This window comes from Sus scrofa, chromosome 1 (genome assembly GCF_054392235.1).
Source record: "Sus scrofa isolate SSC_HxYL_T2T_F1_AM1 chromosome 1, Sscrofa_HxYL_maternal_Yorkshire_Landrace_v2.0, whole genome shotgun sequence".
In the NCBI taxonomy this organism is placed as follows: domain Eukaryota; kingdom Metazoa; phylum Chordata; class Mammalia; order Artiodactyla; family Suidae; genus Sus; species Sus scrofa.
In genome coordinates, this window is record NC_139383.1 from 243,777,945 (window position 1) to 243,922,123 (window position 144,179).

Genomic DNA, 144,179 nt, shown 5'->3' on the forward strand with positions numbered 1-144,179 from the left:
ACTGCACATTAACAGTCTGAAAACAAGGGACAGCACAGGAAAACTATTCAAAGGTAAAGATTTTAAAATCTTTTTAGCTTGAAAACCCCTAGAGCAAGTATAATGAACCAGACACACACTTCAACACTGGACATGTTAATCACATATTCAAATTATATCTTAAAGTCATTGGAAATAGTTGGTGTTTATGACCCTAACACCTAAAACTGATCTGTGATGTGTAAAACTTCAGAGGTATTTATATCCACTTTCAGAATCTGAACAGGAAAACCAAGTTTTTTGCTTTGTTAACAAAGAGTGAAGTAAATGGAAAAGGATACAAAAGACAAACCACTGAGGGAATGTATTAACAAAACAAATCAAACTAAATTCTGGTGCCCTGATGGCTATGATTGCACATACTCCATGGAAATAGCCCAGCTTAAATATTGGCCCAGGAGGAAGGGTGCTACCAGGGCCATCACAATGTAATCCTTTTAAATCTTCCTTTCAAGGTTGGCTCCACTCAACACTTAGTATAGGAAATCTTCCCATCAGGCAGAACCACAGGCTGCCCAATGATTGACTAAGAAATTCACACACTATTGAATAAATGATACACATGAATTAGCATCATTTCCCTTCCTATCCCTGACTACAGGAAAAAATCATACACTCTGTGTCAATGGTATGTCCTTTTTCACACCTTTCTAAATGATAAACTATGTTTTTCTTTTCATTGTTTTTTATCATATGTGGCAGGCATGATGGGAAATGGCTACCAATGGTTCTGTTATTGATTTCTATCTTCATTTCACTGTGGATAAAAAAGATACTTTGTATGATTTCAATTTCTTTAAAATATTTTATTTCTTGTATTGTGACCTAACAGGTAGTCTATTCTGGAGAATGGTCCATGTACGTTTGAGGAAAATGTGTATTTTGCTGTTGTTGAATGGATTGGTCTATGTATGTCTGTCAGGTTTAGTTTGTTAATTATGTTACTCAGTCCCCCATATCTGTACTGATTTTCTGATTGGATGTTTTAAACCATTATTCAAAGCAATATATTGATCTCTAATTCTTATTTTAGAACTATCTGTTTCTTCCTTCAGTTGTGTCAATGTTTGCTTCATATGTTTTGGGGTTGCTTGGTACATATATGTTTATAGTTGTTATATCATTTTGGTAGATTGAACGTGATATCAATATATAGTTCTCTCTTTTGCCTCTTAGTAAAGTTTTTTTGTTTTTTTGTTTTTTTGTTTGTTTTTGTATTAATGTAGTCACCCCAGATCTTATTTTGGTTACTATTTGGATGGGCTATTTTATTCCATGCTTTAACTTTCAAATGACTTGTGTCTTTTGATTTCAAGTGAGTTTTTTAATAGAGAGCATATAATTAAATTATTTTTAAAAACTCTATGAAGGTTTACCTTTTAATTGGAGAGCGTAATCTGCTAACTTTTTGAAAAATTACTGATGAGGAAGAACTTAATACTGTCAGTTTACTGTTTGTCTTATACATTCTTTTCCCTTCATTTACTCCATTATTGCCTTCTTCTGTGCTTAGTTGATTTTTTATTATAGTGAACTCTTTTGAAGTTCCTTTTTATTTCCTTTTTTTAAAAAAATCTATTGATATTTTCTTTGTACTTATCAAGATGACATTTACTATTCTAAAGTTAACACAATATAATTTGAATTGAAACCAACTTAACTTCAATAGCATACAAAAACTCTCTTCATATACAGTTCCACTCCTCCTCTTTTAATTAGTATTAATTTTTTTTTTTGGGGGGGGGAGACTGGAGTTCCTGGGACATGGATAAGGGATAAGGGATAAGGTCCAAGCCACATTTTCAGCCTAATGCTGCCGCTGTGACAGCTCTGGACCCTTAACCTACTGTGCTGGCCCAGGGAGTGAATCTGCATCTCAGCACTCCAGAGATACTGCTGAATCCCATTGTGCCATAGTGGGAACTCCCCTCATCTTTACATTATTGTTGTCACAGATTGTATCTTTATACATTGCGTGCCCAATGACATTGATTTATAATTATCATATGCAGTTGTCTTTAAATTATGTAAGAAATAGGAGGTGAAGTTACAAACCAATAACACAATACTGGATATAATATTTGCCTATGTAATATATCCAGACTATAATACAAAAAGATATACGCATCTGTATGTTCATGGCAGCACTATTTACAATAGCCAAATTTGCAAACAACCTAAATGTCCATTGATGGATGAATTAAGAAGATGTGATACATATACACAATGGAATATTACTCAGCCATAAAAAAAGAACAACATATTGCCATTTGCAGCAACTTAGATACAACTAGAGAATATCCTAACTGAAGAAAGTCAGAAAAAGAAAGACAAATACAGTATGCTATCACTTATATATGGAATCTAAAATATGGCACAGATGAACCTGTTTAAGAGAAACAGACTACAGATAAAACAGTCAGACTTGTGGTTGCCAAGAGGGAGGGAGTGGCATGGCCTGGAAGTTTGGGATTAATAGATGCAAACAATTACATTTAGAGTGGATAAGCAATGAAGCCCTGCTGTATAGCACAGGGAACTATATCCAATCACTTGTGATAAAACATAATAGAAGATAGGGGAGCTTCCAAATATGTGTGTGTGTATATATATATATATATATATATGAGAAGAAGAATATACATATATATATACATTTTTTTTTTGTCTTTTTAGGGCTGCACCCATGGCATATATGTGTATATGTGTGTGTGTATATACATATATAAAAATAACTGGGTCACTTTGCTCTATAGCAGAAATTGACAGAATATTCTAAATAATCTATAGCAAAAAAATTTGGCATTCCCATCGTGGCACAGTGGTAATGAATCCAACTAGGAACCATGAGGTTACAGGTTTGATCCCTGGCCTCACTCAGTGTGTTAAGGATCCAGCGTTGCCGTGAGCTGTGGTATAGGTTGCAGACACGGCTTGGATCTGGTGTTGCTGTGACTGTGGCATAGGCCAGCAGCTATAGCTCCAATTAGACCCCTAGCCTGGGAACCTCCATATGCCCTGGGTGAGGCCCTAAAAGGACAAAAGACAAAAAAAAAATTGAAAAAAAAATTGCCTGTGTATTTATCTTTACTTGAGGTCTCTATTTCTTCATACAGCTTTGAGTTACTGTCTAGTGTTCTTTCATTTCAACTTGAAGAAGAACCTGATTTCACATTATAATATTTGAATCTCAAATTTTCAAAAAAAAAAAAAAAGATGACAAGTTATACAAAGACATGGGAAAGCATGGTCCATTTAGAAATAAAACTGACAGAAACCATCCATAAAGAAGCCCAGAATTTTCTCCACTTTATATTCTTGCCTTTGTTATAGGTTAATTAACTATAACTGCATGTGTTTATTTCTGGGCCCTCTGTTATGATACATTGTGTCTGTCTTTTTTCCAGTATCAAAATTTTTAATTATTGCAGCTTTGTAGTGTATAGCCTGAGCCAGGAAGTGTGGTTTCTCCATTTCTGTTCCTCTTTCTCAAGACTATTTTGGCTATTTAGGGTCTTTGGTTTTTCCATGCAAACTTTAAAATTATTTGTTCTTGATCTGTAAAAAGTGCCCTTGTTATTTTGCTAAAGAGTTTGTTGAATCTGTAGATTACCTTCAATAGTATGGTCATTTTTATAATATCAGTTCTTCCAATCCATGAACACAGCGATCTTTCTATATGTTTATGTCATCTTCAATTTCTTTCATCAGTGCCTTATTGTTTCCTGAGTACAGATCTTTTACCTCCTTAGGTAGTTTATTCCTTGGTATTTTATTCTTTTTTAAAAATAATTTATTTATTTATTAAAATAATTTATTACAATTGATTTATAATGTCCTGTCAATTTTTGCTGTACAAGAAATTGACCCAGCCATATATATATATATATTCTTTTTCTCATATTATCTTCTATCATGTTTTATAACAAGAGTTTAGATACAGTTACCTGTGCTATAGAGCAGGATCTCATTGCTTATCCACTCTAAATGGAGTAGTTTACATTTACTAACCCCACACTCCCCATCCATCCCTTTCCCTCCTCCTCCCCCTTGGCAATCACAAGTCTGTTCTCTATGTCCATGAGTTCATTTCTTTTCTTTAGATGGGTTCATTTGTGTCATATTTTAGATTCCAGATATAAGTGATGTCATATGATATTTGTCTTTCTCTTTCTGACAATTCATTTAGTATGAGAATCTCTAGTTCCAGCCAGGTTGCTGCAAATGGCATTATTTTGTTCTTTTATATGGCTGAGTAGTATTCCATTGTGTATATGTTTGCAGGGAGTGTTTTTTTATTATATATTCAATTTCATTCTAGCGAACAGTCTGTTCAATTGATCTGTTTCTTCTTGATTCAGTTTTGGTGGGCCGTATGTCTCTAGAAAGTTGTCCATTTCTTTTAGCTTGTTGAATTTGTTGGGATATAATTGTTCATAATATTCTCTTATGGTTTTTGTATTTCTGCAGTATGTTGAGATTACTCCTTTTTAATTTTTTCTATTTATTTGAGTTCTTTCTCGCCTCTTCTTAGTGAGTCTGGCCAGAGGTCTGTCAATTTTGTTTGCCCTTTCAAAAAACCAGTATTGGTTTTATTGATTTTTTTTCTATTGTTTTTTGAATTTCTATTTTGTTGATTCCTCTCTGATCTTTATGATTTCCTTCCCTCTCTTGACTTTAGGTTTTGCTTATTCTTCTTTTTCTAATTCTTTTAGGTGGTAAGTTAAGTTGTTGATTTGAGATTTTTCTTCTTTTTTGAGAAAGGCCTGTATCGCTATGAACCTGCATCTAAGAACTGCTTTTGTGGTATCCCAAGGATGTTAAATCATTGTGTTTTCATTATCATTTGTTTCAAGGTGTTTTTTAATTTCCCTTTTGATTTCCTCACTGACTCATTGGCTTTTTAATAGCATGTTCCATGTAGTCAGTTTTTTTTTTCTCATTTCTTTTCCTGTGGTTGATTTCCAGTTTCATGCCATTGTGGCCAGAGAAGATACTTGAAATAATTTCTGTACTCTTAAATTTGTTGAGGTTAGTTTTGTGCCCCAGTATGTAGTTAGTCCTTGATAATGTTTATTGTGCACTTGAAAAGAATGTGTATTCTGATTTTTTTTGGATATAATATCCTGAAAATGTCAATTAAGTCTAACTTTTCTACTGTGTCATTTAAGATCTCTGTTGCCTTACTGTTTTTCTGTCTAGAGGATCTGTCCATTGATGTGAGTGGGGTGTTAAAGTGTCCTGCTCTTATTGTTTCCCCATAAATTTCTCATTTTGTGTCTGGTAGTGTTTGTTGCATGTATTTGGGTGCTCCTATATTAGGGACATATATATTGACAATTGTAATATCCTCTTCTTGAATGGATCCTTTTATCATTAAATAGTGTTCTTCTTTGTCTTTCTTATAGCCTCATTTTAAAGTCTATTTTGTCTGATATGAATATTGCAACTCCTGCTTTCCTGTGTTTTCCATTTGCATGAAGTACTTTTTCCATCCCCTCACTTTCAACGTATGTGTCTCCTTCGTCCTAAGGCGAGTCTCCTTTTTTTTTTTTTTTTTTTTTTTTGTCTTTTTGCCATTTCTTGGCGCTCCTGCAGCATATGGAGGTTCCCAAGCTAGGGGTCTAATCCGAGCTATAGCCTCTGGCCTACACCAGAGCCAAAGAAACATGGGATCCGAGCCTCTTCTGCAACCTACACCACAGCTCACAGCAATACTGGGTCCTTAACCCACTGAGCAAGGCCAGGGATCAAACCCACAACCTCATGGTTCCTAGTCGGATTTGTTAACCACTGCATCATGACAGGAACTCCAAGGTGAGTCTCTTGTAGACAGTATATTGTACGCTCTTGCTTTTTTATCTAATCTGCCACTCTGTTTTTCTATTGGAGTGTTCAGTCCATTGACATTTAATGTAATTATTGATAAATACGTGTTTATTGCCATTTTTAATCTTGTTTGCCAGTTGATTCTATATTTCTCCTTCGTTTCTTTTTTTGGTTGGATGCTTTCCTTTTATTTTATGCTTGTGTCCTCTCCTTTTTAGTTTTTGTGAATGTATTATTTGGTTTTGACGTGTGGTTGCACTGTTTTTTTAATTATGTTAATGCCTTCCTGTTTCTGCTTGCTTTAGCCTGATAGTTATGTAGGCTCAAACACATTTTATTAAAAGAAAAAAAAAACAGTTTAGATTTTCTTACTGTCCTTCCCCACATTTTATGATTTTGATGTGCTTTTTTTAACATCTTCATGTTTATCCTTTTGCTGTTCATTGTGTTTATTGTCACTTTTACAATAGTTTTTTTTTCTTTTAGATCTGTATACTAGCTTAAGTGATTTCTTTCCAGTTATGATTTCCTCCATCATATTTATTCTTACTTTTTTTTATTTAGAGAAGCCCTTTCAGTATTTCCTTTAAAATGGGTTTAGTATTGCTGTGCTCTTCCACTTTTTGTTTGTTGGAGAAATTATTTCCCCTTCTATTTTAAATGATATTTTTGCTGGGTAGAGTATTCTGGCTGCAAATTTTTCCCTTTTAGGACCTTGGATATATTTTGCCCCTCTCTTCTGGCCTGTAATGTTTCTGTAGAGAAATCAGCTAATAGCCTTATGGGGGTTCCTTTATAATTAACTATTTGTTTTTGTCCTGCTGCCTTTAGAATCCTCTCTTTATCTTTACCTTTTCCATTTTTATTATAATATGTTTTGATGTGAGTCTATTTGGGTTCAACTTGTTTGGGGCTCTCTGTGCTTCCCATGTCTTGATATCTGTTTCCTTTAGTTTTGGAAAGTTTTCAGCCATAATTTCTTCAAATATATTTTCAATCCCCTTTTCTTTTTCATTTCCTTCTGGAGGTGTAGATAGGCCTGCTTTATAATATCCCATAAATCTCATATATATTACTTTTATGTTTTTTCATTTGGTTTTCTGTCTACTGTCCTGACTGGGTGATTTTCATTATTCTCTCTTCCAAGTCAATAATTCTTTCCTCTGCATTATTCATTCCATTCTTTTGTGCCTTTAACTCAGTTTGCATCTCTGTGAATGAATTTTCTAATTTTTCTTGGCTCCACCTTATATTTTCTAGTTCCTTTCTAAACTAATCTGCATTACTATTTATATCTGCCCTTAATTCCTTCATATTCATTCTTAATTCCTTCATATTCATTCTTAATTCCTTCAGTTTTTTCAATGTATCCTTTTTGAACTTGGTGTATGTTAGACTGCAGAGGTCTTTTTCATTGTTTCATTTGCTTCATCAGGGGAATTCTGTTCTTTCAGCTTGGACTGATTCCTGAGAATCTTCTTTTTGTTTATATTTTCTTATTCTATGAGTTTAGCAAAACCAAATACTGTGGTCTTGGAGGGATATTTATATGTAAGAGCACCCCTGGGTATTTTGTGAGGTCTTACTACTATTCATTTTTTGCATGAGGGTTGCTTTTTTGGATGCTTGCTGTCTCTTTCTTCAATGTATGCAGGTTGTTATCTCCTCAGTAGGGTCCTGCATGTGCTTCCAGGGAGATGGAAGCTATGGGCAGGGCTAGTAGCCAGTGCCTGGTTGCTGGGCTCTTGACAGTGGCAAGGAACCACAGGAAGGTGACACAGGTTCCTCCTAGTTTCAGGGTCCTTGGAAGTGGCAATGACCCTCAGGCATGTGTAAGTAGTGACCAGAACATTTGGCAGTGGCAGTGACAGGGTATGTATATTCCCAGGGAAGTGAGAGCAACAACAGGTGGTGTTTGGTTGCAGTGCCCTCCTCTGTGCTGACCTCTGAGGGGACTAGGGCCACAGGTAGTGCCTATTCACGGATCCCTAGTGGTGGCAGGTCACACCCACCTCTGGAGCCTGAAATGACTGCATAGGTGTTCTGCTCCCCAGCCCTTGGCACACTGCCCTCTAGCCCCCTAGGTTCTCTCCACACAACCAACCCTAGTCCTCACCAAAGAACTGACTTCCAGAGCCTTAGTTTTGATATGCGACCCCTTCCAAATATCTCAGGCAGTGGGGTCCCAGGAGGTGGCACTGATGGTCCCTTTGGCTCTCTCTCTGCTTTGCCCTCCTCAATCCAGCTGCTGTACTCTTCTTTGAGGCCCTGAGGTCACTCCATTTCGGCTAATCTTCCCATCAGTTAGGTGCCCTTCCAGGATGCAGTTCTTTCCTCTTTCACAGCTTCCTCTCCAGAATACTAGTCCCATCCTGATTCCTTTTCTACTCTCTCTCTTTTTTTCCTTTTCTTCCACCCGGTTATGTGGAGAGTTTCCTGCCCTCTTTAGAGAATCATGGTCTTCTGCCAGTGCTCAGTAGATGTTTTGTGCAAATCGTTCTACATGTAGATTTTTTTTTAAGTGTTTGTGGGAGAAGGTGTTATCATTTAAATAAGCCAACATATAGATCTAAAAGAGGAAAAAATAACTTACTGTGAAAGTGATGATAAACACAAGGAACGGCAAAGGGACACACATGAAGATGTTAAAAAAAGACTACAAGATCATAGAATGTGGGGAAGGAAAGTAAGAAAATATAGTCATTTTTATTTTTATTTCTTCTTTTTTTTTTTTAGTAATGTCTTTGAGCCTATATGACTATCAGGCTAAAGCAAGCAGAAACAGGAAGGCATTAACATAATTAAAAAAACAGTGCAACCACACGTCAAAACCAAATAATACATTCACAAAAACTAAAAAGGAGAGGACACAAGCATAAAATAAAAGGAAAGCATCCAACCAAAAAAAGAAACGAAGGAGAAATATAGAATCAACTGGCAAACAAGATTAAAAATGGCAATAAACACGTATTTATCAATAATTACATTAAATGTCAATGGACTGAATGCTCCAATAGAAAAACACAGAGTGGCAGATTAGATAAAAAAGCAAGAGCGTACAATATGCTGTTTACAAGAGACTCACCTTAGGACAAAGGAGACACATACGTTGAAAGTGAGGGGATGGAAAAAGTTACTTCTGCAAATGGGAAACACAGGGAAGCAGGAGTTGCAATATTCCTATCAGACAAAACAGACTTTAAAATGAAGGCTAAAAACACAAAAGCAGGCCAAAAAGAGGACCAAGACTTTTGCAAAATATCCTGCCCTTTGTTGTGTAATGCCATAAAAATCAAGTTGCTCATGAAAGGTCTTAATAGCTAACCAAGGATATTCAATAACTGAAGTTCTCTCATGCTTATTTAACCGTATCTTGAGACACTTTTATGCCTCTGAGGGATTTAATTTTAAAAATATATTTATAAATGAGATCCATTAATCTCTAAATATTTAAATCTTCATCTTTACATAGTTTTTTCCTATTTTGGGATCTTCCCAAATTAAAAAAAATATATAGAATAATTAAGGGAGTTCCCATTGTGGTGCAGTGGAAATGAAACTGACTAGCATCTGAGAATGTGGATTCAGTCCTTGGCCTCACTTAGTGGATCAGGGATCCCACATTGGTGTGAGCTGTGGTGTAGGTCTCAGACACGGTTCAGATCTTGCCTTGCTGTGGCTGTGATGTAGCCTGGCAGCCCTAGCTGCACTTTGATCCCTAAGCTGGGAACTTCCATGTGCCACAGGTGCATCCCTAAAAAGAAAAAAAAATTAAAAATTAGATATTATCTTTCTTACTTTTAAGTTTTTTATGGTGAACAACTTTTCTTTTTTCCATAGTGCTGCACATTTTCCACAGGTACAGTTCTTAAGTGAGTTTTGCTTTGGATGGTGGGATATATAAGTTGTAAGTGAATTGTTTGTGTATGTTTAGAATGCTTCAAAATGTTCCAGCTATGGAAATGCATTGAATATTACTTAAATAACTAAAGTAACTTTCTAGGAATTACTCCGTTATGGTTAGGATACTATCTACTCTGGCTTATTTAAAATTTCTGGTTTTAATTTTCTGATGAGGTCCTACGATAGCAATATCTATTCTGTAGCTCATTTTCTTTGAATTACTCACCTTGCAGTTTCTGATCCATACCGGGCATTACAGGTTAGTGACAACCAGGGCATCACAACTCTGGGAAGGACAGTTGTACTTTTCAGAAATGTTAATGTTTTCTCTACCTGAATGTTTTAAACAAATGTCAATCTTCCTCACCACCTCCCTTGGCCCTTTTAATAGACTGAGTAGTTTCTCATGAACTTTGCATAGGATATATGTACCAGCTTCTCAATATTCTTCCATTCTGAATCTAAATCTCTGGCCTTGAGGTAATGTTAGTTTTCTAGCTCCAGCTCCTCTTAGTGTACTATACTGTACTATACTCTACTATATTATAGAACAGAACCCATAGACATCAGTCTTCTTTTTTCCTTCTTAGTTTAATTTCTCTATTACTTTCTGAAACCTCCAGGTGTTCCTTTCTTTTAATTTCAACTATGTGCTTTAACTTTTTCAAAATTCACTCAGAATTTACTGTGTTTCTAGTAGGAGAATTACATTAAATCGATATTACTCTGCTATTCTACTGGCATATTTGAGATCCAAATAATTTGCTACTTGCTGGATTCAATTACCTGTATATTTCAGGCACCTAAATGTTACCATATTCCAAATTTCCCTCTTTATTGTTAATAATTTTCTTGGAATCTGGATGACATTAAATGGATTAAAGTTAATGAGTAGTCCAGGCATGCCTGACAGTTTGTTTGTCAGAGTGGCCAGGGAAAGTTTAAGCAAGGAAGAACACCAAATGAAAAACAGAATCACATTATTATGGCAGAGTTTATTGCCAGGATTCCATGAAGAGCTCTCTACAAAGCTGGGCTATGGTATGACTTTTGCCAGAGTTCTACATGGGGCTGACACCATCTCATGCCAAGCTTTTAATTGTGGGCTAACGTCGTCTCTGGTCTGCTGTGTGAAGTGGAAACTTTAGAGAAATGGCTAATGTGTTCCAGAGTGCATGAAGAGGAAGATTGTGAGCATGATCTTCTAAACTGTGGAGGAACTACCCACTGGTAAAGTGACTTGAACTATGTTATTTAATTTGACTATCAGTTTAATGATTTTCCCCTTAAACGAGATGCTGCTTTGTATGAGTCGAAAAACAAAGCTGGTATAAGGAGTTGGAGACATTGGGAGTTTTATTTCTCACTGATTAGCTCTTCCTCTATGACCTTCTCCTAGACCATGGGGATGATGGGAATTCCTTGGGTTAGGTAATGGCAATCCCATCTTCACTAGAATCTCTGAAGTTAACATTGATTTTCCCCGCTCTTTCTCTCCATCCCGTGCATGCAATCAGATTAGACTTTTACTGACAGAATGTATCTTGAATATGACCATTTCTTTTTACTCCCACTGCTATGGCTATTTTCACTGCCTTAACTAGGGCTTTAAGTTCTCTCTGTAAACATAAAAATATAAATATATAAAAATAAAATATATAAATAAATAAAATGTGATATTCATTCTGATTATTTTGTTTGTTTGTTTTCTTTTTAGGGCCACACCCACAGCATATGGAAGTTGCCAGGCTAGGGGTCGAATTGGAACTACAGTTGCTGGCCTATGCCACAGCCACAGCAGCACAGGATCTGAGCCACGTCTGTGACCTACATACCCTGCAGCTCACGGCAACGCTGGCTCCTTGACCCACTGAGTGAGGCCAGAGATCAAGCCTTCATCCTCATGGATACTAGTTGGGGTCGTTACCACTGAGCCACGATGGGTACTTCCAATTCTGATGATTTTAAAGTCTTTTCTTGATAAAGATACACAAATATCTTATATAAATATTTTTGTATTATCTCTTCTTCTCTTAGAATTTTAGTGATATAATTTTCTCTTTTAAGTTGCCTAGAAATTTTTAGTTGTGTGCTGGATATTTAATTTGGCTTTTAAAATTTTTTCTCAGTGGAAACTTCATTTTGCTTCAAAATATTTCATTCTATGTGGAAGTGGCAATTTTCAAATTACAGTTTTAATAATGCTATCAAATATTATAGGTATCACAAATTATAGAAAAATAACATTAAAAATTAACTAGTGCAAGATATATCTCTACAGAACTTTTCCATCACACTTTTAACTACATATTCTTTAATTGTCTCTTCATATGCCAATTTTTGTATTTTAGAAATAAAATCTAAGAAATAAACTTTGTAGCTTATAGACATGGATTTCTTATAGACCATGGTTGATTAGAATTTGCTTATCGTCTTTCTGGCTCATTTCACTCAGTATGAGATTCTCTAGTTCCATCCATGTTGCTGCAAATGGCATTATGTCATTCTTTTTTATGGCTGAGTAGTATTCCATTGTGTATATATACCACATCTTCCGAATCCAATCATCTGTTGATGGACATTTGGGTTGTTTCCATGTCTTGGCTATTGTGAATAGTGCTGCAATGAACATTTTTTCCTCCACCCTTTGTTCTGTTGCAACATGAGTATCTAGACATAGTTCTCAATGTGTTCAGCAGGATCTCCTTGTAAATCTATTCTAAGTTGTGTCTGATAAGCCCAAGCTCCCGATCCCTCCCACTCCCTCCCCCTCCCATCAGGCAGCCACAAGTCTCTTCTCCAAGTCCATGATTTTCTTTTCTGAGGAGATGTTCATTTGTGCTGGATATTAGATTCCAGTTATAAGTGATATCATATGGTATTTGTCTTGTATACATGTAAGGATAACCTGACCCCCTTGCTGTACAGTGGGAAAATAAAAAAAAAAAAAGAATTTGCTTATCGTTATTAAGAGTTTAGAAATGTTTATTTCAACTTCACAATTTATTATTTATAATGTCATATTAAATTTCATTAATTTGAGAAAAACTTTTCAGATTTCTTCCTCTAAATACTATTACAAATGCATTACTGATTTCACTACTATTATAGGTTTGTGCATCATAGAAATTCTGATAAAATACTCTTTGACACAAATCCATTTTATGCACACATTATAATTGATGGGAGTATATTCTTGACAAAATAAAACTTCTGTTTTGACTAGGCATTGTTGAGAACTGAATCTTTGACTTATATTTTACATGCCCCTATGATTGAAATGATTTTCCACAGAATAACTTCTGGCTTTACACTACGCAATTTTTTTTTTCTTCTTCAAATATACATACTTTCAGAGCTGTGAACTGTAGGACACAACCATGTTGTAAGATGACTTTTGTTCTGTTTCTGTATCTTGTGGTAGTTAAGTCAGTAGAGTAGGTAGTAGGAATATTTATGGAAGTCATTCCTATAATGGGACAGTATATAGTCAATTAGTATCTAAAAATCACATAATATCTTCAATTGAAACTTCTCCTTGGCCAGATTTTTAAAAAGCCTGTGGCCATTCCAATATGACCCAACATAAGGGGAACATGATAGAAAATTGGAAAAGAAAGAGACAGTGGTCTTATCTGATTGAAGGTAAAATATCTCACTTTTGAAAATTTTGAAAAATCATATTATGATTACATGAACTAATTCCTAGGGCTCTTCCTTGAACCCAAAAAAGAAACCCATAGAGTTGTGGGACCATGAAGTTAAGCTTCATCAGCTTCCAAGTAAATATGCCTTCTATATATGGTGGTTGAGAGGTGATAAGAAAGAAAGTTTATAAAAGGAATGATAAACCATTAGAAATAGGCTAAAGGGGTAGTTTATTTTTATTTTTATTTAAACAACTTTTTAAAATTAAAGTAAGGTTGATTTACAGTCTTATGTCAATTTCTGTTGTACATCATAGAGATCCAGTCATACATATACCTATATTCACATTTTTTCCCTCATACTATCTTCCATTATGTTCTGTCCCAAGAGATTGGATATAGTTCCCTGTACTGTAGAGTAGAAACTCATTTCTTATCCATTTTGAAGGTAGTTTTTTTAACAGGAAAATAAAAGGAACTAAATGTAAGGACATAGGTGACATCGAAGAAGAAGGTTATTAAAGGAAGCAAAAAATTGCAAAAAGAAGTCTATTGGGAAGTATATAATTGTGTCAAGCAACACTTTTTTTGTTACTTACTATATGATTGGCCCTATACTAAGGAATTTGAATTTATTCTCTTATTTAACTCATAATATGTATGTGAGCCTGGTGATTATTATGGGAACTATTCTATTGAGGAAATGAAGGCATAGATTGGTTAAATAACTTGCCCAAGGTCACAGAGGCAGTGAGTGTTGGTCATGAACTTGAACCTGGGTCTTGGATTTATTGTCTGTGCATGTAACCACCTCATTAGAGTGGAAACATGAAAAGTTAAAGGCTAGTGAAACTGAAGATATTAATTATATTTTAAAATGACCAAAACATATATGACATTTATTTATTTTACACATTTAATTATTACCATAGTTAGCACACAAAAATCTTCTCCCATCCTATTTTGCTAAATCCAAAATAAGCCTTCTTTTTATCGATAGTATGACTTTATTGTAGCAGTGAGAATTAACAAACATTTATTCATTGATAAATATTAAGGTATTTAATAATATCCAGTTCTGAGGCATGAGAAATATGATGATAAGTTAGTTAATGTTTTCAGAACTCTTTAAATTTCAAAAAAGTCTCTAAGATTTTAGCACTATACACAATATTAGTTAATTATTTGTGGTTTGGGAAGATCAGTTTGAAAATTTCTTATCTTACTGAATTTAAATTCACAACACTAATGTTTTCCACATTGACGCTATGAATGATGACGGAAACTCAGTCATGTATTTCATTTCCTGCTGGAGGGAAAACAAAATTTAAAAAAAATGTTTGGACTGCTAAATTTTAATTTCTTCTAAGGCAAATGTATAGGTAATTTTTATTCTCGTGATAGGATAAAAGTGATGGAAAAGTGCAGGGCTAAGAATTAAGCAGCTATTCTCTTGCTTCCACATCAGACAAATTATTCTTATGTTTCTTGTCAATATTGTTAGCAGAGACTGTTATTTTGTTAATCCTTATGATCCAGTGAGTCTTTTTTTCATGTTTCAGGGCACAGCAGGTGAGAGAGTGGATTTGTTAAGCTGGGTGGGTTTATCCTTCTTTTATGTGTTCATGCAATTTTATGTTCATTTACTTATTGTACACATATGGCAATAGAAGCTGCTAAAGCAATCATTACTATTCTGCAAAACAACAAGGCACAGAAGCAGATGTCTTATTTCCGAGATTCCTCCTGCCCCAGGATTATTATGATTAAAGGTCCTTTCTTCCACCCCCTGGAGAGGACCAGGGGCTGCTTGCTTGAGGTTTTTTAATGACTTGGGGAAAAGCTCAAATATCCTCTCATTATGGTAATCTACCCCAGGGGCAAACCACACATGAATATTATAGATTTATTTCATTTTTCTATCCTTGCAAAGGTATTTGGCTTACTGGAATATAACAAAATATACTGTCAAATTTCAAAACTACATGGATAAAGAAAATCAAAGTGCTCTCATATCATGTGTGTTATAACTGTATTAACTATATTGACTATAGTAACTATATTGCATTAAAAATATGTTGTATAATTATATATTAGAAAGACAAAACACTGCGACTTATTTCGGTGGCAAATAATAATGATGTTGGCGAACCCAAAATTGTACATTGAAGGCAGGTCCTAGGAAAAGAAGATTGAGTTGATATTAGGCAAGAGGGTAGCTTCTGTTTTCAGTCATGTGCTATTTCAAGAATTAAACACCATGAATAACATAGGAAATCAGAGTAATGGTCTAAAGATGGGAAAGCACATTTTGATTAGGAAAGGGAATTTAAGGTTTAAGATTTTTTAATTTTAAAGGAAGGTTGCCTTATTACAAAGAGATAAGAAGTTATCTTTCCTGTTTTCCGTTCTTATTTTGGATAACCATTTTTATTTTGAATGTTTGACATCTAAGCTGAGACTGAAAATGCCGCCTTTGGGCATCACCCTTTTTGAAAGGCTCCCCCCCACCACCCCACAAGGACTGTTTGTCTCTTGGATGCATTGTCGACATTACTCACCAAGGGCCAAGCATTTGTCCTTGCACTAAATGCTGACATCTTCTGATAAGAGGGAAGCTGAAAAGGAGAAGAATTGAAGGTCAGTATGTTTATTTTGCTCTCCATCACATTGATGTACATTTGTGTATTGGTCAACTGGAGTGGAGCTTGAGAGTGGGCCAATGGGGAGGAGTAAATGCTTAGTGATTCTGTCTACCTATGGGCTTATAAAGTTTACAGCTGCATTAGCAGGACAAACATTACCATTAGCATGAAGAGTAGAGCGATTTCAATTGCAAAAGCTTCTAGCTATGCACCTAGGGCAGTACATAAATGATATACATTATTGCAGTCACCCCTTCTCCCTCCTCTGTTCACCCTAATTGGAAATTTCAATCCATTTCAGAGAAGTAACACAACTGTCAATCATTTTCCCTGTAACAAATCTTCTAGGAGGAAGAAAATGGAATACACCTAGCAACAGAGCTCAGGCAATAGCCCATGTGTCTTGGATTTAATATCTGATCACCAGCTGGGTTGAAGCCAAGAGGCAGCTCACAAATTTGCTGCTCATTAGAATCACCTGGGGAACTCTGAGAGCTCCCCTGCCCAGGCTCCTCCCTGGACCTATTAAATCCAAATCTCTGGGGCTGGGACCCAGACACCAGTGTTTTTTTAAAGCTCTTTAGGCAATTCAAATGAGCAGCAGATTTTGAGAACCAGCCCAATATGGGGACAAACTTAGTTCATACAGATAAAGTGGGAGCAATTCATATATTAAAAGACACGTGTGTTTGTGTGTATGTATGTGTGTGTATATATATATATATATGTGTATATATATATATATGTATATATATATATCTTCTGCTTGTGTTTTATATAAGCTTTTTTTTGTTCCTTTTTTAACAGAAAGCTTTATTGTTTCCATTTGTTCCAAGGCTTGGGAGAGGGCCCCAGGGTGGTTAAAAGCTGCCTAGTGGCTGCAGAGAGGGGCTCCTCAAGGGCTTCAGAAGCCTGTAGTTAGGCTTAAGGGTGAACCTTTCTAAGAGATACTCATCTAGCCCAGCCTGGGGACCAGCTCCCTGTAGAGACTAGTCAGGTGCCCATCTTCTTGATGAGTTTCACCTGCTCATCCAGGAAGTGGCTCTCCGGGAAGTCAGAGAGCTGGGAGTCTGCACAGACAGAACCCAGGACAGGCAGATCCAAAAGGGCCTGGTTCATGTTCTGCTCCATGAGAATGGCAACTTCAGCAGTGTCCTGGATTTTACCTTTCTCATCTTGAGATGGCTTCTGCATGTCCTGGAAGAGGGAGTGGCTGCCACACTAGTTTTGCATTTTCAAAAAATGCTGAATGCCCGTGGACCTCTCCTCAGCCGATTTGCGAAAAAATTGACCCACATCCTCCAGAGCCATATCATTGTGGTCAAAATAGAAGCCCAGCGAGGGGTAAGTGTCGAAGGCCTGCATGTTGACCAGGTGTTTGACAATGGCCTCCACCTTGGTGGAATAATTCTGACCAATTTAGGAGCTCATTGTTGATCAGTAATAAGAAGCTAAGCTCAAAAAATGGTGTTGGCTGGGTCTGGAGGCTACATATAGCTGAGTGGTTGATGTGGAAGGTTGCAACTGGAAAAAAGGTTGGAGGGTGGTCAGAGGCTGGAGCAGGGGTGTCTCAGGGTCTGTTCTGTTCAAAGGCTGTTGAAGCAAGATCTGCAGGACCCCTGAGTGCACTGCCTCAAATAAGCTTTGATATAAATAAACAAGAAGTGCAACCAAAGACAAATCTAACCCCCCCATCACCCCCCAAAAAAAGAGTTGGCAATATTAGAATCTAGATCTAGGAAGGGATTCTTCCATTACTTTCTTAACATGCCAAGCCCCTAGAATAGTGGTTCTTAGAGTATGGTCTCTTTGTAACCAAGCAGGACCCTATAGGGCCTTCCCAGGAAAGACCTCTCCCCCATTCTTCTGCTGTAGCTTCTCTGTAAAGTACCCAGGTAACAGTATCCTGCATATTTCCTGGGTTTTTCAGATGGTAAAACCCACCCCCACAAATGAAAGAAATTAACTGCTTGACAATCATGAGCATACAGCCCCCCAGACCTTCTGGTGCCTAATGATTGATAATGTTAACCTCCCTGTTAACTTCACCATCAGCCATTCAGAGAATTGTGCACGAGCTGATGATATGCCCTGGGACTCCTCTCCCTCAACTAGCCTTTAGAAATGCTTTACCTAAAAGCTTAGGGGAGTTGGAGGATTGGGGATCAGGAGCTACCTCTCCCCTTGCATGGCCCTGCTATAAACCTTTCTCTGCTCCAAACTTCGTTTCGGTTTGTTTGGCCTCACTGTGAGCAGGGTGCAGGAGCTTGTATGGGGTAACCAGCTTTATCAGCAGCCCCTGATATTAATGTTTTAGGACCCTGCCCCAGACCTATAGAATCAGCAACTCTGGTGAGGAATCAGGAATCTGTTATAACAGGCCTTCCAGATGATTTTCATTCACCTTAAAGTTTGCAAATACCTGCACTGTAAGAGGGCCAAAGCATAGGTGGAGAGGAGTAAGTGAACTCGCTCCTGGAAAAGATTTGGACAAGTAGAACAGCATCTGCCGTGGCAGCAGTGAAGAATGTCTTTTCTTCACCAGTTGGCAGAGACTAGTACCTGGGAGCAGTGGCAAGATTATTTAGAAAGCTTTACATTTCAACTTAGAGTGACCGTGCCCCTGGGTTTTCCAGGGACTTCCCCTGTGTGAGTGCTTAAAATCTTACCGTGGGAAACTCCTTTGCCCTGGTTTGAAAAGCTTAGAGAATGACCTGATATTTAGGGGAAACATGATCTAGGTTTAGGTCAAGTCACAAGTCCTAATTAAAATTTAGCAATTTGGACAACATCCAGCCTTCTTTACCCATTTTGAGAGAGGTAAGTCTGATTGGGTGAAAGGCTGTGTTATTAAGAGGTCTTTGTAGAAATATCCCCTTCTGTAAATCTGCTGGTTCTCTATTTGGGCTAGACATTGGCATCGTGTGAGGAGCTTTAAGATGACTGATATTTGAACTCAGACTCACAGAATCAGAGATTTTATTTTAGTTTGCATCCTGGGTGTGAAGGTTTTTTAAGAGCTCCTCAGATGATTCTCATACGCAACCAAATTTAGGAACCACTGCTTAAGCTTTTAAATTGCTGCTACTTATTTTCGTCTTCCTATAAGATCTAACTGTAGCTGAGGTTTATGTTTTATATATATATGTGTATATAACATATATATGTATATATACCCACACACACTGTCTTATAAGATTTACTGTCTTAAACAAGATTGAATGTACTGAAAATCCTGCTAGTCCATTTGGTATATAGCTGGATACACAGAATAATTTGGTTAAGACATGTACCAAATTAATTATTGAGACTGGCCTTTTTTAAAACTGACATACACAGTGAATCAGTATGATCTCTTTTAAAGCTGTCATTTTGGGAAGCTGGACCTCTAATCTGCTGCTATTGAGGAATATCTGGACACCTCTTTTTAGGAATTGTTTTAAAAAGTCTTTAGTGATTAAAACCAAAATTGCAACGTTATTCACAGTGGGACCACAAAAACCTCACCAAGTTCCTCCCTTGCACTTTCTACCCTCATCTTTATCCCTTGGCAACATCTAATCTGCTTTCCATCTCCACAGTTTTGTTATTTTAAGAATAGTATGCAAACATAATCATGTATTACTTTAACTTTGGAGACTTTAACATTTTTTACTTAGCATCATTTCCTTTGGAGTTCATTTCAATTTTTGCATTTATTAATTTGTTCTTTTTTTTGCTAAGTAGTATGCTGTCATAAAAAGTTTATCACAATTTGTTTAAACATTCACCCATTGAAAGGCATTTGGGTAGTTGCCAGTTTGGGGCTATTACAAATAAAACTGCTATTAACATTTATGTGTAAGTTTCTGCAGGAGCTTAATTAAGTTTTTCTTTGGGTTAAATGTTCAAGAATTCACTTGCTGGATTGTAGGGTGATTCCACTTTTAGGTTTAAGAAAGACTGTCAAGCTATGTCTTGGAATGGCTAAACCATTTTATATTCCCATCGGTGATATGATCCAGTTTTCCCATATAGTTGCCAATATTTGATGTTGTTACTATATTTTGGTTACTCTCTCATATCTCATTATGGTCTTAATTTGCATTTCTTTAACAGCTAATGGTGAGCAGCTTTTATCATGTGTACATTCTCTTCCATGAAATATCTTTTGCTGTTTTCTGCTTATTTTCTAATTGTATTTTTTAAGTTGAGTTTTGAGAGTTCTTTGTATATTATAGATACAAGTCATTTGTCTCCTGTGGGATTTTCCAATAGGTATTCCCAGTGTGTAATTTGTTTTCACCCACTTAAAAGTGTCTTCTATGATGCATTTTTAACTCATTTTTGATGAGATCCAATTTATCAAATTTTGTTTTTATTGATCATGCTTTTGGTGTCAAGTCTAAGAATGATTCACCTTATTCTAGAAACCAGACATTTTCTATTTTTTTTCCTAAAAATTTTCTGCTTTTGCACTTAAGGTTATAATCCACTTTGAACTATTATGTAAAAGGTTTAGAGGTTTAAGTTAAGGTTCTTTTTTTTTGCCTAGGGATGTCCAATTACTTCAGTGCCTTTTTTTTTTTTTTTTTTTTTTTTAATTCTCTTCTTCTTTGAAAGCTTTTGCACTGCTGTCAAAAATAAGTTAAATGTATTTATGTGGGTTTATTTCTGGGTTCTCTATTCTGTGTTTTATATATGTATATGTGTATATATATATATATATATATATATGTGTGTGTGTGTGTGTATATATATATATATATATATCCTCCATTACTGCAATATCTTGAAATTGGATAGATTATTTCCTCCTGTTTAAATTTTCTTTTACAAAATTGTTTTTGCTATTCTTGAGCCTCTTTTTACCATATAGGTCTTGGAATAAGCTCATTTATAGCCATAAAAACACTGAAGGTATTTTAAGGGTAATTGCGTTTAGCCTATTAATTTGGGGAGAATTGACGTCTTTTTATGTCATCTTTGTATTATCTTCTAATCCGTGAACAAAGTATGTCTGTCCATTTGTTTGGGACTTCTAAAATTTCCTTCATCAGCATTTTGTAATTTTCAGCATTGAGATCCTGTAAATGTCGTATTAAGCCTAGATTTAAGTATTTTTAAAATTTATATCCATTGTAAATGGCACGATATATTTTTATTTAGGCTCTACATGTTATTAATATATAATAACAAAATTGATAAATTGTGTTGATCTTTTACTTAAAACATTTATAAACTAACAGGGGTTATTTCTGTAAGTTTTTTGTGGATTCTTTGGTCTTTTATCCATTTACATTATCATCTCATCTGCAGATACAATTTTATGTTTTCTTTAGTAAATATAGTAGGATATATTCTTATTCAACATTCAGTAGGATATATTCCTTCTTTTTCTTCTTCTTCTTTTTTTTTTTTTGAGGGCCACACCTGCGGCATGTAGGTTCCCAGCCTAGGGGTGGAATTGGAGCTGTAGCTACTGGCCCACGCCACAGCCACAGCAGATCCTAGCTGTGTCCACAACCTATACCACAGCTCGCAGCAATGCCAGATCCTTAACCCACTGAACGAAGCCATGGATGGAACCTGTGTCCTCATGGATACTAGTCATATTTGTTTTCGCTGAGCCATGATGGGAACTCTAGGATATACTCCTTCTTACGCAATGTAATAGGAATAGTCCTTTTGTCTTTTAAAGAAAAAATTATTAAAGTTAACTTTTAAATTTATGTATTTATTTTTGCTTTTTTTTTTTACTAGAACTTCCAGTAATATGTTTAATAAAAGTGGTGAAAGCAGATATCACTTCCTAGTTTCTGATTTTTATAGAGAAAACACTCAATCTTTTGCAATTAAGTATAATGTTGGTATAGGTTGTTTATGGACCATCCTTACGAGTTTCTGTATGTTTCTTTTCCTAGTTTGCTTGGAGGTTTGTTTTTTTTTTCTTCTTTTTTTTTTTTTAAATCATGAATGAGATTGGATTTTTCAAATTTTTTTTTCATTGATGGATATGATCACATGATTTTCCCCTCTTAATCTATTGGCTATGGGGGATTACATTGTTTGATTTTCAAGTATTTCACCAACTTTGCATAACTGGAACAAATCCCACTTGGTCATGGTATATGCTTCTTTTTATGTATTTCTGGATTTAATTTGCTAATATTTGGTGAAGGATTTTTATAGCTAATTTCATAAAAAACATTGGTCTGTAGTTTTCTACTTTCTATACTCTCTCTGTCTGGCTTTGGTGTCAGTGTAGTACTGGCCTTATACAAGTTCATGCAAGAACTTCTAGTTCTTGTACAATCGTGTAAGTTCATTCTTTTACTTCTGGATAAAAGTTTTAACATCTAAGCCTGAATATTTCTTTTGGAAATTTTTAAATGAAAAATTCAGTGTTTATAATTGTTATAGAAAAAGTAAGATTACTTATTTCATCCTGGCTGAGTTTTGCTAGTTTTAGGTTTAGAAGCATTGGTTCATTTCATCTACATTTTTGAATATAGAGTGTAGATTTGTTCATAAATAGATTTCCCTTATTAACCTGCAGGATAGGTCATGATATCCCTGGTTGCATTTATGATATTTGTGATTTGTGCTCTCTTTCTTTTTATCTTTCTAACTCTTGTTAGATCATCATTGTTTAGATTGTTTATTTCAAAGTACCAGTCTTTTGCGTTATTGATTTTTCCCTATTTTTCTGTTTTCAGTTTCATGGATTTGCTTTTCTTTATTATTTCCTTCTTTCTATTTGTTTAATGTTCTTTTCCTCTTCCTGTTTTAGTATTTTAATATAGAAAGTTAGATTGTTACTTTGAAATAGTTTCTTTTTCCCAATTTTGTGCTATAAACTTCCTGTCAGAATTCCTTAGCTTCATTCCACAAATTTTGATCCTTTGATATCTTAATTTTGTTTTATTATATGCGTTTAAAATATTTTCTCTGAACTTCCTTTTTGACTGATGGATTATTTTGGATTATGTTGTTTAGTTTTTATGTGTTTGAAGATTTTTCTGTTGTCTTTCTGTTATTGACTCATAGTATGACTCCATTTTGGCTAGAGAATATATTCTATGCAAATTTAATTCTTTTAAACTTGATAATGTATTTTTATCACCCAATATATGGTCTATCGGTGAATGTTCCATGGACATTTAAATGTGTATTCTGCTCTTACTGAATGTGTTCTTTAAATGTTAGTTATTGGTTGATGCTGTTGTTCATTTCTTCTCTATCCTTTTCTAGTGTTGTTAAGTTCTGCCATATCCTTGCTGATTTTCTCTCTGGTAGTTCTATAAATTTCTGTGTTGAAGTCTCAAATAATAATTGTGGATTTTAAATTTTCTCCTTTTAGCTTTTTCAGGATTTGTCTTACGTATTTTGAAGTTCTGTTATTTGGTGCGTACACATTTAGTATCACTAGATATTCTGAGTGGATTATTCCTGTTATCTTTATATAATGACCCTCTCTGCCCCAGAAATTTACATTGCTCTAAATTCTACTTTACTTGATATTTACATAGCCACTCTTGGTTTTTCTGATTAATGTTCACGTGATATATCTTCTCCATCCTTCTACCTTGAACTACCTATAGCATAATGTTGAAAGTAAGTTTCTTATAGATAGTATATAGTTGGATCATGGTTGCTGTTTTTTTCAGTCTACTCTTCCAATCTCTGTATTTGAATTGGTTATTTACATCATTTAAATTTAATGTAATTATTGCTGTGTTAAAGATTAGATCTGCCACTTTATTTTTTGTTTTCTGTTTTTTACCATTGTTTCTCAATCCTGTTTCTCTTATTTGCCTTCCTGTGGGTTACTTAAACATATTTTAATAATTCCACTTTAATTTAGAAAACTATAGAATATTGATTTTATAGTTTTCTTTATGATTGCTTTTGGTATTACACTATACATATATAATTTATATCATTGTCAACTAGAATCAGTGTTTTATTATTTCATGTGAAGTTTTCAAAAATATATTTCCATTTAGGTCTATTTTCCCCACTCAAAGTATGATTTTATTTAGTATTTCCTTCATATTTATTGAGAACTACATCAGATAGTGTCATAATTTTTGCTTTAACCATTATACAGAATTTATGATACTCATGAGGTGAACGATAGTCTGTTATATTTATCCACATTTTTTCACCATTCAGTTATTCCTCTTTCTGAATTTCCCATTCTTCTGTTACTATTATTTTTAGTGTTGCAGAAGAATAGGTGCTATCTGCACTTACCAGTGCCATTGGGTTTAAGTTTCGTGAAACATCCAGCCTGGATCACTTAATGTACTGATTTGGAGGGTTAGTGTATGTTGGGCTTATTGGCACAGCAGATGCTTGCAGATTAGACTAGTGTTTATGGGTGTGGGACAGAAGAATGGGTTCCCATTTAGGCTACACTGATGCTACAGTAAATCAACTTGCCTTCTACCCCAGGTGTTAGACACTGATTTGCTGCTGTCACTGCTTTGTATTAGGCTTCTTTTGCCCCAAATGTGTGGTGGGACCCCATTAAAGTGGCTACTGCTGTCAATCACGAGGTTAAAATTCATTTTAGAAATACTTAAGTAAAAATATATAGATTTGCTCTTGTAGGAAACCTATATATTTGTTTTTATTGCTTTTATATAAATCACCAGAAATTTAGTGACTCAAAACAACATCAATTTTTTATCTTGCAAGTCTGATGTCCGTCTCAATTGGTTAAAGTAAAGCTGTCTACAGGGCTACATTATTTTCTGGAGGGTCTTAGGGATGAATCTGTTTCTTGGACTGTATCAGCTTCCAGAGGTCACTTTGTGGTCTTTGACTCAGAGTTCCCTCACTCTGCCTTCAAAATCAGCAAAGTTGCATCTCTCTGATCCTGTTTCTACTAGAACATCTGTCTCTTTCTACAGTTGGGAATGGTTTTCTGTTTCTAAGGACTCATGCAATTAGATTTGTTCCATGAGATAATGCAGGATAATTTTTCTATCTCATTGTCTATAACTTTAGTCATATCTACAAAGCCTTTTTTGCCACATAAGGTAACTTATTAATAACTTCTAGGGATTAGGGTGAGGGCGTCTTTAGGAGCCATTATTCTGCCTTTAATAAAATTACTGAACTTTTTTAGGCCTTATTTTCATCAAATGTAAAATAAAAAGAAAGGTAACTAGTTTATATCATGAAAGTGAAACAATATATATGAAAGCAATACAGAAAATAAGATTTATTTTTCTTTATAATTTATGTAATTCTTAGAGTTCATTTACTTGAACAGTTACTTTTTTTAAAAACAGAACTAAGGCATTTCAGGGTTCAGGTGCCATGATATTGTCTGAATCATATGAGTAACAATTAGCTAAGCACAGGTGTAAAACATTTGATTTACTCTCTGGTGATCTTTATCTTCTCACCTCACTAAATCCAGAGCCCATGTCTCCAGCCAGTAGAGTCAGAGCTTGTTTTGCTTTTGGAAGTTTGATTTAACTTCTCACTACGTCTCCATTATGTGTGTAGAATTGGATACATAGGTAGTTCTCAATCTGGTTACCTATTATAATTACCTGGGGAAATTTCAGAAACTACCGATGCCAAATTTCTACCTATCCTAGATGTTTGAGGATGAACCTGGAATGAAAGGCTCTGGTTTATGCTTTTTGGAGCTATATCATCATCTACACTGAGTCAAATTATTTGAGAGATAACCTCTAAAAAAGGAATTTGTCTGTGATGACTAATTCTCTTCCTTTGCCAGAATAGTTGATTTGTCTCTATTTGGAGGAACAAAAGGAAAAAAAATACATAGCAGTTTGGCTTCCTAAATTATGAACTTATGCTGTGGAATTAGTGTTGACTCAAAGCACGCATCTTCAGAAATCCATGCTCTCTTCTACTCCCAGCTTCATGAACTTATATCTGTGGGAAGTTCTTCACCCACCACGTTCTTTTTCTCCTAAACTTAGCAAGTAAAATCTCCCTTTCATGAAAGAGCATTCCATGGGACTCACTGGTAACATAGGTCAGTTCCAGATCTAACATGTTAGCTAAAGCAGATATGAGTGGTGTACTTTTGAAATTCTTCCTAGTGGATTAGAGAGAGAAGACAGAATTTTATCATTTTAGGTGTCATTTGACCAGGCAAATGGGCTCTTTTCACCTGATGCCTACCAGGTGAAAAATTAAGGGTAGAATGTTCTCTCTAGAAGGCATCAAAATAGTTCAAACCGAATTTCTCACAAAAAGATGATAAAACCATGGCTGAGATAGTTCACTTTATATATCAACATGTCTAGGCCGCTATGCCCAGTGATTTGATCAAATATTATTTTGGATATTTCTGTGATGGTGTCTTGGGATGAGATTAACATTTAAATTGGTGAACTTTGAGTAAAGCAGATTACCCTCCATCATATGCAAGGGCCTCATCTAGTAAGTTGAAGCTCTTAATAAAACAAAGACTGACCTTCCTATAGCCAGAAGGAATTTGGCCAGAAAACTGACAGAACTTTAACTGCAACTCTTCCCAGGGTCTTCAGTCTGCCTAACTTGCAGATTTTGAATTTACCAAGCCTTTATAATTGTGTGAACAAATTGTTTTATGTATAAATTATATAGAGAGGGAAAGAGAGAGAGAGAGAGAGCCATATTATGTACACATGCTGTTGGTTCTCTTTCTCTGGAGAACCTTGAGCCATGTAGTAGACCATATAAATAAAAGGATGGAGCTGAGTTCGCCCAGGTAGAAAGTAGTACACTGAGAACTAGAAATTAATGTTTCATGACTCATTCACCTGTGAACAGTGACCCAGAACTGGGGTCAGCAAACTATGGCTCACTGATAAAATCTTGCTTGACTCTAGATTTATGAATAAGGTTTTACTCGAACACAGCCACACCCATTCATTAATGTATTGCATATGGCTATTTCTGTGTGGTGACAGCAGAGTTGAATAGTTGCAACAGAGATGTATGGTCCGCAAAAAACTCAAGATAGCACTGTCTGACCCTTTGCAAAAAAATGGCAGACCCTTGCTATAGTATGCCATCTGACTTCTGAACGCACAGAAGATAATAATTCATGCACTTTGGGTTAAATTATTAATCTCATGCCCTGTTTAGGTCAGAGATCTCCTAAATGCTCACCTTTACAATAGCCAACTTGGGAAGGATTGTCTGAGGATACAGAAATCTTGTCAGGTCTTTCCAATTCACACTACTTCCTGACTAAGGTTCTTGAAACCTGTCCATTCTAACCATCTACCACCCATTCATTACTGGCTCTGGTTTCATATATTTGATAATAAATCTATTTCTTGTTCTTTCCTGGATGACCTGTTCCATGGACTGAGATAATATCTTATTTCTACATAATTTGTTCTTGATCTTTTCTATCTTGGAGCCTTCATCTACATCTAGCCAGTCACACCTTGTCTTCTAATACTGCAAATAACCCCATTTTATTGGGTGAATTTGACCCAGTGCACTGAAATATCCCTTTAGAAGCTGTTTGCGACCTGTCTCTGGGTTTTAGCACAAGGGTATAACTCAGATTAGTGTTCATATTTAAACCAAAGTACTTGGCCAGAAACTTTTTGTTTTACCATTTACTTTATTACACAAGTAACCTCTGTCTTTGCACCTATGCTATACATATTTTTAATTGCCTAAACTATCTGAAAAATTATTTAGAGCCTCCATTTCAGTGGGCATTGGAGATACTGTGTTACGACTATTTTATTATTTTACTTTGAAGTGTGAATTAGCCTTCGAGCTTTGGCCAAAAGTAGACAGAGTAGGGACCAAAAAAATCAAGAGTGGGGGGGAGTTCCCGTCGTGGCGCAGTGGTTAATGAATCTGACTAGGAACCATGAGGTTTCAGGTTCGGTCCCTGTGCTTGCTCAGTGGGTTAAGGATCTGGCGTTGCCATGAGCTGTGGTGTAGGCTGCAGATGCAGATCGGATCCTGTGTTGCTGTGGCTCTGGCGTAGGCCGGTGGCTACAGCTCCGACTAGGACCCTAGCCTGGGAACCTCCATATGCTGCAGAAGCGGCCCAAGAAATAGCAAAAAGACAAAAAAAAAAAAAAAGAGTGGGAAAGACTTCTGATGCAATGAAGACTTAATAAAGATTTGATTTTGAATCAGTAATTTATGCTATTGCAAAACAACTACTTGGTAGAATTCTTTTCTTTGGCAATAATTTTCCTAAGAGCAGAAATTAACAATCAAAATATGTAGTACTCTTCATTTTCTGAAAACAAATCTATGTCTAGATGAGAGAAGAATTCATTGTATAACTAGAGCTCTGGACTTAAAAATCCAAATCCTGTCTTTTCAACCATGCCTACTAAGTTTCTATCTAACTTTTGAACATTGGGTGGTAGCTTCAGCTTTCATCCCCTTATTGAGTATATAGCTTGGCAACTAAGAGAGAGAAATCTAAAATTTGACAGCCTGGGTTCAAATCTTGACTCTAAAATTGATTTGCTGAGTACCCTAAGCAGGTTATCTGTTTTTACCTTGGTTTTCTCACTTATAACATAGAAATAATATTACTTCTTTCAGGGAGCTGCTGCGAGGGTTAAAAAAAAAAATCATACAAAGTAAGAATTTGTCAGTTCTATAACATAATAAATTCTTGGAAAATGTTAGCTATTTCATGGGCCCCTCATTTTATGGGTAATATAGATTAGTTTATATGGGTATAATATTTATATATACATATATTTTGTATCTATATGTGTGTATATGTACTTATATTAAATTGAGCAGTCAACATTTACATTTAAATCTATGCTCTGTGAAATGTAGATCTCCTCTGTACAGACACAGTGCTATGGTTATTTATTGCTACCTAATAAAGAACTTCAAACTTAGTATAAACAAAAATTTTAATATGTGCACAGATATTCAAACAGTGCACAGAGGAGATGGTTTGCCTCTATTCCATGACTGATGTTGGAAGTCTCAGTTCATGATGATTCAAATGGCTGGGGTTGGAGTTGTCTAGATCATTTTAATTCACATGTCTGATACCTGAGAGGGGATGACTTGAAGACTGGGCCCAACTAGGGCTCTTGACTGGAGTGCCTACAGATGCCTACCCACCTGGACTTCTCATAACATGGTAGTTAGGTTTTACGACGGAGTGTCCTGAGAATGAGTGTCCAGGGATCAAGCTGCAAAAGCTGCATGACCTCTCATGTCATAGGCTTAGATATTACATAGCAACACTTTCATCATATTATATTACAATGTTGATCTTTTTCTATAAAGTGTCAGTCAATAGTTTAGGTTTTGCAAGCCATACAATCTCTGTTGCAGCTACTCAGCTCTGCTGCTGTGATGTGAAAACAGCCAAGACAATACGTATACTCGTGAATATGGCTGTGTCCTAATACAGCTTTATTTACAAAAGCAAATAGAGGCCTAGATTTGGTCCACCAGCTATAATTTACTTCTGATCTATTGTTTGAAGCCATGGAAAGCGTGCCCAAATTCAAAGGGAAATGCTCACATCTGGATAGGAAGAGTGGCAGAGAATTTGGGACCCTGTTTTAAAACCATCACATATGGGATATTTATATTAGTATCTGTCTGCATATCTTGTTTCTCACATGTACAATGTATGTAAGTTTTGGGACATCTTACATCTCTGTAATCCTGGGTCAAGTTCAAAGTTGGAATCTGAACTTAATGACCATGATTCCTGAAATAATTAGTAACTATGATTTCCTTCAATTCCTTATCACAATAAATATATCATAAAAGATAGATTTCAAGAAAGTAATTGATTTATGTAATTTGGTACAGGGCAGACTTTTATTAAGTCTCCATTGGCTGAATTATTTCATTTTGGTTAGAAAGTGTAATTTGTGTTTTCTCTCTTTCCTGTAGAGATTTTCAACTTTTCAGATAAGGCATTTCATTCTGTTGAAAGGATGATACAGGTTTTTTAATATATGGAAAAATCAGGGAAGGATGGATTCACTCAGATCACACTAATGCTTACAGGAATAACAGAAATTGGAACACAGGCTTCCAGATTTTCCTGTCCTGTGCTCTTTCTGGTAGCTGCTATTGTCCGCTGGGCTTGGCAATAATCATTTTTGACCTTTACCTCTCTAGGCTATTGTGAAGTAGTTTTGGTCTTTGTTAGCTTTCTTACGAGTTCATACTAAATTGTGTCTATAAAGTAGGCTGAATTTCTCAGGGAAGGATGAACACTGTATTACTGTGTCATTACTTACAAATGTTGTGTTGGTTACCCTTATTTTTCCCCCTTTTGTCCAGCTGTATCCTGAACTTATAAAAATATATTATCCAAAATAAAAGATGTGCATCTGATGGAAAACACTAATTTAAGGGATGAAACTTCCTGATGATTGCTTCAGTCAACCCTTAATACACACTGAGCTTTGTTAGTAAATAGATAACTCTCAGATCTTTCCCTGGGAAGAGATGGCACAATCACCTTTGCGTTGATTTCACATTCTGTTCTTTTAGAGACAGAACAAATTAGAATAATTGGCGGGTACAGGGCAAGCACAAAGAACTTTCTTATATTTTTGTGATGCATGCCTTAATAAGGATTGAAAATGAGACTAAAGGCGCAAATGTGAAACTCAGAAGGCAGTGGGGAGAGAGTATTGTTTCTTTGAAAACGCTCTTTCAGTGTTGGCCCAGAGAAATATGAAGGTGAGGAAAATATTTTTTTTTAATAATGTTTTTTTTTGTGTGTGTGTTAACCATGGGAGTGTGGAATTAGTAAGAATTCAGGAACAATCCTTTTCCACCAAGGACTTGGGAGCAAATGAAACCATAAATACTCCCTGCTCTTGGAAATCCTTTTGGAGTAGTAATCATAGAAGGGTAAAGGCAATGCATCAGGACAGAGGTGTTCAGAGCAAAGGGATGGGAGGAGAACAAAAGGGGAGTAGATATTTTTAGAGCTGTCACTTTGAAATTTACCTGCTTCTGCTTCAGTGCTGCTCTGCCACTGTGTTGGTCCAGTAGAAATCCTCAAAGCAGGAACAGCCATATTTTAAAATAATAGGATTAGAGCAAGTGACTTTAATCAAGGTCTCTTTAGTTCAAGAGCACAGAGGAGAGTGTGACGAAAGAGTGAGGCCACAAGGAATTGTTCACTGGATAAATTTTCCCCAAACCTCACTAAGTGGGAGAAATTGATCACTGGGTTATGTTCTTCGAAGGAAATCAAAATATTGAAAGCAAGTGACAAAGAGTTTGGAGCCTGTTTAGAAAGAACCCTGTATCATTTGGTCACCTGCTGATGATAATAGCATTGGCTGAGACCTGATCATTTACAGTGAAAGCACTTCTCTGTGCAATAAGTTCCAGGAGGGCCAGAACTATGGATGTGGATTGTTTGGATTGTTTTAGCATCTTAGAGCTCAGTACATTATTGGCATGTGTTGTACTTAAAAATGAATATTTGTTGATTGTCCAAATGACTGGATATTTGTGCTTGGTATCCTGTGCCCTACAGTAGATTTTCAGCATCAGATTGTGAAAGTTTTCATGGTGGGGAATGGCATTGTTCCCATCTTATGGATAAAGATGATACATCAGAGGACTTTATATTGACATCCCAAAGGACTTATAGGAATTACTTAGCAAAAAATTATTTTCTGTATAATTTCTAATTTATAACCTGGCCGGAACACTCGTATCTTGGCCAGTCCTGTGGTGGTTTCCACCGATGGCTCCATGATCACCCAGGCATAATCAGAATGGCTTAAGATTTGGGAGTCAAAATATTGCTCAATATTTATTTCTTTGCTATAAAATGGGCTCTTGAAAAAAATAGCTTCAGATGCTGTATGGCTTTTTATGATTTATCATGAAATCTGAGAAATAATAGAGGTTATCGGAAGCCTGCAGTGGTAAAGTTCCCTCTGCTATTGAAGTTATTGTCTTTAAACAAAGATTCTACATCAGTAATGTTATTTATTTATTTATTTTTTCATGATATTCAAGGTAATTTCCTGTTCTCTCTCGGAAAGCAATGGGGTGATTGGTATGAGAGATTGTGTGGCTTCTAAAGGTGAAATGTATTATTTTGTTGTAATTTCCAACTACCTAAGGATGGGAGAGGCTTGGGATCTTACAGTCAGTATATTTATGATGTGTGGCAAGTTATATTGTGGTTTATTTATGAACTTTTACATGTTTATTTTCTATGCAAGTTTGTATGCTGTTTTTGAGTTTTTGTAGATGTGTTGTATAACTTTGGAATAATTAGTGTTACATACTTTGGTATATAGTCAAGTGTCTTAGGATAGAGATAGCTCAACATAGTTCTTGTCACTGTAAAGTACTGTTATATTCAAAGTCTTTGCCTGTGTCCTAACCTATGACATGATATCTGCTGAGGACAAGGAGAAGAATAGTTTAAAAATTGCAGTGTAAAATAGAAGATGGTATGATTTAATGCATTTATTATATAATTATAAAATAACAAATGACTATTTTAGAAAATTTGAAAAATTTCTAGACAAAACAAAGATCGAGAAAATTTGAGGTAAATTTCTGAGTGGTAAAGTCGTCCATGAATGTTAGTGCTTCCACATTTTCCATGACTTTGAAAGGACTTTGCTTCTTAAGAGTCTATCCATGATATTTTATTTAATTATGTTTTCATCATGTGGGCACATACATATGTGGATATGTAAAAATAATACAGACATAGATATTACTAATGTTTCAGATAGCCACATGAAATAAAATGGAAAAAGTCAACAAGCCAAAAGAGCATACTTTATCTTTTTAGATAAAGTAATTAATGGAGAACCTAGTTCAGGAAAAATGCATGAATTTCAAGGTTTCTTGAAGCCAAATATTTCTTTCCACAAAAGGTAAACTGTCCATGGCCATGCTTCCTTATTATCTGACAAGGAAAGTATATTGTATGGTAAAGGATCTTCCCAAAAGAGAGTGCTTCCACACTGTCATAAATGACTTTGGAATTACTGCTGCTGTATTACCATCATCTTAAACCAATATTTTTTTGGGCTTCACCCTTGGCATATGGAAGTTCCTGGGCCAGGGATTGAATCTGGGCTGTAGCTGTGACCTATGCCATAGCTGCAGCAACACCAGATGCATAGCCCACTGTGCCACAGCAGGAACTCCTTAAACCAGTACATTTTGACAGATACTGTACATTAGCTAATTTTTAGAGCTACTAACTTTCAGATGGCCCTGAAATAATAATTGTTTGGCTATTCTTCATGGCAATTAAAATATGGTAATTGCCTAGTGGTATCACTAAAGAGCAGGAAGGTGTGATTCCTTAATGGACTTTAACCCCAAGTCCAGCAAGCAGGCCAAAGATGTCTCTCACATGTGTTCTGTCCTCAGCTCTCTCAAGCAGGTCCCCCCTGGTGCACTGAAGAGCCACGCTGTGGAAACACTACATCTTCAATATCTTACTCCTACTTAGTGAAGCTCTTCACAGTAATTGGATTAATTTTATTGAGTTCTTTTGGACCAAACCTTTTGCCTTTAGAGTTGATCATTGTTTGTGATTGCATGTTTCCTTCAACTGTGTTCTCCCTGGCATTCAGAGAGGAGAGGAGGCGCCCAGGGAAGGGAGGGAGGCCTCCCAAGGGCAGCCTCAACCTCTGCTTTTGTGCATAGGATTATTCTGAGAATAAATTTCTGTTTAAAACTATTTTAAAAAATCACACACACACACACACACAAAAGTGACTGCAGCTGTGATTTGTGGATGGACACATAGCTCTATTGTTTATTGTTTGAATTTCCTCTAAGATTTTAGATCTATACAGCCTATGAGTACAAAGAGAATTTGAAGCCATCTAGTTAAATTCCATTTTATGGATGAATAAACTGAAGTCAAGTGTCTTTTGTAAAAGTGGCAGAGATGGTACTGAAACCTAGCTCTTCTGATTCTTTGAAATTAGTTTTCTCAAAAAATATGTAGTCTGCAGTGAAATGGGTGTTGGAGTTGGGGAAGAGGCCCACAACCAAAGGAGTGAGAAGGGAATATGAGGTCATTTGTGAAGAGCCAGGTTTAAGTTAAGGTGAAAAGTCATGAAGAAATAATCAACTGTTATATTATTAAAAAGCTCATCAAGAGGCATATCCTCTGGTGAATGTGGTTTGTACTGCAGTGTGCTGAAAGTAATGACTTTTCTGTTAGAAATAACCATGAGGTTGGGGAAAACAATCCATTGGGAGTTACAGGATTATTTCAGGGAAAGGATATATTGATTATGATAATCCTTGACTACAGATACCATGAAGATTCCCTTCCAAGCTCTGTTGTAGGAAGTCTGAATTGCATACTAAGCACCAGAACTTATTACTAATTTAGTCATTCAACAAGCATTTATTTGTCACTTTTTCTTGCCAAGCACTGTTCTAGGCACTGAAGATACATCAGAAAAACAAAATGAACAAAACAAAGAGAGATAAATATGCTGTCCTTCATGGAGATTATATTCTATTGATCCTGATAATAGATTGTTGAAAAGGGCCTCCTATTCATTATAACCATGCAAATGCAGCAAGATAATATTTTTTATTTATATATATTTCTCATTCCTACTCACTTTCACAACTACCCTTTCTCTCTTGGGGGAAAAGAAAATTGCAGGGAGAAATGTCAAATCTCAGCTATTCACTTTCAAAATAATTTTTCCAAATTCTGGTGGAGATGGTAGTTTAACTGTTAAGCTTTGTAAACCTCAAAAAGCTAGACTTTTACAAAATGTAGCCAAATTTTATTCCATAAATTATAGCTTTAGAAAGAATATGTGATGATGAAATGATGGAAAAAGCTGGTTTTCCGTCCATAAACTTGTCCTCAGTGTGTTGGGAAAAGAGGCAGAGAGGAAATCAAAGTAATTAAACATGGAGTGAGATTTTTCTGATAGGAAACTCTAGATAATCATGGGGATATCTGAGGGTAGAAAAGACCAGTGTCTCATTTCCAATCTGGTAGCCCGGGAGAAAACTGTATTTGCTTTGAAGTCTTGAGAGGTTTTCATTTTGCTTTGTTTTGTTTTTTGTTCATTTTAAAAATCAACCTTATTAAGGTATCATTTATACACAATAAAATGCATATATTTTTAGTCAATAGTTCATTGAGTTTTAATTAATGTATAGGTTTGGACCACCATAAAGACAGAAAACAATTCTAAAACTCTAGAAAGTATCCTTTTGCAAAAATCTCTCTGTCACCCCAAGGCTATCATTGATCTGTTTTCTATCCGTATAGAGTAATTTTGCCTGTTCTAGAATTTCATATAAGTTGAATAATAAAGTAGGCGCTTTATTTGCTCAGCATGTGTTTTTTGAGGTTCATTCGTGTTGGGATATTTTAAACCAGTACTTTAGCCTGGGTGATTTTGTCTGAAGGCATCTATAGGTACCTCTGAGTTTCTGACATTGCCACTGTCTGTTCTTGGCTCAATATTTTAAACTTTTCTAAGAAGCACAAGATTGAAGTAAGGAAGATATTGTAATTATAATGGAGTTGAAGTGGTTTTAATTATATAATTTTCTCAGCATAAATTGACCTACTTAGAATTATTGTGTTGATAATCCAGAAGGATATTCCTATAAAAACCTTGATAGTATAAAACTTCTAAAGGAAGCTGTCCTAGTACACTTTTAGTTTTCATTTTTTGGGGGAAATATTTCTGGAACATTCAATTGCTCAAAACCTGAAAAAAGCAGTTATTTACCTGAAAGCTAGTTCTGCTAAAGTTGAGTTGTCCAACCTTTACAGATCTTTACATGCTTTGTGATAGAACCCAAAGAGACTTGAAAGATAGTGTGCTCTCACTCTCTCTCTCTTTTTTTCTGCTTTTTATGGTCATACCTGGAACATATGGATGTTGCCAGACTAGGTGTCAAATTGGAGCTGCAGCTGCCAGCCTACACCACAGCTCATAGCAATGCTGGGTCCTTAACCCACTGAGCAAGGCCAGGAATGGAACTCCCATCCTCATGGCTATTAGTCGGGTTAGTTTCTGCTGAGCCACAATGGGAACTCTGAAAGACAGTGCTCTTTTATTGGATAAAAACATATAAATTACTTAAGGTGGACGTGTATATGCAGTAAAGCGAAAAACAAATAATCTTTCTGAGTTTCCCTTGCTGGTTTTCTTCATTTAAATTTCTATAGCACATGGTAATAGTTTAGGGTAAACTCAGGTTTGTTTTTGGGTCCACTCTATATAAATTTTGAAATACTCTATACTCACCTTTTTTCTACCTTCCTTCCTTTCTTCCTTCTTTCCTTTCTAACTTCTGATAATCTACCATACTTAACCTTGCATTTGTTGAGATAGCAGTTAGTGTAGGAAAATTGGATGTATTGCAAAAAAGGTCTGTAAAAATTTTGTTGTTCAGAATGCATGTTGACCAAATTCTGCCTTGGCGTGAGGTCTGAATTTACCTTCAGTAATACCTATTCAGAGTCTGAATAAAGGCTGTAGAAACTGGGCCATAATATCCTGACAGGCATGTAGAATTCATAGCAATTGCCCTCAAAGAGCTTACCTATGGAAGATGCATGTGAATGCATGTAATTATTGCTTTATTGGCAGCTATACCAACATGCACAGTCTATTTTGTTTCATATTATTATCATTGCCTGCTGTTTACCCCTGTATACCTTGCTAATGGTGTGGTTTCTATGGCTTGTTAATTTCATGGCCAAATAATGTTGTAATTTATCGCACACTTTAGTGTGGAAGATGGAGACTCCATAAATTTTTGTGTATTTTTCTTCACTTTGGAATGTATTAAACTGAGATCAGGCGAAGTGATAAATTTATTTCAAATGCACTTGATAGCTAAACATCAATTAGGACTGACGGGCAGTATTTCTTCTTCCAGCCACGGTAACAGTTTTTAAATACTCAACCAGTGAATGTGGAGATACTGAACATGGGATTCAGTCCCCTGGGATTATTTCCTAGAAAAAATGAAGGAAAACTTGAAATGGATATATGTAGCTTATTCAAGTATTGACTGATCAGCTACACCTTGCCTAACTCAATTTGTCAGAATCATTTTGTATTTTATTAACTTTCTTCCTCTTCCTTCCCTGAACTCTCATGAGAATGTACCCTTACTATCGTAAAACTTAGGAAGTCATCTTCCATACCCGTAAATCTAACTATAAAAGCACACTTTACTTATCCAATGTAACTTACTATCTTTTTAGAGTCATTGTGGTTTTAATTCTCTACAAAATTAAAACCAGCAAAGTGCAGCGTTTTCAAGGAGATACCACATTTTAGAGTTTGAGAAAGAAGATTTCAGATTTTAGAGCTTGAGAAAGAAGACTTTAGAATTAAGAACAAATACATCATTTTACAGCTAAAACAACTGAGGCCTCAAGTAGGAAGGTGACCATGCAGTCAGGCAAAAGGGTCGAAGATCAGGTTTCAAGCTGAGAAACAGTCTACTGGGACTCCATCTGAGCAGTTCAAAAACTGAAGCATAGGCCACTAATGTGCTAGGAAGGCTGGCATCTGACCTGAATGTGGGATTTCAGACTGAGAGTGGGCCCAGTGGGGCCTGAGCTTCTGCACTGGGCAGTGAAAGCCACCCACTCTTTGGAAAGTACAACTGACCTCGGGGTTGGGGGAGGGCATGAGCAATGAGTTTCAGTCAGCCTGAGGATGCAGGCCAATCTGACCAACCCTGAATTTAGGTTTACTTCAGATGCATCTTGAGAAGGAACTTGGACAAGGCAGGTCCATTGCAGCCTCTTTCAATCCATGCCTAGTACTTAAACCCTCCAAGGGACTCCGGTAGTTTAATTTTCCTCCATATTTAATTCCATCAATCCTATTAATCATTTATTAAATAACGAGGATCACAAAGTGTGAATATATTAGAGGATGAGGATGGTTGGACTGGAGCAGTCTGGAATAGTGTACCAATAAGAAAGTATCTTGGTAAATAAGAATACGTATTAGAAATGGAGAGAAATTCAGGAGTTCCTGTCATGGCTCAGTGGAAATGAATCTGACTAGCATCCATGAAGACACAGGTTCGATCCCTGGCCTCACTCACTGGGTGAAAGATCCAGTGTTGCTGTGAGCTGTAGTGTAGCTCCAGACATGGCTCAGATTTGGCGTTGCTGTGGTTGTGGCATGGGCCTGTGGCTACGTCTCCAATTTTACCCCTAGCCTGGGAACCTCCAATTTTACCCCTAGCCTGGGAACCTCCATATGCTGTGGTGTGGCCCTAAAAAGACAAAAAACAAAAAAACAAAAAAAACAAAAAACAAAAAACAGAAATGGAGAGAAATTCAGAAGTAAATTAGTGCCTGACACCTCACCTTACTGTCTCCTTGTTTAGATGCTAGTTACTAATTTTATTTTCACAGCAGATCTCCCTGTGATGAATTGTATTTTATCTTCACAATTTTATCTCATGAACATATTATGAAGTTTGTGTGAGAGAAAATAAGTATTAAAATTTGTCTTGGAATCAGTTGTAAATATTTCCTGGAACAGTCAAAGATAGAAGAAAACGGAAGACAGATGGAAACAAGGCAGAAAGACAGCTAACAGGGAGTTCCCACTGTGGCACAGTGAATTAAGAAGCTGACTGCAGTTGTTTGGGGGCACTACAGAGGCATAAATTCAATCCCAGGCAGACATAGTGGGTTAAAGGATCTAGCATTGCTGAGGCTGCAGCATGGGTTGTAGCTGCAGCTCGGATTAAGTCCCTGGCCTGGAAACTGCCATATGCTCCTGGTGTGGACATTAAAAAAAAAGAAAAGAAAAGAAAGACAGCTAATAATGCTGGAGTGTCTCTCTGGGACTTATAGTATCTCATTTTGAAACTAAATATAGAAAGTCTGAACTTGACTGATTGTTTTCGAACACAGTTTATTTTAATTCAGGTTTTTTCCTTTGCTCTCCTGTCAGTTATTACTTCCAGTATTATATCATCTTCAGTTTCAAAGCATGTCTGACTTGTTTCTATTTGCATTATTCATACAAATGTTGATTGAACTGATGACCCCAGAGTTATCAAGAAAGCATTATGTACGCTAATGGATACATTTCTTAATTTTAGAAAAAAGTACTGAGTGAAGGTTAAAATAACCCTTCTTAAATTTGTCATTTTTTATAAAAAATTCTCCTAACATACAGTAACTCAATGCCCAACAGTGTCAGATAAATGAAAAATTCCTATATATTGGTGAATGCAAGCTAGTTTGTATATTTTTCAATAGATGTGACAATTACTGAGGGTAATGGCCCACTTTGCTGGCCATATCATTTCCAAGAAAGCTGTAGTTTCTCTTTTGTTTCAGTTGGTTTACTGGATATCAGAGGTGAATTGATAAAACTTTACTTCCATTTATAAAGGGAAACATATACTTTGTTTTTTGTTAATTAAAGTATTGATTTGATTTTATAATGTGTTTCATATGTATAGCAAAGTGATATGGTTGTGTGTGTGTGTGTATATATATATATATATATATATATATATATGTTTTCATGTTCTTTTCCATTATAGGTTATTCCAAGGTATTGAATATAGTTCCTTTGTGCTATACAGTAGGATTTTGTTGTTTATTTGTTTTATATATAATATACACTTACTTTGAATGCATGATCCAGGCTGGTGAGAATACATGATTACTTTTCACTTCTGTTACAATCTTTTTTAGATACAACCTCAAAGACTTTGATAAGGAGATATTTTAAAATAAGTTTAGCATGTGTGTATTCTAAATCCACCAGTAGTTATTAGAGAGATGGTTTTGCATTAAGTATTTCTCTCTTTTTTTGTTGTTGGCAGAACAAAAAAATTTGCTTTTATTTTCTGATTGATTTGCTGAACGTTTGCGACTATAACAAAAATGTTAAATTTTGTCTCATATCTTAAAACACAATCTGATTTAGCAATGAATATCGTATGATGCATAGGGGCTGTGATATAAATATAGTTTATAACTTCAAAAACATAAAACCTAGAAGGGAATATAGACACATATGTAGCAATTATGGCAACTGTATTTGTTTACTAAGTGAAATATTAGTGAGATGGATCAAGTGTTAGCAAGCCTTGAACAGCCAAATCAGCTTCAAGAATAGATGTGCAGTTTTTTAAAAATATTTTTAACATTTTCAGCTACATGTAGAAAATAACTTAGTATAAAAAAAGGCATGGGTTTTATGTTAGGCAATTTAGCTTTTTGACATTCTGAGCATCCTCATAATGAAATTAAATCCAGAAGGAGGTTTCCCTCCATGATATCTTGAAATGGTTTGTTCATCCACAGTATTTCCAATAATCACAAAGGTGGATACTAAGGGCAGGAAACTTCAACATTATTAAAGTTTCATAAAGAAAAGCTAATTTTAAGAATATAATGTTTCCAAACTGACAAAGGTCTTAAAAATAATTTCAAGAGAAGCATAAATTATTTTCTGCTTGTCAAAGGGTAAAAATATTTAGGTTTTAGAGTGGAGAATGTCTTTAAATATTGTTTTTCTGTACTGTCAATAGATGCTAGCCACATGGAATAATTACATTTAAATGAATTTAAAAATAAAATTAAAAATTCAGTTCCTCAGTTGCATTTTCCATATTTCATGGATTTTATTAACCACATGTGGCTGGTGAATACTGCATTGGGTAGTACAGATATAGATTATTTCATTATCACAGAAAACTTCATCAAGCAGTACTAAAAATATACACAGATATTCCCAGAGAATGCAGCCAGGTCTTAAGAACATAATATAACTTCCCCAAGGTCATAAGCTGTGTTTTTAAAGAAACACAGAATGACACAAAGGAAATAGTAACAGAGGCATTAAAGAAATCCAGTAGTTTCTGGAACAGCCAAAGTAAGGTCTAAAAGTGCATGCTTAGCTGTTAGCAGGGTGGAAGCTCCTGATCATTGGAAAGACCTACCTGCCTGAACGTGAACATATAAAATTTTATGCAATGAATTTAATAGCCCAAACCATTTCAGTGAAAGGCTGCCAGCTCCATATGTTTAGCCACTGCTGTGCTTCCAGATTATTTTTATCACTTTCATATACAGGGCACTACTCTGAAATGTGATGGTTTATCTGACCCCAGAGAAATCAAGAAATCTTGTGGGGGGTTGTGGCTATATTTGAAAAGGTTGATTTTTAAATGCATCATGCAAGCTGGCCCTATTTTAAAAAGAATTCCTGCCATCACACAATCAAAATGTGAACTCTTTTCTCACCTTGCCAAAGTCAGAGATAGTCTCTGCATTTTCATTATTTTGTTGAAATCCAAATATTATTTTTCCTTCCTCTAACTTGTTTTCATCACAGTGTGATCAACTATTGCCAAGGAAAGAAAGGTTAGATTTCTCAATCAAAGTTTGCTAAAGGCCTTCAAAATAATTGAACCCTCGGGAGAAACAATCCTCATGCATTCTTTTTCTGTTGTTTCAATATCTTCATAAAAAGTCATTTCAATATGTTTGGTCCTGTAGCAGAGGTTTTGTAAAGTGCTTATCTTCCTCAGAGGTCCAGAAAGCCTGTGAATCAGTGGATCAAGATGAGTAAGGGGAGAGAGTGAAGGAGGATGAGAAAGATTAAGTGCTGAGATAAGGACCATGTTCTAAAACCTCCTTGGGTGGGGGGTGGGAGTGCACAAATATCCATGACTAATAAAAAAATACTGAACATGAAGGAGATGAACATTGGGAGGTAATATATTCTACTTTCCTTCTAGAAATAAAAATTGCTCTCATTAATTCTCCTCTTCCTTCTGCCTCAGAAAAAGATGAGGACGGTCTGGAGAGCGGATTATTGGCATAAGTGGAAAAGGCAGGTTGAAGAGATGAGCCTGGAGCAGCGACTTAGAAACCAAAAGCAGTAGATGGAAGCAGACTTTTTATTGAACTCCTCAAGCCCGAGTCAAGTTCTGAGAACACCAAGTACAAGTCAAAGGGTGTCCACTTAACCCTCTTTGGTCCACATGGAAGTAGAGGAGGGCTGGGCAGAGAGGGAAAAGGGGCCATTGAAGGTATAGTATTTACCATGGGATTGAACTCCCAAAAGGCAATCCAGCAGCTTCAATCTGCTCAGGAATCCTTCATGTCCTTTGGTTCCCAGTGAGGAGCTCACAGCTCCAGGGTCTCTTCTGCACTTTTGTGAACATCCTGCCTTTCTATTGTGCTGTGGTAACCCAGGCAGGAAACTTAACCTCATTTCCAGGTTCTAAAGAGAAAAATTCTGGCAGTTCCCATCATGGCTCAGCAGTTAAGAAATCCGACTAGGAACCATGAGGTTGCGGGTCTGATCCCTGGCCTTGCTCAGTGGGTTAAGGATCTGGTGCTGTGGTGAGCTGTGGTGTAGGTCGCAGGCACAGCTCGGATCCCGTGTTGCTGTGGCTCTGGTGTAGGTCAGCAGCTATAGCTCCAATTAGATGCCTAGCCTGGGAACCTCCATATGCCATGGGTGCGGCCCTAGAAAAAAACAAACAAACAAACAAACAAAACAAAAAAAAGAGAGAAAAATTCTAAGTACCTAAAAGACTTAGCAACACAGTGGCTTTTGTTTAACATTTGGAGGTGGAGGGCGTATCTTGACTTTAGTCTGCAGCAACACCAAACTGCACTAGTATTTCCCTTTATTTTCTCCCCTTCCCTTCTCTCCAATCTCTATTTCTCCTTCTCTCTCTTCTGGATTACCCACAGGGACTCTTAAATTTGTCATTATGTGGTCCTGTTACCAACATGCTCCTGGGAATTATAAAGATGTTCACCTACATTAAGCACTTCTTATTTTCCCCATCAATGTAAGTTGTCCTTAAGAGGAATTATGGTGCCAGCTTTTAAATATAGTTTGGTTTCTCCATCCTTTTATACTTTGAACACTCTTCCCTGGAGACTGATGTTGATGTTCACCTTGCTCTCAGCTGGTGTCAATTGGAACTTGCTCGTCTGTACTAGCCTCCTGCAATTTTTAGGTCTGCCCTGCCTCCACCAGTAGGTACCATTCAGTAGTTGCCTATTTCCTGGAGATAGATTATTTTCTAGAAGCTTTATCACTTTACTTCTTACATTTATAGATACATAATTTTAATACGCAAATTTCTCTGTGACCACGGTTTTATTTGCAACCCAGGTTTGTTATGGCATATTTTTTTGAATTTTATTACATTTATAATTATACAACGATCATCACAACCCCATTTTATTGCATTTCCATCCCAAATCCCCAGAGCATCCCCCCACCCCCAAGCCATCTCATTTAGAAATTGTAAGTTTTCAGTCTGTGAGTCAGTATCAGTTCTGCAAAGAAGTTCATTGTGTCCTTTTTTTTAGATTCCACATATAAGTGATAGTATATGATGATGGTGTCTCATCATTTGTGCAACTTCACTTAGCATGATAATTTCTAGGTCCATTCATGTTGCTGCAAATGCTGTTATTTCTTTTCTTTTAATGGTGGAGTAATATTCCATTGTGTATATGTACCACATCTTCTTTAGCTACTCCTCTGTCGATAGACATTTAGGTTGTTTCCATGTCTTGGATATTGTATATATTGCTGCAATGAACACTGGAGTACATGTATCTTTTCAAGTCATAGTTTTCTCTAAATAGATGCCCAGGAGTGGGATTGCTGGATCAAATGGTAATTCTATTTTTAGTTTTCTGAGGTATCTCCATACTGCTTTCCACAGTGGTTGCACCAGTTTACATTTCCACCAAAAGTGTGAGAGGGTTCTCTTTTCTCCACACCCTCTCCAGCATTTATTGTTTGTAGACTTTTTGATAATGGCCATTCTGGCCAGTGTAAGGTGGTACCACAAAGTGGTTTTGACTTGCATTTCTCTAAAAATGAATGATGCTGAACATTTTTTTCATGTATTTTTTGGCCCTCTGTATGTCTTCTTTGGAGAAATGTCTATTTAGATCTTCTGCCCAATTTTTTTTTTTTTTTTTTTTTTTTTTGTCGTTTTGCTATTTCCTTGGGCCGCTCCTGCGGCATATGGAGGTTCCCAGGCTAGGGGTCAAATCGAAGCTGTAGCTGCCAGCCTACTCCAGAGCCACAGCAACGCAGGATCCGAGCGGCGTCTGCAACCTACACCACAGCTCACGGCAATGCCGGATAGCTAACTCACTGAGCAAGGACAGGGACCGAACCTGCAACCTCATGGTTCCTAGTCAGATTCGTTAACCACTGCACCACGACGGGAACTCCCCTGCCCACTTTTTGATGGGGTTATTTGTTTTTATTTTGGTGTTGAGTTGAAGAAGGTGTTTATAAATTTTGGAGATTAATTCCTTGTTAGTTGCTTCATTTGCAAATATTTTCTCCCATTCTGTGGGTTGTCTTTTTGCTTTAAGATTTCCTTTGCTGTGCAGAAACTTTTAAGTTTAATTAAGTCCCATTTATTTATTTTTGTTTTTATTGTCATTACTCTAAGAGGCAGATCTGGGAGGATATTGCTGTAGTTTATGTCAGAGGGTGTTTGCCTTTTGTTTTCCTCTAAGTTTTATATTATCCGGTCTTATATCTAGGTATTTAATCCGTTTTGAGTTTATTTTTGTATACAGTGTTAGGAAGTTTCTAACTGCATTTTTTTTTTTTTTACATGTGGCTGTCCAGTTTTCCCAGCACCACTTATTGAAGGGGCTGTTTTTTTCTCCATTGTATATTCTTGCCTCCTTTGTCATAGATTAGTTGACTGTAGGTGCATAGGCTTAATTCTGGACTCTCTATCATGTTCCATTGATCTATATTTCTGTCTTTGTGACAGTACTACATGGTTTTGATGAGTGTGTCTTTGTAGTATAGTCTGAAGTCTGGGAGCCTGATTCCTCCAGGTCCATTTTTCTTTCTCAGGATGTCTTTGGCTATTCTGAGTCTTCTGGGCTTCCAAACAAACTTTAAAATATTTTGCTTGAGTTTTGTGAAAAATTTCCTTGGTAAATTTGATAGGGATTGCATTGAATCTCTAAACTTCCTTGGATAGTATGCTCATTTTGATAATACTGACTCCTGCAATCAAAGAGCATGGTATGTCTTTCCATCTGTTTGTGTCATTTTTTTTTTTTTTTTGTCTTTTTAGGGCTGCCATCACAGCATATGGAGGTTCCTGAGTTTGGGGTTGAATTGGAGCTGTAGCCTCGAGCCTATGCCAGAGCCACAGCAATGCCAGATCCTAGCCACATCTGCAACCTACACCACAGCTCATGACAATGCCAGATCCTTAACCCACTGAGCAAGACCTGGGATCGAACCCGCAACCTCATGGTTCCTAGTTGGATTCATTTCCACTGTGCCACGACGGGAACTCCCATTTTTGTCGTCTTTGATCTCTTTCATCAGCATCTTACAGTTTTCAGAATAGAGGTCTTTTGTCTCTTTAGGTAAGTTTATTCCTAAGTATTTTATTCTTTTTGATGTGATGGTAAATGGGATTCTTTGCCTAATTTCTCTTTCTGGTCTTTCGTTGTTAGTATATAGAAATACAGTCAATTTTTGTGTATTAATATTGTGTCCAGAAACTTTGCCAAGTTCATTGATGAACTCCTATATTTTTCTGGTAGTGTCTTTAGGATTTTCTAGGTATAGTAGCATGTCATCTACAAATAGTGTTAGTTTTACTTCTTCCTTTCCAATTTGGATTCCTTTTATTTCTTTGCCTTCTCTGATTGCCATGGCTAGGACTTCCAAAACTATGTTGAATAGCAGTGGTGAGAGCAGATACCCTTGTCTTCTTCCTGATCTCAGCAGGAATTCTTTCAGCTTTTCACCATTGAGAAGAATGTTAGCTGTGGGTTTGTCATAGATGGCCTTTATTATGTTGAGGTATGTTCCCTCTCTGCCCACTTTCTGAAGGGTTTTTTATCAGAAATGGGTGTTGGATTTTGTCAAAGGCTTTTTCCGTGTCTATTGAAAGGATCATATGGTTTTTATTCTTCAGTTTGTTAATGTGGTGTATCACACTGATTGATTTGTGTAGATTAAAGAATCCTTGCATCCCTGGGATAAATCCCGCTTGATTATGATGAACAATCCTTTTAATGTATTGTTGGATGCGGTTTGCTAGTATTTTGTTGAGAATTGCTGCATCTATGTTCATCAGTGAAATTGGCCTGTAATTTTCTTTTTTCTTTTTGGGGTATCTTTGTCTGGTTTTTGTGTCAGGGTAATGGTGGCCTCATAGAATGAATTTGGGAGTGTTCCTTCCTCTGCAATTTTTTAGAATAGTTCCATAAGGAGAGGGGTTAGCTCTTCTCTAAATGTTTGATAGAATTCTCCTGTGAAACCATCTGGTCCTAGACTTCTGTTTGTTGGAAGTTTTTAAATCACAGTTTCAATTTCAGTACTTGTGATTGGTCCATTCATTTTTTTCTATTTCATCTTGGTTTAGTCTTCAAAGACTGTACTTTTCCAAGGATTTGTCCATTTCTTCTGGGTTGTCCATTTCATTGGCCTATAGTTGCATCTAGTGGTCTCTTCTGATCCTTTGTATTTCTGTGATGTCTATTGTAACTTCTTTTTCATTTCTGGCATATTTGCGTTATTATTCAATTAACAAATTCTGATTGTCATTGTGACTTTATATTCAACCTATATATTGATTAGAGGTATGTTTTTAATATTGAAATATTTGGTGAAATATTGATTATATATTTTAAAATTTCTTTCTTATTCTGAGTCTTGTTTTATATCCAGCATATAGCTAATTTTTATAAATGTGCATTGTGCACCTAAAAATTTATATGTAATGTATGTTTTCCATCCTTGTTGGTACAGTGTTTTATGTAACCTTAGCCCATATTTTTCATGATGGTATTCAGATAATCTATAATTTCCTGACTTGCTGTTCTGTGTTACTGGTAGAAGTAATTTAGATTTTTCTATTTCCACTTAGTTTTTTTGAATTTCCCTTTGTATATTGCATTGAAGTTTAGATTTATAATGTATTCTTTGCAAAGTAACAGTTGGTTTTATTATCCTGTCTTACCTCCAGTGATACTTGTTGCTTTAAAATCTACTTTAACATTAGAAAAACTTCAGTTTATAGTTCATATGACATATTTTTTTTTTTTTTTTTTTTTTTTTTTTTATTTATTTTTTTTTTTAATTTTATTTTCCCACTGTACAGCAAGGGGGTCAGGTTATCCTTACATGTATACATTACAATTACAGTTTTTCCCCCACCATTTCTTCTGTTGCAACATGAGTATCTAGACATAGTTCTCAATGCTATTCAGCGGGATCTCCTTGTAAATCTATTCTAAGTTGTGTCTGATAAGCCCAAGCTCCCGATCCCTCCCACTCCCTCCCCCTCCCATCAGGCAACCACAAGTCTCTTCTCCAAGTCCATGATTGATTTTCTTTTCTGAGGAGATGTTCATTTGTGCTGGATATTAGATTCCAGTTATAAGTGATGTCATATGGTATTTGTCTTTGTCTTTCTGGCTCATTTCACTCAGTATGAGATTCTCTAGTTCCATCCATGTTGCTGCAAATGGCATGATGTCATCCTTTTTTATGGCTGAGTAGTATTCCATCGTGTATATATACCACATCTTCCGAATCCAATCCTCTGTCGATGGACATTTGGATTGTTTCCATGTCCTGGCTATTGTGAATAGTGCTGCAATGAACATGCGGGTGCATGTGTCTCTTTTAAGTAGAGCTTTGTCCGGATAGATGCCCAAGAGTGGGATTGCAGGGTCATATGGAAGTTCTATGTATAGATTTCTAAGGTATCTCCAAACTGTTCTCCATAGTGACTGTACCAGTTTACATTCCCACCAACAGTGCAGGAGGGTTCCCTTTTCTCCACAGCCCCTCCAGCACTTGTTATTTGTGGATTTATTAATGATGGCCATTCTGACTGGTGTGAGGTGGTATCTCATGGTAGTTTTGATTTGCATTTCTCTTATAATCAGCGATGTTGAGCATTTTTTCATGTGTTTGTTGGCCATCTGTATATCTTCCTTGGAGAAATGTCTATTCAGGTCTTTTGCCCATTTTTCCATTGATTGATTGGTTTTTTTGCTGTTGAGTTGTATAAGTTGCTTGTATATTCTAGAGATTAAGCCCTTGTCAGTTGCATCATTTGAAACTATTTTCTCCCATTCTGTAAGTTGTCTTTTTGTTTTCTTTTGGGTTTCCTTTGCTGTGCAAAAGCTTTTCAGTTTGATGAGGTCCCATGGGTTTATTTTTGCTCTAATTTCTATTGCTTTGGGAGACTGACCTGAGAAAATATTCATGATGTTGATGTCAGAGAGTGTTTTGCCTATGTTTTCTTCTAGGAGTTTGATGGTCAATTAATCTTTGACAAGGGAGGCAAGAACATCAAATGGGAAAAGGAAAGTCTATTCAGCAAGTATTGCTGGGAAACCTGGACAGCTGTATGCAAAGCAATGAAACTAGAACACACCCTCACACCATGCACAAAAATAAACTCCAAATGGCTGAAAGACTTAAATATACGACAGGACACCATATGACATATTTTTTATGCCCTTTAATTTTCAGTTTTACTGTTTGCTCATACTGAATCTCATTTCTTATAAATGGCATGCGATTTGTTTGTGGGGTTTTTTTTTTTGTTTGTTTCAATAATCTTTGTTCTTTAATTTGAGTATTTACAGTTAGTGTATCTTCTTATAGACCATTTACTCCTTGTTTCCTTTTTATGTTCCTTTTGCTCTTCCTTCCTCCTTTTGTATTAATCAAATTCCATTTCCACTTATATTTGCTTGTTATTTTTCTATAAGTAGCAAATGCACATGAACCATGACTAATTAGCACTTTCACTGCTTTTCAAGCAATGCTGCTAACTTAAATTTCTTTTACTAATTTTCCTTCCTCCATTTGTTTTAATGCACTTAATTTTTAGTACATTTTAATTTATTATTACTCTTTTTGTAGTTAAATTTTACTTAGATTTATCCATTTCTTCATCCTTTCTGTTGTGCATAATTCCTTTATAAAAGTCTTTATTTTCATGTGTGATAATTTTCCTTCTGCCTGCAGGTCTCCCTTTGTAATTTAATTTACTCAGTTCTGATGAGAATACATTATCTAAATTTTGTTTGTCTGCAAATTTATTTCCTTATTGCATCTTTCCTTCAAAACAACATTTTCTCTACCTCTAGAATTCTAGATGGACACTTATTTTCTTTAGCACTTAAAAATGTTATTCCATTATTTTATAATATCCATTATTTTTGTTGAGAAGTAAACTGCAACCTTTATCTTATTATTGTCCCTTTGAAAGTAATATCTCTCTTTTTCCTCTGGCTACTTTTAAGAATTTCTGTTTTTCTTTGCTATTCATGAATTGTACTATGGTGATCTTAGGCATGATTTGTTTTTGTATTTGTTCTTATTGCTATTTTTAATGCTTACTGAATTTATGGCTTGATATATTCTTTTCAGTTTTGGAGTATTATCAGCTGTTATTTGTAAAATACTGCTTTTTCATCAATCTCTCTCCTTTTTCCCTTGGATTCCAGTTTAAACATATGACTAAATCATTAATTATGCCCAATATGTCTCAAGTACTCTTTTCTCTACTTTTTGTTCTTTTTGTTTTCTATGCTTCAGTTTTAATATTTTTACTGATGTCTCTTCTAGTTCACTAATCTCTCTTTACTTGTGTCCAATCCATTACTGAGTTTTTAATTTTGGTAAGATTTTTAATTCTTTCCGTTCAACATCAATCAGTTTATAGTTTTCTAGTTACATTTTCCACGTACTTTCATTTATTTTCTTCAATTTGATAATATTTACCAAAATATGTTTGAACTTTAATATTGAGATGATCTATGATTATTATTCTGTTTTGTTTTAAATCCTAATTCTCTTTTTTTTTGGGGGGGGGGGTGTTGCCTTGGTGGTTCTTCATTGAATGCCAGACTTGGGATATGATAAGTTGTAGAGAATCTGAATGATATTATAGATGATCTTTGAACAACATGGGTTTGAATTATGCAGATACACTTATAAATGGATTTTTTTTTCAATAAATACTGCAGTACTGCATGATCCATAGTAGCTGAATTCTCATAGGCAGAACCAGAGAGAGGAAGGTTCAACTATAAAGTTATATGTGGATTTTTGACTGCACAGGGAATCAACATTCCTAATCCCTTGTTCAAGAGTCAGCCATGTTTTCTTCAGTAGAGAATTTCATAAAGAGCATAAGGGTATCTCTTCTCAAACATTGGATAAACATCATACTCATTTTCTTTCTTTATAAGATTCAACTTAGATGTTTCATCAATCTTCCTAACACACATTCTCTCTCTCTCTCTCTCACACACACACACATACACACACACACACCCACACACCCACACACCCAGACAGGCAGGCTGAGAATCTCCATATCCTAATTCATATCCTTAGTTTTCCATTGGGCCACTCTTCCTTGGTGGGATTTGAACCCAGGCTTATAATGATAAGCCTGCTAAGTCTTTGTTTTGACTTGACTTAGATTTTATGAGAGTTCTTAGCATCTTGCCTCTTCCCTCTACATGAAAAATGCCTCAAAAGAATTGTTGCTGAATCTAGCTCAATTCTCTGAACTTTTTCTCTCTCTGGGATTTTGGTCCTTAAAATTCTACCTGCCTTTTTATTTCTAAATTCTAAGTCTGGTCTCCTTAGTCCTACAATATTGCTGTAAGATCTACTTGTTTTTCTACCTTTTGGGAGCCACATTTTGCTTCTCAGAATTGTGTTCTTCGTCAGTAGTTTCCAAATGCCTGGACTAGAAAAGCATGTGTAGAATATTATTCTAACTTCACTGAGTTTCTTTCTATATTTTACTTTTCTAGGTCATGGCTACCTTAGTAACTTTCTAATGCCCACAATTAAATGTTACTTATGAATTATATGGCCTTTCTAATGTGTTTATCTAAGGAAAGCTGGTAGAGTTGGAAACTGAAGTCCTTACCCACCATTTAAAACATTCTGTTTTGTCTTGCTATGAATTCTGGGATTTTTTTGTCCCTTTTTCCATCCCTTTTTCCCAATAAAAAGATGCCATTCTCACAGACAGATGATTTTTAGATTAAAAATTATAATTAAGCTAATATGTTACTTTTGAAAAGAATTAGTCTTGCTTTGAAAAAGAACACAGTTCAGTGATTAGAATATGGAAAATTTCTAAAGACCTTTTTCGTAACTAAGAGTAATATCCAACCATCTGTGCCATGATAAACTGATTGGCTGTGGAGGAATGTACTTTTTATAAAATCACCATTATTCAATAACATTGTCAAAAATTGCTCAACTTTCCTGCCACCAAATTCCAAATGTTCACTAGGAACAGAGAGTCATGAGATGGACATGGAGAATAGCTGTCATAGTAACTGTAAATATTGGAAGAACGAAATTGTAAATAAAGGGGGTCTTCTATGAATATTTTTAAAGTATTTGTTCCTAAAGAACTTCTAGAATAAGACTCAAACATTTAGCATAGTAAATGTTTATAAGTAAGAAATTGTGTAAAATTTATCTCGTAATAGTTTCTTTCTATTATGTGCTTCTCAGATTGACACAAAATTATTTTTATCTGGACTTCACAGATCTTCTTATTTTTACTATGGGACCAGTGACCCTACATTTTTGAAACATTTGGCAAAATAATTGAAATTGGAACAATTCCCCAAAACCCAGGACGTATGCCTTACATATCTATAGAAGGCAATATTATATTTCTGTCTAGTTCTGGGGTAAACTTTTTCATACCTGCCAATCTAATTTGACTAATGTATTGTTTCTACAGTGTGTTAGTGGAAATTAAATGGTAAATCCAGTCAAACAGTCATTTCATACATCAAAAAGAAAAATCAGTCAACACAACTGTCTGACTGAAATGAAGAAAACAATTCAAGGCAAACAATTGTCCCAGTAGATTTGTATAAATACAGTAGTGGTGTCATGTACAGAATTAATCTTTCCCAACCCTTAACTGGAGAATACTCTGCCAGCCAATTCAGTCACTCAAATCATACTGAATTTTAATATTCCAGTTTCATTTACTCTCAGTTAATGGTGACTGCCCTTCCTTCTCCTTCATCTGTCAATCAATGGAGAATGTCAGAGCAGGAGAATAGTAATATTGGCATATTGTAATGTACTGCCCTGAATTCTACAGCTTCAAAATTCTTAGACTAACTCAATGATCTTAAAGAGTCTGGTGCAGAAAGAGTATGTGAATTGAATCACAGACCATTGGCAGTCCCTTCCAGCCTTAACATCCCTTATTTCTGGCTCTAATATGACATAAAATACTCAAGAGGAGATTTTTGAGTGGTCAGCGGAAATATGGCTCCAAATCAGGCACATTGAGAAGAAGCATTGTCATCTTTGATCAACTTTGTTGACTTTTTTACTCATATGAGTCTTTTACTCATAAACTGGATTCAGTGTGAATTCTGTTCTGCTAAACATTAGTGAATCTGTTAGCAAAGTGTGCCCAATTCTTGCGAAAAATTTTTTTACACCTTTATTTATTATTATTATTATTTTATTATTTTTATTTTTTTCCATTATATCTGGTTTACAGTGTTCTGTCAATTTGCTACTGTACAGCATGATGATGCAGTTACACATACATGTATACATTCTTTTTTCTCACATTATCATGCTCCATCCAAAGTGACCAGGCATAGTTTCCAGTGCTACACAGCAGGATCTCATCGCCACTCTAACTTTTAAAGCAGGATTGTTTTTCAAATGGTTTAAGGGTTGTTTGAATAGCATAAGGCTTGTTTGTATTTTTGAGTTGCCAATTTTCTAGAACAAATTTGTGTCCTTGGAGTGCTTAACTATAGTATATAGATTGCATATGGAAAACCAATGAAATAGATAGTTTTTCTCTTTTGAAAGAACTCCACTTGTCTATGTAAGTAACAGGACACACTCCTCATGAAATAATGTGACAGAAAGGAAAGGGTTTTCTTTCTTTCTTTCTTTCTTTCTTTCTTTCTTTTTTTCTTTCTTTCTTTCTTTCTTTCTTTCTTTCTTTCTTTCTTTCTTTCTTTCTTTCCTTCTTTCTTTCCTTCTTTCTTTCCTTCCTTCCTTCCTTCCTTCCTTCCTTCCTTCCTTCCTTCCTTCCTTCCTTCCTTCCTTCCTTCCTTTTATCTGCCTTTTAGAACTGTACTCACAGCATATGGAGGTTCCCAGCCTAGGGGTTGTATAAGAGCTGCAGCTGATGGCATACACTGCAGCAGCCACAGCAGTGCAGGATTTGAGCCATGCCTGCAACTTACACCACAGCTCATGGCAACGCCAGATCCTTAACCCACTGAGTGAGGTCAGGGATTGAACCTGCAACCTAGTGGTTCCTAGTTGGATTCATTTCTGCTATGCCACAATGGGAACTCCCCTTAGTTTAAGTTTATGATACCAAAGAGCTTTATAAAGAGGATCTGCGTAAAACAGAAGTAATTCTAGAAAGAATAGAACCAAGTCTTGGCTAATATTATGTATTTTCTGATGGGCTCTTGTTTTTGTGATGGTGGAAAGAGGATACGGCAAAAAAGTAGCAATAATTATACTGACATGTTATATCAAGCTGTTTAGTAGGGTGCAAGGAGACGTGGGATAATAAAAGCACTTGAAAAAGAGAGCCAGCTCTCAATCACCCATCACACTTCACTTAGTTCATGGATTATTCTTGTTCTTTTATGCCTTCTTCTTGCCTTTCGGCCATTTTAGGTTTCTCAGCCTATGTGAAAGAAGGCAAGGTGAAAAAGAGTAGGTTTACTGTCAGATCAGTCTGATTTTCCATTTTGTAGTACCTCTTACAGTATGAGTATAGATAGAGAGCTTAAGAATAATGGAAAAGAAGAGTCTCTTGGATCAGTAATAGGCTCTTGATATTTGGGCAATCCTGTGCATATTTAGGGAGCTAAATAACAATTGAATACTGTAAATAATTAGAAGTGTGTAAACTTATAATTCAGAGATTAATTAAATGCTCATTCAGATATTATACCTGAGCAAAAATAAATTATTTTTTCTCCCAGAGTTGCCATTGTGGCATAATGGGTTAAGAACACTGAATGAGGATGTGGGTTTGATCCCTGGCCTCAATGAGTGGATTAAGGATCTGGCATTGCCACAAGTTGCAGCATAGGTTGCAGATGGGGCTTGGATCCAGCATTGCTGTGGCTATGGCCTAGCCCCAGCTGCAGCTCTCTTAGACTCCTATACCAGGAACTTCCTCATACTGCAGGTGTGGCCTTAAAAAAAAGAAACCCTTCCCCCGCCCCCACGGACATAACATTGATGGACACTGGAGGGGAATCATGTAATCTAGCTATGTACCTATTCATCCACATATAGATACATATTTTAGATTTTGTAGATCTATTAGTCCTGTACCTGTTTTCCCTCAGATCTATTTCTTTTCCTTTTCTTGGTGTACTGACCCCTAGAAGCTACATCTACAAGGGCACACTGTTAACCAGCTCATGGTTAGGTTTAATGAGAATTGCTGGTGTTGAGATTGAGAAGCTGGAGGAAGGGAGAAACCAGAATATTTTTGTTTCCCTCTCTGTTTTGATGGCATCTCTGACAGGAATGTCTTCAACTCTGGGGCTCCAGGTCCTGAAAATCCTGTCAACCAGGTGAACCTGGATGCCGAATGGACTTCTGTGACGTCACCTGCTCCCTTTGGCCCGCCAGCCTGTTGGTGATAATCTCTGGAGTGTCTCATGTCCCTTGTTTGATCTCAAACAAGGCTCTTCCATGACCTGTATAACCAATTCCCTATCCTAAATTCCCTTTATTTTTGCTTGTAAAATGTGTTTGTTTTCCTTGTTAGACTCTGGGATACAGTAGATAGGGCAGTTTTTCTCATGGCTCACTCACTAATCATCAAGTATCAACAAATTCCCAATTGCATTAATATCCTGATTTTAGCAGCTTTTAGCTGCCTTGACTCTCTGTACTGTCTCAGTTATCTTTAGCATATCTCTGAGAAAGCATGATTTGGGAGATCTTGAAAAGGGTCATTTACTCCCTCCACCAGTTTCATAAATTCTCCTCCCATTGTCACACGTAAAATCATTTTAATAATCTCCTAAAATCTGAGAGATGAAGGAGGGGTTGTAACCATAGAACATAGTTTCTAGAATCACATACCTTTAAGACATCAATCACACCTCTCTTTGTTCTATGACAATACAAATGTTTCAAATATTTGGTCTATATGAAAGCTAGTGACAAATATAATTTATAATCAATATCCCTATGAAATATGCTCCTACCACATTCAGTTTTTACTAACAAGCCATTTTTTTTACCATGATACAACAAGTAGAAATCATTACACAATTCTAGGGGTCCAAGTAAGGTAATAGATTTCACGGTTTTTCTTTTCATATAAATAAATTTTATTTTAGACCCAGTTAAAAACTAAGTTTGATAAATGTACAGTAACATCCAATAGTGGGGGAGACCTTCTATTATTTTGTAGGAGAAATTTGAGTCTTCTACCACACCAGAGAAAGAGGAAAGAGACTTAATTCTCTTTGCAGAGGTCATTTCTGCCAATACTCTTTGATCAGACAGAAGTGATCCCCTCAAAGGTGGGAGGGATTCTAAAACGTGCTTTAGAATCCACTCCCCAGGAACACAGTGCACTTAGAAATCCTGCAACACAAGGTACCACACTCAAGTTTAACCACTTTCCTCTTCTTCATCTTCGGTAACCTCACCATAACTTAGGATCCTACCATCTTTATTGCACCTTGATATTCACAGTGTCAAACTACTATTATGCCAGTAAATGTTTTGCAACTGGCTTACTGTAAAAAGAAGGCACAGTTGGGGTTTGCCAATTTCTGTAGTGTGAATGCTCTCACCACAGCCAATTTCAAGTACTAACTTGATGTCATTGATGGCAGAATTGGCAACACATTTTTTTATGTTATTTCCATCATACAAATTCAAGACGGGTAAATAAGCTGAAGAAAGAACATAGATAGTAAAAAATGTGCTAAAATAATTAGGAAGTAGTGAGTTGTGAATATTAACATTGTTTTCAATAAAATTCATTTCAAAGAAAGTTTAATTTAAATTTTAATAGTGGCTGTGTTTAACAACACAACACTTGTGAAAAAAACAAAGTATCTCTTGCAAGAGTTTGAGCCATCTGCAGCACCCTATTGCTTGTCCTCCTCCTCTTAGATTCTCTGAGTGGCCTCAACCTCCGAACACAAAGAGCCACTTAAGGATGGTCATTGCAATGGCCCATGGTCCAGAGATTTCTTCTTGCAAAAAAAAAAAAGCTTGTTTACACTGTCCCTTGTTATATGGAGAACTTAGAACTATAAACGTGGGGTTGACTGTGTCTCTGGAGGAATGGAGCATTGTAGGGAAATTCATTTTTATATGTTTTTATGAGTCTAGAGCAGTAAAACACAAAATGAAAATTAATTTATCAATAGATTGTTTGACTACAATAAATCAGCCCACTGTGAAAAATGCTCCTGCTCCCCCAGGTGTTTCAGGGTAACACAGGGGCTCACTTACAGAGCTACCATTGACATGGCTGCCCTTCTCATGAGACAACAATGTTGGCTCCCACCATCCTCTGATACCATCCAGTTCTGCTACTGTCCAATGCTTTTTCAATTCTATGGAGCTTGAGAATCATCTTGAGAGTTAGTTCTTTATTGTGCTATGTTAAAAATATCCTATTAGTCCTTTTCTCCTATGGAACAAGTGGCTGGGTCAAGTCAGTCTTATAAAACTCTCTAAATAATCCATATCTATTAAGCCACTTCTCTCCAATTATAATAATGTTGTTGCTTGACTTAGTCTACAGGTATGTTATGTCTTTCTTAGCAGCTCCAATTAACACCTTGAAAATCTGCAAAAGCAGATTTACCATCTACCTCGGAATATTCTGTTGCCATATATGCCTACCTGTGTCTTAATACCAATTGTAGAATTGTTTCAGACTTTTTTCCTGATAAATTCTTGTGTTTCTATTAAGAAAAAGATACAGCAAAGTATTTGAAAAGAGCATTCTGCCTCTGATGGTTAATCAGCTTGACTGGGCCATGCAGTGTCCAGATACTTGCTTAAATATTATTTTGAATCTTCCCAAAATTCATATGTTTAAATCCTATCCCCCAGAGTGATAACACTAGGAGTTGGAGCCTTGGGAGATACTTAGGTCATGAGACTGGAACCCTTATGAATGAGATTAGCGTTGTCATAAAAGAGACCCCACAGAGATCCTTGTCCTTTCTGCCATGTGAGGATATAACCGAGAAGTCTGCCACCCACAAGACTCTGCCCCAACCATATTGTCACCCTGATTTCTTTTTTTTCTTTTCTTTTTTTTTTTTTTTGTCTTTTTAGGGCCTCACCTGAGGCATATGGAGATTCCCAGGCTAGGGGTTGAATCAGAGATACAGCTGCTGGCCTACACCACAGCCACAGCAGTGCCATATCCAAGTTGCATCTGCTACCTACATAGCAGCTCGAGGCAATGCTGGTTCCTTAACCCACTAAGTGAGTCCAGGAATCAAACCTTTGTCCTCATGGATACTAGTTGGGCTCATTACTGCTGAGCCACAACAGGAACTCCTTTCACCCTCATCTTTTGATGTATAGCCTCTAGAACTATGAGAAATAAATTTCTGTTGTTTACAAAGCTGCCCAATCTGTGGTATTTTGTTACAGCAGCCCAGATGAACTAAGATACTAAGTATTTCTTTAGGGGTGTTTTTAGATGAGATTAAAGTTTAAATCTGTATACTGAGTAAATCAGATTACCCTTTAAAATACAGTTGGGCCTCATCTAATCAGGTGAAGGCCTAATTAGAAGAGAAAAACTGTTCTTCCCCTGATTCAGAGGGGATTCTGCCACCTGATGGACTTTGAGTTGGGACATTGACTTTTCTTCTGCCTTTGGACTTAAATTAAAACATTTGCTCTTCCTGGGTCTCTAGCCTGTTGGCTTTTGGAATGGAACAACATCATTGACTTTCATGATTCTTAGGACTTGAGTCCTGGGTCTTCAGCTTGGTTACTCATCCTGTAGATACTGGACTTCTCCACTTCTGTAATCAAGCTGATTCATTGTAATTAATGTCTTTATATAGAAATAAATGAATATATACATATCCATATACATCCTATTGACCCTTTGTCTCTGGAGAACTCTAATACACAGCCTGAAATATCATTATTATTACTATTATTATTAATTATTTTGCTTTTTAGGGCTGCACTGTGGCATATGGAAATTCCCAGGCTAGGGGTTGAATCAGAGCTACAACTGCCAGCCTACACCACAGCCACAGTGATGCCAGATCCAAGCCGTGTCTGTGACCTACACCACAGGTCATAGCAACACTGGATCCCAGACCCACTGAGAGAGGCCAGGGATTGAACCTGCTTCCTCATGGATACTTGTCAGATTCGTTTCCACTGTGCCACAACAGAAACTCCTGTGATGTAATTAATTTTGACTCTACTGACCTCGGCGCTCCACTACAGCACATGGTATATATATATTATATATATATAATATATATATTATATATAATATATATGTATGTATTTATGTAACCGTTATTTCTTTATTGAATACTTTTTTGATATAGTAGGAAAGATCATTTCTTTATATTTGCAGCAATACAACTTTTTTCACCATAGTCATGGATCCCAATGATAATTTCAATGGGCTGATTTACTATTGATGAAAATGATGGAGAATATTTTTTAAACCAGATCCTAACTACATAATCATAAACCTTCATACTTAATAGTAGTTTATGTTTGGAAAATTAACTCACTCTAAAGGAGCCTAAATAGTTATGTATACTATGCAAAATAACAGAGATAAAATTTGTTGATATTCCTTCAGTTTTCTTTTGAATTTCTGAAATATTTTGTAAGATTTTGTATATACTTTGAAGTAGGCTTAGCTTTTGCAAATAAGAAATTGCAGTTCTAAAAGTAAGGACACCAAACTAGAAGTCAGGTCTCTTAAAAACTAACCTTGGGCTCTCCCAGTGATTAGCTGTTGGACTAGATTACATCTGAGGATCACATTTTCATTATGTACACAAGTACTGGTGATAATGATCTTTATGCTTTTAGTATTTCATTCATAGGCAACAGTATAAGATAAGGAGAAATTTTCTTGGTTCTCACTCATCTAAATTCAACTTAACTGACTCAGGTTTTTTTTCAGTCAGCTTCCAAGACCACAGAATAACTTCCTCCTCCAACCAATTGTCACTGGGGGAAAAAAAAAATCTGCCATCATTTGTCATAAGTGTAAATAACTTAAAATGGATTCAAAGGTGACTGACTCTCTGGTTTTATATTTGTTTGTTTCGTGTTTTACTAGGAATGATTTGTGTGTGTGTGTGTCTTTTTAGGGCCCAACCCATAGCATATGGAAGTTCCCGAGTTAGGGGTCAAATCAGAACTACAGCCCCTGGCCTACACCACAGTCACAGCAACGCAGGATCTGAGCCGTGTGACCTACATCACAGCTCACAGCAACGCTAGATCCTTAACCCACTGAGCAAGGTCAGTGATTGAACATGTATCCTCATGGATGCTAGTCAGATTCATTTCTGCTAAGCCATGATGGGAACTCCAGGAATGATATTTTTAGCTAAATGATGAAACTCAAAAGTGGAATTTCAGATGACAGAGTATGATCTGGGACATTAGGAGTTTTTTTGGCCATTTAAGAACTTTCAGAATGATTGTCTACTTGGCTCGACTGTAATGTTGAGAGAAATGGTGTACAGTGTTACAGGTCAGGACTGGCCAAGAGGTAGAGGAACTGCTACCAACCATACTTCATTCATTTTTAATCTAGTATTACGTGCTAGGCATTGTGCTGCTTGATAGGTTATTGTGAAGATGGTCCATGAAGCTTACTGTCTCCTTGTACTTACTTGTGACCATGGATTTTACAATTTGTTGAAGGCCTCCAGCCCACAATGCCCTACATTGCGTAACAGTCATCTATTCTTACTTGATAAATAGACTTTGAAATAATGTTTAAAGCTGGATGAAAGACAGGAAAAATTATTCACACCTTACTTGAACCCTGAAATATCTCTTCATTATTATGTGTCCCTCCTGTTTTTTTTGCTTTAAGGAACAAAGGGAAATAAAAAAGAAGTATTATTGAGACATAGAGACAAATGAAAAAATAATATCAATACATTTTGATAATTGATGCCTGAAGTTGTATAAATAGCTATGAGATCAAATATAATTAAAAACAGAATAACAGAAGATGATTAAGTACCAGCTACCAATATATATTTGACCCAAATAGAGTCAAAGGCTGGGCACTGATAATAATATTCAAATTTATAATCAAAAGTAAATACATTGACTAAAGAAAATTCTTGTATAGAACTTCTTTTGCCTCTTAAATTAATTCACCAAACTCCAAATACTGTCCTTTACAACATTGGAAATGAAAGTTTTACTTTTTAATAGGAAATCTGCATCTCACAGTAAAAATAGAACACTTCATTCCTGGCCTATACACATTTTCAGAAGCAGTAGTTTTTGGAGTGCTGAATACTTAGCATAAAGACATTGAGTCTTGAAAATTCATTTCAGGCATGAGAGACCTACATATATATATATATATATATATATATATATGGAGAGAGAGAGAGAGAGAGAGAAACGGGACTGTTAAAATCATATAACCACTTCCTGGGAGCAAAAGGCTACATGATGAAAACGATTCCAAGCTGATACCTTTTGCCTTACATTTTGTGATCCTAAGTCTGCAAGTACAAAAAAAGATTGAAAAATATGGAATAAATACAATTTATGATTATTGATAAAATTACTGATATTGTCATTGATATAATTCAAGGAATAGAGAGAATTTCAGTAGTAAAATAATCAACCAGATTTATCAAATCTTAGAACTTAATTATTAGGATATCCTACATGCAAACATTATTACATTTGTAATTTTTATATTTTCCTGCTTTACTGAGAAGTATGTATGAAATTAGTCTATCATTTGGAAGATATATCCCAGAGAGTTATATGTGTTTGTAGATCAAATGATCTCTGTTTCTATGAATTTTAGTGTGAAATGCTTAACTGATAGAGTCTCAAAAATTAAGTGGTCTGTGCAGACCATCAAGGCCAATGCAGCAGATAGAACTAATGGCTAATGAAGATTCAAACTTTCCTGAGGTTTTCTTATAGTGAGATGGGGCCATGTGGCTACTTCCCCCCAAAATGAACATAAGTGGGAATAATGACTACATCTTCGGGAACAAAGCAGTTAAGAAAAAAATATACATCCCTTCCCTGTGGTCCCTTTTTCCAAATGAAAAAAATAAATGGACAGGATCCGAAAGATGTCAACAAGGACAGAATTCCTTAAAGCCATTAAACTAGGAAACACCAAATGGACGTCACAGGAGTCAGAAATAATATTATGTGAAGCCACTGAACTATGAAGGGTTCGTGGCCATATTGAAATATTACTTAACTTTTCTAATACAGAATTTGACTTTTGCTGATGATAGCACTAACTCAAGATACTTAATGGCCATTGAAGCAGAAATAAATTTGTTGGTGGTCTGTCAGTTTACAGAGTTTGTATTTGTGCTTTACAAAACCCTATGGAATAGTTGAGGGGACAAATCCATAAAAATTATACTGGAGAAACTGAGGCTTAGGAAACTTGCCTTAGGACACCCTGCTAATGAGTATCCCAGTGCAGTGGAGATTTACAACAAAGGCATCTGAATCCAAAGCCTACACTTTTCCAGTGCTCTTCAGCCTGAAAAAGCCTAGAGTTAGTTGCTCCAATGTATCTGGTGGATACACATGCACTTGTAATGTCCAGCTTCATTCTTTCTTTAAAGGTTTTATTGAAATATGTTATATGAATATTAGAGTGCACATATCATAAATGTTTCACTTGAAAGGTGATCACAAATCAAGCACAACTATGTATCCAGCATGCAGATAAATACACAGTATACTCTCGGTTACTAATCCCCCTCAAGGATGACCATTTCCAACCTCTGCCTTTTAATCTATAGACTAGTTTGACTGCATTGCATTTGATGTAAATTTGACAATACAGTGTATTCTTTTGAGGGTGGCTTTTTTGATGCTGAATTTAAGAAATTCATTTACATTGCTGTGTGTATTGGAATATGGTTGTTTTTCATTGCTGTGTGTTATCTTCTTGTTCATATGAATCATAATCTATTAATTCATTCTATTGCTCATTGGGAATTTGGGTAGTTTTCCCTTCGGGTCTATTAGAAATCATCAGAGGCACTTTCAGTATTTTTCCAAAAGAGCACACAAACGACAAAACCAAAGGGCACAGTGTCCCTTCATCTGTATCCCAATTCTTCACATTTTAGTAGACCTATTCCTAAAGGAAAGGAGGCTACCAGAGGGCATTTGGCATCCATCTTATTTCCGATCTTACAGTGTCATTTTAGTATCTTTATTACTTGGATATTCTATATAGGTTTACCTTTTTTAATATGACTTAGAGGAAGCTTAATTTTATTTATTGATTTATTTTGCTTTTTAGGGCTGCAGTTGCAGCCAGCCTACGGAGATGCAGCTGCCAGCCTATGCCACAGCCACAGCAATGCCAGATCTGAGCCATGTCTGCAATCTACGCCATAGCTCATGGCAGTGCTGGATCCTTAACCCACTGAATGAGGCCGGGGATCAAACCGATGTCTTCATGGGTACTAGTTGGGTGCATTACCACTGAGCCACAATGGGAACTCCAAGGAATCCTACTTTTAACCTTGATTTTTTAATGGAAAATATACAAAAATTAATAAACATTTCAAAGATGAAAATAGCAAGTTAGTGTAGACAAAAGAGCATCAGACTTTGAATTCTGGAAAAGTATATTTGAATTTCTTTCTCAGGGACTTTGTTTAAACATCTTCAAGACAACTTTACAGTATGTATGATGAAATTATATTCCTGCTTCAAAAACTTTCTGTTTTGCAAATATTAGGCATATGAAGGGCTTAGTAATCCTGTAAGCACTACCCAAACATTGGTCATTTTTAGGGATAAACTTGCAAAGCAAGTGAATATTAAGGCCAAGTACTCATGATAGCTAAGGCAAATCTGAAGTCAAATCTGTTGAGATTTTCTTCACTGAATTTTCTTTTCTCTATGTTTTTTTTCTAAGTAGACTTTAACTTCTAAGTCTACTTTTATTTACTTAGACAACAAGAGAGTGAAGGAGAAAGAAGGAAGAAGAGAAAGCTATCCAGGAAACATTAAGCTTGAAATTCTTACCAAGAACTAGACAGGCTCCCTGCAGAGTGGGGTGTTACGGTTATTGACATCCATTTCTCCCCTCTTTTGAGACTCATAAACTGGCTAGATGTCCTCCAATTTCCACCCTGGACATTAAATGGCTTGGGTGCATTGTCAGCATGTGATTATACCCTCCCCAAGGAATCTGCAATTTTTCAGCACCCACTTCTAATCTCCCTGCTACAGCAGAAGTGCACTGCAATGAAACACAAATTTATAGGTCAGTGTTGAAAATGGGTTGTCTTTAAGTTTCTTGTTTTTAAATACATTTTGTACAAATTGGTTCAAATGAAAAGTAGGTTGGGATGGGAAAAATGAGAGCTACCACCTTGCATTAATATTCACAATATTGTCTACTTATTTTCAATTTCTAGATTAATGTAGCACTGACTTGGCTCCTGTCTCTGTCAATAAGAAAAAGATAATAAAATGGATAAATGCAAACCAAGGAATTTGCAGGCTGCATGATAAGTGTGATTTTTCAAGTAAGAAAAAATGATGTTCATCTGGGAACAAACTAACTTAAAGATTTTAAAAGCCAGTTTCAGCTCAGCTGCTGGGATTTGTTTGAAATCTACCACTGACTGAGGTGTGAAACTTACATTTGATACAGTAAATCTTGTCGACTGTTATTTTAAAGGACCGAAATGTGCTTTTATAGCAAAATTGTCTCAAATAAAAAATACATTTTTACAATCTCACTCTGTCATAAACTTTCATGTCAGGTTTTGGCACCATAATACAAGCAGAGGATGCATTATACAGAAATATGAAGGAGGCATACATAATAACTTGCTTTATTTTCCATTGTAAGAGAGAGACAGAAAGGGTCCTATACCATTTATGTGATCAAAATACTAAATATTACATAGTTAATCAGAAATGACCAATAATCATATCTTTAATCATAGGACTATTGCTTATTGCTGCAGAATAATTTGATATACTATAATGTTATAAGTTCTGCAAAATGTTATAATTTCTTCCCCTTATCATATTTCCTGAAACAAATATTAAAAACTCTGGGCAAAAATTCTACAAGAGAGGAGTACCTAATTTATACCATTCTCAGACTAACATTTCAAAAATACAGTATTTATTTTTATGTATTTCTTATTTTACAATGGGTCCATGCTGCTAAAAATGGGACTGGTGTGCTTTTAATCTAGGCTGTTATGAAAAACCCAGGGCACCAATTTTTCTATCATATTAAAAATTCTAAGGAGAAACTAGCATCATTAAAATATTGTTTAATTATTTCTTTTATTAAGAAGTTTTAATGTAGTTACAGACTGCTGTTGGATTGTTAATAAATTGTTCTTTCCAACAAGAAATTTGTGATGATAAGGTATGAAATAGAAGCATTCTTATGTGAAGTTGTAAAGTTAGGTAATCTGATATAAGAAAACCAGCAAGAGTTTAGTTAAAAGGCTGGAGAATTCAACTTAATAAAAATATTGAGACATTTATCTGTAAGAACATCAAGAATCTGAAAGCATGATTCCAGAAATTACATTATTTAAGATCAGCCCATATGTCACTAGAGTTCTTAATAAAGTAATGTGGCAACTAGAAATACAAGACCAGAACGACTTCATTGACGTTCAATCTAGTTCAACTTACTGAACTCTTACCTAGAGTAAGGTTCTGTTTCAGAGACTGTGTCTATATATATAAATACAGAACAGTTCCACCTCTGACTAACCTTACATCAAGAACATTCACTGTGGTTGAGGACATACTATATGCCTGTTTCTGTGGTCCATCTTAAACTAGGACAGAGAGTGTGGCTGTCTACACCTTCCAGATAGAGATCAAGACCTCTGTAGGAAAGATCCAAAATGATTTGCAGACATTCTCAATCATTTCCTGATTACTTAATAAGTTCCTCGGAAACTGGCATTGGCTTATATATACCTATTGCTGTAGTTTCTACAAAGTGTGGCCTTTGGACTAGCAGTATTGATTTTGCTGGAGAATAATAGGTGGTAACTCTTCTCGAAATGTTTGGTGGAATTCACCTGTAAAGCCTTATGGTCCTGGACTTTTGTTTGGGTGGGGGGTGTTTAAAGTTACACATGAAATTTCATTACTGGTAATTGGTCATTCATATTTTCTACTTCTTCCTGGTTTAGTCTTAGAATATTATACATTTCTGAGAATTTGTCCATTTCCCTAGGTTGTCCATTTTATTGACATATAGTTGTTCTCAGTAATCTCTATGATCCTTGTATTTCTGTGGTGTCAGTTGTAAATTCTTTTTCATTTCTGATTTTATTGATTTGGGCTCTTATTTTCTTTTTTTTAAATTATTTTTATTTTTGTAGCTGGTTTTCAGTGTTCGTCAATTTTCTACAGTACAGCAGAGACCTGGTTATATATATATATATAACATACACATATATATAACACATATATATATATTTTTTATATACATATATATATATTTTTCTGGGCTCTTTTTTTCTTGATGTGTCTAGCTAAAGTTTTGTCAATTTTGCTAATCTTTTAAAAAAGAGTCCTTAGTTTTATTTAGCTTTTCTATTGATTTTTTTTAGTCTCTTGTTTCATTGCTTTCTGTTCTGATATTTATGATTTCTTTCCTTCTACTAATTTTGGTATTTGTTCTTTTTATAGTTTTGTTATGTGAAAGATTAGGTGGTTTATTTGAGATTTTTCTTGTTTCCTGATGTAAGCTTTATGTCTGTAAACTTTCCTCTTAGAACTGCTTTTTTCTTGTCACATAGATTTTATTTTTTTATTTTATTTTTTCATTTTTTTTATTACTCAAATGAATTTATCACATCTGTAGTTGTATAATGATCATAACAATCTAATTTCACAGGATTTCCATCCCACAGCCCAGGCACATCCCCCCACCCCCCAAACTGTCTCCTCCAGAGACCATAAGTTTTTCAATGTCTGTGAGTCAGCATCTGTTCTGCAAAGAAGTTCCATCTGTCCTTTTTTCAGATTCCACATGTCAGTGAAAGCATTTGATGTTGGTGTCTCATTGTATGGCTGACTTCACTTAGCATGATAGTTTCTAGGTCCATCCATGTTGCTAAAAATACTGGTATTTCGTTCTTTTTAATGGCTGACTAATATTCCATTGTGTATATGTACCACATCTTCCTGATCCACTCCTCTGTCGATGGACATTTAGGTTGTTTCCATGTCTTGGCTATTGTAAATAGTGCTGCAATGAACATTGGAGTACATGTGTCTTTGCGAGTCGTGGTTTTCTCTGGATAGATGCCCAGGAGTGGGATTGCTGGGTCAAATGGTAGTTCTATGTTTAGTTTTCTGAGGAATCTCCATACTGCTTTCCACAGTGGTTGCACCAATTTACAATGCCACAAACAGTGTACTAGGGTTCCTTTTTCTCCACACCCTCTCCAGTGCTTATTGTTTGTAGACTTTTTGATGATGGCCATTCTGGCTGGTGTAAGGTGGTACCTCATTGTGGTTTTGATTTGCATTTCTCTAATAATGAGTGACGCTGAACATCTTTTCATGTGTTTCTCGGCCATCTGTATGTCTTCTTTGGAGAATTGTCTGTTTAGATCTTATTCCCACTTTTGGATGGGGTTGTTTGTTTTTTTGGTGTGGAGCTGCAGAAGGTATTTATAAATTTTGGAGATGAATCCCTTGTCAGTCGATTCACTTGCAAAGATTTTGTCCCATTCTGTGGGTTGTCTTTTTGTGTTGTTTAGTGTTTCCTTTTCTGTGCAGAAACTTTGAAGTTTGACTAGGTCCCATTTGTTTATTTTTCTTTTTATTGTCAATACTCTAATAGGTGGATCTGAGAAGATGCTGTCGTTTATGTCAGAGAGTGTTTGGCCTATGTTTTCCTCTAGGAGTTTGAAAGTGTCTGGTCTTATATTTAGGTCTTTAATCCATTTGGAGTTTATTTTTGTGTATCGTGTTAGGGAGTGTTCTCATTTCATTCTTTTCCATGTGGCTGTCCAGTTTTCCCAGCACCACTTATTGAACAAGCTGTCCTTTCTCCATTGTATATTCTTGCTTCCTTTGTCATAGATTAGTTGGCTGTGAGTGCATGGGTTTAATTCTGGGCTTTCTATCCTGTTCCAGTGATCTATATGTCTGTCTTTGTGCCAGTACCATGCAGTTTTGACGACTGTTGCTTTGTAGTATAGTCTGAAGTCTGGGCGCCTGATGCCTCTAGCTCCATGTTCTTTTTCAGGATGTCTTTGGCTATTCTGGGTCTTTTGTGCTTCCAAACAAACTTTAAAATATTTTGTTTGAGTTCTGTGAAAAATGTCCTTGGTAATTTGATAGGGATTGCATTGAATCTGTAGATTGCCTTAGGTAGTATAGTCATTTTGATAATATTAACTCTTCCAATCCACGAGCATGGTATATCTTTCCATCTATTTGTGTCGTCTTTGATTTCTTTCATCAGTGGCTTGTAGTTTTCAGAGTACAGGTCTTTTGTTTCTTTAGGTAGGTTTATTCCTAGGTATTTTATTCTTTTGGATGTGATAGTAAACGGGATTTCTTCCCAAATTTCCTTTTCTGCTTTTTTATTGTTAGTATATAGAAACACTATTGATTTCTATGTATTGATTTTGTATCCTGCAACTTTGCCAAATTCGTGGATAAGCTCTAACAGTTTTCTGGTAGAGTCTTTAGGATTCTCTAGGTATAGTATCATGTCATCTGCAAATAGCGATAGTTTTACTTCTTTTCTAATTTGGATTCCTTTTATTTCTTTTACTTCTCTGATTGCTGTGGCTAGGACTTCCAGAACTATGTTGAGAGTAGTGGCAAGAGTGGGCAACCTTGTCTTGTTCCTGATCTCAGTGGGAATTCTTTCAGCTTTTCACCATTGAGAATGATGTTCACTGTGGGTTTGTCATATATGGCCTTTATCATGTTGAGGTAGGTTCCCATTATGCCCACTTTCTGAAGGGTTTTTATCAGAAATGGGTGTTAGATTTTGTCAAAGGCTTTTTCTATGTCTATTGAGAGGATCATATGGTTTTTATTCTTCAGTTTGTTAATGTGGTGTATCACACTGATGGATTTGCGGATATTGAAGAACCCTTGCATCCCTGGGATAAATCCCACTTGATCATGATGTACAATCCTTTTAATGTATTGTTGGATGCTGTTTGCTAGTATTTTGTTGAGGATTTTTGCATTGATGTTCATCAGTGATATTGGCCTATAGTTTTCTTTTTTTGTGGAGTCTTTGTCTGGTTTTGGTACCAGGGTGATGGTGGCCTCATAGAATGAGTTTGGGAGTATCCCTTCTTCTGCAATTTTTTGAAATAGTTTCAGAAGGAGAGGTGTTAGCTCTTCTCTAAATGTTTGATAGAATTTTCCTGTGAAGCCAGCTGGTCCTGGACTTTTGTTTCTTGGAAGTTTTTTAATCACAGTTTCAATCAGTTCTTGTGATGGGTCCATTCATCTTTTCTATTTCATCTTGGTTTAGTCTTGGAAGATTTTACCTTTCTAACAATTTGTCCATTTCTTCTAGGTTTTCCATTTTATTGGCATATAGTTGCATATAGTAGTCTCTTATGATCCTTTGTATTTCTGTGATGTCCATTGTTACTTTTCCTTTTTCATTTCTAATTTTATTGATTTGAGTCCTCTCTCTTTTTTGCTTGATAAGTCTGGCTAAGGGTGTATCAATTTTGTTGATCTTTTCAAAGAACCAGCTTTTCGTTTCATTGATCTTTTCTATGGGTTTCTTTGTTTCTATTTCATTGATTGCTGCTCTGATCTTTATGATTTCATTCCTTCTACTGCCTTTAGGTCTTGTCTGTTCTCTCTTGAGCTGCTTTAGATGTAAAGTTAGCTTGTTTATTTGGGCTTTTTCTTGTTTCCTGAGGTGGGCTTGAATTGCTATAAACTTTCCTCTTCGAACAGCTTTTGCTGCATCCCATAGGTTTTGGAGTGTTGTATCTTCATTGTCATTTGCTGCTAGGTATTTTTTAATTTCCTCTTTGATTTCTTCAGTGATCCATTGGTTGTTTAGTAGCATGTTGTTGAGTCTCCATGTGTTTGTGTTTTCTGCAGTTTTTTTCTTGTTGATTTCCAGTCATATAGCATTGTGGTCAGAAAAGATGCTTGATATGATTTCAATTTTCTTAAAGTTACCAGGGTTGGATTTGTAGCCCAGGATATGATTCATCTTAGAGAATGTTCCATGTGCCCTTGAGAAGAATGTGTATTCTGTTGCTTTTGGATGAAATGTCCTATAGATATCTATTACGTCCATCTGGTTTAATGTATCATTCAGGGCCTGTGTTTCCTTATTGATTTTCTGTCTGGACGATCTGTCCATTGCTGTAAGTGGGGTGTTAAAGTCCCCCACTATGATTGTGTTATTGTCAATTTCTCCTTTTAAAGTTGTTAGCAGTTGCCTTATATATTGTGGTGAACCTGTGTTGGGTGCGTAGATATTTAAAGTTGTTATAACATCATCTTGGATTGATCCTTTGATCATTATGTAATGTCCTTCCTTGTCCCTTAAAATATTCTTCATTCTAAAGTCTATTTTGTCTGATATGAGTATTGCTACTCCAGCCTTCTTTTGATCCCCGTTTGCATGAAATATTTTCTTCCATCCTCTCACTTTCAATTTGTATGTGTCTCTAGAAGTGCCTCTTGAAGACAGCATATATATGGGTCTTGTTTTTGTATCCATTCAGCCAGTCTATGTCTTTTGGGTTGGGGCGTTTAGTCCATTTACATTTAAGATAATTATTGATATGTATGTTCTTATTGCCATTTTATTAATTACTTTGGGTTTGTTTTTTTCTGCTCTTTTTTCTTTCCTTCTTATCTTGATCTTTTCCATCTATAGAAGTTCCTTTAGTATTTGTTGTAAGGATGGTTTAGTGTTGCTGAATTCTCTCAGCTTTTGCTTATCTGTGAAGGTTTTGATTTCTCCTTCAAATCTGAACAAGGCCCTTGCTGGGTAGAGTAATCTTGGTTGGAGATTTTTACCTTTCATCACGTTGAGTATATCTTGCCACTCCCTTCTGGCCTGCAGAGTTTCTGTTGAAAAATCTGCCAATAGCCTTATTGGGGTTCCCTTGTATGTTATTTGTTTCTTTTCCCTAGCTGATTTCAAGATTTTCTCTTTGTCTTTAATTTAGGTCAGTTTGATTAGTATATGTCTCGGGGTGTTCCTCCTTGGGTTTATTTTGTATGGTACTCGTTGTGCTCCCTGGATTTGAGTGAGTGATTCCTTCCCCATGTTAGGGAAGTTTTTGGCTATTATCTCTTGGAATATTTTTTATGTCTCCTTTTCTCTCTCTTCTCCTTCTGGCACCCCTATAATACGGATGTTGGTGTGTTTCACGTTGTCCCAGAATTCTCTGAGACTCTCTTCATTTGTTTTCAATCTTTTTTCCCTTTTCTGTTCTGCATCCGTAATTTCCACTAATCTGTCCTCCACCTCGCTTAATCATTCTTCTGCCTCCTGTATTCTGCTGTTAGCTGCTTCTAGTGAATTTTTTATTTCAGTTATTGTATTTTGCATCCCTTCTTGTTTAAGTTTTATATCTTGTATCTCTTTGGTCAGTGTTTCCTGTAAGTTATCCATCTTTGCCTCCAGTTTATTTCCAATGTCTTGCATCATCTTCAGCATCAACAGTCTAAAGTCTTTTTCCTGGAGGCTAAGAATCTCCTCATGGCTTAGCTGTTTTTCTGGGGTTTTTCCTTTCTCCCTCATCTGAGTTATAGTCCTCTGTCTTTTCATTTTTATAGGTTTTTGGTGTGGTGACATTTTTACAGATAATAGAGCTATAGCCTCTTTTACTTCTGATGTCTGCCCCCTGTGGCTGAAGTTGCTATGGGGGCTTGGTGTAGGCTTCCTGATGGGAGGGGCTGATGCCTGCCCCCTGGTAGGAGGAGCCAATTCTAATCCCTCTGGTAGGTGGGGCTTAGTCTCTGCATGGGATTAGAGGCAGCTGTGTGCCTGAGGGGTCTTTAGGTAACCTGTTTACTGAGGGGTAGGGCTGTGATCCCACCTGGGTTTTTGTTTGCCCTGGGACTTCTCAACAGCTGGCTGATGGGTGGGGCCAGATTTTCCCAAAATGGCCACCTCCAGAAAAAGGCACTGCTGCTGAATATTCCCAAGAGCTTTGCTTTCAATGTCCTTCCCTCACAACAGGCCACATTCACCCCTGTTTTCTCAGGATGTCCTCTAAGAACTGCAGTCAAGTTTGACCCAGATTCCCTTGGAGACTTTGCTTTGCCCTGGGACCCATTGCACGTGAAAGTCTGTGTGCGCCCTTTAAGATTGGGGTCTCCATTTCCCCCAGTTCCTTGGAGCTCTTGCACACAAGCCCCACTGGCCTTCAATGCCAGATGCTCCGGGGCTCTTTCTCCCTGTGCCAGATCCCCACACGTGAGAGTTTGATGTGTGGCTCAGAACTCTTACTCCTGTAGGTGAGTCTCTGTGCACAAGTTAGTTTCCAGCCTGTGGAGCCTCCCACCCAGGAGGTATGGGGTTGTTTATATTGTGAAATTGCCTCTCCTACCTCTTGATGTGTCCTCCTCTTTTTCTTCTGGAGTAGGGTATCTTTTTTAAGGTTTCCAGTCCATTTTGGTGAAGTGTGCTCAGTCTTTAGTTGTGAATTTTGTTGTTTTTAGGAGAGAAGTTGAGCTCCAGTCCTTCTATTCCACCATCTTAATCCCGTCTCTTGTCACATAGATTTTAGATTGTTTTGTTTTTGTTTTCCTTTCTCTCCAGGTATTTTTTGTTTCCTTTTTTATTTCTTAAGTGACACATCTGTTGTTTTGTAACATATTGTTTAGCCTCCACGTTTGTTTTATTGCAATTTTGTCCTTATATTTGATTTCTAGTCTCATTGTGATTGGCAAAGATGTTTGATATGATTTCAGTTATCTTAATATTACTGAGATTTTTCTTATGGCCTATCATGTGGTATATCTTGGAGGATGATCCATGTGTACTTGAAAAAAAAAGTGTATTGTGTTGCTTTTGCATGGAATGTTCTTTGTATATCTATTAAGGGCATTGGTCTAATATGTTATTTAAGGCCAGTTTTTCCTGACTGTTTTTCAGTCTGGATAATCTATCCATTGATGTAAATGGGATTTTAAAGTGCTCTACTACTACCGTGTTACCATAAAATTCTCCCTTTATGTTTATTTATATTTGCTTCAGTGGTTCTGTGTTGGGTTCACATATGTTTATAATTAGTAAATTGTCTTCTTGGATGGATTCCTTGATCATTATGTAATGTCCTTCTTTGTCTTTTGCAACAGTCTTTGTTTTAAAGTCTACTTTGTCTGATATAAATATTGCTACCTTAGATTTCTTTTGATTTCTGTTCGAATGGAATAACTTTTGATCCCCCCATTTTTAGTCTCTGTGTGTCATTTGGTCTTAAGTGAATCTTGTGTAGGCAGAATATACATTTGTATCTGTTTGGCCATTCTCTGTCTTTTGGTTGATGTATTAAGTTAATTTACATGTAAAGTAATTATTAATAGGTATATACTTACTGCCATTCTGTTAATCTTTGGGGCAAGTTTGTTTTTGTTTTTTCTTGCTCCATTCTTATTTTGTTCTCTTCCCTTGTGCTTTAATAATTATTTTAGGTATTAGGTTCGGATTCCTTTCTCTCTTTTTTTTGTGTGTCTATTTTAGGTTTTTGATTTGTGGTTACCACAAGGTATATATATATATAGCCATCTATTTATATATATATGTGGTTATTTTAAGTTTCTGATCTCTTTTGTTCAAACACATTTTAACAACCCTGTATTTTCACTCCCCCTTTCCCATGTTTACTGTTTCTGTCATCATATTTTAAATTGATTTGTTTCTGTATCCCTTAACTGTGTATTGTGGATATGGATGATTTTTGCTGCTTTGTCTTGTACCCCTTCCTACTAGTTTTGTACATGATGACTTACTGCCTTTACATTACATTTGCCTTTACCAATGAGATTTTTCCTTTTGTAATTTTCATGTTTCAAGTTGTGGCCTTTTATTTTTTACTTAGAGAAGTACCTTTAACATTTCTTTTTAAATTTTTCTTTCTTTTTTATTAAAGTATAGTTGATTTAAAACATTGTGCCAATTTCTGCCATACAGCAAAGTGACCCAGTTTTATGTACACACACACACACACACACACACACACACACACACTTTCTTTTTCTTATATTATCTTCCATTATGTTCTATCCAAAGAGATTGGATGTAGTTCCCTGTACTAAACCGTAGGATCTCATTGGTTATCCATTCTAAATATAATAGTTTGCATGTACTAACCCCAAATTTCTGGTCTATTCTAATCCCTCCTCCTTCCCCCTGGCAACCTCGTGCCTGTTCTCTATATCCATGAGTCTGTCTCTGCTTTGTAGATAGGTTCATTTGTGCTGTATCTTAGATTCCTCATTTCTTATAAGGCTGGTTTAATGATACTGAACTCTTTTTGCTTTTCTTAAAGTTCTTAAAACTTTTGATGTCTCCATCAAATCTGAAAAGACACTTGTTGGGTAGCATATTCTTGGCTGTAAGTTTTTTTTTAACTTTCATCACTTTAAGTTTACTGTGCTCTCTTCTGGCCTAGCAGAGTTTCTACTAAATAAGCTGATAGCCTTATGGGTGTCCCCTTGTATGTAACTTGTTGCTTTCCCCTTGCTGCTTTTGATATACTCTCCTTAGAAGTTCCCCTTGTGGCTCAGCAGAAACGAATATGACCTGTATCCATGAGGATGCAGTTTCAATCCCTGGCCTTGCTCAATGTTAAGGATCCTGCACTGCTGTGAGCTATGGTGTAGGTCACAGATGCAGCTCAGATCTGGCATTGCTGTGGCTGTAGTGTAGGCCAGTGGCTACAGCCCTAATTCTGCTCCTAGCTTGGGAACCTCCATATGCCATGGGTACGGCCCTAAATATATATATATATATATATATATATATATATATATATATATATATATATATATATCTCCTTATCTTTAATTTTTGTCATGTTAATTACAACATGTCTTGGTGTATCCTTCTTTGGGTTGATTCTGTTTGGAACTCTTTGCTTCCTGGACTTGAGTATCTGTTTCCTTTCCCAGGTTAGGGAAGTTTTCAGCTATTATTACTGTAATATATTCTCTTCCCCTTTCTTTCTCTCTCTCCTTCTGGGATCCCTATAATGCAAATGTTTAATACACTTGATGTTATCATGGAGGTCTCTTAAATTGTCCTCATTTTTTCATTTCAGTTTTTCTTCATATTGTATTCTTCATCTCTGTTTGGTTATTATTTGTATTTTATAACCATTTGTTTAAAACTTCTATTTCCTTGCTCTTTTTGTCCATTCTTCTCCTTAGTTCTTTGATAATTTTTTAATCATTACTTTGAATTCTTTCTTGGGTATATTGCCTATCTCCACTTCACTTAGTTCTTCTGGGGATTTATCTTGTTTTTTGTTTGTTTATTTGTTTGTTTTTTGTTTTCACTTTATTTTGCCTAATTTGCTGTCTTTATTTCTATACTTCTGGTAGGTTGGTCATGTTTCCTGGCCTTTGGAGAAGTGGCCTTTTGTAGGTGTCCTATGCATCCCAGCCACACACTATCCTATGGTTATCAGAAATTTATGCTCTAGGATTGCCCCCTGTGTGGTCTATGTGGGTCCTCCTCTTGTGGTGGGCTGACCACTGTGGGAAATATGGTAGGTATGGCTGTCCCTCAGTCTGGTTGGCTGCCACTCCCTTCCCTATGTGTTGGCTACTTGCTACTGTTTGGCAGGGCTGGGTCACAAGGTGGCTTCCTGTGGAACTCCCTGGGGTTAAGGGGCCCACAACTAGTACTGGCTCACTATTGGGTTGTACTGGATTCTAGGAGATCACAGGGCTGGTTCCCACCCACTAGTGGGTGAAGCCAAGTCCTGGGGCTAGGGCTGACCTACTAGCATGCAAAGCCTGGTCCTAGGGTCTAGACTCTAGGACCCTAAGTTCCCAGAGCTTGTTGCAGAACCCTGGTTGGTTGGGCTAGTTCCTGACAGAGCTGGCAGCAAGGTCACTGATGTTTCACAGTTTGTATTAGCTCACCAGTGAGTAAAGTTGATCCTGAGGCCAGTGGGTTGAGGGCCAAAGGTGTTGTCTCCAAGCTGGTGTTAGCCTGCAGATAGGTGGGCTATGTCTTACCATGGCGGGCTGCAGGACTGCATTCTTCCTAGCTGATTGTCAGCCTCCTGAAGAGGTTGTCCTGAGCCTACAGCAAACTCCCTGGTGGGAGGGGCCAGGACCAGGGGATTCCAGGGCTGGTGCCTGACAACCAGTTGTCAGAACTGGGTCCTGGTGTCTCTGGTTGCAAGGTCCTGGGTGTCCTGGGTCTAGTGCTTTTCACTGGTGTGTGCAACTATGTCCTAAGCCCTCTTTTGGACAGGACCATGTCCACTGGCAGCTGTAGGCTCAGGAATTTTTATAGCAGCCTGTCTTTTTATGGATGGAGCTGTGTCTCTGCCCACTTAGTTCATTGTCAGAGGCATCCTAGTACTGATGACTTCAGGCTGACATGTGGGGTGGGGCTGGGTACTGAGCCTGCTAAACAAGCTGAAGAGTTCCATAAGAGTATTTGTCAGCATCAGTGTCCATACAGTAGAACAAGCCTCCTCAAATGGCTGCTACCTGTGTCTTATGTCCCCAGGGTGAGCTCCAGTTACTTCCTGCCTCTCTGGGAAACTCTCCAAGATTAGCAGGTAGGTTTGACCCAGGCTTCTTTCAAGTTACTACTTCTGCCCTTGGGTCCCAGAGCACATGAGATTTTGTGTGTGCCCTTTAAAAGTTCAGTGTCTATTTCCCAAAGCCCTCTATGTGTCCTGAAAATTAGCCCCACTGGCCTTTAAAACCAAGTGTTCTGATGGCTCTCTTCCCAGTATAGTATCACCAGGCCGGGCAGCCTAATGTGGGACTAAGGCTCCTCATTCCTTGGTGAGAATCTCCAATTGTAATCATTCTATTTGTGAGTCATCCACCTTGGGGTATGGATTTTGACACTACCACAACTCATCCCCTCATACCCATCTCTTCAAGGCTCCTTCTTTATATCTTTAGTCAAAGATCTTTTCTGGTATAATCTGATCTTTTTCATAAATAGCTGTTCTATAAATAGTCGTAATTTTGATGTATTTGTGAGAGGAGATGAGCTCAGTGTCTTCCTGTTCTGCCATCTTTATTTCTTAGGATCTTAAGAATTACTCTAAATCAGAAGTGAAAAATAGTTATTCTGTTTAACTGCTAATAGATTAAGCAACATGTAGATGTTTTTAAATAATTAAGTTAATACTTAATTTTAAAGAGGTGAGGAAAGAAAGAAGTTTACAAAATTTTTTTCATTTTAGAAAAAAAAATAGCTTATATTCCGTGAGTATAATGCTCACATAGATGCAACCCAGAAACACACACTTCAACTCCATATATCAATGTTATGACAGCTATAGCATGCAAGTAAAAGGAAGATCAAGCTAGAAGAAAGGGACAAAGAAGACAGAAGATAGACAAACAAAATGGGAGGAAGAAATGCTTAAGAAAAAAGCAGAAAAAAAAGATAGGAATAAGAGATGGAGATATAAAACAACAGAACAAAACAAGAAACATTGGTTCTGCATTATTAGAGGAATGGATGATTTTTTTTTTTTTTTTGGCCTCACCTCAATTTCAATCTGGTTATGCACTTTAGTTTAAATTGCTATCTCTGCCCTTTGAAAAGTAATTACTGATTACAGTTCTTTAACTGCTCTTTACTAGGAGCATTTCTGAAGCCCTGCTCAGAGTTGAATCACTGTAGCAGCCTGTCAGAAACGGTGGAGTTCTCAGATCTATACTGCCAGGTGTCATGGCAGCTTCACTTTTGAAAACAGGGTTTGCTATAAGGGTTTAACTTTGCAGTAAACAAAGTTATGGCATGTTGGAATCTTCACATTTATTGCTAGGTGGCTCCTTAAATACCAGGTGGAGTCAACACCCTGTGCAACCTTTGTCCTATTAACCTTGAAACCAACACACATAGAAAAATACTACCAGACTCCATCACTTCAGTTCTCAGTTGATGTTTGATAATGTTCTAGGTTTTTGTGAAGATGTGTGCTTATCAGCTTTGAAAATGTTTTTATAGTATGTCTTTGATAATATTTCCCTTTTGTGTTTTCTGTTGGACTTTCTCTCTTTGTGGCCTTTTCTCTCTTTCTTTCTCCCCCAGTGGTGGAACTCCTGAAATAATCTCTTTATTTTTTCATGTATTTTATTCTTTTAGTCTTTTTATTTAATTTTCTAGGATTTTTTTTGGCTTTATATTTCAATCCTTCTATTGAATTTAAAATTTTCCTTATTATGTATCCTTTTGTGGCTCAGTGGAAAAAGAATCTGACTAGGATCTAAGAGGAGAGGAGGCCCAAACAACAACTAGTGTGGACTGGGCAGGGGGTGGAGAACTGTAAAGCCAAGGTTTTCCAAAGGCAATCATGGCTAATTGAAAAAAGGAATTTGGTTTAATCAACTCAAAAATTTGCCGAAGGTCATCTGAAAAATCTGTTGAAGTATTTGCAAAATTTTGTAATGACTCCAAATGAAGCTAAAAAGATGCAGGAGAGAGGCAGTTATTAATATCATGGGCAAAGGGTAAGAAAAAAAATGCAGTTGTGATATATACTACAAAGTCATATTAAGTAATATAGCCCTGATTTCATTAAAAATACTATTAAATTACATTGTATGTAGTATGTGTATGAACTACTGTGTATGTAGTATGTGTGTCTGTCTGTCTACATGCTCTTATGTGTATTTGACTGGGGGCAGGATGAACTTAACTGCTGTGACACAAATAAACTAATAATATCTGAAGTGAGTGATTGAAGAAATAGTAATACAAATCAATTTTTAAAAAATATTGTGATAAACATAAGAAGAAACTGCCAGAAGAATTTAAACATTTCGGGGAGGAAGTCAAATACAGAAAAAGTGAAGGAGACTACTATATATGATTTAAAATCATGTGCATTCATTGCTTTAATATATATATATAATACAAAATAACAGTGATTTTAAAAAATCATAAATGTAAACCTAATAATCCACTAATATCAATAAAGATCATTTGGTGCTATCAATACTACTCATAATTTTAACACAAAATATGCTGCATGTGCTTAAGAAAATGAACCTGAATCATACCTTTATTTCTTATAAGTGGCATTTTTTTAAAAAGGAAGAATTTTGTGTTTTCCTAAGGAACTGGGTAAATAACTTACAGGATTTGAATATATAGCATCTTTCCAGAGGGTTGTGTTTTGTTCAGATTTTGAAGAATTTGCTACAGATATTAGTAGAATTGGTGAATAACCTTAACTGAAGTGATTACAGTTCAAACCTGGTGTATCTTAATTTGTAATATCAAACTACCCCTGGGAGAAACTGTGTGCGGGTGTGTGTATGTGTGTTGTGGAGGAATGAGGAGGGACAGATAGAGTGACAAGAATCATATAACTTCCCTATACCCTAAGGATTACTATTGATGCTTCTGATCCCTTAGGGCTTAAGGATGAATTGTGTTCCACTCCATAGCATTGTTTACTTTGGGGCAGTACGTTATCAGAACAAAGTCTCTCTTTGTGTCATTAAATCAGTCAAGTGGTGCCTGTCTTTTGAGGTTTTACCAAGTTACATTGACAGCATTTCTGCATCACTTCTAGTTTCTTTCTCTTTGTTCTCACTCTATGTGGCACCTGGCTTGCTCAGGTTCCCTCCAGACTATTTCTGCCACATTGCTCAGAGCAGCAGCCACAGGGGTGAGGACCCCCACATCAATACACAAAGAGCCTAATTTAAACTCTCTCTTGATTCAGGGATCCAGCTTTGAACCCATCTCTTAATCATGACACAGACCACTTCATCTGCCTCACAAGATTTCTTCTTAATTCTTCTGTTAAGCATCTTTATTTAGTTATTTTGATTGTTAGCATTCTTGTTTGTTTGATGGTGCTTTAACCTTGCAATTATGATTTTTTTCTTTCAATGCACTGCATGATATGACACTAAGAGAAGGGTTCCTGAGTGTCAAGCACTCTGGGAATATTTGGAGGTCAATGGCTCTCTAAAATACATCACCTGTAACATGGATTTATAAGATAGATGTGCTTTTAAAACAAAATACATTCATAAATGGTCTCTGTAGGGATACCTTATTTTATGCGATGGCAAAGAGAGGACTGTAGTTTTGAAGATGACTGCATAATAGGTATCCAGTTACCTTTGGGGTTGAAGGGAATTGTGGAATCAGTTAAATCTATCATGGCCCTAGCACGGATTAGAAAAAAGAATTTCCATACTCATAGAGAGGTGAAGAGAAAGAAGAGTTTATTTAGATAAGAAATGCTGCTGGTACAGTGGAATGAGTTCCTGATGATCAGAGAGAGCTGACCCCCAGTGGAAGTTGGCTGCTTTTTTTTTTTATAGCCAGAGTGAAAGGGGAATGGTGGTGGGGCCTTACTGGGTATCTGAAACTCTTCTCATTCCTGATAAAAGCCTGCTTGGGTAGGCAGTCTCTTTGTAGAGAGAAAGAGAGCTTGTTGGTGCAGGATACTTTCTTATTGGAAGAGAGCCAGGCCTGCCATGAGCTTCAGCTACAGGTTCTGTATATCAGCTTCAGGTTTTATGTTTGAGCTGATATGCTGTGGTTTGAGTTCCACAAACTCAAACCATGTTTTCTAAGCATTAGTATGCTTAGAAAAATCCTGTATCCATTTTAATCAAAACCACATAACCAACCTTATTTTTATAGAATACCTAGTCACAGGTCCATCTAGTATGTTTGTTTTGCCTGGTAAGAGCCTCCAATCCTTGCTGACTGATTGGGTAGTGATGTTTACCAATATTAAATTTATTTAATCCAGTTCAGTCAATAACTATGTACTACTTACATTCTGCCAAGTACACTACTTGTGATACAATATGACTACAACTCAGATCCTGTCCTTCAGGAATCATAGTCTAGTGGAAATAAATATACGATAAACTAAGCATAAACAATTGCAGCTAATATAGGAAAGAAAATACTACAGCTGTAATTGGGGGAACTTTTTATACCTGGAGTTAATGTTCTTACGAATGTGTATACAAAGGTTTAAAGCTTTTATTTTAAACAAGATGTTTAAACTTTAAACATGATATTTCTACGCATGCATCTCTAGTGATTTTGGATTTTTTAATTCACTGAGTAGTGGAAATTGGAATATTAAGTCATTTGAGTGAATGTATTTTCTGGAGTAAAACTTAATGGGACCATGTGCTAGGTCTCCACTCAGGAGCTTCCTATACCCAAAAAGTACTGAGTTCCAATATCTAACCTGGGATGCTCCCCTGTTCTTCCTGAGTTGCCATTGTCTAGATAAGGAGCATAATTTGATTTTTTTTTTTTTTTTTTGGTCTTTTTACCTTTTCTAGGGCCGCTTCCCAAGGCATATGGAGGTTCCCAGGCTAGGGGTCTAATCAGAGCTGCAGCCACTGGCTGACACCACAGCCACAGCAATGCGGTATCCGAGCCGAGACTGCAACCTACACCACAGCTCACGGCAATGCCAGATCCTTAACCCACTGAGCAGGCCAGGGATCGAACCTGCAACCTCATGGTTTCTAGTTGAATTCGTTAACCACTGCGCCACGACGGGAACTCCCTGATGTTTTTCTTATTGAACATCACCAGTGGTGAGAGTAGCCTAAGATGCAAATTATGTTGGTCCCTGAGTGCCAAAAGGTAAACCTCTGCAAAGCAATTTATTATTTTAATGATTTTTATTGTTTTCCATTGTAGCTGGTTTACAGTGTTCTGTCAATTTTCTACTGTACAGCAAGGTGACCCAGTCATACATACATATATGCATTCTTTTTTCTCACATTATCATGCTTCATCGTAAGTGACTAGATATAGTTTCCAGTGCTATACAGCAGGATCTCATTGCTTATCCATTCCAAAGGCAATAGTTTGAATCTATTAACCCATATTCCCAGTCCATCCCACTCCTACTGCCTCCCCCCTTGGCAACCACAAGTCTATTCTCCAAGTCCATGATTTTATTTTGTGTGTGGAAAGGTTCATTTGTGCCATATATTAGATTCCAGATATGTGGTATCATATGGTATTTGTCTTTCCCTTTCTGACATACTTCACTAGTATGAAAGTCTCTAGTTCCATCCATGTTGCTGCAAATGGCATTATTTTGTTCATTTTTATGAATGAGTAGTATTCCTTTGTATATATATATATATATATATCACATCTTCTTAATCCATTTATATGTTTATGGACATTTGGGTTGTGTTCCTCTCTTGGCTGTTGTGAATAGTGCTGCAGTGTACATGTGGGTGCCTATGTCTTTTTCAAGGAAAGTGTTGTCCAGATATATGCCCAAGAGTGGGATTGTTGGGTCATATGGCAGTTCTATATTTAGTTTTCCAAGGTACTGTTTTCCATAGTGGTTGTACCAATTTACATTCCTACCAATAGTGCCAGAGGGTTCCCTTTTCTCTACACCCCTCCACCATTTGTTATTTGTGGACTCATTAATAATGGACATTCTGACTGGTATGAGTGGTACCTCATAGTAGTTTTGATTTGCATTTCTCTAATACTCAGTGATGTTGAGCATTCTTTCTTGTGCTTGTTGGCCATCTGTATATATCTTCTTTGGAGGAATGTATGTTCAGGTCTTTTGTCCATTTTCCCTTTGGGTTGTTGGCTTTTTTGCTGTTGAGCTGTATAAATTGTTTGTGTATTTTAGACATTAAGCCCTTGTCAGTTGCATCATTTGAAACTATTTTCTCCCATTCTGTAGACTGTCTTTTTTTCTTATGATTTCCTTTGCTGTGCAAAAGCTTGTCAGTTTGATTAAGTCCCACTGGTTTACTTTTGCTTTTATTTCTGATGCTTTGGGAGACTGACCTGAAAAACATTTGTAATGTTGATGTCAGAGAATGTTTTGCTTTCTAGGAGTTCTGGTGTTCTCTTCTAGGTGTTCGATGGTGTCTTGTCTTATGTTTAAGTCTTTAAGCCATTTTGAGTTTATTTGTGGGCATGGTGTGAGGGTGTGTTCCAGTTTCATTGATTTACATGCTGCTGTCCAGTTTTCCCAGCACCACTTCCTGAAAAGACTGTCTTTGTCCCATTTCATATTCTGGCCTCCTCTGTTGAAGATTGATTGACTGTAGGTGTCTGGGTTTATTTCTGGGGTTTTCTGTTCTGTCCCATTGGTCTGTATGTCTGTTTTGGTACCATTACCACACTGCTGTGATTATTGTGGCTTTGTAATATTGCCTGAAGTCTGGGAGAGTTATGCCTCCTGCTTGGTTTTTGTTCCTCAGGATTGCTTTGGCAATTTTGGGTCTTTTGTGGTTCCATATAAATTTTTGGATTATTTGTTTTAGTTCTGTGAAAAATGTCAATGGGTAATTTGATAGGGATTGGATTGAATCTGTAGATTGTTTTGGGTAGTATGGAGATTTTCACAATGTAAATTCTTCCAGTCCAGAAGCATGGACTATCTTTCTATTTCTTTGCATCCTCTTTAATTTCCTTAATTAAAGTTTTATATTTCTCCCCTCCTCCTCTTGCCCTCCCCAACAGTGGCACCTTGGTTGTCCTGTGGGCCCAGACCTCCTCCCATGTTCCCTCTGCCATGGTGTTCCACTCCCCAGCCCATAGCATACCACTCCCCTACCCGTGACACACTGCTTAGTCCCTTAGGCTGTTCCATCACAGTCAGCCCTAGTCCTCTCCCTAGAACTGACCTCTGGAGGCTGAGTCTCAGTTCCAAGCCCCTGCCCAACCGTCTCAGGCTGTGGTGTCTAGGGTGGCGATGCAGATGATCTATGTGGCTCTCACTCTAGTTTTCCCTCCTCAGTCCGTCTACTGTACTTTTCTTGGTGACTTTGAGGTCTCTCTGTCTTGGCTGATCTCCCCGTCAGTTAGGTGGCTTCCCAGGATGTGGGTTCCTTTCCTTCTTCACAGCTCCTTCTCAGGAATGTAGTCCCATCCTGATTCCTTTCCTCTCTCTTTTTCTTTTTTTTATTCTGTTCTACACAGTTAAATCAATAGTTTCTTGCCCTTTTTGGAGGTTTAATTTCTTTTGTCAGTGTTCAGTAGATGTTCTGTGCCAATTGTTTTACATGTAGATGTACTTTTTTTGATGTGTTTGTCAGAGAAAGTGAGCGCAATGTCTTACTCCTCTGCCATCTTGATCCTTCCTCAAAGCCATTTAAATTAATCACTAAGGAAAAATGTTTATAAGTCAATATTGTGAATAAGCAGATTAAATCTGAATCCTGAGCTTTGTCCCATCTGTAAAATTGGGTCTAATAAATGGGATAACACCATGAAATGTAACTTGGTTTGAGAATAATGGTGGATGACATGCTTTGTCTGATCAAGTCAGCAATTCAATATAATCAGAAGGAAGAGTTGTTTTAAAATGTTTCCCTACTTCATTTTGGTGGAATACCCTTGTGCAGAACATATTCAAAGTTAAGAGACTTGTATGTATTTAGCTTAATTAAATATTTAATCAAATCTCATCTACCTATTATTTCCACTCTACAATTTTCCATAACACCCAGAAGAGTTAGCTAATTTTTAACATTTCTGGTGACTTTCTTAAAATTGACTGCTATTATTTTTATGCTTCTATCCATCTTTTTGTTGACACAAAATCTCTCCCTCCTTCATCACCTTCAGCTTCACTGGGAAAATAAAGTGGAATTAGTAATCACTCACAGCATTTATAAGTTCGGCTGACCTGAACGAAAAGCCTAGGACACCTCCAGGTTAAAAAATGAAATTGCTATGCCTTGTTGTGATTTTCACATATTTCCGCTTCACTCCCCGTAACTGCTTCTTACTCTTAATCAGAAGGAAAATGAGAACAGATACATTATGTAAGACAGTGGAATAGAGACCAGGCATCAGGTGTAGGCCATTTAATTAAAAGGTGTAAGATAAATAGACTGTAAACTTCAGCTAGTCTTATATAAAAATAGTCTGCTTAGCAGAATTGAATGATAAACTAAATTAACATGAGAATTTCTGGAAGAGAAAAACAGCTTTGAAATCTTAGCTTTGTTTTCACTTTTATTGTGCTTTTGGTTCAAGATCACAAGCTCACTACAACGTTTTAAAAAGAAAGGAGAAAGAAATGAAAAGAGAGAAGTTATAAAGAAATCAGTCATTTGAGTGTGTGGTTACAGATTGCAATAAAAGAATATTGTTCTGGTTTGCCTGTCTAATATTAAATGGACATCAGCATACTTTTCAGTAGTTTGTCAGAGTGTTTCAGTAGTGATTAGGAAGTAGAATTGTCTGGACTGTGGCTTCAAAATTGCTTTAGCCAGATTTGCAGTAACAAAGAAGCAAATGTTACAGAGAAGAATTTTGTAATGTTTGCTAGGGGGCACTGCAAGGCCATCTTTGCCTTGTTCGTTCCTTTGAGTTGTTAGTGGTTGGTCCATTTTAATTATCTGTGTTTCTGTGAGAGATGAAATATTACATTGTTAATTACTGAGTTTTCATCTCCAGAATGCTTTTTATCTAACTACTTTTGATTCTGCATCTTTCCTATGCCCTTCAAATTCTATGTTTTCTGGTGGAATCTGGGTAAATTGAAAACACTGGATTATACAAGGGCTTGATCTAGGAAATAATTGAATCCAGCCTCCACTATGAAAAGTGAAGTTTGTTTTCCCCTAAAATAGTCAGGCCAGAGCCCATCCTAGAGTTTGATGTTGAGATCAAACTTGGGATTAGTATACTGAGAAGTGTTCCCTTCTGTTTTGAGGTCAGCATGAAAGAGTTCTGAAATAGGTATTCTCCTCCCTATCATCAACAGGGCCTGGTTCACCCATGACCACAATGTGATTAAATAATGAGAATATTAAGAAAAGCACCTGAAGACAGTTCCATCGGTCTTGGTTCAGAGATTTTAATTTTCTGAGCAGATAAAAATAGTCAGACCCAAGGCAGCACGGCTTTTACCTCAGCACCATAATTGAGCCAATGTGGACTTCTTCTGATGCTATTTGTTCACAGTAGAGTTCTCTTAACTAAATTGCATTAGATATTTTCATGTCTCAGGGAATGTCACTCAACAGTTAAATTCTTTAGTCCACATTCTCAGAAACTTAGATCAACTCACTGTAAATGCTCCAACAAGAGACAGGCAGAGAATACTCACAGGGTCAGCAGAAAATGGAGAACTCTTAGCTTCAATATCTGTAGTGATTTCAGACATCTCTAGCCTCAGCTCAAGTATGGGGGGGTCAGTCAGTGATCTACTTGTAGGTCAAAGGAGCTGTCAGTCGATTCTGCAAAGTGAGGGTCAAGGTTTTCAAACCTTTTAACTAAAACTCACTTCATTTCCAAGAAGCCCAGTTCTTAGAGTGGCTGTCCTCTCTTTGATGACCAATAGATACGTCTCCAAAGCATGATGGAGCCTACGATAGCCATCACTTACATCCACATTATTTGGATGGGTAACCATTACCCACCTAATAGCTATTTCTCATTTACTTCCTTACTAACACAGTTCTGATTTTACTGTGCTTGTCAGTTGCCCACCTAGAAAACTTATTTTTTAATCTTCCTTGTAGCTAAAGTTTCCTGTGTGAAACACTTCTTACCAATTAATTTGAAAGAAAGGTTTTGTTGATAATTCCAAGTAATTATTTAAAATAAGGCAGAGTTGGCTGTCTTTTCCCTTAGCCTTTTGTCTTTTCCATTCCCCTTTATTTCCGGAACATAGATTCAACGAAGATACAGCATAAGATCTATCATGTGACTATGAGTTTATAAGCACATGATGGGATGGCTGAACTCAGTAATAGAAATCAGCTTCGCAGTGCTGTCACGGAGCCTCAAGCTGGCACTGGACTACTTAATTAGATATCTAATTAGCTGATAAATAAAACCTCTGCCGTGTATAAACCAGTGAAATTTCACTTTTCCCTTTAATGTAGCTGAATTAAATTCTTATCTGATACATGCACCTTAGCAAAAATATTAGCTTTTGACATAATGAGCAGTAAACTTTAAATGTCTTCAAAGTTTATTTTCTTTTGAAAAATGCACACATTTTATTTTTATAACCTTATAATATATGAAATGTTGTTATAAAATACCATAATTTTTTTCATAATGCATATTTAAAGTAAAATTGCTGATCCAGGCTCTGTTGAGGGTTTTATTCTCTGACTTCTTGTAGCAGGTCCTGACACTGTATATCCAGTCTGGAGAATACAACATTGGAATAAACACCAGGAAATTTGCCAAAATGTATATTCCCCTAAAAATGCAATGAATAGGTTAAGCTTTAGCATTCTTATATCTAAAAGGGGAATAAAATACTAAAAACAACTTGTCATAGGAATAAATAAAATGAAACTAAATTGCCAAGCACTGTGCCTGGAATATAGTAAGTCCTCGATTTTATTTGTCCAAGACATATAATATGCATTGCATATATACATATACACATCATTATATTTTTCATGAAACATTGTAAATATAATTTAGATTATGGAATCTCAACATCATATCCTACATGTGAATATATTATGTGATATACATTTAAATGTTCATTAATGGTCATCCAATAGTATGCTTTGTGCCAGGCACTGTTCTAGATATAAGGGAAAGTAGTGGCGAATAGGAGGATGTCTTGAGAAAGTTACATTATATTATACTACAAAGAATATACCTTTGAATATGCAAAATATTGAGTATTCATTAAAGAATTTGAATTGCAATGTAAATTGACACATAAATGTAGATAAATTGGAAAAGACAACTTTTATACTTCTTTTGCAAAATATCATTTGTCCAAAATTCCAAGAGCTAGCCACATTCTTTACCATATCTGTAACAACACAGATAATGTAGAGATGATAATCTGAATGTTAAGTGGTGTCCAAAGCAATACTCTGGCATGCCTTGGAGACATCACTGAAAGTGAACTACCCTAATCTAAGAGGTGACTTCTGAACATGAAATTATTTACAGTCTAAAAATTTAATATCTAAAGTGCTCATGCCATATAAACAGTATAGCCACAGTTTTCAGCAAATTTCCCAAGTTTTTCTCAAAAATAAAAATAGGATCTTACAAAGAAGAAACATGGAATTAATCATTAATATAGTCATCAAATATTTTCCAGCCTTCTGCCTGCCATGTACATGTAGGGTTGCATTCCCTAGCACTCTAGTATTTGGGTGGAGCCATGTGATTAGTTTTGCCAAATTTGTGGAAATGATGTAGACCCCCTATAGGCTAGGGTATTTAGTAACTGATAGGGGTGAGAAAGTGAAGAGCATTCTTTCCTCTGGCACTATGACATCCAATATTCAAGGTGTTGGCATTCCACCAGCCCAAATCTCTGAGTGACAATGATGAGCAGAGTCCTTCTGTCAACCCTTGAGTAGATGTATAGCATAAGCAAGAAATACATGTAGTCCTAGGCCAAGTGGTTTCAGGAGTCATCACATCTGGCTCATCCTTAAATCTCTCTAGTTCTCAATTTCCATGTCAGATCCTCCTCAACTTATGCTAATCTTGTTTTCAAGATTTATTTTACTTTATTTATTTATTTTTGGCCACACTCAGCATGTGAATGTTCCCGGGCCAAGGTTCGAAACTGTCACCACAGTTTCGTTGTCAGCACAGCAGTGACAATGCCAGATCCTTAACCACTAGACCACCAGGGAACTCATTATTTTCAAGTTACATCTTTTATCTGTCCTCTAATTAGACTGGGCTATTAATATCTTTTGCCTAACTCTCCGCTAATCTCCTAAGTCTCTTCCTATACACCCTGTTACTCTCAAACTATTCTCCATCTAGTAAAGAGAATTATATGTTCTTATGCAATTAATCGGTCTGTCACTCCCACCATAGTTAGTATAAAATCAAAATTCTCATGAAGTTCTAGCAGACCATTAAGCAGACACACCCTGTGAATCTGCCTAATTTTGCTGAAGTCCAGCTACATTATTGATCATTTGGTTCGTTAAAAACACCCATTTTTTTCCCCTACCTCAGAACCATTACTTAAACTCTTCCACCTTCTTGAATTTTTGTTGTGCTATCTTCCCCCAATTAGAAAATAAATCCATAATGTCAGAGACTGTGCCTTTTTTTTTTTTTCAACATTATAACCAAGTACCCACCAGTGCCTGCTACATGGTAGGCATTAATGCATTTCTGTTGAATGAAAGACTGAAGAATAAAATAAAGAAAGAAACCTCATGAATTCTCCTGAACACTTGAAAAGTAACTCTTACACTAATGAGAAAATCTAAAGCAGAAATAGGGCATTTTAAATCAAAGTGCCTCAAACCATGTATAGCTACTAGATGGAGTAGCCCATACCAATTGGACTTTTTTTAAGACCTAGAAGCAATTTACATTCAAGAAACCAAGATGAAGAGCAAAGTCATGTTCAGAGATATTCTTTAAACTCATGAAAGTTAAAATTGTTCATATAAATATGTAATTATCAATCCAGATTCAATATATTATTAACAAACATAGCTTGAAATCCTTAGATAGTAAAGGGATGGTACATTCCATTTGCAGGACATCATAAGTCACCTGCTGCCATAATACAGAGGCTGGCTGTCTTTCAACACTGGAAAAGACATAGCATATAACTGATTTACAAAGAAAGATAATCTAGTAGTTTCTATAATGAAGGAAGTATCATGTTATAACTTTGATCTAGATTTGATATGGTAGATAAGAGAAAAAAAGAAACGAAAGGACCAGTGAGACAAACTATACAGGATTATATAAAAGATGTTACAGGCATTTGAAAATGAATTTACATAGTATCTGATGAGTCACAAAATTTCCGTATGGAAAAAAAAAACATTAATTCTCCTATATCCATTGAAGCTGCTGAAATGGAAATAGACTTCTGATTGAATATCCCTTTCTGATTAAAAGGGAGGTGGTTTAGAGGCCATGAAGTTTAATTAAAAATGACACTAGATTGAAAGTCAAGAGAGCTGGCTCTAATCACAACTCAATCTGAAACTCATGACCTTAAGAAAGGTATTTTCACCAGTTCTTGGTTTACTCAAGAGAAAATGAAGAAAATAATATCTACACTACACATCTGCAATGAAGATTGAATCAGGTAGAACATGTAGAAGTTGATAGCAGAGGATTTAGCTTATAGAAAATATTTCAAAAATATTCCTTTCCTTAGCTTAGGTGGTTTAGTGCTATGCATGTGGGATGCAAAATAATTAATTTTCAAAGGTATTATATGTTGGGCAAGCTAAATTTGAGAGTAAGCTATGACCTCCCAACAGCACTGGATAAAAGGAACAGAGATGGAGGGAGGGTTATAAATGTGGCTATTGAGGAGCAGGGCTAACCAACTGCTACTGCTCCTTATAAAAAGGTCATGATGAATTCAAACTTGATTCAGGCAAATGTTTATATACAGGGGAGTCTCATCAAGTGAATTGGGCAGGGTAACCAGGGGCTCCAAATAATAATCAGGGTCAAAACTATTAGGAGTATGGTTCCAGGTAATCAGTGCGTTTAGCAGAGAAATGAGCCAGTGACTTAAGAAGCTGGTGAAAATACTGAGCAGGTTTGTGAGAGCTGGGCAGAACATCACAAAAGGGGTTCTTTTCCAGAACTCCAGGGGCATGTCAAGCTCAAATTTAGAATGATTGGAGCAAAGTGTTTATATATTTGTAATTTTGATGGATTCTGTCAACTTTACCTCCTTAAGGATTTCATGTATTCACAATTCTATCAGCACTATTTAAAACTGCCTAGATTTACAACTGCTCTAGATTTACAAATCAAAACAATTCATTTTCAAACTATTTGATTTTCCCTGATGTGATAGTGAAAACTCATATGTTTCAGTAGGCTGTTCATCTGCGTAAATGTATAACAGGTTGGATCTTCATTTCTCCTACTTTTAATATGTCATTGGGACATACCTAAAGATTGTTGAGGAATATCAACTTCAGGGTCAGTCTAGGAGAACAATTGGCTAAGAAAGGCAAGTATGGGCTCTGCATCCAAACAAACCTGACTTTAAAACCCATTCACACAGTTACTTAGCTGTGGACTGTTAAAGCTTTATATAGTTTCTCTGAGCTACAGTTTTCTCTTATGTAAATACAATTACGGAGTTACAGGATTTACTGAAAAATCTTATAAAGCACCTGCCATTTAGTATGTATATAAGAATTTTAAAAAGTTAAATTCTTTATAAAGTGTTAAATTGTGATTGAGTAAATGTGTGTGTCTCTGTGTGTGTTTCATGCTAAAATGGTTTTTTACCCCATTTGTATATTCTTTTGGAGTTTAAATATCTCATTTCATTAATACAGAACAGGTTATCTTCTGTAGAGTCTAGGTTAGCAATGTGAAATGTGTTTACTGAAAACATGTCGTTAAGTCAGTAAGTTACATTGCTATGCCAGTAACTTTGGTTTCTTTTAGGGTTTCATAATAGGCCCAATTCTAATTTCTTTCAGAATAACTTTGTCTAAAGCTTTTGGAAATGCCATATGGAAATTGAATTTCTAGTGATGAGTCTTACGTGGTCTCAATCCTTACTTCCCAAACCTACTGTATTGTTTTATTCAAGATCTATGTGAATGAAACATATCTTGTTCCCATTAACTATTATTTCCATTATGTAACACAACTGAAATTTCACTTTTGTTTTCATTTTTTTCCTCTCTTTTAGGAAAATTCCACATTTCCATCTTGTGGGAAATATAGCCTAATCCTTCCAGTCAAGGTAGAAAAAAAATCTGCATCCCAACTTAATCTTATGTCTGGTCTTCTGCAAAATTTCCTTAAGCTTTTTTACTACACTTTTACTTCATAGTAATTACTGAAAATTATAATTCTACATTTATGTGTGTATCTCCTTTTGAAAGGTTGCCTTTGCAAAACTAGAATACGTATCCTATTTAGCTAGAAAATGTTTGCTTTGTTATCCATCATGCACCAATTCTAAAAACTTTGCTTAGCCTGTAGTAGTTATTAAAACATATTTATTGAGTAAATAACTTCACTATCACACTGTCAGATATCTTTAAGCCCCTCTTAGGAATATATTACTTATTGTATTATGCATGATTTAGTTCAAAGTCCTCCTACATATTCCCCATGTTTTTCTTTTTAAAATGCATTTTTCTAAAACCTATTTCTTTTTCTAGTCTGATATGATCCTCTGAATTTAATTTTTCCATATTATATAATTTTTACATTAATTAGAAAGCATTGAGATGAAATATAACTTTTTTTTTTAGTCTCTAAAGCGTGAGAATATAACACTTTTACTCTTCCAGTATCACTATTGGTAAAAATATAAGGCAATGTTTCATAAGTTTCTCTGACTTCCTAGTAAATGCAGTCTTTTTTTCCCCTACTTTCTGACATAAACAAAAAGAATAGAGTATAAAAGTGTATCTTTAAAACCCCATTGTCCAATAGGATATAAAAATCTAGGGGTGAGACAACTAGCACAGGAGATTAAAAGACCAACAGAACATTCTGAATTCAGCAAAGCTAAGTTTATTTGACATACAGCAATAAGGGAAAGTATAATTTTGACAGTCTTAGTAACAACTGAGAAGGGGAAAATTGGGAGGTGGGGAATATTTCTAAGATTTGTAGAATCTGGATGTGTAATTTTAAGGTAGTTATTGCAAGGAGGGGAATTGGTTGGGATTGTGCAGAGTTTATGACAAAACTGTTTTGAATTGGTGTGTACAGAGAAGGGAGGGTCTTGAAGGGAAGGTGTGGTAAGTAAGCTCAGTCTAGAAAAGTAGCTCTTGTTTGTTCCTTGTCTTACCTTCCAGGAGCAAGTATTCCCTAGAGCAAAAGCCTAAGTTTACTTTGCTTCTTCTCAGTATGGTTTAACATAGTCAGAGGGAATAAGCCCAGTCCCAGTACTGTTTAACATAAGAACAGAAAGTTATTTTAGTATCAGATTGCAGCCTTCCTTTGCCTTATCAGTTTTGGGTGAAGAAGAGATTCTTATGACCTGAACATGTGATAAACCCATATATATATATATATATATATATATATATATATATACATTACTCTTGATGGTATGGCTGTGCGGAAAGTTTCTGAAAATCACTTCAATTCTTCTAAGTTTCAGATTTTCTTATATTTTTCTTAAAGATAACTTATTTATTGTTTGATGGAACTGCAGCCATGAAACAACACTTAAAACTCTGGAGGTTACACTTCTGAGCCCTGCAACACAGACCCATTCTAATTTGAATTACTATTACTGGAACTATGGCTCACTTCCAAGCCAACAATAGAGTCCTCAAATTCTTGAGAGGAGGTCAAATTCCACACTCAAATGATCTCCAAAATTGTATGTGGATATTTCTTCTATTTGTCTTATTTTTGGTATCAGAGTAAATTGAAATAATAGAATGAGCTGAGAAATGTTTTCTACTTTTATATTTTTTAGAAGAGTTTGTAAGGAATTGGTTATGTTTTCTTTAACTTACCATAAATTTCTTTGAAATTCAGCCTCACAACAATCTGTACACTATACTTTATTGTTATTTATCAATTCACAAAGCCACGAATTTATCCAAAAAATTTATCCACAAAATTCTCTTTTCTGTAGCTTCATCATGTACTGTAGCTAGTACTTTAGCACTTTCTGGAGCAATTTCATATACAAAATAAATTCCCTCTTCCATTTCCTGAATGTAATGTATAGTTGATTCATTCACACTGAACTCATTAATACTAAACTCATGGTAAACAACATTCATGCCTGAATGAAGCTTATCTAACACACAGAGTTTTTCTGTAGGGCACATCGCAGCTTCTTGTGCTTAAGGAATACTAGGCAGCACTTTAGCACTACACTTGAAGGCCATTTAAAACAGCAAAATCACCAACAAGAAGCACAAAAATGTGAAAAACTTGGCATTAAGTATATGTCAAAAAAAGAGACTCGTTTGCAGCATGAGAGCTGAAACAACAAGGCAGTACAGTGCCTGGTTCGACCTCAGCTGAGAACATGTGTGTTGGGTGACTCAGGTTTTTCATTGCTTTACATGTGTGTATAAATGACTGTGAAAATGCCCTGAGTGTCAATTTGGGGAGTTACAAATGCATTTTAGCAAGTGGTCAAGTTTAAAAATATAGAATCCATGAATAATGAGAATCAACTCTGTTAGCATGTTCAATAATGTTCTACATTTCTCCAAGGCTCTTTTCATTTTTTTCTTCTTATTTTTTGCTGCTCTCAGATTGTATGATCTCTATCAGTCTATCTTGATGTTTACTTATTTGTTCTCCCAACTTCCATCTACTGTTGACCCCCTCAAGCAAATACTTTATTTGGTTATTGGAATTTTGAACTTCAATATTTCCCTTTTTAAATAATTTCTATTTTCAGTGATATTTTCTAAGAGATGAGACATTATCATTGCATCTTCCTCTAGTTCTTTTTTCCCTTTTTATGGCTGTGCCTGTGGCATATGGAAGTTCCTAGGCTGTGGGTCAGATGGGAGCTATAGCTGAAGTCTATGCCTCAGCCATGGCAGCACCAGATCCAAGCCACATCTGCTAGGTTGCAGCTTCTGGCAAGGCTGGGTCCTCAACCCACTGAGTGAGGCCAAGGATTATACCCACATCCTTACAGAGGTAAAGCCATGGCTGGAACTCCCCTTCCTCTAGGTCCTTAATCATGGCTTCCTTTAGTTCTTTGAACATAATAACTACTTTAAAGTTTCTGTACTCTAAATACAACATTTGGACAGTCTTAAATGCAGTTTCTGCTGCCTCTACTTTTAAATCCTGAAAATACACTTTCTTGTTTATTTGCCCATCTCATAATTTGTATTTTTTTGTTCCAAACTGGATATTTTGACAATATATTATAGCACTTATGATACTAATAGCCTATATCCAAGACTGTCATTGTTTGCTGGTCTCCTTGTTAATTTTTTTAATTACTTGCCTCAACTAGTTCTGTGAAAATGGTTTTTCTCAAAATGTGCAACCTCTCATGTTGCTCACCAAAAATACAGTCTTAAACAGGTACACAGTCACCCTGACTCTTACTACCCACTGGGTAAACAATGGTTTTATCTAAGAACTCTTTTGACTGTCTCTTCCCATGAACTTCCTCTTAAGATACTGTTTTGGTCTGCCTGTATTATCAGACAAAAGCAGCTAGCCTATGCTAAATTCTACCTGATTGCTCTTTTGTTTTTGACAACACTTTGGTTAATAGATTACTGTGAATTCTAAAGTGATTATGTTTGAACAGAAACCATATGATCCCTGTTTGTAGGAGTAGTCTTTGAGGCCAGACCTTAAAGCTTCCTCTACCTCCAGGAGGACTTGACTTAGGGGCTTCTTTCCTTGGTTATTTCTACTAATTTTCTAGCTTTTTGGCCTTTTCCCTTACTGCTGTTACAAGGCTATAAGCCCCCTACTAATTTCTCACCACCAGAATCTGCAGTGTTTACTACAGTGCCCTTAGGCTTGAACTTCCCCACATTGTGTTCCATGGAAGATGAGTCCTATTAAGAAGAAGTGTGGAGCTCTTTGTACTTATAGGCTTCTTCTTCCTCCTCCTGGGCAGAACATAGGTGCTGCTGCTTCAGAGTTGAGAGTGAGGACAGCAGCCTCTTTCTCTTACAGTGACACCCATGTTCTGTAAGCAGAGTTCTAGGCAAAGATAGCCTCTGGTCTTCTTGGCCTTCTTTTCCTATCATGAAACCTTAGCTAAACACATGACCTGGGGCAAGGATGATTATGGACCAATATGTTCAGCCTCTCATACCTGAAATAGAATGTTTTTTCTTATGACAAAGGCTGAGTGGAGAAATAGGGCCCCCAACCTCTCTGCCATTTTTGCCTGAAACAAAAGTCCTATACCATGGAGCCAGGGGAGGAAGGGATGAGAAATATGTGGCCTGACTCTCCTGAGGAGATACCATAACCCTAGGCTTGGAGCTGCAGTGAAAGACTATCTCATCTTCTTAACTTCACTCACTTAGAATATAGCTTTGATCACTTTGACCTGGGGGAAAAAAGGGGCAAGTTGTGGTTCAAATGTTATGGACTCTTTCTTCTTATCAAGATTGAATAGATTGCATTGAATAAATTTCTCCATTTTCTCTATGACCTTAGGAAAATGTCCAGAGATTTTAAATTTTTAAAAAATTTTACTAGTTATTTTTTATCAAAAAGAGGATTCAGAGAGTTCTTCACTTCATTACTCTAGAAGTGCTTCTGACTTTGCATTTTCTGTATAATATTTTACTGTTTATAACATTCTTATATTAAAATACTTTTTCTATCTCCAATTACTTTAAAAAAATGTATTATAACACAGCATCCATCATCATTTATAATCTACTGTGATCCCTTCATATTGGGAGACTATCTCTTCCAAGAGTTGCAGTTGGAAATTGAGACATAAGAAACGTTTCTGCTTTCTTATTTCCATCCTCAATTGAGGTTTCAACCACAGTATTGGCAGGCAGTAAATGCGGGCATAGGCAGAGAACAGAGACTCAACCCAGACTCTATTTCTAATCCTATTTTCTAGTCCTCACTAAGCTCACTGCTACAACATAGTAAATGTTTCTATCTTTTGGCTCTGTGGTAGGAAAACAATTCTAAGTCATCAACCTGTATCCTCAATTCTACATTTTTGTTTTATTTTAAAATAAAAGCTATGTTAGGAATTTCTGTTGTGGTGCAGTGGAAATGAATCCGACTAGGATCCATGAGGATGTGGGTTTGATCCCTGGCCTCACTCAGTGGGTCAGGGATCTAGCTGTTGCCATGACCTGTTGCAGGTCGCAGACGTGGCTAGGATCTCACTTTGCTGTGGCTGTGGCATAGGCCAGCAGCGGTAGCTCCTATTTAACTCCTAGCCTGAGAACCTCTATATGCTGTGGGTGTGGCCCTAAAAAGAAGAAGAAAAAACAAAAACCTATGTATTAAATCCATAAGTTCTAGATCTTAAATTTTAATAATTAAATACCACCTTTCTCTCTCAAAAGTCACAAACTGTCAAACTGTTACAAATCATAAGTGTTTTTACTTTCAATAAATTGTCTGTTTCAGTAAGTTTTCAATAGCCTAAACAAAGAATGTAGCTGTTTATTCCTGCCTACCCTTAAGGGCAGGGAAAATGGAAAGCTATCCCTACTGCCCAGCTGTTAGGAGGAGAGAGCTGAACACTAGGAAACTTGGACAAAAAAAAAAAAATGTCAATTAACATTCAAAATCTTATCCTGCTATTACTTTAGAATTGTTCAGCAAATCACATGGTCTTGTTATTTGGAGGAGGGAGACTGTGGGATGGAGAGGCTGGCTGCTAGTACAAGCATAGTTGGTTCCTTTTTTCTTTAAAAACCAAATATTTAGAAGAGAAAGAGAATAAAGAAATGAGCTACTTTAATTTCATATGGTTTCTTTTAAAATAGTAATTTGTAAAACCTGTTTTTCCTTAACTCTTTTCAGAGTTTCCATTGCTGTATGAAAAATCCAAATCTCCCTAAATGTCTCTGACAGGCTGTGTTCATCTTTTTTGCATTCAGAGAACATTGCGGTTTTACCCTATTTGCGTAGACTTGAGTTGAACATTATCTTCTCAGCTTTTTTTTTAATTGTGAGCGCTACTTGATTGCTTAAATGCTACAATTTTTGAGTGTTTGAAAGTCAGCATCACCAGAGCCACAAGGGCAACTTTTCCTTCTAAAAGAAGCTAAGAATTCATTATAAATTATTTTTGTTCATCAGAAAGCAAAAGGCATATATGCTAAAAAAGATAAAGTGAGAAAATTACCAAAATTGTTAATTATTCTTTCTCCAGATCAGAATACCCATCAGCTTGGAGACCAAGAGGAAAGCTTGAGGATCATTAAATCTGGTGTGTAAGATAATATTTTCACTGATTAGTTTCTCCTGAAATGTCTTTTTTTTTTTTTTTTTAAACTTAGCTAGCCCTTTCTGGGGTCAACGAGTTAAGGAAGGGATTTAACAATCTGAGGTTGAGTGGTTGTCTGTCTCTTCCTGACTTCTGAATTTCAAAAACCTGGATCCTTAATGAAATAGGAAGAGTTTGAGGTAAAGAATATATTTTGGAGAATACTGTAGTATGAACAAAACTTTCTTGCTTCTCACTCTAAGAAAAAGGTGAGACAGAGAATAATTCAATGGTAATGGGTCCCATAGAGAGGATCCCGTGCTTCTTCCTGGGCTGGTTACTGAGGATGTGAGGTGGAGGAGCAGAAAACCCCCCAAATAGGTTTTTGCTCCATGCCCAGGTTGATATGCAGAGAGAGCAGATTCCAAGAGTAAAAATGCCTTGTTTTGTCTAGACCTTCTACCTCTCCATTGAATTTCACATGGCCTAATATTATGTTATAGATAGGAGCAACAGAATAAACTCCATTTGCCCAAGAGTACAAATCAAGCATTTGCAGAAAGGAAGAGCACCTCTAGATGTGAATGAACCATGTATATGAAATTCAGTTATATAATCTTGGCAGTCTGTATGGACTAATGACTGAGACCCAAATAGATCTATTGATTATCTGTGTGGGCAAAAACCATGACGGTCCAGATTCCTTCATGTGGCTTTGCTTTATTGTCCAATAAGACTGCTTAATTTGAGCTATCATACTTGCTTTCTACCCGTAAGCAGATGGTATTCCTTTTCTGTCTGTTAGTTTCCTCATACAGTATTTTCTTCTATCTCATTGGCCAAAATAGCTCTGTAGCCAAACCTAACTGAAAAAGAGGTTAGGAAACAATGTTTAGCTGAGTAACAATGTGTTTGGTTGTTTAAAATGAGGGTTCTTATTTAGGGTTTATATTAAAGAGTTCTCTTTTTGTAGGGCTTCCTCCTCCCCAAGACTTTTTCTGGGAACTCTAGTCATCTTCTTCCTGGACTCTCAATTCCATCTTCTCAACTCAAAGAGTATCTGTCCTGGGCTCTACCTGGGTTCTCCTTCCGTGCATTACAACCTAGACTTTTTCCCAGGTCCTAGAACTGGGGCAGTTGTAGGGCTCATCTTATTTTGTTTCTCATCATGAAAGATCATTTTCCTTCCTTACCTGATCAGTGTCTCAAAAACCTTTGTGTCATATTTTTCTTTTCTTTTGTGTGTGTATGTTTCAGGTGAGAAGGGCTAATCAGATCCCTGTTATTCTGTATTGGTTGGGTGTGGAAGTTCCCTATTGTATTCACTTTTCCCCTTACTCATCATTATATTCATATCTCTTGTCTACTTGGTCCTTTGGAAATTATTTAGGTGTTCTTTGTAATTTACCAGAATATAAGTGAAGTTGGCATATGCACATTACTTCCTGCCAGAGATAAAAATGCTTTGAATAGTTCAACCTCTAATTATGCCTCCCTGCCCACAGAATTTGTGCTTGGGGAGAATGAAAATTAATTCAAGAAGAGACTCTGTCTGGAGTGAAAGGGTGTGGACCTGGAAAGCAGTAAGCTACCTCCTAAACACAACTGTATTGTGGAAGTGGCCAAAGACCAGGACATATAATGAGCAGGTTGGAATACTCATTGGATAAGATGCCTGTAGGTGTTAGCCCAATCCAAATTAACAACATTTTTTACATAATGTTTAGCAATTAATGCACTATGATAGAAATGGTACTGAATTTAAGGGATTGGCTGGCAGATAATTTAAGCCTGGTCTTAGCTATGAATGACTTCCTTTTCTGGTGTAAAATAATTTCGAGGTAGGTATCTCCCATCTCTAAACTTTCCTTTTGTAGTATATGGGATCTTTACATACTACTTGATCTTCACATACTAAATTTCTATTTTTTTGGGAAGACTTTCTTGTTTAGATGAACTAAATTAAAGTTTCTGCAGAAATCAGAGAGCCACTTCATACCTTAGCTTTCCTCTCTCCCAACCTTTGCAATTCCTTGTAACCTCCAAAGTCTGTGCCCTATGGAGAATTAAAAGAACAATATTTGGGTATTTGGTTTGTTTTTCTTTCTTCCCTACTGGTAACTCAAATTTTTTGCTAATACCAAAAAAAAAAAAAAAAAAAAGTGTCACAAACAGAATTAGTGCCCACAGTGGAAATACGAAAGATTTTAGGGTATAAATTGTGTTGAATAAAATGATTGGATATTTTCTGTTGACAAATTACTCCTGATAACTTTGAGGGCAGAGATGTGCTTGAATTTTCTATCTTAAGGGTTCACAACAGATTTGTAGATGTGAATTCTATTATTACTATACTGTTTCTAATACATTTTACAGAAGCAAAATGTCTTTGTACCACTAAACAACATCTACTTGCAAGTGAAGAGAGAACAAAAGCTCATAAAACCGCAATAAAATATTTATTTGTCTTCAGAAATAGGATTAATTTTATCACTGTAGATTTATGACCCCAGAAATTCGTTGCTGGATATTTAATATATCAAAATAGCAGAACAAGGAGCTTGTATTAAGAAATGTGTTGTGAAACTTGTGATTTACCAGAGAAAAGAATTTTTTTTCCATAAGACTTAATAAAACAGCAGCAAAATTGAATTAGGTTGGCATAAAGTTTAATTGCCTGACAAAAAAAATTTGATACTGCTGTTGTGTTAGTGTTTATGTACAACACATATAGGCCTTGTGGATCATCACCCCCTAGACCCCAAGACTGAATAGGGAACCTAAGGATGGCAGTAGGATTGTAGTGTTAGTGTCTGGGAATCTTCCCTTTGATTTTCTCTTCCTAACATAAAGGAGGATGAGTTCACTGTAATGACCTTCCAAAAGGGGAAAGAAGGTTTTACAGCTTGCTGCCTCCCCCAGTGTAATTCCTCTGTTGAATGCCTGTCTCTTCAAGAATTCCATAGTTCTTCAGTGCTGCACTACCTTGAGATAGTGTGCCTTAGTGACATTCAGTTTATGCATCTAAATTTTTTTTTTTATTGTAGAAATAGCCTGATAGCAGAAAGTCATAAAAGAACATAGTAAATCTCCAACCTTCAAATTTTCTCTATTTTGAATTGTGGTTATAGCTATGAATTACTCTCTTTCTGCTCATATATTTTTTTTCTTATCTTTTCAGCCCCTATAAGTATTAGGTACACACTTAGGAAAAAACACAGTCTCTTGAGACTGTAATATGGGAGTTAGACATCTTCATGTTCAGAAAGGTTAGAGGAATATGGTCTGGCAGAGGCAGAACAGCTTCAGTCCCCATAATTCAGCTAGCACAATTTGAGAGTAGAGCCACTAAATCGATGATGTGGCCATAGAGTTTACAACCAGAGACCATCTCGGTTCTTATCCATAAAGCTTATAACAGCTCACCTTCTTGGGGATTGCTTTGTGAATTTCCAATCAGAAGACAGTCCCCAAAGGGTGTTAGAGTCTGGATCATTGTTATAGAAAGTAATTGAATAAGTGAAAATATATATATACCATGGAGAAAAGAAGCCAGTAGTTTCTTTTTAGTTTTATTTGAATGAGAAAAAGAAGGATTTATTTTCTCTTTTTCATCCTAGTGTCCCCTGGGGTCTTGATAATGCATGTTTTTAAAGTGTGACATGAGGAAAACTATTTGTTTTCTTTCATAGATCTGACTAACTCTCTTGTCCCCTTCTCATGCTCTTGATAGTAGTAAGAGATAAACATTGATGTAATTTACAAGAACCCGGAACATTGAAACTTTTGGGTTAAGTCATATCCAGTGCTCTTACTCTATCCCCGTCCCTGTTTGTTCATTATCTGGCCAGAAAAGATGCTAAAAGTTTACACAAAATATAAATTTGACTCATTGACAGTTAGTGATTAGGCTTCTATCTGTAAAACTTGCTGGGAATTATTCACCAAAAAATAACGCTGAGATTTTCATCTGGGAAATTCCACTTGGACATTAAAAAGTCCATAAAACCTATGTGACTTTATGGCATAAAAAGGGATTCTTAGTTAACCTCAAAGTAACACGGTTACGTGAATGCTAATGTCTCTCTCTCCCTCTCAGATTCTGACTAAAATGACCAACTATGTTTGAAAATAAGGAAAAACTGACATCAACTCTCTTACCCACAGAAAAGGTTATATAACTGCATGATATACAAAAAAATAAAATTATACAATGTTGCAAAAATTATTCCCTAAAGTTGACAGCAAAGAATGAGCAAAGATATGCAATGCTCATTAAAATAAAAAGTAGCAGTGGTAGCAATAATACCAAACATGTAGAATTCAATGCCAAACATATTAAATGCACCAACACTATTACATTATTAATGAAGGGCACAATCTTCAAAGAAAATACAAATATTAGTATCTCTTGCATAAAAATAACCAACATCAAAATGCATAAAATAATCAAAGTATGCAGTTAGTAGAAATCTAAGAGAAGTTGAAAGTAACCTAACTAATGAAGTGAATATTTTTATAATCCTGAAGATATCAGAAACACAAATGAACTCATAAATAAGCCAGTACCCTGCAGAGATTTAGCATTTGTTTCCCAACTCTTTTCATAAAACACTTGTAAAAAGTTGGTTGTATATTGAGCAACAGGGAAGTGCTAATACCTTGCAAAATGCAGCCATTGTAGAGAACACATTCTCTGGCCATAATACAAGAAAGAAATCATAAGAAAACAAAAGGAATAATAACTTGACCATCCCCCAAGTTTTGCAGGGTTGTGTTATGACTCTCCTTTCTGTTTCTCTAGAAGTATTTTCTTTCATATTCTTTCAGAGAATTTCTTAATCTAAAGCCATTCTCTCTGGCCATCATGTGGACATCATTTAGTACGTTTGTCTTATGGTTAATAACCTCTATCCTGTAATTTCTTTGGCAACTGTGTATCTAAAAAGCTCTTCTGGTAACACAAGACAATGGGTTAAACTCTGAGCCTGTCATACTCGCATTGAAATACAGGCTATTGCAGGTACTAAAATGCCACTTATTGTGTTCCCTTATTTATTCTTATCCATATTGCTGTTTTCAAAGCCCCATTTTTAAACATTTATCAAAATATAGTTGATTTACAATGCTGTGTATACATTCTGCTATACAGCAGAGTAACTCAGTTATATATGTATTATCTTTCATATTCTTTTCAATTATGATTTATCACAGGACATTGAAAATAGATCCCTATGGTATATAGTAAGATCTTGTTTATCCATCTCATATATATAAGAGTTTGCATCTACTAATCCCAAACTCCAATCCTTCCCTCTCCTCCCACCCCAGTTGGTAACCACAAGTCTGTTCTCTGTGTCTGAGTATGTATCTGTTTTGTAAATAACTTCATTTGTGCCATATTTTAGATTCCACATGTAGGTGATATCATATGATATTTCTCTTTGGCCTGCTTCACTTAGTATGATAATCTCATGTTGTTGCCAATGGCATTATTTCATTCTTTTCTATGGCTAAGTAATATTCCATGTATACATATATATCACATTTTCTTTATCCATTCATCTGTTGATCAACATTTAGGTTGTTTCCAGTGCATTATAAATAGCACTGCTGTGAACATAGGGATGCATGTGTCTTTTTGGATTAAAATTTTTTCACTCCTGGGCATATACCTGGGAGTGAGATTGCTGGATCATATGAAAAATCTATTTTTAGTTTTTCAAGGAACCTCCATGCTCTTTTCCAATTTACATTACCACCAACAGTGTAAGAGGGTTCCCCTTTCTCCAAACCCTCTCCAGCAATTATTATTTGTAGACTTTTTAATGATTGCCATTCTGACTGGTGTTAATACCTCATCGTAGTTCTGATTTGCATTTCTCTAATAATTAGCAATGATGAGCTAATGGTCATATGCCTATTGACCATCTGTATATTTTCTTTGGAGAAATGTCTATTTAAGTCTTCTGTCCATTTTTCAGTTGAGTTGTTTGGTTTAAAGTTGTTGTTATTGCTGAATTATAGGAGCTGATTATTTTGGAAATTAAGCCCTTGTCAGTTGCATCATTTGCAAATATTTTCTCCCAGTCTGTAGGCAGTCTTTTCATTTTATGGTTTTCTTTGCTGTGCAAAAGCTTGTAAGTTTGATTATGCCTCATTTGTTTACTTTTGTTTTTATATCAAATGCCTTGGGAGGCTGACCTAAGAAAACATTGGTATGATTTATGTCAGAGAATGTTTCCCTATATTCTCTTCTAGGAGTTTTATGGTGTCTTGACTTAATATTTAAGTCTTTAAGCCATTTTGAATTTATTTTTGTGTATGGTGTGAAGGTGTGTTCTAATTTCATTGATTTACATGTGACTGTCCAACTTCCCCAATACTACTTGCTGAAGAGACTGTCTTTTCTCCACTGTATATTCTTGCCTCCTTTGTTGAAGGATTAATTGTCAAGATGTGTATGGGTTTATTCCTTGGCTTTCTATTCTGTTCCATGTATCCATATGTCTGTTTTGGTGCCAACACCATGCTGTTTTGATTACTGTAGCTTTGTAACATTGTCTGAACTATGGGAGAGTTATGCCTCCTTCTTTGCTCCTTTTCCTCAAGACTGCTGTGATAATTCTGGGTCTTTTATGGTTGCCTATAAATTTTGGGATTATTTTTTCTAATTCTGTGAAAAATGTCATTGGTATTTTTAGAGGGATTGCATTAAATCTGTAGATTGCTTTGGGTATTGTGGCTATTTTAATGTTATTAATTTTTCAATCCAAGAGCATGAGATACCTTTCCCTTTCTTTGAATCATCTTAAATTTTCTTTATTAATGCTTTGTAGTTGTCAGCATATAAGTCTTTCCCTCTCCTTGGTGAGGTTTATTCCTAAATATTTTTTGATGCAATAATAAAAGGGATTATATGTTTACATACTCTTTATAATATTTCCTTGTTAGTGTAAGGAAATACAACCATTTCCATATGGTAATCCTGTAATCAAAGCTTTTTATTTTCTAATATTTAAAGATTAAACTGATAACTTTTCTAAATAATTCTTAGACCAAGAGGAAATATAAATGTAAATTATGTAAAATGTAAAAATATCACTGGTAAGAATATTATGCTTACATATATCAACACATATGAGAGATTTCCAGAGTTACACTCAGAAGAAAATAAATATCTCTATGTGCGTCAAATAGTAATGAAAAATTTTTAAATTTAAAATTACATTGAAGAAGTTACAAAAAGAATATCTAAAATAAAGCAGGGGTTGGCAAACTATAGTCCATAGGCCACTTTCAGCCCACCATCTGTCTTGGTTAATAAGGTTTTATTGAAATGTAGCTATGTTCGTTCATTTTTGTCTATGGCTACTTTTGTATTACAAGGGTAGAGTTGAATCATTGTGACAAGGACCATTTGGCCTGGAAAGCCAAACAGCCTTTCACTGTGTCCTTAATCTAGGATATGCAAAGAAAAGGATTATTAAAAATAAAACTATGAACTAATGATTTGGAAAAGGGTATAATTGAGAGATAAATTAATTGTTTTAGCACATAGAAAACTATACAATATTATAAATCCTGTTTCATTAGAATTGTTTCATACTAAAACTTTGAGTAAAAAGCATAATGAAATAGTGCAGATAAATTTCTCACATACTGGTGAAAAACTTTAAGTGAATATTATTAAACCTAATTCAGCAGTATATTTAATTACTAATTACCTGCAACCAGGTTAAAATTTATTCCAGGATGTACAGGTTATTTACTGTAAGTAAATATGTTAATATATCAAATCACACTAAATAGCCCAATGCAGAGAAAATGTATAGTAATTTCAATAGATATAGAAAAACAATCTTTTTATGATAGAAAAATATAATCTAGAAGTGGGGAAGTATTTTCTCAGTATGACACAAACAGCCAGTGTTACTTTCACAGTTAAATATTAGAGATAGTCTTATTAAAATCATAAATGATATAAGAATGTCTTTGGGAGTTCCTGTTGTGGTACAGTGGAAATGAATCTGAATAGTATCCATGAGGATTCAGGTTTGACTCTTGGCCTTGCTCAGTGGGTTGGGGATCCAGTGTTGCCATGAGCTGTGGTTTTAGGTAGCAGATACAGCTTGATTCCGTGTTGTGGCTGTGGTGTAGGCCGGCAGCTGTAGCTCTGATTCCACCCCTGGCCTGGGAACTTCCATATGCCGCGAGTACAGCTCTAAAAAGAAAAAAAAAGAAAAAAAAAAAAAAAGAGTATCTTCTGTGTTCATGAATATTTAAGGAAAAGCACTTTTAAAAGTTCTAACCAGTTGGATAAGACATGAAAGGCTTGAAAAGAGGAAAACATGCAAGTATTATTTTCATATTATATTATTGTATTTCCTGAAAACAAAGGAAATCCAGACATTAACTGATTTAATCTTTGACCCCATTCAGGTTTCTTCAGTTGGCAGGGGGATTCCTTTCAGTTTTACATACTGCATTTACTTGTCATGTCTCTGCATTTTCCTTTAATTTGGAAAAGTTTCTCATTCTTTCCTTGTATTTCATACCTTGATTCTTTTGAAAACTATAGATCAGTTATTTCAAGGAACATCTATTATTTTGGGTGTGCCTATTAGTTTCATCATTGGCTGAAGTATTTCAGAAATACTGTTGTTCTATCCCCATCCTTTCAGATGAACATATTTTTTCCTTTGTTCTACTACTGGTAGTACTTACCTTTGATAAGTTGATTTAAGTGGTGTTGACCATTCTAAAGTTATTACTTTTCACTTTATAACTGGTAAGTATTATATGAGGAGGTACTTGGAACTATAAAAAATATTCTTTATCTCATTAAACTTTCAATTTATTTATTTACTTATGCTGGCATGGATTGATGGTTCTCTATTTCATTCAATGGTTATAATTTGTTTCTATATTTATTTTAATGCTTTTATTGTCCCACATGGCCAGTGGGAACCCCTTCAGTGTGGCTTCAGAGTGTCCTTTTGATGTGTCCCTATCATTTTTTCAGAACTTTTTGACTTTCTGACACAATGGTATATTCTGGGCTTATCTTGTGTTTTACCTTCTTTAGTTTTGGAATTAGACTTTTCTTTATAAGGTATCTTGGTCTCTCTTTAGTAGAATCAAGACATGGGTACAAGGTACCCTCATTACTGTTAGGTTATTGCTGCTCCCAGTCTCTTTCTCTTAGTGGAAAGAGCTGCACAGATTGTAATGTGTGTATTCACACACATCATCTGTGTCCATTTTATTTCTCCATTTACCTGCTTGAAAGCCAAGAGCACATACTGACGCCTCCAAGCCAGTTTCCTTGGCAGAATTCATACTAGTTTCTCTCTTTCTGTATTTGTGACTCCCTTTTCTAAAAATGAAATACGTGGCTACCAAGATTGCTAATTTACTGATGTGATTACTTCCCTATATGTAACAGATCTGTCACTGCTTCTGCCATTGTTTGCCCAGCGGATCCCCCTTCACCCTACGAGGGCTCTAACACTGCACCTGGCTGCCATCCTCCTCACCTCCACTGTCCCTCTCCTCATGTCATTGGTACTCTGCCTGCCCACACCAGGCTACCCTTGGACAGAGACTTTGCTCAAGTTCTGCCACCCTGCTCTGGGAAGCCCTTCTGCACATTCACTCTCCTCAATCTTCTTGGTCTCAGACCTCCTGCCTGGGCCACCTCACCTTCCACCTCACATCTCCAGTCCATAGCAGATGCCTGCCTTTCTTGATCCCATCAGTAGCTTTAAAACTGAATTATTCATCAAGGGGAGAGAAAAAGAAAAGGAAAAGGAAGAGGAAAATGACATTACGTTTCTTGAGAAAGGAAAGTATCAAATAAATGAAAATGGAACAATTTCTAACATATATAAAGGGACCTATTTCAGTGGTTTTAAGAGCTTAGTGTTAAAAGTCATAATACAAAATACACCAAAAAAGTGAACATTTTTCTTACACTACGATGTTAAAGGTGTAAAACCAGAGAGTAGCCATTTAAAATCAAACGAGCAAAAATCAAAAAGGAGTATATTATAAATAATATGTTCCAATATGTATATACATATATCTTATAAAATTGTAATCATTATAATTATCTGAAGCACTCTTACAAATCAATTTTAAAAAGCCCCCAGTGGTAAAACAGATATAGGTTATGAATAGAAATTCACATACATTAAAAATTACAAGGAGTTCCTATCATGGTACAGTGGTTAATGAAACGGACTAGTATCCATGAGAATGCAGATTCTATCCCTGGCCTTGCTCAATGGGTTAAGGATCCGGCATTGCTGTGGGCTTTGGTGTAGCTTGCAGACATGGCTTGGATCTGGCATGGCAGTGACTGTGGTGTAGGCCGGAGGCTACAGCTCTGATTCAGTCCCTAACCTGGGAACCTCCATGTGCCATGGGTGTGGCCCTAAAAAAAAAGACAAATAAAAGTACAAACTACCAGTAATGATAAAGGGAATGTTTAATCTATCTGGAAATAAAATTCAAATAATAGTAATAATAAACTATTTTTTCTTTCAAAATGACATACTGCAATAAGAAAAATTAGAGTTTCTAAATATGGATTATATAATGCACTGCTTGACAATGTGTAAATTGGAAAAGCATTTTTGAAGGAAAGTTTATATCAAATATATTAAAAATGCACATGGCCTTTGGAGTTCCCATTGTGGCTCAGTGGAAGCGAATCTGACTAGCATCCATGAGAACACAGGTTGGATCCCTGGCCTTGCTCAGTGGGTTAAGGATCTGGCATTGCTCTGGCTGTGGTGTAGGCTGGCAGTTACACCTCTGATTCAACTCCTAGTCTGGGAACCTCCATGTACCATGAGTTTGGCCCTAAAAAGAAAAAAAAAAAAAAAAAAAAAAGCACATAGCCTTTGAACTAGTAACTTTACTTCTAGGGATTAACCTTAGCAAATAATCAGATGTGGACAAAGATGGTGTTCACATCAATATTTTTTTAATATAGGGATAAAATAATATAAACATGCTATATAAATAAATGCATATATATTTAATGCAGCAATTGAAAAAAAACAGCACTTGGTCCACAATAAGAAATTTGTTCAGAAGTTCCTGTTGTGGCTCAGCAATAACATGCTGCGGGGTGTGGCTCTAAAAAGCAAAAAAAAGTAAAAAATAAAAAAAAAATTGGTTAAATTAATGGTGCTGTACAAATAGGTGGAATATCATGTAGTAAAATTAATAAATTTTGAAAATCATAACATTTTATTACATGAAGAAAGCACAATACAGGATGTTTATAATAGAGTATGACTGCATATGTGCATATGTATATTTTATGTGTGCAAGTGGATCTACATGTTGATATGGAAATGTTTAGGAGAAAGTAGACAAACATGTTAACTGTGATTTGTTTATGATTTATTTATGTTGTCTTCTTTACATCTTTACCAGATTTTCTATGATGAACATAAATTACTCTTGTATTAGTTTCCTATTGTTGCTGTAACAAATTAACACAAACTTACTGGCTTTAAATAACACAGATTTATTCTCTTACAGTTCTGGAAGTCAAAAGTTCAGAATTAGTTTTATTAGCTAAAACCAGGCTGTCAATAGGGCTCGTTCCTTTTGGAGGTTCTGAGGGATTCTGACTTTTTAAATGTTTAGAGGCACCTGTATTCCCCATCTTATAAGAGCATCACTCATGATCTGCTTCTGTCATCACATTGCCTTATTCTGTTTCTCTGACTCTCCTGTGTCCCTCATATAAGCACTATAGTGATTACATCATCCTGAATTATCAGGCCCATGGGGTAATCCATGATAATCTTTCTATCTCAAGACCCTTAGTTTATTTACACCCCCAATGTCCCTTTTGTCATATAAGATAGCATTCACAGGTTCCTGGGATTAGGACAGGCTGTGAGTCACTATTCAGCCTTTTTCAACCATTACTTAATATTATTAAATTATTTATTATTGCAGAGATATAAGCTTCACTCTGGGATCTTTGAGGAGGAAATGATTTTCATAAAATATTATGGAACTTAATACATAATACTAGAAGACACAAGTAAAGAAAACTCAAAGATATATTCTGAGGAGTTCAACAGGAGGGTTTACAGAAATAAGAATTTATGATGAAGGAGAGGAATTTACGAATTCCAGCCAGTAACATCTGAAATAACTGGTACTTCAATAAGGAAGACCATGGGGGTTATGGCTAGCATCTCACTTAGGCATTGAGGCCTACCACATCAATACCTTCTAAACATCTTATGACACTTTTTATTCTGTAATATACACCTGCTTCCAGAAAAATGATCCCCAGAACAGCTACTGAAAACCTATCATATGGCCAGGATCTGCACTAAATATATAAAAACATTCTCTATTTAACACTATCAAAATACATTGTTTTCTGGCAAAGACTGTAAACAGTGGTTTCCAGAACAATGTTAAATGTATCCACAAAAAATCTGGGAAACAATCTCAGTGCAAAACATTAGAAGAATTAACAAAGAGTTATATAGCATCATATATAGTGGGCTGTTGGATAGTCCTAAAATCATAGATGTTATTATGGGATTCATATATTATTCATTACATCAGAAAATTCTTGTTGTAATTTTAAAGGAAGCAAAGTAACTAAGTATCAAATCATATATATTATAATATCAAACATATTTAAAAACAAAAAGCTAGAGGGAGCAGAAACTCTATTAAATATTTTTAGTGGATCTTTTTGATGATGGGGTTATGAGTGACTGTCATTTTTTAAAGTTTATAAAACTTCCACTGGACATACTATGTTTTTATAATCAAAAAGGAAATAAAACAACAAAAGTTATTAAATCATTTTCCCATAAATACTGATTCAGTTATTTGGCGAAGAGACATTTTACTAACTGGGAAACATTAATTTTCCCATTATGCACCAATTCGGAGGAGAAAACAGTGTGCCAGCCTTTTTGTTTATGGGAACCGGGCAGGAGGGTGCACCATTAAATCTAAGTGGAGATAATGATCATTATCTGTTAGTTGACCTGGAAAGGGGGGAGATCCAGCAACTCTGTATATTTCTATCATGTATACTTTAAAAGAAAACTATCCTCATATCTATAGTGGGAAATACGGCCCTGGGGGAAAAAAAAGAGTAAAAAGAGAGAAAAAAGATTAGACAGAGAGAAATACACAACATAAAACAACAAAATAATAAAAGGCCTCTATAAGTTGATTACTCTAAAAAGATACAATATGTTCCTTTCATATGTATGATAATATTTATGTGGTCTTTAATGCTTGCCATAAACAGTATATGCAAAACTGTCATATTCTTTTCTAGCATTAGCATATTATGATCCTTTATTGAGCTTTTGTTAAAAATCAGTATAGTATGGAGTTCCCGTCGTGGCGCAGTGGTTAACGAATCCGACTAGGAACCATGAGGTCGCGGGTTCGGTCCCTGCCCTTGTTCAGTGGGTTAACGATCCGGCGTTGCCGTGAGCTGTGGTGTAGGTTGCAGACGCGGCTCGGATCCCGCGTTGCTGTGGCTCTGGCGTAGGCTGGTGGCTACAGCTCCGATTCGACCCCTAGCCTGGAAACCTCCATATGCCACCGAAGCGGCCCAAGAGATAGCAACAACAACAACAAGACAAAAAGACTAAAAAAAAAAAAAAAAAAAAAAAAAAAATCAGTATAGTAATTCATTATGCATTTATCTGATTTTAATCCTCTTTGGGTTTGATCAGGATGACAATATTTAGTGCTTAAGAATTCACACTGAAAAGTAGGAAACCTCAAGATATATCTGCTTATTCACAACTAAATAAATCAGCCTTTTAATCCTTTAATCTACTCTAGAAACTGAATAATTGAGCTAGAACAGGGTTGTTCCATATGATTCAAAACATTTGGAGGTCAGAGTCTCAGAAGAGAGATTTTTCACATGTTTATTTGCTCTAATTCGCATAATTGGTACATTAAAATGAGCAAATTAGAACAAGCAACCAGAGGGTGCTGGATTAGCAGGAGTCTTAAAAGCTTTGCAGCTTCTTCATATAATTATTGAGGAGGCATGTTTAATTAGTATAACACCCATTAGTAACAATTAAACATAGTCAAGGTCAGGAAATTAACCCTTTTGCAATTTAAAGTTGGCATTTTAATTTTATAGTGTTCTCAGCCCAGCAGAAATGTTAATTTATTTCAATGTAATATTCTGATACTATTATAACATTAAAAATCACTCTTTTGCTGTCACTATAATGCAGTAATTTACAGATAAGAAATCAAGGTTTTAGTTTCTAGAGATATCTATATAAGGCTCTCATAAATGTGAAAGTTCAGTACTCAAAAGAATGAAGATTCACATACAATTTCAAGTGACTATGCTTTGCTAGCTGGACTCTTTCTGAGCTGAGTGAAAAATAGAATGAAGAGACTTAAATAGTTGCTCCATTTCCTAATCCCACATCTTGTACCTCAATTGAAAGGGGTTAAGAGCCCATTAAATTCTCTTCTTGGTCCATAAGCTTCTTTTCAGTACCTTTCTCAGGTTGTGAAGAAAATTTCCTGAAGGTTAGCCGTTAAAGATGACTGTACTCCTGAAAATCCTTGACTTATGTCTTGAAACATGGGGTCATTTTAATTATCTATGGATGAAAGACAGTGGTTTGACTTCAACTGACTTTAGGTGTCTCTTATGATGTATAACATCTTAAGGTTCTTAAAGACTGTTTCCCTCGTTACAACCTAAGAAATACCATATTCATTCACGTTTAAGTTTTTATTTCAACCCTATGTAGTTCATTACTACTAGTGCATTAACTATGGTTTCTATGAATAATAGATTGAGAAAACTACATATTTAAAATATGGAGTATATGAATATTATCACTCTACTTTCCGTAATGAAGGTACCTTCTCTTTTGTTAGAGCTGTAAAGGTTACTATCAGTAAATAGTACAAAAACCAAGAAGGGGTGACAATATGAAAGATAATGATCACTTACGTGTATGAAAATTTTCAGATTGAATGGTGATAGCTGATTTATGTTCTCAAACTTTTTAAAAAGATAGTTTTCAGATAGAAGATAGATTGCAGCCCTAATATACTTTTCTATAAATTATATGATAATATATTTAATATATATGAAATATATATTTCTTACAGAGTTGTCCTATGTTGGTTGTGATTAATACTTGGCTTTTTTTTTTTCCCCCCTGCTTTTTAGGGCCACATGTGAGGTGTATGGAAATTCCCAGGCTAGGGGTCAAATTGGAGCTGCAGCTGCCAGCCTCTCACAGCCACAGCAATGCAGGATCCGAACTGCGTATGAGATGTATACCGCAGCTCGCTGAAACACCAGATCCTGAACCCACTGAACAAGGCCAGGGATCAAACAGTTTCATGGATAATAGTTAGTTTGCTACCACTGAGCCACAGTGGGAGCTCCCAATACTTGGTCTTTTATTTAGAAGTTCAAAATAAGAAGTCAATACAAGATAAATTGGGTATGTTCATATGGACAAAAGAAGGCTTTCTCACGTCTGAAGCTGCTATCTTTCATCTGGATGAATTTACCAAAGTCCAGTGTCTTACCCTCAGTTCTAGGACCTGGAAACATGAAATTTTTAGAATTTTAAGAACAATTTCTCTTCTCAGAGGAAGAGTCACATTAAACCTGCAAACACAAACCATGTGTAAAAACAGAATGTCAAGTGGTAAATGTAATAATAAATAAAAAAGAAATCAGAGTACTCTGTATCTCTTAAAACTGTAGTCTTCTTTTATGTTGGGCAATCTGGATATCAAAAGCAATCAGGATTCATAAACTTTTCTGCATGTGTATTATACCTCAATAAAATTTACCAAACCAAAGTGAAATCTCTGAAACCCAGGAGACAGGAATCTACACAATAAACAATAAGAAAAACTCTCCTGGAACTTTGGGTGGTCGTTCCTAAGGGCAAGGGGTAATAGCCACATCAGTTGTCAATATGATTTGAAACTTTAATTTCTTAATCATAGATGCATGCGTTTGAAAGGAACCTTAGGAATTTGAGTGGGTGGTTGCCCCAGGAAGACCTTTTGTTTCTGAGTAGTGAGGATGACTCTTGAATGATTTATGGCTTTTCTGGCAGTTGCTTGAGATAACTTTTCTTACTTCATTTGGCAAAAACATTTGCTGGTCTCTCCTCTAAACCAGAGGTCAAAATCCAACTCCTACAGAACTTCTCAGATTATTTCAATTTATTCCAAAACTCCTTGACCCCACTAACCTCTCTTACTGGGAACATTTCAAAATAATTGTAATTGAAACTTAGAGTTGTATCTCTCTGAAAACTTAACTCATGTGTTATCTTCCTGGACTATCAGCTCCTAGAAACTCTAAGTATTGAACAACTGGATTCCTCATAGTTCTGGGTAGTTACAGCTACTTTCTTACTTACCAGCTGAGTGATTGTGAGAAAGTTGTGAAACTTCTCTAAGCTTTAGCTTCCTTATCTGTCAAGTCATGAAGTTAGCACCAACATGTGTAGTATTATTATAAAAAATTGGTGAGTGATGTGTGCGGTGGCTATGGTAAGCATTTAATAATAAAAACAACTGCATCTCCAAACTTTATCCCTTAGTATATTCTTTTATTTTTCCCTGCACCCAAGGCATATGGAAGTTTCTCGGCTAGGGATCAAATCCTAGCCACAGTTGCTACCCACAGCTGTGGCAATGCTGAATCCTTAATCTTTTGTGGCACAGTAGGGATTCTAATCCTTTAGTCTATCCTTACAAATGTATAAAAAATTTGAACTTATGCCTCTGTAGGATGGTGAGATCTCAGGTAACAAAGAATCACTTCTATGCTGGTCAGCTTTTATTCCCTCCATCATTTTGCTTTGGGGTGAGAAGGAGAATGGAGCCCCAAGAAAGGAGAATAAGTCCCAAGAAAATTGTCCCTGAGAACCTTTTCACATTTGATTGAATTTGCCATGTTTCAGGTGGAAATGTGGACTAGGAGTCCTGCAACTCTGGTGCAACCCTGATGATGGTACATTACTTCCAGCTACCATTAATCAGAGGCCCTGGTTTGAATGTATCTCTGCTTCCCTTTATTTTTATTTTTCTTCTCTTCATTCTCTCTTTTTAATGAATTGTTGACCTCTTTCTTTTGTTTTTATTTTTTCCTCTAGAGCTTAGTATAGATTTAGGTGTCAGATTCAAATCCCTGCCCTGCCACTGGCTAGCAATCATTATTCAACCTTTCTGTAGATCAATGTCCTCATTTGAAAAATAGAATATTAAAAATGCCTACCTTACTGGGCTGTTTTAATGATTAAAAATGGGATAATACATGTGAAGTACTGGCATATTACAATAAAAAGTAGTTGTCTTCATTCACAAATTTTTCAGTGCTCAAAGTATGAATGTTCCACAATCATTTAGTAAATTCAGGCCAATCTTGTGATTTTTTTCCTATGCTCCGCACTTTTCTCTTTTAAACCCCTTCTTTCTTCTTTATTTCTTTTTTCTCTATATCTCTCTCCTTGCTGTCTTCTATCGTACTGTTGTTTCTTTTTTCCTAAGTCACCTACTTTGAAGAAGATCTCTCGGAAGTCTTTCTGATCCTTTAGGCAAGATTTAATCTAAATTCCCCATGTTTATTCTACCATACAGTTTGGTGAGTACTTTTCTTTTGGCACTTACTTTTTTTTTTTTTTTTTTTTTTGCCTTTTCTAGGACTGTTCCTGAGGCATATGGAGATTCCCAGGCTAGGAGTTTTAATTGGAGCTGTAGCCGCTGGCCTACACCAGAGCCACAGCAATGGGGGATCTGAGCCTTGTCTGTGACCTACACCACAGCTCACAGCAACGCCGGATCCTCAACCCACTGAGCAAGGTCAGGGATTGAACCCGCAACCTCATGGTTCCTAGTTGGATTTGTTAACCACCGAGCCACGACGGGAACTCTGGCACTTACCTAATTTTAATGAAATTTTCATTTATAAATTTCTTTGAAACATACTGCAAACTATTTGAAGGTAATGACCATGGCCATCGTTGGCACGTCTTAAATGTGTCATGTCAATTTTTGAGTGTTAGCTGGCCCACCATTTGTACTTCCCTCTTTTTTCATCCAGTTTTCTCCCTCATTTCCTTCTCCAGATTTGCCTCATTTTTCTACTTTCCCTTTTGCTTCTCTATTCTTGCTTTCTCTTTCCCTTTGCATCTGCCACTCTTCTTGTTATTCTCTTTCTGACTCCATTTTTATGGCCAACCAAAACCTTTTCCAGTATGGTCTTCACTTTGCTTGCCCTCTTTGTTGCCATCCACAAACTCTTGCAGAATATTCTCTGTTGATCCCCTTACCTCCTAGCATACCTATGTACTTCATGATCACTTTAGAACATTTAAAGAGTGGATATTTTTAAAAATAGATAATTTTAATCAGTTTTATTTCACCTCTGGCATAAGAATCTTCTTCCTCAATCTGACCATTCTTAAATCTAGAAGTACTCCAACTCATCAATCCTCCTTACCCCCCTATTCAGGCAAAGGAACTTGTGAAACCTTAGCCCTGTTTAGTACTCAAATTTATCAAAACATTAAAGAGGTAGTTATGCCCAAGGTCACCTAAGGCATAAATAAAAAATATCCCACAAATAAAGCTTTAGCCCCATTTTTTAGTGGACCTGTAGTGCCTGATTAAGCACTGAGTAAACTTTAACTCACTTGAACATAAGAGGGAGCCCACGGTGCAAACTAACATGTTAATCTTATAGAAACTTGACTTCATCTTTCCCCAGTGTAGCCGATAAACTGCATCCAATTTGTGTAAATAATGTGAAGAATGGATTTCCCTTGGTATATAAAGTGGGACTTTCTAAAGCTTTCTTTTTCCCTTGTACATCTCCTGACTACCATGTCCTTTAATCACTGCAATAGGAAATGAATCAGAAGTAGGTTGTCTCAGAGTTCCTGTCGTGGCTCAGTGGAGAAGAATCCAACTAGGAGCCATGAGGTTGTGGGTTTGATCCCTGGCCTTGCTCAGTGGGTTAAGGATCTGGCATGGCCATGAGCTGTGGTGTGGGTCACAGACATGCCTGGGATCCTGTGTTGCTGTGGATGTGGTGTAGGCCAGTAACTGTAGCTCTGATTGGTTGGACCCCTAGCCTGGGAACTCCCATATGCTGTGGATATGGCCCTAAAAAGACAAAAGACAAAAAATAAATAAATGACATACATTGTCTCATTATCTGTGGAGATAATGTCCCAGTATTCTACAAAACTCTCAAAATTCTTAATCTAAAAGATAGATCTGCCAATATTTTATTACCTTTTTTAATATAAACTATTCAATCTATAAGTGTCTCAGTTTCCTCACGTAGCATATGAGGTAGATGGATTTGATGTTATCTAGATACCATTCCAATTTTAATATTTCCTGGGTATGAGGGCCAAGCCCAACACAAAGCCTTCTTTAGTAATTAATCTGGTTCTATCCATGTTACTGCAAATGGCATTATTTTGTTCTTTTTATGGCTGAGTAGTATTCCATTGTGTATATATACCACATCTTCTTAATCCAATCATCTGTTGATGGACGTTTAGGTTGTTTCCATGTCTTGGCTATTGTGAATAGAGCTGCAATGAACATGTGGGTGCATGTGTCTTTTACAAGGAAAGTGTTGTCCAGATATATGCCCAAGAGTGGGATTTCTGGATCATATGGTAGTTCTATGTATAGTTTCCTAAGGTACTTCCATACTGTTTTCCATAATGGTTGTACCAGTTTACATTCCCACCATACTAAGGTGAAGTAAGTCAGAAAGAGAAAAACAAATACCATATGATATCACTTATATCTGGAATCTAATATATGGCACAAAGGAACATTTCCACAGAAAAGAAAATCATGGACATGGAGAACAGACTTGTGGTTTCCAAGGAGGGGGGAGTGGGGGGAGTGGGATGGACTGGGAATTTGGGGTTAATAGACGCAAACGACTGCCTTTGGAATGGACAAGCAATGAGATCCTGCTGTACAGCACTGGGAACTATATCTAGTCACTTATGATGAAGCATGATAATTTGAGAAAAAAGAATGTATATATGTATGTGTGACTCAGTCACCTTGCTGTATAACAGAAAATTGACAGAACACTGTAAACCACCTATATGGAAAAAATAAAAATCATTATGAAAAAAATTAAATTAAATTAAAAAATAAAAATAAAATTATCAAAAAAGAAAAAAAACTTATCAGCAAGATCTACCTGTTAGAGGTCAAACGTGCATATCCATATGTATTACAGTGCAATGAGTTTTACAGAACTCAAAACAGCATACTCACATTCATAGAATTAAAGTCACTGTGGTATACTTCTTTTTTCCTAGAAAGGAAAGGTAGATCCCAAGAAAGAGATTTTTTTTCTCTGCCTTTTTAGTAATATAAACCTTTCCATTTTTTTTTTTTCTCTTACACCTTCCCCCTCCTCCTTGGCAACCATAAGTCTGTCCTGCAAGTCCATGATTTTCTTTTCTGTGGAAAGGTTCATTTGTGCCTTATATTAGATTCCAGATATGCAATATCATATGGTATTTGTCTTTCTCTTTGTGACTAACTTCACTCAGGATGAGAGTCTCTAGTTCCATCCATGTTGCTGCAAATGGCATTTTTTTAAATTGCTGAGTAGTATTCCATCGAATGTCCGTCATTGGACATTTGGGTTGTTTCCATGTCTTGGCTACTGTGAATAGAGCTGTAATGAACATGTGGGCGCATGTGTCTTTTCTTATTTCTTGGATCCTAAAAGATGGTTAGGGTGTTAGCAGGTAGAGTTGAGGAGGGGCATTCCAGCTGGCAGGGACAAGAGAAAAGGAAGCAAGGAAAATGGATTTTGAGGATGACTTATTATCTTACATGGTGTCAGCAGCATATCACAATCTCTGTCCTGTAGAACACTGGTTTTTGCTGATGTTAATGTAGTTCTGAGACAAAAGAATTTGGGAAAAACTATATACTCTCTCCTTTCATGAAATTCAATTTGCACATTGTTATATTATAGACTCAGGGGTTTTGGAGGAAGGAATTGATTTAACTTTTTAAAATTCAGTCTTGCTCAAACTTACTTGACAACTCAGCCCTTTTCCGAGAGCAAACCTATAATCAGGTGATAGGACTATATTTTATGAGAGACCCATCAAAGAAATGCTGAGATGAAGCTTAGGCTATTTCTGTGTTGGGACAGTCATCTTATTTTTTTTTCTTATAATTCTCTACCAGTTGTCCTAACAGTTATTATATTTCAGGACTCAGTTTTAAACCTTCTGCTTTTACTTAATTCATTAGGCCTTAAGAACTCAACAATTCAGGTGGCTTCATTATTTATATAGTTGTTTCAAGCATGTTTCATGGCTCCTGGCATTTAGCACTCATTTCCTCTTGATTTCTTTCCTTTTACTTCAAACTTCTCATGAATATGAGCTAATTGTTTTCTTACCCTCTAGTGTCAAAACCAGCTACGTGGCTCATTTTCATTCTTAGTTATAAGATACAATATTAAATAGGTTTATACATATCAAAAATAGGCCTGAGATTTATACATAGCATATGCTTAATGAAATTTTTATTTCCCTTCTTTGTTCAAAAGTATCCCAAACTGCCAAAATTCTTAAATTAGAGTCATCTCATTTATCCAGCTTTTCTATCCATCAATATTGATCTTTTCTCTTACACATATTTCCTTTTATTCCAATAGTGACATTTTAGACCATAGTGAACACATTATAACTTGTTACTGCATTAATACCTTGGCTATTCCTTGACTAAAGTTTACTTTATACAATTGACAGCCTAATTCACCTAATGGAATTTTTTTTGTTTTTCTGTTTTTTTTTAAACTGCGCCCACATCATATGAAGGTTCCCAGGTGAGAGGTCAAATCATAGCTATAGCTGTTGGCCTGTGCCACAGCCACAGCAACAAGGAATCAAAGCTGTGTCTGCAACCTACACCACAGCTCATGGCAATGCTGGATCCCTGACCCACTGAGTGAAGCCAGGGATCGAACCTGCATCGTCATGGATACTAGTCAGATTCATTTCTGCTGAGTCACAATGGGAACTCCCACTAATGGAGTTTTTTTATGGTATATACAAGCAATAAATGCCGATTGCATTGAAATAAATGAATTTTTACATCTTTATACACCATGTATCCAGCACCAGATAAAGACATTATAAAACATTTCTCACATCCTGAAATATTCTATGTTAATTCTTTCCATTCTATACTCCTCCAAGGTGACACTTAAATTGACCTCTATCACCATACATCACATTCATGGAAACACAGCGTGTATTCTTTGATATCTAGCATTTGGACACATAGCATTATAGCAGTAATTTATTCTTTTATTGTGTTTCCCTGATTTTTTTTTAAACCTAGACATTTATAGTGTCAGAGTACCACTGATTTCTTTCTTTTGAAAAATATTATGTTTATTAATTCAGATATTTGAAACCATCAAAACTACTTCACCTCGATTTATCAAGGGATGCTACCCTCTCTCTTTTTTTGAATAAATTTTACTGGAGTATTGCTGACTTACAATGTTGCGTTAGTTTCAGGTGCACAGTGAAGTGAATCTGCCATGCATATATATACACATATATGCATCTATATATATCCATTCTTTTTCAGCTTCTTTCTCCATATAGACAGTCAGAGAGTATTTAATTGACTTCCCCATGCTATGTAGTAGGTCCTTGAATTTATCAGTTTTGTGTAAAGTAGTGTGTATATGCCAGTCTCGACCTCCCAGTCCATCCCTTCCCCCAACATTTCCCCTTTGGTAACCATAAGTTTGGTTTCAGAATCTTTGAGTCTGTTTCTGTTTTGTGAATAAGTTCTTTTGTATCATTTTTATTATATTCTGCATTTTAGTGATTTCATATTTCCTTATTTGTCTCTCTCTGTCTTAACTTCACTTAGTATAATTTTTATGTTCATACATGTTGCTGCAAGTGGCGTTATTCTATTTTTTTATGGCTGAATAATATTCTATTGTATATATGTACCACATGTTCTTTATCCAATCCTCTGTTGGTAAACATGTAGGTTTTTTCCACATCTTGGCTATTGTGAATAGTGCTGCCATCAACACTGAGGTACATGTATTCTTTAAAATTATGATTTTTCTCCAGGTATGTGCCCCTGAATAGGATTGCTGAATCATATGGTAGTTCTATATTTAGATTTTAAGGAACCTCTGCACTGCTCTCCACAGTGATTGCACAAAGCTACTTTCCCACCAACAGTGTAGTAGTTTCCCTTTTCTCTACATTCTCTCCAACATTTACTGTTTGTAGACTTTCTGATGGCCATTCTGTCTGTTGTGTGGTTATATCTCATTGTAATGTTGATGTGCATTTAGGTAATGATTAGTGATATTTATCATTTTATAAAGTATTTTTAGCCATCTGATGTCTTCTTTAGAGAAATGTCGATTTAGATCTTCTCCTCATTTTTTGATTGTGTTGTTTATTTTTTTGGTATAAAGCTGTATGAGATGCTTGTATATTCTGGAGATTAATCCCTTGTCATTTGTTTTGTTTGCAAATATTTTCTCCCATTCTGTGGGTTGTCTTTTCATCGTACTTATGATTTCCTTTGCTGTGCAAAAACTTTTAAATTTAATTAGGTCACATTTCTTTATTTTTATTATTCTAGGAGGTGGATTCAAACAGATATTGCTGCAATTTACATCTAAGAGTGTTCTGCCTATGTTTTCCTCTAAGAGTTTTTTAGTATCTGGCCTTACATTTAGGTTTTTAATCCAATTTGAGGTTTTTTTTTTTGTGCATGGTATAAGATAATGTTCTGATTACATTCTTATAACTGTCCAGTTTTCCCAGCACCACTTATTGAAGAAACTGTCTTTCTCCACTTTATGTTATTGCCCCCTTTATTGTAGATTAATTGACCATATGTGCATGGATTTATTTCTGGGCTTTCTATACTGTTCCAATGATATGTATTTCTGTTTTGGTGCCAGTTCCATATGATTTCAGTTACTATAGCTTTGTAGTATAGTCTGAAGCCAGGAAATCTGAATCCTCCAGTTCCATTTTTCTTTTTCAAGATTCACAAGATTTGTGTTTCTATACAAATTAAAAAAAATTTTGTTCTAGTTGTGTGAAAGAAGCCATTAGTAATTTAATAGGGATTACAGTGAATCTGTAGATTACCTTGGGTAATATAGTAATTTTGATATTATTGATTCTTCCAATCCAAGAACATGGTATATCTTTCCATTTGTGTCATGTTCAGTTTCCTTCATCATTGTCTTATTGTCTTCAAAGTACAGATATTTTGCCTCTATAGGTAGTTTTATTTACAGGTATTTTATTCTTTTTGATGTAATGGTAAATGGGATTGCTTCCTTAATTTCTGTTCTGATCTTTTGTTGTTAGTGTGTAGAGGAATGCGAGATTTCTACATACTAATTTTGTATCCTGAAACCTTACCAAATTCATTTATGAACTCTAGTAGTTTTCTGATAGCATCTTTAGGATTTTTTTTTTTAGTATAATATCATGTCGTCTGCAAACTGACAATTTTACTTCTTCTTTTCCAATTTGGATTCCTTTTATTTCTTTTTCTTCTCTGATTACTATGGCTAGGACTTCCAAAACTATGTTGAATGACAGTGGTGAGAGTGGACATCCTTGCCTTATTCCTGCTCTTAGTGAAAATGTTTTCAGCTTTTCACCCTTGAGAATGATGTTAGCTGTGGGTTTGTCATATATGGCTTTTATCGTGTTGAGGTTTGTTCTCTCCATGCCCATTTTCTGGAGGTTTTTTTTTTTAATCAAAAATGGGTATTGAATTTTGCCCAAAGCCTTTTCTGTGTCCATTGAGATGACCACTCATTTCTCGACTGTTATGCTAATCTGCATTTTCAGTGGCTTTTCAGAGGTTTCCAAATTCTTCCATCTGTCATTCCACTCACCTTCTCTTCAATCTATTTATATTTCACTTAACCAACCTCAGCCAGTCTTTCTCCCATATTCTACAACAGGTAGCACTCCTCTATTTGGCCAGTTTTGTTCTCTAATCCATAAGCCCTCTGTGCTTATTCTTGACACTGTGCTCCTTTCCTGCCCTGAAGTTCCTTTGTTCTCCTTTCTCTATACCTGTTTAAGACTTAACTCAAATCCTACCTCTTCTAGGAAGTCTTATCAGAAGAATCCAGTGCTTTTTGGAATCCGCCTTTAAAGAATTGCCACAGCAAATGTAATCTGTCCTCCCTGATCTGGTAATTAATTATCCATTGTGCCTCTCATACAGTGTTTGTTTTATTTATGTGTTGTTGTTGTTTACGTAAGCAGTTTATAATGACTTGCACCAGGAACTATGTCATCATTTTCCTTTTAACTTTAGCATAAGGATCTGTGATATGAAATGAAACTCCTTTCCCCTGACTTCCCATTCACCTTCAGCATTGTTAAAACATAAAGTACATATGAAACTTATTGGTTACCAGGCTGTCTAGTCCTTGATTATGTTCCCTAGGTCTAAGCTGTACTTCTGTAGTGCTAACTTGATTGGTTTCTTATTGTCACATAACTCAGGAATTAACTAAATCATTACAAATTTAGAAACATGTAATATAAGAAAATCAATGGTTATCTCAAGTTGAGGCTCAGGGGAGGGCACTGTGTGAGTCATAGATTAGTGGGGCTCATACTTAATTACCTGGCTTGTAATTAAGAAAGAAATATGCAAATATATGGTTAATATTTAACAGCGTTGATAAAATAAAAGAGAGAAAAGAGAGAGGAGGGTGGGCGGAGAGGTACTTTGAAGGCTTTTTGGAATTCACAAACAAAAATGTTTGGGTGGGAAAAAAGAAAAACTAAGGGCTAACCTCCCATATATGAGCTCAGGAAAGAGAGAAGGGCTCAAGAAGGGTTCATCTGGTATGCAAGGAGAGAGGTTTGACCCACAGAATCTTGAAAAACCTCAAAAATCTGAGAGCTATTGGCAGGAGGCAAATTAAAGGGCTTGCACAATTCTTCAAAAATCTCACACAGAGAAACTTGGCATGATGTTCATCATCTAGTTATCCTAACATGAGAGACATTTATGAGAGTAAAGTTAGGTCTTTGCCCTACTGGATTCCTTATTCGGGCAACTGGATCAAATCAAGAAAGGCCAGTGTAGGCTGCCAGAGTAAACAAGGAGAGCGGAAGCAAAAAGAATGAGACTTATCACTCATCAGTGATTTCTCCACAATATTCTTAGCCTCCACCTTACCTGTATCTTACTGATAACATAAGCGCTAGATTGAATAACCAGGTGAAAAATCTCTATAGAAACTGAGTTTATATAGAAAATAAAAAATAACTTTAATCACAACATTCTAAATTTTCTTTCTAGGGAAAATTGAGATTGAGTTCAATAATAAAATAAGATCAGGTGAAGACTAAAGAAATGCTAGCAAACCTGGATTAAAGTAAGAAAACATCTGTTTGAAAGCATCAGAATCTTAGAGGGAAGCAAAGACAATAGGGACCAAATGCTGCAAAGAAGGAAACATGTATGCAAGCTTGACATTTGATGCAGCTTTTCTCCTTGGGGCATTTGCTGATTGAAATCTTACAGCCTAGGGGCTGAAACACCAAAGAGTTCAAAAGCCTGTAAGTGCAGAAGTCAAGTGGCAAGAGTTCAAGCAAAAAAGCTACAACTAAGGAAATGACAAGCTAAGGATATCCTTAGTCTCACAGGGCTGGGGGAATCATTACATTTAAAGCCCAGCCAGTACCAGGTGCTTGGAAACAGGATGAATCCAGACTTTCACATGGTAATCCTAAAGGGCAGCACCCTCAGAGGAAGGACAAGCCACAAATAGACCAACCTTCACGAAGACTGAAAACCAGCTCTAAATGAGCTCTAGCTGAGAATATATAAACTCATAACTGTCTGTGGTAAACAAAAGTAAATCTTTTCAAGACAAAGATAACATCCCAGAATGTGGGGGTATCTCTATAGTTTGCTAAAAATAAGTTTAGCCCAATAATAACTTGGCACACAAGGAGAAAGACTAAATGATCCAAAACTTTTAAAAAAGTTTAAAAAAACAATATAAACAGACACACACAGGAAGGTAAGATATTGGAGCTTTAAGGCATTGGTTAAAAAAAACAACAATTATGATTTAACAAAGAAAATATACAGATGGCAAATAGACATATGAAAATATGCTACACATTATATGTCATCAGGGAACTTTAAAACAATAATGAAATGCCACCACATACCTATTCAAATAGCTAAAATCCAAAAACTTAAATACCAAAGCTCATGATGATGTGGAACAGCAAGAATTTTCTTTTGTTGCTGGTGGGATATTTGGCAGTTTCTTATAAAACTAAACATATTTTTACCATACAGTAACCTAGTAATTAAGCTCCTTGAAATTTACCCATGGGAAGTGAAAAGTTATGCCTGTGTGAAAGCCTGCATGTCAATGTTTATAACAGTTTTTTTCCATAACTGCCAAAAATTGGAATCAACCAAGATGTTTTTCAATAGGTGAATGGATAAACTAACTATGGTATATCCATACAAACGAAAAGCACTCAGCAATAAAAAGAAGCCATGAAAAGACATGGATGAAGCTTAAATACATATTGCTAAGTGAAAAAAGCCAATCCACAAAGTTACATACACATTGGATGATTGCAACTATATGAAATTCAGGAAAAGACAAAACTGAAGAAAATAAGGTCAGTGGTTGCCAGATGTTGTGGGGACAGAGAAAGGGATTAATAGGCAAAGCACAGGGATTTTTAAAGGAATCAAAACTATTTTGTATTATACTATAATGGTAGATACAGGTTATCAGACATTTGTCAAAAATAATACAATGTACAAAACAAAGATTGAATGCTACAGTAAATCATGTACTTTTGTTAATAATAATATATCAATATTGGTTTATTAACTGTAATAAATGCACTAATGTAAGATGTTAATGATAGGGGAAAGAAATCAAGTACTGATACATGTTAGAACATGATGAACCTTGAAAACATGCTGAGTAATTTATGACTCCATTTGTATGAAATGTCCAGAATAGGCAAATCTGTGGAGACAAAATATGTTAGGATTTTGCCTAGGATTTGGAAAAATGGGGAGTGAGTAATTGATAATAAATTATTTTTCTTTTGGGGGATGGATGAAAGTGTTTTAAAATTGACTGTGGTAATGCACAACATGTTTAATCATATAACATTTTTTAAATTTTATTGAAGTACAGTTGATTTACAATTTTTTAATTTCTGCTATAAAGTTATACATATATTCTTTTTTAATATTCTTTTCCATTATGGTTTATCACAAGATACTGAATATAGTTCCCTTCAGTATACAGTAGGACCTTGTTGTTTATCCATTCTATATATAATAGTTTGCATCTGCTAATCCCAAATTCTCAAAACTTTTCTTCCCCACCCTCTCTCCTCTTTGGCAACCTCAAGTCTTTTCTTTATGTCTGTGAGTCTGTTTCTGTTTCACTATATTCTACATATAAGTGATATCATATGGTATTTGTCTTTCTCTTTCTGACTTCACTTAATATGATAATCTCTAGGTCCATCCATGTTGCTGTAAATGAATTATTTCATTCTTTTTAATGACTGAGTAATATTTTATTATATATACCATATCTTCTTTATCCATTCATCTGTTGATGGAAATTTAGTTTTTTTCCATGTCTTGGCTATTGTAAATAGTACTTCTATGAACATAGTGGTCCATGTATCTTTCTGAATTATAGTTTTGTCTGAATGTGTGACCAGGAGTGAAATTGCTGGATCATATGGTGACTCTACTTTTAGTTTTTTTGAGGAAACTCGCACTATTTTTCATAGTGGTTGCACCACTTTACATTATCACCAAAAGTTTTAGAGGGTTCCCTTTTCTCCACACCTTGTCCAGCATTTATCATCTGTAGACTTTTAAATGATGAAAATTCTGACTGGTGTGAGGTGGTACCTCATTGAAGTTTTGATTTGCACTTCTCTAATAATTAGTGGTGATGAGGATCTTTTCTTGTGCCTCTTGGCCATCTGTGTATCTCCTTTGGTGAAATGTCTATTTAGGTCTTCTGTCTAATTTGTGATTGGCTTGTCCATTTGTTTTATTGAATTGTAGGAGCTGTTTGTATATTTTGTAAATTAAGCCTTTGTCAGTTGCATCATTTGCAAATATTTTCTTCCAATCTATAGCTAGTCTTTTTGTTTTGTTTATGGTTTCCTTTGCTGTGCAAAAGCATATAAGCTTGCTTAGGTCCTTTTTACTTATTTTTGCTTTTATTCCTATTGCTTTGGGAGACTGATCTAAGAAAGCATTGGTACAATTTTATGTAAAAGTATGTTTTGCCTATATTCTCTTCTAAGAGTTTCTTATTTTAAATTTAAGTCTCTAAGCCATTTTCACTATATTTTTGTGTGTGATGTGAGGGAAGTCTACCTTCATTGATTTACATGCAGCTGTCTAACTTTCCCAGCACCACTTGCTGTAGAGACTACTTTTCCCATTGTATATTCCTTCCTCCTTTGTTGAAGATTAACTGCCCATAGGTGTGTGGGTTTATTTCCAGACTTTCTATTCTGTTCTATTGATTCATATATCTGTTGCAGTGCCAATACCACACTGTTTTGATTACTGTAGTTTTGTAGTATTTTCTGAAGTCTGGGAGGGTTATGCCTCCTACTTTGTTCTTTTTCCTCAGGATTGCCTTGAAAATTCTAGGTGTTCTGTGATTCCATATAAATTTTATGATTATTCATCCTATTTCTATGAAAAATGTCATGGGTAATTTGATCAGGATTGCATTAACTTTGTAGATTGCTTTGGGCAGTCCATTTTAACGATATTAATTCTTCCAGTCCAGGAGTCTGGTATTTTTCCATTTCTTTGAATTATTTTCAATTTCCTTTATGAATGTTTTATAGTTGTCATTGTATAATTCTTTCATTCTGCATAGGTTTAATGCTTTTTTGGTGTGAGGGCTTTTTTTAGAATGGATGTCTGCCACCTTTTTCTTTAGTGTATATTGGCCTTTATACCCATGATAGGAGGTGTAATTGCTTTTGTGGTGACCAGAGCTTACACTGGGTATTGAGCAGTGCTCTATGGTATTTTTGGTCATGGGCAGGGTCTGGTCCCTAGTTGTTGGAACAGGAGGCCCCACATCTGTTTCTCAGCTGTATTTATGTGCTGTGGTGCAATGTTGAGAGGATCAGAGTGCTCCCACTGGGAGAAGAGCCACTGAGTATTCCTCTGCCAGAGCTGTTCACCAGTGAGTGTGCTCTGTTGTGTCAAATTTCACCTGTTGTGCAGGCTGACAAAATACACTGTTGTTGACACTATCCTTGGCCCTGCCTGAACTATGGGAATGCAGGCAGTAAGCCTTGGTGTCCTTCAGGTGTTGATTTCAGAAGGCCACCTGAGCAGATCCACTGAAGACAGATCCCACGACCACAGTAGTTGTGCACCTGGACCCACTATAGGAGCTTTGGAGGAGGCAGCTCATACTCTGGTGTGGCCCATTTCCCACTTGCATGCTCCCACAAAGCCTACAGCTCCTAGGGCCAGACCAGTCCCAGCTACAAAAGCACCTGTTGTCCAGTCAAATGTCTCACAGGCCCTGAATTTACAAAGTCAGCAGTAGAGCTGTTAATTCACATCTCCTGCAGCCATGGGGAGAGATTTCAACCCTGCTTCCTAAGTCACAGAGCTCCTGGGGTTCAGCTGTGGTTTCAGCTCTGCCTCTGCACAGGCAACCTTCTGGTATATACTCCTGGCCAGGAGAGGCCGTAGTTAGTACTTGGAGAAAGGCAGGAATGGCAGCCTCCCCCTTCTCTTTGCAGGCCACTTAACAATGGTGCTTGCTTCTATGGTGGGTCTGGGCTTCAGCACATACTCCTGGTTGTGGCTATACCACACTCCAGCCCCTTCAGGTAGTCTTTGTATAGCCAACAACAGTCCTCTCCTGGGTCTGCCCTCTAAACCCCATGTTTTTGCATCCAGTCACCGCCTGTACCAGTTGACATGTGTCTGTCAAAGGCAGGGGTGCACAGGGCAGTGTCACAGATTGTGTAGGTCTGTCTCTGATTTGCCTGCCACAGACCAATTGTTTTGCCCTCCTCTAAGCCTCTGAAACTCCCCTCTGTTCAGCCTCATTGCCCTGCTGGCGAGGGGGCTTCCCAGAGTGTCAGAACATTTCCTCTTTTTCATCTCCTTCCCAGGGATGTAGATCCAGGGGCTGCTTCTCTTTTTTCCCCTTTCATTCTACCTGGTTATGTGGAGATCTTTCTTGTCCTTTCAGGTGTTTGAGCTTTTATGCTAGTGTTCAGCTAGTGTTCTGTGAGAATTGTTACATCTGTAGATGTATTTTTGATGTATATGTGGGAGGAAGTGAGTTCCACATCCTTTTACTCCACTATTTTAATTGGACAGCCTAAGCTGTATTCTTTATATTGTATGGAAAATAACATATTTCAGTGAAATTATTATTTAAAATTATGATTAATGTATTCAAAAAATAATGGATGACATATGCAATTTATGCAAAAAGTATCTGTGAAATTCAATCAAAGGAAAATTCTGGAATTAAAAAAGTAATAACTGGAGATCCTATTATGGTACAGTGGAAATGAATTCAACTAGGAACCATGAGGTTGCAAGTTTGATTCCTGGCATCGCTCAGTGGGTTAAGGATCTGGCATTGCTATGAGGTGTGGTGTAGATCGCATACATGGCTCAGATCTGGCGTTGCTGTGGCTGTGGCATAGGCCAGCAGCTACAGCTCCGATTAGACCCCTAGCCTGGGAACCTCCATGTGTCGTGGGTGTGGCCCTAAAAATACAAAAAGACAAAAAAATAAATAAAATAAAATATATAACAACTTGAAATTAAGCACTCAAGTTTGATTTAACAGTAACTTAAAAGAAAGGATTACTAAAGTCAATTTAAAAAATCTCGACAAATTTGGAGGAAAAATGATGGAAAATAGATAATAAATAAATACATAAGACATATGGAGTAGGAATTCCTGATGTGTTTCAGTAGGTAAAGAACCTCACTAGTATCCATGAAGATGCAGGTTTGATCCCTGGTCTTGCTCAGTGGGTTAAGAATCCAGCATTGCTGTGAGCTGTGACATAGTTTCTAGGTGTGACTTGGATCTGGCATTACTGTTGCTGTGGGTGTGGCATAAACCTACAGCTGCAGCTGTGATTGATTCAATCCCTAGTCTGAAAACTTCCATATGCCACAGACTTGACCCTAAAAAGAAAAAAAAAAAAGAAGACATATGGAATATATATAAATTACTGTGACTAGCCTGGCCCAAGTTAAGGGGGTGGGGAGGAGATGCACATCTTACCTGAGTTACAAAAATGTCTCCAAAGGAAAAATGAGGTTCTGATGCCAGAAGTAGAAGGAATGGATTGCAAAAATAAAATAAAATTAAATTAAAAATAAACCATAATCTAGATACATCAGATTATATATATAGGTTTGTGATCTGGTACAAGGGATAAGAAAAGGATGGGACTCAGAGTAGAGGAAAATGTTCTGTGTAGAAAGAGTTATTTTTTGGAGTCAGTTATTCACTCATGTTTTAGAGTCCACATATAAGTGACGCCACACACTATTTGTCTTTGTCTTATTTCACTTCGCATCGTGTCCTCCAGTTTCATCCGTGTTATCTCAAATGATAGGATTTCCTCCTTTTAAAGGTTGAATAATATTCCCTTGTATATAAACACCATTTTTTCTTTATCCATTAATCTATTGATGGACACTTAGGTTTTTTCTATATCTGGGCTCTTGTGAATAATGCTGCAGTAAACATGGGAGTACAGATATCTCTTCAAATAATGGTTATGTCTCCTTTGGATATATACCCAGAAAGGGGAGGGAAGAAGAGTTTGTGACACATTGACAATCTATAAAAGATGTTGTTGGGATGGGAAACTCTTAACACCTGGAAAGAAAGGGGGACCATGGGCTCTTTGAAAGGGTCATTGTTCAAGTTCATATGTAGTTTAAAATTGTGACATTTCAGTGGGCCTGTGTGTGTGAAGATTTGCTTACTTTTCTAGATTTGAATAGAGTGCAAATAAGTCTGGCTAACCTGTTGATCCACACTAATAAAAAGGTAGAAATATTTTTTCTTTTGCTGTGAAGCTGGAGGGAAGGCAAACCTTATAAGCAGTATGAGGCCCACCAGAATTTTCCCTGATGATAGTGCTAATTTAGGAGAAGAAGAAGGACCCAAGGCCAAAGAACCATTTTAAAGCAAAATAAGTCTGCTGAGTCTTCACCTAGTGTATGAGGTTAAGTTTTAATGGCATATGATGAAGTGGCCATCACACAGCTGGCAGAGCTGGTTGAGTTGCTGAAAATGGCTCTCGAAGCTATAGGAATTGGACAGTGGACATAGAAAAAGAACAAAGTAAATCCAGAAGAGGGGAAGGACAAAATTAGTGAAGACAAAAGTCAAAATAGATAAGAAAAGCAGTAAATCTGACAAAACCAGAAGCTTGTTCTTTAAAAAGACAGTAAAATAATATTTTGCAAATATGATAAAGATGTGACTAGCTATAGAGCAGGATTGTTTTCAATAAGAAATTAACTTATTTCAATTTAAAAAGTTAGTATGCTAACTGTATCAATACATTTGAAAATCTGGACAAAATGGATGATTATTGAATAAATCATATGAAGCCAGTATTATATTTTGAGTGGAGAATACAAATAGCTTTATGAAATTAGAAAAAGTAATCAAAGATCTACATCTTAGAAATACATCAGATGTTTTTCAGTTTATTTAAAAAGCTAGAAGAATCTGGAGTTCCCACTGTGTCACAATGGGTTGGGAATCTGACTGCAGCAGCTCAGTTTGCTGCAGAGGTGTAGGTTCAATCCCTGGCCTGGCACCGTGGATTAAGGAATTGGTTTGCTGCAGATCAGATTTAATTCCTGGCCCCAGGAACTTCCATCTGCTGTCTGTGTGGCCATTTAAAAAAAGAAGAAGAATCCTAATACAAAAATCAGATTTGGAAATTTTACCCCCCAAATAGCTAGAATCTCACCTTTCTTCTAAGTTCTTAGTTTCTAGTTAATGTTATCAAATGGATTCCAAAAACATATTTTTAAAAACTCATGATGTAAATAAAGTACAGGCTGTCCTTACTGTAGAACTACAAAAATGATCATACAGGCTGAACTGTGCCAAGTTGACCTTAATGATCAATGGGGAAGATCTTTCTGACAAAACAATAGATACTTTCCTATTGGTTATAAAGTCATAGGTAGATTTTTAAACATCATCAACTTTATATTTACTAACACACTACAACCTAAAACATTAGAAATACTGAGAATTAACATGTTTTATGCCATTGTAAAAATCTTATTAGACTTCTAGTTTTGAGTCCAGCATACAAGGAGCTTGCAAGTTGCCACTCTATCTTAACAGGTAAATATATGAACAAACTGAAAAATAAACAATTTTTCTTTGATTCATTTAAGAAGTCGTGTCACAGGAAAAATCACCATGCCCAAAACTGGAGAGGCAGGCAGGCAGACAGAGAGATGCAGAGAATAACAACTTACAGAACAGAAACCCAAGACCAAAAATCTCTGTGGAAACCACTGCTGAGATAGGAAAACCTGAGCTATAATTGACTAAGTATTAGAGGCTGAATGTGGAAAACTCTGTGAGATAAAAACTTTGAGGAGGCCCCTATACTTTTGTGAGTTTTGTCTCTTGAGCCCAACCAGGTCGTCACTATTAGGTGAAGTTCAGAGAAAAATCCCTTCAGAGTTGTGGTGGTGGCAGGGGAAAAGGAACAATACTGAAATACACCAGAGCATGCTGCTGTTTTTAATAAGGCCTGCCCTCAGGAGAAATGGTTTTACCAGAGGCATAGCCTATGGGGTTTTGTCAGAGCCTGACTGACCTCGGCAAAGGGATATATCCTGCTTCTGGCCCCTTCCAGCCATTCTGTCTCACCTAAGGTGAGGGAAAATACTGAGAGGCATTTGTGGAATTCATAGCTGAGGAGCTGTATCCTAATCGTAGTATTATACAGTGCTTCTATAATACCACATCACTAAAGACCTATTTACCATAGTTAATTTCACCAGTACATCATGTCTGAATTTTCAAGGAACAGAAAATGGAATCATATAAAATGCTTTATTAAAACTACAAATGGTGGGAAGAGAGTGGAATGTAAAAATGGGAACAAAGAACAATGGCAGTAAATATGAAACAGTAACAAATATGGTAGATACTAACCATTAATATTAGTAATCTAAATTAAATACCAATGGTATAAATATACCAAGTAAAAGAGATTGTCACAGAGGATCAAAAAATAAGATCCAAATATAAGAAATTGACTTGAAATAAGAAGGAACATATATATAGCTTAAAAGTAAAAGGATGGGGAAAGATATATCATGCTAATACAAATTAAAAGAAAGTTTGAGAAGCTATAGCAATTTCAAACAAAGCAGACCTGAGACCAAGGAAAATTATCAGGCCTAAAGACGGCATTCAATAGTGATAAAGGGGTCAATTCTCCAAGAAGACATAACAATTCTTAATGTAATGTGCCTAACAACAAAGCATCAAAATTTGTGAGACAGTAACTGATAGAACTGCACGGAGTGAGAGATAAATCCACCATTATAGTTAGAAATTTCTACACCCCTGTATCATAAATGCAAAATTCCAGCAGGCAGAAAATCAGAACAGACAACACTGAATTCAATAACACCATAAATCAAATGGATATAATAAATATCTACGAACAACTTCAACAATAGCAGAATATACATTGTCTCAAGCTCATATGGAATATACACCAAGACAGACCACATTCTGGGCCATAAAACATACTCTAACAAATTTAAAACTTCAGAAGTTGTATAAAGTCTGTTCTCAGACCGTAATGGGATTAAACTAGAAATCAATGAGAAAAAGAGAGCTCAAAAATTCCAAAATACTTGGAGATTAAACAATAAAATTGTAAGCAAAGCATGGGTCTTCCTGTCTCTATTGAATAACATGCACAGTGAGCTAGCACCCCCAGACTTTGAAAGAAGGGACCTGATTGTTCACTGACCGTGATTCATATCTGTTAAATCTGCAGTGATCTATGAACTCAAGAACTAGTTGAGCATTTTGTACTTTATGTACTCCCTCACAGTTAATATATGGAAATAACTGAAATTTGATTATTTGGGGTGGGGGACTGGGATTATTTAACTGAATCATGGTAACTGAAATCCATGCACAGGCAACTGTTCAGAGCAGGGACTGCCTGTATAACATACATTTGGTAATACTCCATTGTAAGAAACAAATACCCAGAAGAATGTAAAATAGGATAAGAAAGAAATCATATTTTGACTTTTTTTTTTTTTTTTTTGCTTTTTAGGGCCATACCTGTGGCATATGGAAGTTTCCATCCAGGCTAGGGGTCAAATCAGAGCTGTAGCTGCCGGCCTACCCCATAGCCACAGTAATGCCAGGTCAGAGCCACATCTGTGCCCCACAGCTCAACTCAGGGCAATGCCAGTTCCTTAACCCACTGAATGAGGCCGGGGATCAAACTCGCATCCTCATGGATACCAGTCGAGTTCGTTACTGCTGAGCCATGAGGAGAACTCCAGAAATCATATTCTTATTATGAGGAAATCTTTCCCTTAAAGAAAAAAGAGTTGATTTGACTGCATAAAAATTAAAGAATTCTGCATGGCAAAAGGCAACAAAAACAGAGTTAAAGATAACTGAAAAACTAGGAAAAATAATATAAACATTTGATCATGGATTTGGCAAACAGTTCCTTTTCTTCACAATAGTATGAAATCTCAGTGAGTCAGAACTAATGAATCAATAGATGAGAGTTTAGATTAAATTTCTCATATGGTGTGGACTTAATTTTATGGAATGCAAAATACCTTCCAACAGAAAATATGGACTATCACCAGTCTTATCCAGATCCCTGGCAGTGCACATAGAAAAACCTTGACTAACTGTGTGATAGATTAATCTCCTTTGCTGTTCTCAAAGAGAAGAACAATTAACAGAATGTCTGTTTCTCCAGGGCAGAATTCCAATATTGTCTCTGCACCACTGAGCTTGCAAAACATGGAAAAGCAAATCACTCAAACAATCAAGGGGGAAAGAAATGAAAAGGCTAATGAACGTGCCAGTTACCTTTGTAGCCCCGACTCCTGAAAATACAGATAATGGGAAATATGTGATGCCATGTACATGAAACTTAAAGGGCATGAGATTCAAATGAAGTAGTATAAAGAAGAATACCTCTTATAACCTACCTTGGTTGAATTATTTATAGTCTCAACTGGGAAATGTTGATTAAGAAATGAGAGGATACAGGCAGAAGCGGTTCCTGAAATTGTGCCTAAATACCTCACATATTCCTAAGGAATCCTGCGGACAAATGTGTCAGAGAGGAGCTGACAAATGGAGTATAATAAGCACAGAGATCATGCCCTTGTCAGCCAGCATACGGAGAACATTACTGATCCTCAGCAAATCATTACTGATCCTCAGAAAAATGTACTGTGACTGGGTCTAAAACCTGACTGGAATTTTCCATAGATGTGTGATATTGGAGATGGGTTTGCAGCTGCACTTGCCAAATCACCTTTGCAAAGCACAGTAGGTCACAGCCAGAGGAGCAAAGGCTGCTCTGCTCATTCTCAAGCAGAAAAGGATTTTAACAGTGCCAAGTTCTCTCCCACAAAGGTTGGGGATAACAGATTATGGATTAGTGATTAGTACCAGTATCTATGATCCCTCAGCTAATTTCCATCTTGAGGCTAGTGTATAAAGACTCAGGTGTTGGATGATGAGTCACCATCCCTCAGAACAGGTGCTTATTCAGGACTAGAAAAGATGATTTTAGGCCTGGGCATCTGGTATCTTGTACCAGCTCTTTTTTTGCCCTTTGGGATGACTTTAGACATGTCCCTGACACCTTTTCATCTATCTCTAGCTTTTCATTGATGTTTGGTTGTTTAACTATATAAAATGGATAACACTACTTAGTGGCATATTCTATTAAAAAAAAAAAACTTTCATTACCGAGTGCAAATCAAATAGTAAAAGCTTTCTCTTAGAAAACCTGAATAACAATTTTTTGAACTCTTCTGTAATGGGTAAGATTCATAAATAAAGGCAAACAAAGTGAAAGAGGGGACAGTACAAGTGTTTTCTTCAATGGGATCTTGATTCCTAAGTGTGACTCTTAACAAAGGACAAACAGCAGTTAAGAACACAGATGAAAGTTGTTTAGAGTGTGTCCTAAAGTCAGACTGCCAGAATTTAAACCTCTACTTTGGAATTTGAAAGACCTGGGACAAATTACTTCCCTAAACTTCATTTCCTACATCTGGGAAAAATTATAATATCTACCTTGTAATAGACTTAATCATATATCCTTGTCCGAAAATATCCATATTCTCATCTCCTGAACCTGTGAATGTCACCTTAAATAACAGAAGGGATTTTTGTCAGTGGGATTACTTTAAGGATCTTGAGATGGGGAGATTATCCTGGATTACCTGGCTGGGTTCCACTGTCATCTCTAGTGTTGTCACTGAGAAAGACAGAGGGATATTTGACTCCAAAGAGAATGTGATGATGGAGTTGGGATTGGACTGATGTGGCCAAAAGCCAAGGAATGCTGGCAAGGAAACACCTTCTCCCTTAGAGCTGCTAGAGGGAGCCTGAATGGCCTGCCAGCTCCTGGTTTTAACCCAGTGAAACTGGTTTTGGGTTGAATATAAAGTCTGTCTTGTTTAAGCTCCCAAATTTGTCGTGATTTGTTACAGCAGCCATAGAGAAGTAATACATACCTCATAGGAACTATTACCCCAATTAAAATATGTGACAGGAAACACACTTAGAAGTGTGTCTGACACACAGTGAGTATGCTATTGTATGACATTCTTGGTTTTGAGGCGTCATCAAAATCAGAACAGTGGTCACCATTTTTCTCCCTGTTCATCCTGGTGACAAATGTCTGAAACCTGGTAGAGAGATCTTTATCCTTCCCCACAGGCCCCCTACCCTGTTACTTAGAGGGAAGAGGTTACTTCTCTTCACTTAAGCCACCAATTCTTTTCCTTTTTTTTTTTTTTTTTTCATTACTTGTCATCCAACTGGTTTTTGTAAACTTTAAATAAAACAGTCATTCCTTGATAGATTCAGATGCTACCCCAAGTTAATATTCCAACCAAGCACTTGTTACTACTTCCAGGTCTCATCATAAGAAATTTCTGAAGCTAAATCCTCCCCAGTTTCTAGGATCACTCATTCACTCATTTCTCTCTTCCCCTTTTAGTTCAGATTCTTGTCACTTCAGTCTCTTCCCTAAATGAAGCTTATAATAAGGTGATATAGCAAAGTGATAAGTCTAGACAATCTGGTTTAAAATCCTAGGTTTTTTCTACCTACTTATGGTGTGACATTTGATGAGCTATTTAATCTTTCTAGGCTGCAGGGCTTTTTTGTTTTGTTTTGTTTTGTTTTTTAAAGGTGACTGTTATGAATACTGCCTACCTATAGGTTTGCAGTTATAAAGGTTGAGTTTAATATTCACTAAGCACTTGGAACAGTACTTGCCATAGCGTAAGCACTGCAGTTGTGCTTATTAGCAATAATAAATGCAAATTCCAAGCCTATAACATACTCAACTTTCTGTCATAACTCTGAGATGTATATTTGGTGAAATCAATAACATAGTGTTTCAAGGGAAACAGAAAAAAATATTTTTGAGTGATTGTCCATGTGGCTGACTTGGCTGTTTCACCACAATTATTGTTTCAGTATTTCTATACAGCAGCCTGGGCTAGTCCAGTAGCAAATTAGGAATTCACTGAGCTTGCATTTTGAACCCTTTAACTCAGTGACCCTCACTCCCCAAGGATCCCATCTCTTTACACATAAATTTTGATTTGTCGTCCACCTTCTAAAAACCTACTGCTGAAAAGTCTCTGATGTCCATCTTAGCAGCAATGTAAGACAAAGTTACTCTTTACTTCAGAGAGACAACCTTTCAGGAGTGGTTTTGTTTCATTTTGCTTTGTTTCTCTGTCCTCTCCTTGCCTCTCAGGCTTGGATAAATCCAGGAGATTCCATGTTATATTCTAACACTTATCACTTGTTGGATTCTGCAGCCTCACTTTTCCTACCTGGAGCGGAGTGTCTGTGGGCATTGCCCTTGTCCTGGGGCTTCTGAGAGGACCATTCATAGCTCTGTCTTGGGGGAAGAATGAATTAATATTCAGGCCATCTCATTAAATCACCCTGGGTTCAGAGCAATGATTGATCCAGGGAGGGCCTAGGAGGGCTCATCACAGTCAAGGGCAGTTTCTCTATCTCTAAAAAAGAAAATTTTTAGGACAAGAAAGGCAGGCATCCATGAGTCTGAAATTCTCAAATTTTCCACAAGCTACCTTCTAATTCTTGAGAGTTATGTGTAGGGAAAATACTCTGCTTAGACTAACCAGAGTTTTAACCTGAAATTCCATGCAAAATTTTTAATCTTAAAAGATATATGACGCCCTTGGTGAGATCTCACTTATGGCCTAAACCAGTACTTGGCACAACATGGAATATGGACTACCTGCCTCATAATAACCTGGGATACTGGTTGAAATCAGACTGCTAGTTTTCCCACAAAACTAGAAAATTAGGATGATGGGGCCAGAACTAGGCATTTTCCATTACTGATAATTAGTGAGCATTTCCAGCCTAGTCTAAAAGCAATTTGGTCCTCTTTCTTTTAGGATCTTATCCTTACCTTGGTCTTATAGCTTCCAAACTGAATAGGGGAAGGGAAAGTATTGTGGAAAAGGAGGGGACCCAGTCAAGGAAACAACAGTGTGTTTAAAAATTAGAAAAACACTTTGTTATGGGCAAATAGTGCAAGGGGGATACAGAGAGTGGGTCAAATTTTAGGAAAAGAAATCAAATCTTGGGAAGATAATGGTTGAGGTAAAAAGCAAACAAAAATGTAGCATGAGTTTAAATAATTAATACTACAGATGGAGGTGGGGGCATCCCCTAGAGAGAAGAAGATATAATCCTATCATGCTCTTATACCCAGGACTGTGCAAAACTTAGTCAATACAATTAATTGGGTTTCAACCCTTAGTCAACCTGTAGATAAAGTACAGGACACTTTGCTGTGAATGTGTAACATTACATTTTATGTAAGTGTTAACAGCATAGACACATAAACATGTTATTGACAGAAGATGTATTGTACAAGGGAAGAGGAAAGACGGAAAACTGGGTATAGACACACATAGTCTCATGCACAGAGAAAATTATTAAATTAGGGTAAAAGTTGATACTATAAGAAATGAAAACAGCTAATATTGAGAGCTTCTCTGTGTTGGGTACTAAAGGCTGCAAATGCATTATTATATCTGCATTATCTTGGGCAACCCCAAGCTATGCATATTATCCATTTCCTCGATTTACAGGTGAGGAAACAGGCAACAGGAAGGTTATGTAAATTACTCAGGATTGTAGTGCTGATGGACTGAAGAACAAGGATTCCAACTTAGGTTGTCTATCTCCAGAACCAGTGCTTTTAGCCACTATGCTATCACTTTAATGAAGCTATCAAAATTACATGAAGTTATAAAAGATAAGCAGTGGAAGTTATGGAAAGAAGATGATGCATTGGAAAGGAAGAGGGATAAGAAGTAGTGGGATAAGAGTTTATCTTCCACCCTCATGTTACGGTGTTAAAATCTGTCTAAAATGGGTATCTCATTATACAATAGGACAAGCATAATGTCGAGAATTATGGGGGTTAAAACTATCTCTGGAGAGGGGAACTGGGGTGAGAAGGGTTGAATTTCAGTATTGTTTGCGTTGTTATTATGTTCATATATTAGTTTTATAAAAATAAAATATTTCTATTTATTTAAAAACAGCTCCAACTGGATATCAAGATTCAAAATTATCTTTACATCTCTCATATATTACTTAAATGTTTGCCTTGTCAGGATCAGTTTCTTCAGTTTTTTGTTTGTTTGTTTGTTTGTTTTGCTGTTTAGGGCCTCATTTGCAGCATATGGAAGTTCCCAGGCAAAGGGTTAAGTCAGAACTACAGCTGCTGGCCCACACTATAGCCACAGCAACATGTGATCTCAGTTGCATTTGTGACGTAAACCATAGCTCATGGCAACGCTGGATCCTCGACCCACTGAGCAAGGTCAGGGATTGAACCCACACCCTCATGAATACCAGTTGGATTCATTTCTGCTGTGCCACAACAGGAACTCCATTTTTTTCAGCTTTGAAGGTTTTTTTTTTTTTTTTAGAAAAAGACAAGAAGTGTGAATTTCTAAAATTAAAACTTATCCCTGGTTATATTTCCAGGCATGGCAGAGAGAAGGTATGGAACTATTAGAAGCAAACTGGATTTCAACCTTGCTTCTGGGAGGCAGTTCTGACTACAAAGGGCAAGAGATTCTCTGAAGCCAGGGAGCAGGAGTTTTGATCCTCTGGAACTGGAAAAACAACTTAGAGTAAATGAATCAGGCGGCAGGGTGCCTGGAGGAGTCTGGCAGCCTCTCTGTGATGGTGTTCTTTGTTTTTACAGGGCTAATCTCATAAATATTGCACTAGGCTCAGTGCTGTGCATTTTTAGGCTGAGTTATCATATTTTTCCATGTGTGTACATCATAAAAGCAAGCACTTTTATGCTCCCTTTAAAATGAGAATCTCCTATTTGAATTGCCTGGTGAAGGCACTATTATTTAAGGGCTTCATTAAGCATAAATATATACATTTATCTCCACCCATTATCTATGTATCTGTATATGTATCTCTCAATCATCATCATCTCCCCACTTACCTATCTGTATTAGTCTGCTCAAGTGGCTGTAACAAAATATCAGACCAGGTGGCTTAAACAGCAGACATTTCACACAGTTGTGGAGTCTGGGAAGTTCAATATCAAGGAAGGTTCAGTTTCTGGTGAGAGCCCTTTTTTTTGGGTTGTAGATGGCCACCTTCTTGCTTTGTCCTCACATGATGGAGAGAGGAAGCTCAGGCATATCTTCCTCTTTTATAACGGAGATTATCTCATCATGACAGCTATACCCTCATGACCTGTCCTAAACTTAATTACCTCCTTAAACCCCCCACCCCTCCAAATACTTTGGGAGATAAGGTTTCAACATGTGAATATTTTTTTGGGGGGACACACAAATTTAATGTACAACTCACATTATCTATCTTTCTGTCATCTACCTGTCTATCCATCTATCCTTATGCATAGAACAATAATAATGGCTTATAAGTCACTTCTCTATTTTATCCTTCCAAAAATCTTATGAGGTAAATAGGCCATAGAAAATGCACTTAAAGTTGAATCATTCTTTTGGTGATGACACAACCAATTAATAATGATGCAGGAAATTCATCACACATCTTCTCTGTTCTCCTTTTCCTCCTTCCCTCCCACTTGCTGACCTTATTCCAGCCATGTCAGTTACTGACTATTCCCTGAGGACACTGGCCTTCTTCCTCTGGGACTTGTAGGTCATTCCCATCATCTGCAGTGCTTTTGACTCAGGTCTCTGACTCATTTGCCTCCATCTAGACTGTTCAAATCCCACTTTCCCAGGGAGGCTTATCCTGTCTGTTCTTTAACTTGAAAGTCTTGCTTCTCTCTGACCACAATCTCAACTCACCATATATTAGGTAATTTCCATAGCATGCATTACTGGCTAATGTACCACATAATTTATATAGGTTCCTGTTTTCCCCTCCAGCTAGAAGACAGGCTGCACAGATTTAATAATTTGCCTTTATTAAGCCTAGAGGAGGCTCAGCAGAACTCTAGGGTCAACCAGAACTGGGTGCGATTACAACTCTTGTGATTGGATATTTTAGCAGGTTAGCTCAGAGCCAAGCTGGTTATTAAAGAGGATCTTTTCTGATATTTTAAAAAGGATGATAAATTCAAAGTAAACTTAGATTTTCAGTAATTACCGAGCAGGCATTAACTATCTCTTCCTTTGTTTCTCCAAACACATGAGCCTGGATGCCAAACCATCCTCTCTGGATGAAGTGGGATTGTGTGAGAATAATTAGCCTGAGTCTAAATTGAATAAGAAGGTGCGCAGACAGGACATGTAAAATTTTTTAAAAAAAGAAAATCAAAGTGTAGTTCTTTATCACACATGTAGCTTCCAGTGTTGTCAGAGTAGCGTGGGAAGAGAGACAGACATACTGAGAGGCAAGGGTGAGTAACCACATCTCTCCCTCCTCTGGACCTCATTTCCTTCTGCATTGTCATTCCTTATACCCAAGACACAGATTTTAGGAGTCAGTGAATTTAATCTGAATGTGTGGCTAATTCCACATCCCAGTCACTGGGACACAGAAAATTTTGCAGAGTTAAGTCTGGCTCAACACATCACCATTTACATGTGTCAGTTCTTCCTTTATAGTTGAGTCAGTGAGTAAAGACATATAAGCACAAGTTGATTAACAAGAATAAGGTTTTATTTACATATATATGTACACACATACACATATGTACATACAGCTGGGAAAGGGCCCAGTGAGGCAAATCGGTAGGAGAGAGAAAACACCTAAAAGCAGCAGTGGGCATACTGCCAGTTCCAAGACTAGGGAGAAATGGCTGAGGACTTGGGATGACCAAGTTAACAGTTAAGCTAGGGATGGCGAGGTGGATGATAGGTACAGCTCTTTTCCATTCTCTGAACTGGAACCGCTCAAGTCCATTGGAGAAAGGTCCATTCACGATTATATACAGTTTGCAGTATAAGATCTGCTCCTTATTTGTTGAGTTTCATCACAGATGGAATTAGTTGATGGCTCCTGTGAAGCCCTGGAAGGTGATGAAGGTGCCGTACCCAGAGCACAGACACAGTTGCTTTGACCTCTGTGCCTCCAAACACAATGCTGGCTCCTCCAGAGTCAGAAGGGTGCCCTGACTTGGTGGGCCCAGGTGTTCTGAGAGCAGAGGTTCCTCTATAAATTTAATGTCTGGTGCTATCTGCCATCACACTACCTGGGTTTTGGCCAGGGGTGCCCCAGGTGCTTTGTAAGTATGGGCACCATAATTGCATCCAGTCACAGCAAGTGTGGTGTTGTCCCCCATTGCACCCCCTGTGTGCTGCACAGATGGGTTCCAAGTATGATGGCAAGTATGGATCCTGGGGCCTCCCATCACAGGTGAGATGTTCTCTCCATCTGCACTAGCTATGTATTGGTCAGGTAGGCCCCAGTTATATTGATGAGAAGCAGGAATACCAGGTCCTCCAATCATGGGAATATTGTTGTTCCTTTCTATACTACCACCATCTGGATTCTGGACAGGTGGGCCCCTTGTGTTTGGAAAGAATGTAGAACTAGAAGTGTGTCTGAACCCAGGGGTGGTGCCTTCACTTAAAACTCCAGTGGATGTGGTGTGGCTCTGATGGAAGGTGGAAATTGCCATGTCCCTTGCCACACATTTCTCCATGCTGATGGATCATTTAAGTGAACGTTTTCTACGTCCAGATAGGCCACTAGGGCGTCCAATCTTGGGAATGGTTTTGTCCCTTGCTATCATGGCATCACCTGAGGTGCCAGTGTTTGAATCTAAGGTGGAACCAGATATGTGCCCAAATGCCGGGATGGTGTTTGCCCCTCCTACTGCAGCAGCCATGCTGCAGCCAGATGGATCCCAGGTTATTGGGCCCGAAGAAGGTAAAGAAGTGGTGCTGGTCGCCCCACTTAGTCCTGCATTAAAGTTGAATGGTATGGATGCCTCTGAATGAGTAAGGCCTATGGTGGGCACACTGACCGCATCATCCATTGGGGCTACAGGTCCCCTAAACACAAGCGGACCAGGTGTGGTATGGGCAAACAACAAGCTACTGTCCCTAGTGCTGGGCATGCTGGTGGCAAGTCCAAAACCAGTAGCGGTGGATACATCCCTGGGGAGAATACCTGGATTATCACCAAAGGCTGACTGTGTGTTGACAGTGGTGGTGGATGGCGGACCTGGCCAACCTGATTGCATTATGCTGCCATTGGGTGGTTGTGCTGCAGGAAAGGTCAGGCTTTTATCTTGTGCTGGGGCTACCAGGTTTCCCAGCAGAAGAGAGTTGTTGAGCTTCTGCCCATCATTGGCCCCAAATGCATTCTGAGAGGTGATTACTGGGTCCAAGAGTAACTTGGAAGTGTTGATCCGTCTTTTGGCTGACTTTGCAGGCAAACGAGCTGAGGCATGGGCCAAGGCATTGCTGCCACTGGGTGGTGTGTTCTCAGAACTGGGAACAGCCATGAAAAATGGGTAGTGGTTTTCCGTGGAGACAGGGGCAGACTGGAAAATGACAGCCTCGGAAGGAGGTGAGGTATCCATAGCATCTGTATCAAAGGTCGGCATGTTTACAGAGGTGCTGCCTACTGGAGCACAGGTGACTCCCGAAGCCATAAATGGGGGTTTGGTGAAGGAAGAAGCCGGAGCCATGAATGGAGTGTCAGTTGAAACAGGAGCTGAAGCCTTGAATGAGGGTTTGGTGAAGACTGGAGCCGGCGGCACGAATGAGCCTTGGGTGAAGACTGGAGCCGGCGGCACGAATGAGCCTTGGGTGAAGACTGGAGCCGGAGGCACGAATGAGCCTTGGGTGAAG

The 144,179-nt window shown here is 36.5% G+C and overlaps 1 protein-coding gene and 1 long non-coding RNA gene across 3 annotated transcripts in view; one reads left to right on the top strand and one right to left on the bottom strand.

Annotated features, from left to right (window-relative positions):
• Window positions 1-17,325: 17,325 nt before the first annotated feature.
• On the top strand, window positions 17,326-99,053 carry LOC102163669 (uncharacterized). The gene is made up of 3 exons (XR_014823211.1): window positions 17,326-17,407; window positions 97,323-97,379; window positions 98,882-99,053. It is a non-coding gene; the product is annotated as an uncharacterized LOC102163669 (long non-coding RNA).
• Window positions 99,054-142,016: 42,963 nt separating this feature from the next.
• The window catches only part of NPAP1 (nuclear pore associated protein 1), a 4,690-nt gene continuing 2,527 nt past the window's right edge, over window positions 142,017-144,179 (bottom strand). For both annotated transcript variants that reach the window (XM_084988377.1, XM_005660178.3), the window contains one exon: window positions 142,017-144,179. This exon is cut by the window's right edge. In XM_084988377.1, the coding sequence (XP_084844503.1) occupies window positions 143,950-144,179 (230 nt within the window). In that variant the 3' untranslated portion in view covers window positions 142,017-143,949.